The sequence below is a fragment of the Dasypus novemcinctus genome, chromosome 15 (genome assembly GCF_030445035.2).
Source record: "Dasypus novemcinctus isolate mDasNov1 chromosome 15, mDasNov1.1.hap2, whole genome shotgun sequence".
NCBI lineage: Eukaryota > Metazoa > Chordata > Mammalia > Cingulata > Dasypodidae > Dasypus > Dasypus novemcinctus.
Genome location: NC_080687.1, coordinates 103,834,039 through 103,978,217, shown reverse-complemented (window position 1 = coordinate 103,978,217; position 144,179 = coordinate 103,834,039). Strand labels below are relative to the sequence as shown.

At 41.0% G+C, this 144,179-nt stretch overlaps 2 long non-coding RNA genes and 2 pseudogenes across 2 annotated transcripts; 1 reads left to right on the top strand and 3 right to left on the bottom strand.

Annotated features, from left to right (window-relative positions):
• Nucleotides 1–12,977: 12,977 nt before the first annotated feature.
• On the bottom strand, nt 12,978–13,075 carry LOC111760551 (U6 spliceosomal RNA; annotated as a pseudogene).
• A 24,579-nt stretch (nt 13,076–37,654) lies between these two features.
• LOC101436616 (large ribosomal subunit protein uL24 pseudogene) lies at nt 37,655–38,092 on the bottom strand (annotated as a pseudogene).
• A 2,137-nt stretch (nt 38,093–40,229) lies between these two features.
• On the bottom strand, nt 40,230–59,587 carry LOC131273549 (uncharacterized). The gene is made up of 3 exons (XR_009180802.1): nt 59,467–59,587; nt 44,802–44,868; nt 40,230–40,749 (listed from the first exon to the last, which is right to left on the bottom strand). It is a non-coding gene; the product is annotated as an uncharacterized lncRNA (long non-coding RNA).
• Nucleotides 59,588–59,775: 188 nt separating this feature from the next.
• Nucleotides 59,776–130,611, top strand: LOC139436554 (uncharacterized). The gene is made up of 3 exons (XR_011645890.1): nt 59,776–59,834; nt 130,030–130,091; nt 130,562–130,611. It is a non-coding gene; the product is annotated as an uncharacterized lncRNA (long non-coding RNA).
• The last annotated feature ends 13,568 nt before the right edge of the window (nt 130,612–144,179 follow it).

The window sequence follows — 144,179 nt, the reverse complement described above, 5'->3', positions numbered from 1 at the left end:
CCAAATTGCCCCACCTGGGTGTCCTCGCAGGCAGGAGATTTAGCCAAGCCCGTCTGGGTGATGGTGATGGTTTGACAATAACTGAACTTGTGTTTAGAGCCCACCCCTCTCATTTCCCTGCAGCTTCTTGGGATGCCCAGAAACATCATTACAGGTACCCCCACCTCCTGCCCCACATTTTCTCTTCCATATGGAGCTTCCTGGTTCTGAGTCCTCTCATTTGGCCCAGTGTTGTAACTGGGAGTTAGAAATAAACAAATTATTATGATTACTGAGTCATACATAGACACTTTTTCTTACTTTCTGGTATATTATGGAATAGCCAAAAGTTAATATCTAAAATTACAGAAACTCACCAGACTAAGTCTCAGCCCTTGCTTATACTTATTATCATGATGATTATCCTAGACTAATCCCAATCCTTGTTTAAACTTGCTATTGTAGTATATAATAGTAATCACTCCATCTTCCCTTGTTTGAATCCATGAAAAACCCTGAACTCCTTAGGTTCAGGGAGACAGACTTTGGGCTGATAGACCACCCTATCTTCTTGCTTTGCCACTTAGCAACAAATTTTTTCTCTCTTTAAAATTTGTCACTGGAGTGATTGGCAGAGAACCCTCCACCTTTTGCTCAGTAATACTTTGGCAGCTCTAGTGAGACCAAGGGTCCCTAAGGAAAAAGGAATCTGCCCAAGGTTCTGGAGCCCCAGCAGGACAGGTGAGCACCTAGCCTTTTGCAGCTGCTAGACCCTGTCGGTGTAAAAGCTCAGCCATTGGATTTTTCTTGCCTTGCTGGCACTCCAGGCCCCTCACCACTTTAACATCTCAAAGGCAGAAACTTTCCAGTTCCAGATCTGGACATCTAACTAGATGAGTGGGTCACCAAAGTAGATGTGGATTGGGGAGTTTGGATGCAGGTTTGAGTCTCCTGGGCCCTGCTTCCAGAACAATCCCTCTTGCTTTGACCTCTACACCTTTCTAGTTTCTGAGTACCATTCTGTCCAGGGTTTGAGGCCCTGGTCTGAGTCCATCTGTTGAGTATATTCCTGAAGAAATAAGTAATTCAGCAATTAATTGGTATTTAGTAAAATTAAGTGTTTAATGTCCAATTGTTACCTGATGTGTTGTTGAGATCATGTATATATATTCAGTCCTTTATTTGTCTCTCTCAAAAGTCAGTATTAATGGGAAATTTTAATATCTTACCTGTAAAGACTATTTTGAGAAATGTCCTCCCAGATTCAACCCCGAAGAATCCAATGAAGCCTTTATTTAGCTCCTCCTGTTTATTCCCCTTTACTGAGCCTGAGAATGGAAATAACCACCCCATCCCACCCCACACCTGTCAGGGTACTCAGTTCAGACAGGGCTGCTCTCTAAAACCAGCAGCTGAGCCACCGCAAGATTGCTATCCCTCTACGAACTGCCTACAGGAATAAATGAACAGGGAGGCCCCAAAGAACCTATATATGTGCATATTTCAAGAAAAAAGGCCACTGGAAAAATGATGGCCCTCCCATCCCCTGGTAACCAACCCCCCACCCCCCACCCCCACCCCCAGCCAGAAGAAAACTGGGTGGCAATTGGCAGAGCCCAGGAATGAAGAAAACACCACTTCCCTCAGCCTCCTACCTGGAGCCTCAGGAGGCAAGATTAAATGTAAACCCTCAGCTCCTATAGGAGGAATATACGTGGTAGAGAGCTTAACTGCAGGTCATACCAGGAAAGAGCAAAAAATGGTGTTCACCTTAGTGACTTTTATGTGTTCTGTGATTTTATTTGTGTGTGTGTGTTTCTATTTGCATCTGTCTGTTTGTACATATTTTCACATCTCCAGATGGTAATACCAAAGTAACAAACAAAATTCTTAGAAGAGCTCTATTCAAATTGCTTTAAAAAATTAAGTGCTTGTATATAAACTAGTACTCTTGGAGTCCCCAAAATTAGGAAAGTAGAGCTTTAGAAGCTCTTTTTAACTCCTCCTGCCATCTTACCATTTAAACTTAAAAGCCAGAATACTCAGACCTTTACTAATTAATGAACAGGAAGGCCATGCCAAAATCTAGATAGACAAAACTATTTGGACAAAAAAAATGGGAAAAAAATTAAAAATCCCTGAAACATCGGAAAACAGCAGCACCCGATCCGAGGGCTCTTTGTCCCCTAAGGAAGCCAGTGCCTTTGGGGTAACTCCTCAGTCGGGCTGCCTGAGTCACAATCTTCTCATCTTCTGAATCTCTGGCTCCAGGGCTTTCCCAGTAGAGGCAGCTCAGGGGGAAGGGCAGGGCCCAAAATGATGGAGATAGTGTGGGTTTAAGTTAGAGGTCTCTCTACGGGGGGTTGGGGGGATAAGCACAAGGAAAATGTTATGGAATAAGCCATGTTTTGCCTGGTTTATTCTGCACAATGGGTTCCTGGATTGCTGTAGAGTTCTGCGGGAATTCCCACCTTGAGACTATTATTCTTTTCATTATTAAAACATGGGGATGAAAGTGGCTGTGGCTCAAGCAGTTGAGCTCCCGTGTACCACATGGAGTACCTGGGTCTCATCCCCAGGACCTCCTGGTGAAAAATAGAAAAGAGGAGTCCCAGACCTGCACGGAGAGGCACAGGCCCCCAAGAGGTGTGGTGACACACCAAAAGGACAATGACACAACCAGATAGCCAAAAAACAAAAGCCATGGGGAGTAGATGTGGCTCGAGAGACTGAGTGCCTGCTTCCCACATGTGAGGTCCTGGATTCAATCTCTTGACCCAGTACTTCACTTAAAAGAAAAAAAGAAGAAGAAAGAAAACAATATGTGTAGCCTCAGGGATAACTAAATAAAGTTGACTTGCCAGGTAGGGTGAGGTATGGGAGCCCTGTGTGATACTATGTATGATTGTTTTATATTCACAACTTTTACTACACACTTGTTTTTTATGTATGTTCATGTACGAATGATATACATCAATTTTTTTAATGGAAAAAAAGTTTTTAATCTAATTGCCAGACTTCACTAAGTAAAGCTCCTTGAGAGCTATAAAAAAGGTTTTCCTGGATTATGCTTTGGGCAAAATGCTATGAACAATTGTAGTATATTCTTCAAAGATCATATGCTTTTGAGGTTGTTCATTTTAGAATATTATGGAAACAAGGAGGTTTTTAACCTGCTGTGGAAGAAGAGAAAAAACATTTCTTACATAAACCATCATTGTTTCCATTTTAATCTACTTGGGTATGTTCTCCCTAAGTTTATATGGGGACTAATAAAATAAGCTAGCATTATGTCTATTAGATCTTTAAGATGAAAAATGTAAGTTTGTGTTTAATGAGTTTATTTTGGCAAATGTTATTTAAAAATGATCGTATTTTGTAGGATGTATGAAAGCAATTCAGAGATCTTTTTTGGTAACTGAAAGCGTGCATGTGTATCAAGCCTGCAGCATATGCTTTGTTAAAGAAAAGAGTGTAGCTTTGTCCTGAAGTGAAATCACTGGCTTTCACAGAATGAGTGGTACCAATATGTAGGACAAGACCTGAGTGGACATGGAAAGTCGCAGAGGGTTTGTGGAAGGGAATTTTGTTTGCCATAGTTTCAGGGCGTGTGATTTTCCTAAGACCAATGCCTAGTTTTATGAAAGGTAGGAACATGCAGGCTGATCTGAATGGATACGGAAAGTCACAGAGGGTTTGTGAGTATGAATTGTGTGTGTCACAGTCAATGCTAATTAAAATTTAATAAACTTATGATACTTTTTAACCTTAAAAAAGGTTTTGTATCAAACTGAGTGTTCATACAAAACTGAAGTTTGGTTTTCTCTCTGTTAAAATAATGACATTTTCTTGGATTATTAGTCTGCTCTTAATGAAAGTTAATAAAAAGTTGTCTCAATTATCTGAGTATTCTGTCCAGAAGACAAAGATTCCATGTCCTACCAGAATATGCTTGTGGTCTTGTTTGTCTTCTCCGGGAGGCATCAGGAACCGAACCCTGGACTGCCATGTGGTAGGCAGGAGCTCAACTGCTTGAACTACATCCATTTCCCTGAACTTCATCTTCATCAGAAAGGGACTTTTAAAGAGAAGCAAAGCAAGTCTGTTAAGCTATGTTCTACCTGTTGATTAATGTAACCCTGGTAAAGGTGTAAAGGTAAATGAAACAAAGCTTCTGCGGATGGTCTGTGCCCAATCACTCAATATAAATTAATCACCTCAATGTAATCACCTCAATATAAATTAATCATCAAATGATTTTTATTTCTAAAAATAGTTTCATTTAAAGATGCTTCTAAGGGAATTAGGGCCTAGACTGTAAGCTCTTATAACAGTCACATTTACTCTGGGACTTTGTTATTTCTAAGTTCCGAGACGCTCTGCTCTTTCTCTGTAACCTAGTAGCTCCCTGGAACTTTAGGTGTCTGTATGACATCTGAGACTCAGAGCTGAAGTTCTCCAGCTCTAAAGGTGCTGAAGAAGCAGCAGTAACTGAGAAAGACCACCCCACACAGCAAGTGTTAAAGAAGCTAAAGAAAGGACCAGACTTCAACCAAAAATGGGATGGGACTGATCTAGTTAAAGACTAAGGTGAGTCAGAATCCAAAGTAAACAGTAATATTATCTGTATTTTTAACCTATAGTACTTATGAGGACCAAAAAAGGAGAAATTAATTTTGTCAAAAAATTTTTTAAAAAATATCTGTGGCACACAATCTAATTCAATCTGTCTGGTTGGTTTATTTGAACAACCTAGCTCAGCATTATTTAACAAGGAATCTCAGACAGGGAATGAGATCTTGGTATTCTGTACAGGTTGAAGTAGTACCCTGATGCATTTCAGAGTGTTTTGGGCATAAAATAAAAGGGATTTGCAAGGTCTCTTCAGGCACTGGGGCAGGAAAGCATGAAACTTGCCCACCTTCGGAATTCCTGCTATTCTGTCAAGCAGTAGGGGCTCCCAGTTTACTAAAACTGTAATCAGATAACTTTGCAAGGCCTAAATCTAAGAACTGAGAGCAGGGAGACCTGTGAAAAGAAACCCAAGGAAACTCATTTTTATAATGAAGCCTAATTATAGTTAAGCCTAAAAGTCACTCTCTGGATGTTACTACACCAAACAAAACAAAACAAAAAACACATTATGCTAAGTGAAAGAAATCAGACACAAAGTACTATATATTGTATGATTCCATGTGTAAAAAATGTAACTATAAATCTATTTATAATGATGACATTAGATTAATGGTTATATAGGGCTTGGGAAGGACTGCTAAAGAGTAGAGTTCTTTTTGGAATAATGAAATTGTTCTAAAATTTTTTGTTGTGATAAATGCACAACATTGTGATTATACTAAAAACTATTGATTATACACTTTGGATAGATCCTATGGTATATGAATTTATCTCAATAAAGCTACCTAATAAATAAATAATTATGCAAGTATAGCCAGAAATAGTGGCTGTGTACAGCAGGGGAAGCAGAGAGAGATTGAGGGGGTGAAGAATTTTCTTGTTAGTTATTTTCTTTATTATTGAACTAATGAAAATGCTCCGATGATGATTGAGCTGATGAATGTACAACTCCGTGATTATACCAAATACCACTGATTATACATTTTGGAAGATTTGTATACTTTATTAATATGTATCAATAAAATTGAGGTATAGGGAGTAGGGCATATGGGAATCCCCTTTATTTTTTAATGTAATATTTATGTAATCTAAGTATCTTTTAAAATATATATATATATATATTTACAAAATTAAAATTGATTTGTTAATTTTTTTTAAGTCACTCTCTGGAAGCCTCCTTGTTGCTCAGATGTGGTCTCTCTCTAAGCCAAACTCTGCAAATAAGCTCACTACCTCTCCCTGAAATGGGACATGACTCCCAGGACAAAATCTCTTTGGCACCATGGGGCATGACTCCCAGGGGTAAGTCTCTCCCTGGCCCTATGGGATTCTTGATCAAAAGGGGGAAAAGAAGTAAAACAAAATAAAATTTCAATGGCTTGATTTCAAATAGAGTTGGGAGGTCATTAGGGGGGTTACTCTTAGGCAGGTTTCAACCAGATATTGCAAAGTTCCAAGCAACAGCATTCCTGAAAACCTTAAGGACTCCTCTGGGCCCTGTCTAAAAAAAATCATTTCCCTGATGTAACATATTTATTTAAAACTATAAATTTCAATTTACTTATTAAGGTTTTTTTCCCAGAGACTATAAAGCCGCTGGCTTGTTCCTTTGCCAGTTAAGCACAAACACCTAGAGGTACCAGTCTCTCCAAGGATGGCAACCAGTTTCATTCCTCTATTCCATAATGCCAACACCCCTTCTTTTTTTCTTAAAGATTTATTTTATTTCTCTCCCCTTCCCTCTCTCCCCCCATTGTCTGCTCTCTGTGTACATTCATTGTATGCTCTTCTGCATCCGCTTGCATTGTCAGGCTGCACCGGGAAACTGTCTCTCTTCTTTGTTGAGTCATCTTGCTGCATCAGCTCTCCATGTGTGCGGTGCCAGTCCTGGGCAGGCTGTGCTTTTTTCACGTGGGGCGGCTCTCCTTGCAGGGTGCACTCCTTGCACGTGGGGTTCCCCTATGTGGGTGTGCCCCTGCATGGCACCATATTCCTTGCGTGCAGCAGCACTGTGCACGGGTCAGCTCACCACATGGGCCAGGAGGCCCTGGGTATCAAATCCTGGACCTCCTTTTTAGTAGGTGGATGCTCTGTGAGTTGAGCCATGTCTGTTTCCCCCAACACCCCTTCTGAGCATGAAGAAGTTAGAGCACTGCCAAGATTGAGGCAATAAGCAAAAGGGAGGAAATGTAACTGAGAGTCAAGAATTAAAAAATGATTATGATTACTGAATCATTATGTAGTTGCTTTTGCTAATTTTATAATATATTATAGAAGAGCCAGAAATCAACACCTAAAATTACTGACACTCACGAGACTAATCCCAACCCTTGTTGATACTTGCTATTGTAAGAGTAACCACTCCAACTTCCCTTGTTTGAATCCATCAAAACCCTAAAATCCTTAGATTTGGGTAGAGAGATTTTAGGCAGATGGGGCTTCTGACCTTCTCACTTTGCCACTTAGCAAAAAACTCTTTCTCCCTTTGAAACCCCGATGTCTCCTGAATTTGTCACTAGAGTGCATTGGGCAGAGAACCCTCGGCTTTTGCTCAGTAACAGGCTTCTACTGGGTTAATCTGGTAAACTAATTGCAATGATGGCATGATGCCGCAACAGTGGGTGCCAGGGGCTTAATGGATACATGGAGATGTATTTTAATTGGGGCCTGCAGAGCCCAAAAGAAAATGCATGACTAACGGTGGAATTTGGAGCACCATGGCAAGTCAGTGGGGGTGAGGGGCCCTTAAATTAGTGTAGAGAATAAAAAGAGTCCCTTACCTGTGGATGGTGCTTTAAAGTTTTCTAACATAAAGCTCATCTCATAGGCATTCACTTACTTAATTTCAGAATAACCCTATGGGAGAGGTGAGTCTCATTTTATTTTTTATTTTTTTAACTTAAAATTTATTTTTATTTTTATTTTTAGAGAAGCTTTAGATTATATAAATGTTACGTAAAAATCATAAGGGATTCCCATATGCCCCATGCAACCTCCCACACTTTCCCACATCATCAACATTCATCATTAGTGTGGTACAGTTGTTACAATTGATGAACACATATTGAAGCTTTTGCTTCTAACCGTGGACTATAGTTTACATTATCATTTACACTCTGCCCCACACAATTTTATAGGTTATGACAAAATGTTTAATGGCCTGTATCCGTCATTGCAGTGTCATTGCAATTTCATGCAGGACAATTCCAGTGTCCCAAAAATGCCCCCATGTTACACCTATTCTTCCCTCTCCCTCCCCTCAGAACCTCTGGTGGCCACTGCCTTTATATCAATAATAAGTTAACTTTATTTTAAAAGAAATTTTAGGTTACAGAAAAGTTACATAAAAAATATAGGGGATTCCCATATACCCACTCCCTCCCCCTCTCACATTTTTCCCTATTAATAACATTTTACACAAGTGTAGAACATTTGTTACAATTAATGAACATGTATTGAAACTTTGCCACTAACTGTAGTCTATAGTTTACATTATGATTTATACTTAGCATCATATGATTTTATAGGTTTTGACAATATATATAAGTGCCTGTATCTGTCACTGCAAAATCATGCAGCACAATTTCAATGTCCTAAAAATGCACTGTGTTCCAGCTATTCTTCCTCTCCCTTCCCTCAGCACCTCTGGTGACCCCTGTCTTTATATCAGTGTTACAAGTCCTTCCATTGCTAGAATAATAATAAGTCCACGTTGGTCCATGGTTGCATTCCCCCTTATGTTTGTTCATTCCTCAACCATGAGGATTTGGGGATGGTGATGCCCGCTCTGCTTCAGATTGAGAGGGTGCTTAGATCTTATGGGGCAGAGGGAAAAACTGCTTTCCTTGCAGTTGTAAATACTCTTTACTTTTTGGAATGGAGATTTCCCACTGTCCTCATGTAGTTAGTTGTCCTGGGCAAGTCCAATGAACTGGAAAGTAGGTGTTGGCTACAACTCGGCCAAGATTCAGGGCTCAACCAGCATGTGAACAGACCAAAGATTAAGTCTCTAGAGCTTATATTTAATGCTAATTAAAACTTATATTTAATGCTAATTATAGTTTGAAATAAAAGGGATAGAAGACTCATGTGTAGGGAAATTATAAATGAGCCTCGGGAAATGGACTTTGGCCCAGTGGTTAGGGTGTCCGTCTACCACATGGGAGGTCCGAGGTTCAAGCCCCGGGCCTCCTTGACCCGTGTGGAGCTGGCCCATGCGCAGTGCTGATGTGTGCAAGGAGTGCCCTGCTACACAGGGGTGTCCCCCGCATAGGGGAGCCCCACACGCAAAGAGTGCACCCCGTAAGGAGAGCCGCCCAGCACGAAAGAAAGTGCAGCCTGCCCAGGAATGGCGCCGCCCACACTTCCCGTGCCGCTGACGACCACAGAAGCGGACAAAGAAACAAGACGCAGCAAAAAGACACAGAAAACAGACAACCGGGGGAGGGAAGGGGAATTAAATAAATTAAAAATAAATAAATAAATAAATGAGCCTAACTCTGTTACAGTGGGGAAATAGGTTATCATATAATCTAAGGCAAGGCCCATGATAGGGTACTGATTTCATGGGGTTGTGTGCCTTGCCTGTAGTGTCTGGATGTCTCTAGATCTCTCTGGAGCACCCCTCTTTGTGTTTTTATTTAAAGATTTATTTATTTCTCTCCTCCCCACTCCCACCCCCACTGTCTGTGTCCATTCTCTGTGTATTCTTCTGTGTCTGCTTGTATTTTCATTAGGTGGCTCTGGAAACTGATCCTGGGACCTTGCAGAGTGGGAGAGAGATGATCATTCTCTTGTGCCACCTCAGCTCCCTTTCCTGCTATGTCTCTTATTATCTCTCCTCTGTGGCTCTTGTTGCATCATCTTGCTGTGCCAGCTCTCTGAATAGGACAGCTCTCCTGCGTGGGATGGCACTCTTGCACTGCGGTCACTCCTGCATCAGGCAGCATTCCCATATGGGGCAGCACTCCCACATAAACTTGCACTTGCGTGGGCCAGTCACCACAAGGGCCAGCTTGCCTTCACCAGGAGGTCCTGGGCATTGAACCCTGGGCCTCCTACATGGTAAACAGCTGCCCAATTGCTTGAGCCTCATCTGTTTCCCTGGAGCACCCCTCTTTGATGCTTTGTTTATTGTAGCAGTTAGTGAGATCCTCCTGGGTCATGCATAAGCATAACCTCTGGAATGACTTCCCAACCCACTTTGAAATCTCTTATTTAATTTTTTAATTTAATTTTCTTTAATTTTTTTCCCCTTTTGGTTCAAGGTCTTTTTCCAAATGCATTGCTGGTTAGTGCTAGGTAATAATCCCTTGGTGCCAGGGAGGCTCTTCCCCAGAAGTCATATTCCATGCCAGGGAGACAGTAGTGAGTGTGTAGGGAATTCATTTGCCTGGTTTGGCTTTGAGAGAGGCCACATTTGCATAATAAGAAGGTTTTCAGTTGGTAACCTTTTTGTTTTTCTTTTATTAATTAATTAATTTTTTTAGGTACCTGGGCCAGGGATTGAACTAGAGACCTCATGTGAAGCTGGCACTCAACTGCTGAGCCCCATTAGGCTTAGCTGTTGGTTTTTACCTTTCCTTGCTGAGTTGGTTTTCACATTTCTTTACTCACTGTTTGTTATTGTTTGTAGGAGGCACTGGGAACCAAACTTGGGATCTCCCAAGTAGTAAACAGGTACTCAACTGCTTGAGCCACATCTGCTCCCAGGAGGTAAACTCTTAGGCAATGTATATTATTAGGTTAGGTTTCAATTTTACAAGAATAAGGTTCATAAGTACAAGCATTAATATTGAGGTCTTGGCGTATTGGTCTGTTTTCTTTTATTAAGCACTGCCTATGTACTCTAGATTCTTGCCACTCTATTAGAAAACATAGCAAGAGCCTGCAGGATGGGAATTTAATATTTTCTTGGTTGTCGTGTGGGTCTCCACCCACTGAGATAATACCCTATGACTACATGAACACATTCGTATTCCACAGAGGCATGCCCCATGTGCACCCTTCTCAACACCTACCCCACCACTGCTGTCCTGCACCAGGGACCCTCCCCCTGCCATAGTTGTTAAAAGAACACTCAAAATTGTACTCACAACCACAGTCCTCAACCTCCCCAAAGCTCACGTGTTCCTTCCTCCCGCCCTCCCCCCAGCTCTATGGATAGTCCAACCCAATCCCCAACCTTGCTCACACTCACACTCCAGCATCACTGTACCATTCCCATCACTCCACCACCATCACCTCATCCACTACCAAACCTCCTCCACCCACCTTATGATAGATTTTACCCAGATTGAGCATTAGCTCACCACTCATTACTCACTTTCTCTCCCCTGGTAAACTATCTTCCATACTCTACCTCTGTGAGTCTGCTCAATATCTGTAGTTTGTATCAGTGAGATCATGCAATATTTGTCCTTTAGTGCCTGGTTTCAGTTAACATAAGATCTTAGAGATTTAACCATGTTGTCACAAATGTCAATTCTTCATTCCTTCTTAGAGCTGAGTAATATTCCATCATATGTATATACTGCATTTTATTTTTCCATTCATACATTGAAGGACACTTTGTTTGCCCTCAACTTTTGGCAATTATAAATAATGCTGCAATGAACATTGGTGTGCATATATCTGTTCACATCCCTGCTGTCAATTCTTCTGGGTATATTCCTAGCTGTGGGATTGCCAGATAATAGGGCAATTCTGTACTTAGTTTCCTGAGGAACTGCCAAGCTGATCTCCACAGTCGCTGCACCATTCTACATTCCTATGAGCAGCGGATGAGTTTCTATTCTTCCACATCCTATCCACACTTGTAGTATTCTGGATTTTTTTAATAGCAGCCAGTCTAGGAGGTGTAAGATGTTATTTCATTGTAGTTTTGATTTTCTAGTGATGTAGTGATGTTGAACATATTTTCATGTTCTTTTTAGCCATTTGTATTTCCTCTTTGAAAAAGTGTCTATTCAATTCTCTTGCCCATTTTAAAAAATGGATTGTTTGTCTTTTTATTTTCAAGATGTAAGATTTCTTTTTATATGTTGGAAATTAGGCCTTTATCAGGTAGGTAGTTTCCAAATATTTTCTCCCCTTGAGTAGGCTGCCTTTTTACTTTCTTGAAAAACTCCTGTGAAGAAGAAAAGCTTTTTAATTTTGAGGAGGTCCCATTTTTCTGTTTTTTTCTTTGCTTGTGCTTCAGGTGTAAAGTTTATGAAACCATTTCCTATTACCAGGTCTCATAAAAGATACCCTATATTATCTTCTAGGAGCTTTATGTCTTAGTTCTTATATTTAGGTCTTTGATCCATCTTGAGTTAATTTTTATATTGGGCATGAAATGGTGATCCTCTTTCATTCTTTTGGATATGGATATCCAATTCTCCAAGCCCCAATTTTTGGGGAGACTATTCTGTCCCAGTTGAATTGGATCAATGGCCTTGTCAAATATCAGTTGGCCAAATATGCATGGGTTTATATCTGAGCTCTTAATTTAGTTCCTTTGATCAGAATGTCTATCCTTGTATCAATATCATGCAGTTTTGTCCACTGTAGCTTTGTAGTATGATTTAAAGTCAGGTAACGTGATTCCTCCAGTTTTGTTCTTCCTTTTCAAGATGTTTTTGGCTATTGGGGGCCCTTTACCCTTCCAAGTATACTTGATAATTGGCTTTTTCAGTTCAGTAAAAAATGTTGTTAGAACTTTCATTGGGATTGTATTGAATCTGTCAATTTGGGTAGGATAAACATCTTAATGATATTTAGTCTTCCAATCCATGACATGGAATATTCTTCCATTTATTTAGGTCTTCTTTGATTTCCTTTAGCAATGTCATCTAAAATCCTTTACATCCTTAGTTAAGGTTATTCTTAGGTATTAGATATTTGATTCTTTTAGTTGTTACTATAAATAGAATTTTTTTCTTGATTTCTTCCTCAGATTGCTCATTATTAGTGTACAGAAATGCTACTGATTTTTGCATGTTGATCCCATATCCTGCCACTTTACTGAACTGCTTTACCAGCTCTAGAAGCTTTGTTGTAGATTTTTCTGGACTTTCTATATATAGGATCATGTCATTTGCAAATAGTGAAAATTTTACTTCTTCCTTTCCAGTTTGGATGCCTTTTATTTCTTTTTCTTTCCTGAGTGCTTGAGCAAGTACTTTGAGCACAATGTTAAATAAGATCGGTGACAGTGGACATCCTTGCCTTGTTCCAGATCTTAGAGGGAAAGGCTAAAGGCTTGAGTATGGTGCTAGCTGTGGGTTCTTCATATATGCCCTTTATCATCTTGAGGAAGTTTCCTTCTAATCTTATCTTTTGAAATGTTCTTATCAAGACAGGATGCTGGACTTTGTAAAAAAAATATGGAACGCTTCATGAATTTGTGTATCATCCTTGCGCAGGGGCCACACTAACCTGTGTCATTCCAATTTTAGTATGTGTGCTGCTGAAGCAATGCTGAGTCTCATTTTAGGCTCTCACTCATTCATATATTCATTTATTCATTCAATCATTCAGTACCAGGCCCTGTGCCCCATACTAGCTACCCCCAGATGGAAACACAAGCTCCCCAGGAGGCAGTGTGTTCATACATTATGTACAACAAGACAATGGCCAAACAGGAGGTAGCAGGAGGAAACTGAGGCTCAGAGAAGTAGTGAGTGCCCCTGTCAGGACCTTTATCTGCCCCAGCCTCTGACTCCTGGTCTGTTGCTCTTTCTTCTATACCATCGCTGACCAAAGTGGGTTCTGCTGCTCTCCAGTTTCTAGGGAAGTTCATTGGTGTTCAGAGGAAAAAAGCACTTCACATCAAAAAGATTTGGAGAGGGAAGCGGATGTGGCTCAAGTAGTTGGGCCCCTGCCTACCACATGGGAGTTCCTGTGTTTAGTTCTGGTGTCTCCTAAAGATGACAAGCAAGACAGCAAGCTGACATGACAGGGTGGCAGAGTGAGCTGACATGACAAGATGATTCAACAATGACAAAATTAGACAACAAGGAAATGCAACAAGAGACATAGCAAGCAGGAAGGGGAGGGAGCTCAAGCAATTGGGCACCTTCCTTCTACATGGGAGTTCCTGGGTTCGGTTCCCAGTGCCTCCTTAAAAGAAGATGAGCAGACAAAGAGAGCACACAATGAATAGTGACCACAAACAAGGCGGGCAGAAATAAATAAATCTTAAAAAAAAAAAAAAAAGGCTTGGAGAGGAGAGGAAAACAGATGTAGCTCAGCAGTTGAACGCCTGCTTCCCATGTACAAGGTTATGGGTTTAATCCCTGGTACCTCCCAAAAAATAAAAAGGTTTGGAGAACACTGGGTGAAACAAAACATAAAAGATGTTTTCCATTGCAGGACTTCCCAGAGCCTTTAATATAGTTTGGTGGGGATGCAGTTCATAAGGTGTCATGGATCCTTCTCCAGCAGACTCTTCCAGGGCTGCGTTCTGGGGAAACACTGACAAAACTTCCCTTAGTGTTCCATTAGTTCTCTTTCCCACAGGCAACTACTTCTCTCATCCACACAAAGGCTTGCTCTGGGCTAAATTCTGTTGAAGACCTTTTCTCTTCCATGTGAGACTTGAACAGAAGGGGCAGGGAGGGGATCAACCAAGCACAGCTCTTCCTGTTCCGAATCTCAGCTTCATCTCACAACTGCCAAGCAAAGGCTGGGACCTGGACACAGCAAGGGAGCCCTCAGAAGGAGAGCTCTGCAGAGAGGCCCGCTCCTATCCCAGCCTCACCAAGCCTGGCCCAAGGCCCGAGTCGAGGCTGGGGCCAGGGGGACATTTTTAAAACAAAAATCTACCCATGAAGCTCCTGCTTGAAACCCTCCATGGCTCCCCGTACCCACAGGAGAGGGTCCAAAGCCTCAGTCTGGCCCCTGCGCCCCTCTCAGCCTCACACCCCCCACTTCCTGCTGTCTGTTCTGACAAAGACTGACCCGTGTGCAGTTCCCAGTACACCAGGCTCCTTTCTGTTCCCTCAGTTCTGTGCACTCAGGCAGCATGCCTAAGTGTCCTTCCCTTTCTTCTTCCTTGGATAATTTTATTTCTCCTTTGAGGTTCAGCTCAAGAAGCTTCCCTGTGGGAATTCTCCCTACAGCCCCAGGCTGACCTCTCCCCCACACTCAAGGGAATGATCTTTTCTGTGTCTGTCTCCCCAGCTGGACTGTAAATCCCTGCTCCATCCAGTCGGCCTTGAGCCCCGAAGAAGACCATCCCCTGTCGGTGTCCACAATGGGCACTCAGGGCTGTTCTGGATTCTAGAGGACACAGAGTCCCCAGGGACTGGCTGTGTGACCTTGGGCAAGTTCCTGAACCTCTCTCTGCCTCTCTGCCTCATCTGTAGAACAGGGTTACCCTGAGATGAGCGATATGAAACTCAGAACAATGTCCAGCACAATCTAAAAAATATGCTTCATGCCCTGACGGTGGCCTCAGGGCCAGGCTCCTGGGACCTCCGGGGAGACCAGGTCCCAGTCCAGCTCTGACACTGCCTGACTGGCTTTGGGCAAGAGGCTGGTCCTGCCTCAGTGTTCTCAACTATAGAATGAGCCTGTTGGATGGTAGATCCCTAAAGGGCTCTCCTGGATCTAATAAGAACTGACTCCGAAACTCTCATAAGTATTAGAAAGGTTCCTATGGGCAGCCCCAAGCTCCCTGAAGCCTGGAACCTGAGATATTGACCCCCAGATACCCACCCTTTCTCCCCTCTTCATCTCTTAATGGTGACCCTTCAGTACTGAAGAGTTAGAGTTGGAGGAATTCTTCAAGATTGGCCTCATGCCTCTTCTCCTTAGCATAGACTGTTCTCTCTGGAGGAAATGCTTTTCCCTCCACCTCTCTCTACCACTTGACTATGCAATCTCCCAATTGGCTCAGGCCTCCTTTTCTAGGTGAAGCCTTCTCCAATGGCTCCCCACCCACGGCCTGGCAGAGTTAGCTCTGACATGGCACTTGTCACACTGTTCTGGGCCCATGACAGCAGGTTCCCAGACAAGCAGGGCCTTATTCATTTCTCTATTTCCGGTGTCTAACCTGACCCCGTGCCCATGTGGGGTCAGCACATGTGTGTCGGCATGAAGGCATGCTCCAGCCACACACCTGCTGTTTCCAGATTCAGGACCAAGCTCCCAGAACAAATTGGTTTGCTCACGGCCACTCGAGGCCTCCAATGGGGAAGGCAATGATTCTGGTTCAGCCACTTGCTGGCAACTCCAGGGCTCTGAGCCTGTTACTTTCTTTTTTGATTATTATTTAATCATTTTTTATTGTGGTAACATATATAGCAGAAAATTTAGCATTTTAACTACCCTTGTGTGTACAATTCTGTGGCATTAATTGCATTTACATTTGTTCTACCATCACCACATCCATTTCCAGAACTTTTTCATCACCCGCAAGATCCTGCACCCATGTAGCCATAAAGCCCCATTTCCCTCTCCACAGCCCCTAGGAACCTTTAATCTACTTTGTCTATGGATTTGCATATTCTAGTTATTTCATTTAAATGGAATCATACGATATCTCTCCTTTTGTGTCTAGCCCATTTTACTCAAAAAAGTTCATCCATGTTATAGCATGCATCAGAACTTCATTCCTTTTAATGGCTGAATAATATTCCATTGCGTGCATATACCACATTTTGTTTATTCATCTGTTGATAGACACCTGAGTTGCTTTCACCTGTTGTCTCTTGTGAATAGTGCCGTGATGAACACGGGGGTAGAAATTAAGTCCTCAGTTTCAGTTATTTTGGGTTTATACTTAGGAATGGGACTGCTAGGTCATATGATGATTCTTAGATAACTTTCTGAGGAACTGCCAGTTACTTTCCTCTGTGGTGAGTCTCAGTTTATCAATTTGTAAACATGAGAAAATGGGAGCGGTTGTAGCTCAATGGTTGAGCACCTGCTTCACACATGTATGAGGTCCTGGGTTCAAGCCCTGGTACCACCTGAAAAAATAATATTTTGGGGAGTGGTTGTTGCTCAGTGGTTGAGTGCCTGCTTCCCAAATATGAGGTTCTGGCTTCAATCCCCGGTACCTCCTTAAAAAAAAGAGGGAAAATGCTGGAGCTGCTGTCACCACCACTGCTCCCTTGGGCCGGGGCTGCTGCTCTCAGGCTGGGATCAGGCCTGGGTGTCTCGATTTGAGGCCCCATCATTCAAACACAGTGAGCACTGCCCAACCCTTTCTGGGGTAATGAGTTCCGTAAGTTTTCTTTGCTGGGTACTGTGGTTCCTGTTTCCCAGAGACCCACAGAAATAAACAGGATACTCAGATATCAAGAATCTCAGCGTGTTCAAGGATGACATGAGTCACCGCCACCACCCAGGGCCTTGAGGACCCTGGAGGGCCTGGACTCACCCCATATCTGCGCCGTGTCCAGTGGGGCCAATCGGGACTCACAGACGCCCGGACCTGAAGGGCTCCCCGGAGCCTGCAGAGCTGGGAAGTTACCCAGGGCCAGTGTGGGGCAGGGTGGGACATGGGGGTGCCTAGAAGTTTTTTCGTATTGGAGTCTTGCATGTTGGGATAGCGTGTGCAATTTTCCTTTAATAAGGGGGTGAGGTACTTTCGTTAAAATCAAAATTACAATGCAAGTGAAAGCGTGAAAATCACTGATGTTCACTTTCAAATATTCCTCACTTTACAAAGGAAAGCTTTGAGGCCCTGAGAGGAGGAGGGGGGGGCAGAGGCACCCCCAGGATGGGGGTAGACCACCAGGCATGGGGGTCTCCCCATGCTGTGCCATGACACCCACTTGCCCAGGACACCCTCAGCCCTGACCACGTCCCCACCAGGCCCTGACTGGGCTCCGGAGTGACGTCCTCCAGCTTGGACGAGAGGGCCTGGTGTGGGCTCTGGGGCCTGGGGAGGGGCCTGTGCTCTCCAGGCCCTTCCCTCCTGCTCTCTGGACATGGCTGGCTTCTGCGTGGAGGAGCTGGGGAGCAGGGGCCCGGCGGGCCTTGTCTGCAGAAGGGGTGGTCCGAGGGGCTGGCTGGCGGGGCAGCGGCTCTGCTCAGGCTGCAGGAGCAGGCTGCCTGGGCACCGTGGCTGGTCCGTCAGTGCCACCGAGCCATGTCTCCGCCTCACTCCACTGAGGCCCTGCTCCTGGGGACCAGAGATGAGCCAGCCAGGTGCCTCCAGGAGTCGCTGTCGGTGGGAAGACGGTGTCAGATGGAGACTCACAGAGTGCCGCGCTCTTCAGGGAAGAAGTGGGGTGTTGGGATGCAATGAAAGAAGGGGGTTGTGAACATGATGGGGACAGGTGGGCCTCCAGGAGGAGGGGGTTGATTCACCATTGGGACATAAGAGGACAGAGTAAGCCAGGCAGGGGGTGGGGAAGAACGGTGCAAGGAGAGGGACCACTGAGGCAGCTGCGACATTCCACGAGGTGATGTATAAGACTCCTGGCATGGCACAGGCCACGAGGGGCTCCAAAAATGACAGTGGTTCTTTTTATTTTTAAGATTTATTATTTATTTCTTTACTCCACAACCTCCCACCGCCTGGGTTGTTTGCACTTTCTGTGTCTATTTGTTGTGTGTTCATCTTCTTTTTGAGGCATTGGAACTGCACCCAGGACCTCCCATGTGGAGGGAGGCACCTAATTGCTTGAGCTGCCTCAGTGCCTGCTTTGTTGTGTCTCTCACTTATTTTCCTCCTTGCATCACTTCACTGCACCAGCCTGTCCTGTCAGCTCGCTCTCTTGCTCGATTTCTTTGGGAGGCGTAGGAACTGAACCCGGGCCCTCCCATGTGGTAGGCAGGAGCCCAGTTGCTTGCTTTAGCCACATCTGCTTCCCGATCATGGTTCTTGTGGTTACACGTGGAGTATGATGGAATCTTACCTAAAAGTCATTAAGGTCTTTTAGGCCAGTTTTCCAACGAGGCCTGCTTTGCTTTCCTGGGCACATGGAGCAGGGTCTGGGGACTCTGGTTGTCACAGATGGGATGGTGGGGCCTGCTGCTGGTGCCTAGTGGGTAGAGGTCAGGGATGCTGCTAATATGCTACAATGCTCAGGAGAGCCCACAGCAAGCTATCACCCAGCCACACGTGTGCACCAGGGCTCACAGCGGAGTATGCACAGCGCCAAACACGTCCATCGACAGGTGAGTGGATGAAGAAATGTGGCACAGGCACACAATGGGATATTGGGCAGCCGTAAAGAGGGTGAAGTCCTGACACCTGTGACAACATGGATGAGCCCTGGAGACGTCATGTTGAGTGAAACAAGCCAGACACAGAGGGACAAATACTGTATGGTCCCACTTATGTGAAATATCTAGAATAAGCAAAGATATAGAAACAGAGGGCAGGGGAATTGGGGTTATTATTCAATGGCGCAGAGTTACTGGTTGCAGGATGAAAAAGTTTTGGTAAGGGAGGGCGGTGATGGCAGCTCACTGAATGTAATCAATGCACTGAATAGTATGCTTAAAATGTTAAAATGGCCAATTTTATATTACATGGATGTTATCACTATTTTTAAAAAACAAAGAATTATCTGCTCCAAGGTCAACAGTATCAAGATTGAGGAGCCCTGCTCTAGGTGAAATGCTACCACAGAATTTGCTCCACTCTGAACTGCTTCAGCCAGCTGGTTGTCTGGCCTGCACTTGATCACCTCCAGCAGCAGGGAGCTCACTACCCCTCAGGTGGCCTTCTCCGTCTGTATCCAGTTCAGTGTATTTGGAATGCTTCTTTTCACAGTGAGCTGAAATCTCTTCTCTGTTCCTATAACTCCCAGCACTTGTCCTGCTTCTGCCTTGGGACTACCTAGAACTCGCCTAACTCCTCTTCCACATGAGGGGCCTTAAGCTACCTGAGGACGTGCTTGTGAATCTCCCCCAGTGCAGGCTGCGCACCCTCCAGGGACCCAGAAGTTGGAGTTGGGTGGTGGTGTGGCCTCCTGCCTTGGGTAGGGGCTGCTGTGTGAAAAGCGCCAGGGTCCTGTCACCCCAGCTCAGCGTCAGAGGCCCAGGCCCAGAGGCACCCGACATCCCCTGTGTGGGGTGCTCTCAGTCACACCACTGCTTTACCTCAGCTTTGTCTCCTGTCAGATGGGGGTAAAGACAGATGGGAAGATGCTTTTAAAGGTGAAAATGCTGCACAAAAGAGCATGGGGGAACCAGCACCAGTGTCAGTAGATGAAGGAGCGGACAAAGACCATGTGGTATGTCTAGACATACAATGGAATAGTAGCCTGCCACGAAAAGGAATGCAGTTCTGATGCACAGAACAAGATGAAGAACCTGGAAGACGTTATGCTGAGTGAAATAGGCCAGACACAAAGGACAAATATCGTGTGACTTCACTTATAAGAAATGAGCAAATTCCTAGAAACAGAAAGCTATCAGGGGTTGCCAGGGACTGGGAAGGGGGAATGGGGAGTGATTGTGAATGGGCTCAGAGATTCCACTTGGGGAATGGCAAAGTGCTGGTGATGGATGCTGGGGATGAGAACACAGTGTTGAGAGGGTAATTAATGCCACTGAATTATACACAGGAAAGTGGTTAAAATGGGAAATTTAGTGATGTGTATATGTCACTGCAATAAAAATGTAAAAAAACAACAGTAGAGGGATTGACCTCATCATGCCCACTTTCGCCCTTCCCTCAGATCTGCTTTGCCACCAAGGGTTTCCACACTAAAGCAATTCAGCATTGATCCTCATTGTCACCTATGACACATTGTCTTCCAATTTGCTGGGAATAGAAAGAGAGAGGGCTTGCTAGCCCGATGCCCATTTCACAGGGGAGCAAACTGAGGCTTCGAGCCCACAGTTAAATCACCACAAGGCCAGAAGCTGAACCCGGATCGTCTGGCTCCAAATTCAGGATGTGTAAATGCCAGGGCCTCAGCGACCCAGGGAGGCAGCAGCGGGAAGGGCGAGGAAAGCGGCTGTGCTGGGAAGTCCGAGGGCCGCGGGGGGCCCGAGGCCCGCAGTTCAGCTGACTCGAAGCTGACTGGTGGGTGGGCGAGGGCACGTGGAGCAGGGCGACGGGGCCCACGCCACACCCGGGCACCTGCTTCTCTCACCTGCCTGCTCTTTTGATTGGTGGCTGGTGGGTGCAAAGCTGGTGGGGTGGCCCCTCTCGATGCCACTTTCGCTTCTTCCTTGGAATCTGCCCAGGGGAAGTCACCTGGGTTCCTGTTTGAATTTCTCTCAGGCGCTGATGTTTCCTGGGGTGGTGGGATGTGGCCCGTGGGTACCTAGCGTCTGAGAGGCCTCGTTTCCTGCCGTGGGCACCCCGGGACTTGCTCCCTGTCACTTGTTTGTCCTCTTAACTCAATATCAGTGGCTAACTCAGAGACTTGCAGCCTCTGAGATGGAAGGCTTTTGCTGTTGCTGTTGAAACCAAGGCCCACATTGGGGAAAAGAGGAGGGGTAGTGCCAGACCGGAAGGGGTAAGACCCCCCACCCCTCCAAAGTTCCCTCTCAGCCTCCCACCAGCTCCTACCCAGCACTCAGCCCCTCAGCCCCTCAGCACATTCCCCGAGTGTGCCTTTGCCCCCTCTGTGGTGTCTTTTTCTGCCCCTCACTTTTCTGCCTGATTCATTCTTCAGCACTTGGCCCAGTATCACCTGCTCCAGGAAGCCTTCCAGGATTGCCTCCCCATTCGGCCTCACTCCCTAAGCTGAGAGATGCACCCCTCTCTTCCTAAATTATTAGACCAGTGTGGCCTCTGGTGGAAAACTTGTTATTTTCACACCAGGACTCAGGCACTTGTCCTTGGCCAGCCCTAATCCCCCAGGCCACCTCTTGCCCCCACCTATGCTTCCTGGAGCTGTGGCCCTCATCACTCTGCTGGGACATATCTGCTTCTTGGCCCTCTCTGACTTGTGAGCTCCTTAAAGGCTGAGCCTTTTTAAAATTTTTTATTTTATTTTTTAATCATCTTTTTAAAATGTTAATATATCACACAAAATGTTACATTAAAAAACACAAGAGGTTCCCATATACTCCACTCCCCACCCCCACCCCATCATTTTTCTAATTGTATTTTTTGAGGATATATAGATCACAAAAAAATGTTACATTAAAATATATGAGGTTCCCATATACCCCCACCCCCTCACCCTACTCCTCCCATATCTACAACCTCTTTTATCATTGTGGCACACTCATTTAATTTGGTGACTATATTTTGGAGCACTGCTGCACCACATGGATAATAGTTTACATTGTAGTTTACACTCTCCCCCAGTCCATTCAGAGGGTTACGGCAGGAAATATAATGTCCAGCATCTGTCCCTTCAATATCATTTAAGACAACTCCAAGTCCCGAAAATGCCCCCACATCACATCTCTTCCTCCCTCTCTCTGTCCTCAGCAACTTCCATGGCCACTGTCTCCACATCGATGCTACAATTTCTTCCATTACTAATCACAATAGTTCTATAGTAGAATATCAGTGAGTCTACTCTAATGAGGAATATTTTATTCCTCCATCCTGTGGACCCTGGGATGGTGATGTTCACTCCACCTCCATATTGAGAGGGGCCTTAGATTCCACATGGATGGTAGATGCAATTCTCCTGCTTGCAGTTGTAGGCACTCTCGATTCCCTGGTGTGGTGGTTGACCATTTTCACCTCCATTTTAGCTGACCTCGACAAGTCCAACAAACCAGAGAACAGGAGTTGCAACTCTGCTGAGGCTCAGGGCCCAGCTGTCACATGGCCAGTCCAGAGATTCAGATCTCCTGAGTATACACCAACCCCAGCACCAACCACAGGTTCAGTAAAAGTAACAGAAGAGGCATGTGTAGAAAGTTCACATCTGAGTCCAACTCCATCACACTCAGGAACACAAATTCCAAAGTAGGGCCCACTGATACGGCACTGAACTCCAGAGCCATCTGCCATGACCATAGAACCTGTGGGTCTCCACAGCCCTTGGGCAAACCAGTACCTGGAGTTGTATCTGCTTTGGTTGTCTCTGGTGTCCTGCTGAGGCACACATAAGTGCCACCCTCTGATGACCTCCTGACTCTTTATATATATATATAAATATATATAAACTCATTTGTCTTTGTAAAGGCTGAATCTTAAACCATTTAATTTTTAATAGCCTTATTGAGCTATAATTCACCTACCATACAATTCTTCCATTTAAAGTGTACAATTTAACAGTTTTCATATATTTATCACATTTTCATCACCTCAGAAAGAAACTCTGTGCCCATTAGCTATCACCCCCTTACTCTCCCAACTTCCCCTAGCCCCTGGCAGCCACAAATCTACTTTTTGTTTCTATAGATTTCCCTATTCTGGATTTTCATAACAATGGAATCATAGAATATTTGCCCTTTTGTTTCTAATTCCTTTCACCCAATGTAATGTTTTCCACCCATGTCACAGCATATATCGACCTCTTCTTTATTCCTTTTTATGGTCAAATAATATTCCATCATATGCCTATATCACATTTTGTTTATCCATCATTGGTTGATGTACATTTGTGCTGTTTCTACCTCTTGACTATTGTGACTGAGGCTACTAGGAGCATTTGTTTTGTATGGACAACTAGTCTCATTTCTCTTGGGTAGATACCGAGGAGTGAATTGCTGGCGTGTGTGGTAACTCTGTGCTGAATTGTTTGAGGAACCACCAAACTGTCTTCCAAAGCAGCTGCACCACTTTACATTCCCACCAGCAGTGCATCAGGCTTCCAGGTTCTCCCCTTCCTTGCCAATACTCATCATCAGTCTTCTTCATTGCAGTCATCCTAGTGGGTGGCGTGTGGCGAGCCTTAAACTTTCCGTTTACTGGAAAGTGAAACCTGGTGGGGGGAGCTCGAGTCCCGAGGCAGACACAGGGCTGAAAGCCAAGTTCTTCCAGCCCTGCTCGGGAGACTTGGGGCAAGGTCTTATCACACTGCTCAGCCCCGTCGTTCTCTCCTGGGCATGCAGTAAGGGTAGGTGGTTTAAGAAAAACAAAAACAATAACAAATAAAAACAAGAAAGAGTAGGTGGTTGACAAGTGTCCAACTGATGAATAGATAAACAAAATGTGGTATATACATACAATGGAATACTATGCTGCTGTAAGAAGAAACGAAATTGGGACACATGTGATAACATGGGGGAACCTTGAAGACATTATGCTGAGTGAAATAAGCCAGACACAAAAGGACAAATATCGTGTGGTCTTGCTAATATGAACTAAATATGAAGAACAAATGCATGGAGTTAAAACCTAGAGTATAGGTTATTAGGAGATAAGAGGAAGGCTGAGAAGGTGTACTGATGTTTAATATATGTAGAAGTTTTAATTAACTTGACTGTAAAAGTGTGGAAATGGATAGAGTTGATGGTAACACATTATAGTGAGTAGAACTAATAACACAGCTGGTTTATAAATGGGGTTGTGGCTGAAAAGGGTAATCTGGGGATGTAAATGTCAATTGAAAGAAAGCTAGAGAATAATCCAGGATCTGAATAATATATTGAACACAGAGGTGGCTGATAGGGGTGAGTAATACAAATAAAGAATATCCTTTTATGAACTAGAGCAAATATACACCACTATTGCAAGATGGTGGGAATGTGGAGAAGCAGTGGGAAAATACAATTAATGTAACCTATGGACTATAGTTAACAGCAATTCTGTAATATTCTTGCATCAATGTCAAAGATGTACTGAGTTAACAATAAGGGGGTATGGAAAAAATATGCCAAATGTATGCCATAGACCATAGTTGGAGGTAATAGTCTGGTATTATCTCATAATCTGTAACAAATATTCCACAACAATGTAGTGTGTTGGTGGAGGGGTGTTGTATGGGAATTCCACACATGTGCATGATTGCTTTGTAAGTGTCCAACTTCTCTAATGAAACTAGAGTTTTTAAAAAAAGAGTAGGGGTTGAAATAATGGAGGAGAAAAGGCCCTAAAGGACATATGAAAATATTGAAATGTAGATTGGAAGTTTTGTATTGATGGTGAAGTTCTTGAACTTGATAAATCTGTACTTAAAGTGGCTACGTAATCCTGTTCCTAGGAAAGGTACATAGGAGTGTTATGTGTTCAGGAAATACGATGTAACAACCTCTCAAATATTTAGAAAATAAACAGATAGTTGGACTGATGATAGATAGTTAAATAGACCAATGAAGCAAATGAAACAAAATGTTAAAATCGTGGCTCTGGATATGGGGTGGGGAGAAGAGGTATACTGGAGTTCTCTGGGTTGATTTTGTATTATTTTTGCAACTGTCTTGTTAATTTGAAATTATGTCAAAATAAAAAGTTTAAGTGAGGAAAAAAAAGAGTGAGTGGTTTTGAGAGGTGGTGAACATGCAGTTCTTAGCACAGACGCTGGCATTCAGAGGGTGCTCATAAGCGCAGCTAAAACCAGAGCTCCCACGGTGACCGCTGTGGAAGCCCCGCGCAGGGCCAGGGATCGAGGGGGCGGGGGTGCTGTGCCCCATGGGGGATGCGCCCGGGCTTGGCTCAGGAGGCGGGGAGGGGGGCCCTCGCCAGAGGCCCTTCCAGGGGACACTTGTCTCCTTTTTGAGACTCAGCCTATGGCGCCTCCTCCTGCTGGTTTGAATTAGAAGGCGGCCGATGCCTTCTGGAACACCCAGGGAGAAACGTCATTGTTGGAGGTCAGTCTTCTGCTGGCAGAGCCCCTGCCCTGGCCTGGCATTCCAGGGCACAGCAGCCTGGCCGGCACAGTCGGAGCCTTCGCCTAGGGGTGTCCCCCCCGCCCTCCTCCTGCCCCTCCCCCGGCTGTCCCCTGGGCCTGGTGCACACTGGGTGGGAGCCGAGACAAGGAGCCTCTGGCTGAGCTCAGCGGGCGGCGGTGCAGTGGTGGGCCCAGGTCTGACTCAACCCCCGGCTGGCAGAGGCTGGGGTGCCTGGCGCAGCACAGAGGTGGTACCCCCTGGAGAAGGGGGTGGGGAGGCACGGGGAAGGAAGGGGCCAGCAGGAAGGTGGCAACAGGTTGGTGGGACAGTAGATTTGGACAAGGAAGGTTGGGGTTACTGCTTTTTTTTTTTTTTTTTGAGGTACCGGGGTCAGGAATTGACCTCGGACCTCGAATGTGGGAAGCCGGCGCTCAGCCACTGAGCTACACCGGCTCCCTGAGTTGATTTTGTTTTTGTTTTTAGGAGGTATCTGAGATTGAACTCAGGACCTCGTACATGGGAGGCAGGCGCCCAACCGCTCAAGCCACATCCGCTCGCCTGCTTTCATTTTACAGATGAGGAAGCCCAGGCTTGAGCACTTCGAGGAATGAGTGGTCTGGGGACGGGAAGCCCAGGTGGGCTTGCTCCCCACTGCGGACGGGAGCGCGAGCGCTCCAGGAGCCGGCAGGCGCGCACCCACGGGAGAGGTTTAAATACATCGTCCTCGCTGGTTTCCTCGCCTGGCTGTGCCCTTCCCCACCTGCCTGGCTTTGCCCTTCCCCACCTCCCTAACCGGGTAGCAGGGGAGGGGCTTGGGCTGGGCCATCAGCAGTCAGGCCTGGTGACCTCCTCGAGGCCGGCGGGCGCGTGCCCGAGGCCCCCTCAGAGGCGCGGCAGGTGTCAGGCCCGGGGCGCCCTGGTGAGGCCCGCGCAGCTCGGGGCCCGCCTGCGAGGCGCCCGCCCGCCCCTTCCTCTTCCCTTTCCCCCGCTGTGCGCGGCTTCGAAGCGCCTTCTGCCCCGCGAGGACCCTCGGGTGGGCGCTGGGCGCGGCTGGCACCCCCCACAACCAGCTGGCGTTTCCGGGGACCCGCCGACCCCCGGCCCCCTCAGCAGCGCGGGGTGGGTGGGCTCGGGACCCGTGCTGAATGAGGCCACTCCGTGTTCCCCCGCGGGGACCCGTGCTGAATGAGGCCGCTCCGTGTCCCCCGCGGGGACCCGTGCTGAATGAGGCCACTCCTTATTCGCCCGCAGGTTGTTGGGGGATGAAGCTTGGGCGGTGGGCGCGGGAGCCCCATTTTATTAGCTCCTTTCCCAGTTTGGCGTGGCCCCCTTGGCCGGAATCCCATCTCTGTTCCTGTGCTCTTTCCAACCCCTGCCCCTCCTGCTAAAGAGAAAGCCTCACCTGTAACAAAACTAAGGCTCCCCCGAGTGTGGAGGAGAAAAGACTTTATTAACCATCTTGCAAGAACGGGCGCAGACCTGGATAAAATGACCGACGCCCAAACAGCAGGAATGCTGAGGCTTACACCCCCCACCTAGCACCAGGGCCCTCCCTGGTCCCCACGTCGTCTGAGCTCCACGGCCCGCGCTCAGTCCCTGCTCCCGCCTCCACACACCCGCGGGCTGGGCCTCGGCGCCGCCTTCACCCCTGGCGGCTTTTCCAATTTGGCGCCGTTTTCATTTTGGCCCCGCCCCTTCTCACCGTTTGGCCCTTCTCACCATTGGCCCCGCCCCCGACGCTCGCCATTGGCCCCGCCCCCGACACTCACCATTGGCCGTTCTCACCATTGGCCCCGCCCCCGACACTCACTATTGGCCGTTCTCACCACTGGCCCCGCCCCCAACACTCACCATTGGCCCCTCTCATTTTGGCGCCACTCTTCAAATTCCCTGCGCACCAAAGCCGCCGGAAGCCCTTTCCCTCCCTCCTCAGCGCAGAGCGGCTCCTGCTTCCGCTTTGAGGAAATTAAACGTCACCCGTTCCCACACTCGCGGAGGGCCATCCTGACCCCCACCTCCTCTCCAGAAGCCTGCCTGGACCTCCCCAGCCACGGGACGTCCCCGTGCAGTCATCTCTTAGGCACTTGGAATTTTTTTGCCCCTTAGGGGGTGAATTTTTTTCTTTTCTTTTCAAGACTGGAAGAAGAGACCCCCACAGGATGACCAGGCTGCCTGGGGTGGTGAGTTACAGATGATGGGGCTTTCATTTCCCACCGTGCGTGTGTACCCACCTTTCCTGCACGGCGCGTCATTAAAGTTAGCTGGAAGAGAATTCCAGGTAAACGCTGCTGTAAGGAGGAGGCTGCTGCGGCAAAGGCGGGAAATGCTGAAAGCGGGTGGTGGGCCTGGGTGGGGGTATGTTGGAGTTCTCTGTGTGTGTGTGTGTGTGGGAGGGGTTGTATTGTTTTTGCCACAGTACGTAAGTTTGAAATTATTTAAAAAATAAAGTGTTTAAGAAATTATATGCATCCAGTACATTTTAAAAAAGGTGTTAGAATGGAAACAATCTGAAGCGCCTGCTCCCCGCGCCGGCGGCGTCTCACGCTGGGCCGCCTGGGCCCCCCTGGACCTCATCCCGGGGCTCCCCGGCTCCTCCTGCCCCGCGCCCACCACGTCCCTCCGCAGAGCTCCTCACCCCGTCCCCGGGCTCACCGCTGCCTGTCGCCGGGGGTCCAGCTGCTGTCCAGGCGCAGCCCCGTCCCCGCTCCCGGGGCCCCTGCACGCAGGACGCCCCCTTCTCCGCGGGGCTGCAGGTTCTCGGGGGAGGGAGGACTCAGAAATCCCGTTCGGGCCCCCCGGGAAGGCGCTTCGTCGTCGTCACGAGGCAGCCCCGGCCTTGAGCTCCACCTGCTCAGCCCTTTACCTGAATGTGTCACGTGACACCCCAGCCCCCCAGAGCCAAGGCGCCAGGAAGCGCATCTTGCACGGGGGTGGGGGAGGCCGCCCGGACGAGGAGAGGCACACCTGCTGTGTGGCCCAGGAAGGCACGACACCCCCTGCCTCAGTTTCCCCCTCTGTACAGGGGCCGGACACCTGCTCCCTCCAGGTGGTTGTAAGGATCAAACAAGACCACTGGGCATTTTGTCAAGTGCAAACAGCTGCTGGAATGGCGGGGCAGAATCTCTGCTTGATGGAGGGCGGATCTAAGGCCATCTGGGGGGTGGGGCAGGGTTATGGGAATTTAAAAAAACTCCCTTTTGCACTTGTTCTCTAAGGATAATTCCCTTTTGCTCTTGCTTTCTAAGGTAAGAGGGAAGCGCGGTAGCCCCAGGTCCTACCCAGGCCGTGTCCTCTCCTTGGGGTGCTCTCCCACTCTGCTTGCCTCACTCCCACCCACTCCTCAGGCTTCTGCTGCAAGGTCAGTCCTGTGGGTCAGGCTCCCTGGCTCCCAGCCCAGGCTGGTGCCTGAGAGGCTGGCAGAGCCTCTGACCCTCGCATCGCACCCATGAAACAATTAACCCTGTCATTAGGGAGCTCCGTGCCTGCCTCTCCTGCCAGGGCGCATCTTGCTCAGGCTGTGGCCTCAGGGCCAGAGCTCTCAGGTGTGTCTTGGCGAAGACTCCCTGACTGACCTCCACATTTCACTTAGCCTTGATCCCTCACCCAAACTCACCCCACCTGTGCTGGCAGCCTCTCTGGGTCCAGCTGGGGATGCTCCTTGTCCTGAGGTTTTAGCAGCATCCGGGTCTGGGCTTTAAGCCTGATGGAGTCCATGTCCCAGCAGGGCTGCCTCTTGGCTTTGATGTTGGGAAAGTTACTTAACTGCTCTGTGCTTTGCTGTTAAAAGATAATAACAGCTCCTTCCCCACTGGTGCCACTGGTGTGAGGACTACGTGAGTTAGAGATGATGATGAGGATGATTGTAATTATTATTGCTTCAGGAATGACTCAAAGAGTTCTTCCTCCTAATTAATATCTTTGTCCTTACCAGCAGTGGCCAAAGTCTCACCTGGGTTGGAAAGGCCAGGGCAGGGAACCAGGGACTCCATCTCCCCCACTAAGCAGATCACTAACACTGGCAACAGTCATATTTCCTAATTTGCTGCCTAACGGTGGTGTGGGAGAAGATCAAATCAAGGAATGAAGACACGCCATTCTCCCCACAAGTATTTACTGTGCACCTACCATATTCTGGGCCTCTAGGAGAGCCAAGCAAGGAGCAGGACCCCTGTCCTGCAGGAATGCACAGCAAAGTCACAAAGAGTGCAAGTGTCTTGTAAACAAGCATCCTCCTCTGGGAGGTGAGTGTGTGGTGGCCAAGGCATTTCTGTGAGTCGAGCCTCCATTGACATACTACCTGGCCCACCTGCTCTGCCTCCCTTCCCCTTCAAAACATCCGAGACCTGGTTTGAGAAATGAGATTTTAGCAGGGTTTGAAGTACACCTTTATTTGCTTTTATTCCCCTCCCCCAACCCCCACCCCCATTTTTTGTTTGTGCTTGCTGTCTGCTCTCTGTTCATCTTCTTTTTAGGAGGCAGTGGGAACAGAACCCAGACATCCCATGTGGGAGGGAGGCACCCAGTCACTTGAGCCACCTCCGGTCCCTGCTTGTGTCTTTCATTGTGTCTCTCATTTTGTGTCCTTGCTGTGTCTCTTCATTGCATCAAGTCCCTGCATCTTGTTGCATGAGCTCACCACACCTGGCTCTCACATCACATGCATACCTCACTCATCATCTTCAGGAGGCATAAGGAACTGATCCCGGGACCTCCCATGTGGTAGGTGGGTACCTAGCTGCTTAAGCCACATCCTCTTCCGACACCTTCTTCTTAGGGCTGCTGCAAAGGTGTTTTGCAAAGGGAATCATTGAGGGTAGTGACTGTGAATGTAAGTGCACTACAGGAGGCAATAAAAAGTATTGAAATAGATTCAAGCAAAAATTTTTTAAAAGGGCACTGTAGCAGTTTGATATGGTTATGAATTCCAAAAATAGATATTGGATTATGTTTGTCATCTGGTCTGTACCTGGACACGATTAAGTTATGATTAGGGCTTTGACTGGGCTACATCATTAGGGCATTGAGTCCCCACCCCTTGGTGTGAGTCCCCTTGGTGGTGGGGACTCACAGATAAAAGGCACAGCAAAGGACAGAGATGAAGGCTTTTTTATGTTGGAGTTTGATGCTGGAGCTCCATAAAGAGGAAAGAGAAGCCAGCCTCAGGAAAAAAAGAACGCTGAGCCCAGGAAGAAGCAGGCCCTGGGAAGAAAGGAAACTTGAACTCAGAGAGAAGCTAGGCCCTGGGAGAAAGGTACCAGGAAGCCTGAACACTCACAGCTGTCAGCAGCTGTCTTGCTCCAACATGTGAAAATAGACTTTGGTGAGGGAAGTAAATTATGCTTTATCGCCTGGTATCTGTAAGCTCCTACCCCAAATAAATACCCTTTATAAAAGTCAACCATCTTCTGGTATTTTATGTCAGCACCCCTTTGGCTGACTAACACAGGCTCAGTTTCCTCTTGTTCTGCTTGTGTGCTCCACACCTTCTGGTTGAGCCACCTAAGTATACTTCCTGTCTATCCTCCTGGCAACCCTGTCACCCTAGCACCTACAGTAACGTTTATCATGCACTAAGGTCTCAGATTCCAGTTGAGTCACACCTGACTTCCACCCAGACCCAAATTTAAATCCCCAACTTGATTCATTCAAAATAAGTGGTGCAGTTCCACAGCAATGCATGGTTTTGCTGAAGGGGTGCTGTATGGGAAGTCTGCATGTTATGTATGATTGTTTTGTAAGCTCACAACTCCTCTAACAAAATATATATTAAAAGTAAGTGGTGCAGTAGGGAGGGTGTGTTGGTCATAACCATTGGATGTGAGACATAGTGCCTTTTGATTGCTCTTAGCTTACTAACTGGTTCTTTCAGAAAACTAATAATATCTGGGAGGTTCCATGGCTTGGTGACTTAATGTGTGTTCTACTTTGTGCTGATGCTTGTTGTTTATGTTGGGTTTTGCCAAAACTCCCTAAATTGTGGCTTTTGCAAATCTGAGTTGTCCATGGGTTTTATAGACTGCTAGCCCTTGTATGTCAAGAGGGGAAACCTTGGTTTCCAGTTTTCTCCAGAATGGGCATGATTTAGTCTGAGTCAAATTAGCTAATTTTATCCAAAAGTCATTGACCTAATGGAATTGGTATAGGGACAAGAGATGGGCAATCCCTGCCCTGGTGCTAGGGCTGCTGGGGCAGGTAGTGTATGGGAATTATGAGGCTTTGCCTGACAGTAACTGGGAGACTATATGGGGAGAAACACTGTATCTGTGTACTGTGCCCCAGAGGCCAAATGCAGGGGTTCCACTGTGCAATAGGGGCACCCCCTTCACTGGCAGTATAATGTGGCAGCCCACAGGCAGTGGTGTTCCAGGGGCCTGTGGTCCCTTTGTGGCTATTGCTCTCTGCTACTGTCACTCTCTGAACCCTGACTCCATGGATTACTGTGGATCCAATCCCTGGCAAGGTAGTTAAAGGGTTATGGGCAAGACAAAGTTCCAAGCCAGGGTGCCAGCTTCTTCCTACAACTACAGAGGTTGTCTCAAAATTAGAAAAAAAGGTAAAATGCCCATACCATGTGCTCAGGCCCTATTAAACCCTGATACCTATCATGGGGCAATACCCTATTAGTGAACTGTGCAGGCCAGGGGTTCTTCTGAATGATCCTGCCACCATCCTGCTAGAGGAAACCTACCCCAACATGGATGGGAGTCCCTAGAGAAAGAGGCAATTGCCTATGAGTCTGGCATGTACAGGGTTCCTTCCAAAGAGGACCCCAAATTAAAACCAAAGTTCCAAATTTTAGTTGATTGGAGAGTCAAACCATACTTGAAGATTTTGTTCAGGGTGATAAGGAGAAAGGGGCCAATTGACAACTGAGAGTCTTTTGAAGACTCCATGCCCCTCTCCTATCAACTTAGGTATTTATGACAGTAAGAAAAGGTCCATTTGTCTACGGTAGGTATTACTGCCTAGGCAGATGCCCACTGGCAAACAACTGATGAAGTCCAATTTTACTTAGAAAGATTGGGATGATGCGATGGACATAGCATTTTTGAGCATGCAGACAAGAGACTCAAAATTCATCTCCAACCTGAGGAGGCCTCCTTTGACACTGAGTCATGGAAACTTTTCTTACGTGGAGACCCCTGTCCTCCAAAGTACTGGGCAGCTTTATTCAACCTTTTATGGCATGGCCCATCCCATTTACAAGGCCGTGGATGGGGATGCGTGATTGGCAGGACATGAGGGGGCCTCATTTCAGAATCACAGATCCTGGCTTAACAGGCCCAGGCAGCCACCTTCAGGGACCACATGGCCCTTCCTGGAGGGACTCTGTCTCTTCCTTCTACACACCAAGGGTCCAGTCCCCAACCCCAGGGGTGTTGTGACTATTGGAACAATTCTTATTAAACAGCTGCCTCCAGAGGGGGCCCCTTTTGTTCTTACTTTCCTCCCTACATATATCTTTTTCACAGACTATGTAGCAATTTGATATTGTTTATGTGTTCCAAAATAGATATTGGCTTATGTTTGTAACCTGGTCTGCTCCTCCAGGCATGTTAGATTGTATTGGATTGAGAGGTTTCACTTTTACTTGATTAAATAATGATTAAGGCTTTGATTGAGGCTTGTCAGTAGGACATTGCATCCCTGCACATACAGAGACTTACAGAGAAAAGACATGGCAAAGGACAGAGCTGAGAGTTTTTGAGCTGGAGCCTGGGAAGTAAACACACAGAGAAGCAGATACGACAGAGGCCCTGGGAAGAGAGATGTGCCATTTGCCTTGTAATCTACAGCTGGCCTTGTGGAAAGAGCAAAGCAGCTGAACCTGGAGAGAAGCAAGCCTCAGGAAGAGAGGAGCCCCAGAAGCCTGACCCCTTGCTGGCGTCGGCAGCCATCTTGCTCCAGCACATGGCAATAGACTTTGGTGAGGGAGGTAGCTTACTCTTTATGGCCTGGGAACTGTAAGCTTCTACCCCAAATAAATATCCTTTATAAAAAACAACCCATTTCTGCTATTTTGCATCAGCTCTTCTTTTACTAATAGAGTATATATATGCATTAACCTAATACAACGTATTTGTAGCTATATACAGTCACCCTTATAATTTGTTTTATTCATTCAATGTTATATTACAAATGTTTTCCTCTACTGGTTTACAGTCTTGATAATGACTATTTCGAAGGGTTAAATGTTACTTGATCTTATTTATTTCTTGTTCTGTTTTGTTTTATTTGGGGTATGGGGCCAGGGATTGAACCTGGGAACTTGTAAATGGGAAGCTGGCGCTTAACCACTGAACCACAGTGGCTCCCTGAGTTAATTTGTTTTGTTGATTTGCTTGTTGTTTCCTTTTTTTCATTTTCAGGAGGCACCAGGGATCAAAACTAGGACCTTCCCTGTGGAAAGCAGTTGCTCAACTGCTTGAGCCACAACAGCTCCCAGTACTTCATCTTATTAAAGAATCAAGATTTACTAATTCACTTCCCAGTTGTTTAGCATTGAGGTAATTTATATTTTTTAGTGTATAGCACTGTAATACATATCTTTATGCATGTAGTGTTTTCCTTCTTTTGAATTTTTTTAAGGTGTCATGCTTTTTGCTTAAATGACAGGTGAGAAAACTGAATCCACTGGTATCTTTAAAGAAGTCTGATTTAGCCCCAATTATGAGAACTCTACTGTTGCATCAGAAATATCAAGTAAGTGATTTTGATCCTATGATACTTTTAGAATCCTAGCCTGTTGTTCAGATGCACCAGTTGGAATCCTGAATATTTTACCTGAACAATTTATAGAAAACAAATGATGACCTCTACCATTATTATTATTCTGTTGATATTCTAACTGATGCACAAACTCAAGACAGCCTTAAATTGAGGACAGAATAAGCTGCTGTGCACTCCTTTCAGCATTGGTGGAGCTCTGCCATTTTACAAGCAGGGGGCAATGTGGGTCTGCCTGTGGTTCCTGAGCTTGGCTCAGGAGGGCCGTTTCCTGAAGTGGGACTTGCCTGGGGGACTAGGCCCTATGCTCACTGCTAGGGACTCAGCAGCTGTGTCCCCTGTAGCCTGGCACAGACCCTGAACAAGTATCTTTGTGTCATTGCAGCAGCTGCTTCCTCCCAGAGGTAAAGAAACCTTCAACCCCTGGCTTAGTGGAAACTGGCCTCATTTTTCCTAGTGTGTATCCTCTGAGACATAGGTAACAACAGGTTATTATTATAAACTAATGAAACCAATGGAAAACTTGAATGTTCCCTTGTACATCTGGCCATATCTAGTCATTGCTGGCCACTGCAGGAGTCCAAAACTGCAACATAGTCTCCATCCTCTATCCAGCAATTGCCAGCTGCTCTAGGAGTCCAAAACTGCAACATATTCTCCATCCACTCTCCAGCAATTGCCAGCTGCTGCAGGAGTCTGATCCTGCAACCTGCTGAGGGATCTCTTAATTTTCATATACTTACTAAATATTTCCAATGCAATGCATAACACATCAAGCACACTTACCTTGCTTCTTACTTCTACAACCCCACTGTAAAATACCCCAGGTATTTTACTTCAGCAGCACAAAAAAACTACTTTCTTATTTTATGATCTTCCACTTTAATATGCTGGTTAAGGTGGCTGGCCTCTGCATCTTTACAAAACACATTCCTTTAGGATCCTAGCCTACTGTTCAGATGTACTAGTTGGAATCCTGAATATTTTACTTGGACAATTTATAGAAAACAAATTAGTACTTCTACCATTATTATTATTATTTTGTTGAGATGATTCTGCAGAAGAGAGGTGAAATGTGAACTGAAAGTGTTTCTGTTTAATTTATTCTTATTTAGTCAAATTATTGGAGGAGGGGAGAAAGAGAAGACAATTTAAGCTGTAATCTGTAAGTGCAGTCAGATGAGATTTTTGCATTAAATTATATGAATGTCAGAGCTATAAATACCAAGTTATGATTTTCTATAGCTAGGTAAAAGCTCAGAGTCTGCAACCGGTGAGTGGTGACAAGTTAACTTTAGACTAGTGGACTCGCTAGGGGGACAGGCTGGGGGGCAGAGTGTGTTAGCTTATGATATGTGCTGAAATACCATGGCTTGGAATCTGATTCTAAGCAGTGCTTTAAAGATAAACTGTCAGAAGGTAAATGCCCTCCAGAAATTCAGATCAGGTGGCCTTTGCCATTTGACACTACCTGTCATTTCATCACTTTCCATGTAGTAATTTGTTTTGAATATGAGCGGTACCACATATACCTGAGGATTTAAATATTCAGGATTCTTGTCATGAATTTGGTCTACCAGAGTCAGAGAAGCAAAGTAAAAATCCCAGTGGACTTTGAAATCAGATAGAGAGCATCTCCTCTTTATAGAAATGCCATGGAGACTGAGACAGGTTTAGTGATCTATCAATGTGTGAGAGAATTGGGACTTGACTCTCTAGCATCTGTTTCATCTTATTTCATATCTCCTGCTTGTTATATTGTACACCACTGCCATTTTAAAAGAAATGAAGAGAGAAATCACTTTTCCCTGGAGTTCATACTCTGCTAGGTGAGATAGGACAAACACATAAAAAAATTCAAGGAAAACAATTATAACCCAATTTAAGATCAAATATAGAAAATATATCATAAAAACTGCATGCATAACTAATAAGGAAGGAGGAAGCAAATGAAATAGTTGTCATGGAAAGCACAAAGTTCTCAGAAAGGAGGAGAGTTTTTGAGCAAAGTTTCAAGTGTCAGGACATCAAGAATTGTTTTCACAGATTAATTCTAATTCATTGTTGTTTTCTTCATAATTTTCTTGAGTAAGCTACCTGGAAACAAAAAGGACCCATCTCTATACTTCTAGTGATGATAAAATTTCTCCCTCTTAGTAACATAATAAAACCTGCATTTGAAACTATGTATTATTTTATTAATACACTTTCATTCTAAATGTTTTCATTCCTGAAAAAATAATGTAACTTTAGAGACTTTTTAAAAATTCACCTATCAAAACAATCCATCTATATATTTTTTTACTGTTTGGGTTACAGGGAACAGAGACTCACTCAGTCTGACCCAAATAAGTGGTTTTGTTGATGGGATACTTAGGCCAGTAAAGGAAATAACACTATGTGAATCCCAAGGATCGGAGTCATTGTTTATCTGGAACAGAGAAAGGCACTGTAACCAGAGAAGATTTTGGTTCAGGAAAACCTCAGGGGCCCCAGGTATGAACTGGGTAATTAGGATGACTGTAATAGTAATAACATTTATTAGGTGCTTTCCATGTGCCAGGCACTAGTGAATGTATTAAAGCATTTAGTCCTCACAGCCACCCAATAATGTAGCTCAACACAAGAACCCATTAGAGTGGGTGACTGTGCAGGACTGTGTATCGATATGAGGGCCAACAAAGGGATAAGTGGTATAGATGTAGGATAGGTATTACAACATGCCATGATTGGAAACACTTCAGAAGGGGAAAGGCGGGTTGCCCTCATGGTATCAGCTGCACCAACTGTAGGGAGACAGTCTGGGTGGAATGATTGTGAACATAGACGGCGTGGCAAGCAGACCCTTGTTAACCTTGGACAAGTGACTTCATCTCTGTAAGCCTCAGTTTTTTCATCTGTAAAAGAGTCCCTTCTTAATAGGGTGGTTGTAAAGGTTAAATGAAATAACATATTACTGGGTACTTTGCAACAGTTCTTAATACATAGGGCTAAAAATCAAGGTGTTTATCATTATAATTTGAAAGCATTTTATTTTATTTTTAAATGTTTTTATTAAAGTTAATAGATCACATAGAATGTTACATTAAAAAAAATAAGAGGTTCCCATATAACCCACCTCCCCCCCCATCATTTTTATAAATTGTGTTTTTTTTTTTAAGATACATACATCACAGAAAAGGTTATGTTATGAAAAACATAAGAGGCTCCCATATATCCCCCAATCCCCCACTCCACTCCTCCCATACCAGAATATTCTTGTCTTTCAACCAAATTGTTTCCTTCATAAAACCTTAAACCAGATAGATCTTCAATTCTGCAAAGTCACTTATCGCAATAATGCAACCAAAACTTGAAATTCCTTTTCATATGATTTAACTGAATTTCTCTGTGTGTGAAGCATGGCCTATCTCTCCCTTTGCAAAGAGATAGAGCTATCTCCCCATCATTCCCAAACAATACAGCTCTCTAATTCTTTCCATACTCATCAAGTGAGAGGGGTGCCTAAGCCATCTAAGCACTTTCATCTGTGTTCTATGTGGAAAAGGCCATTGCTTAATTGATTTTAAGCTGTTTAATAAATATAAAATATAAACTGGAATTCTTAATTGCTCTCTATTTTTTTTCATTTTAGCAGTTTTTAATGGAAGTTGTACATAAGATTCTTTTATCCCTGCATCTTCTCAGTTGTTTTTTCCTTATATTTGCCCTTTTCCTTTCCTACTCGGCGAGATTTGGCTTTAAGTTCAAGGGTCTTTTTGCGGTCTTTATCCAGTTTTAGCCTAGTGATAACTACCTTGCTGGGGTGAATGCCCACATGGACAGTGGTGCCATTAGCCTTCTCCCACTGCCCCCATTCGATGTTGATGACATATTCCTTCCTGTAAACCTGGACTACTTTGCCAATTTGCTGACCTTTGTAGTGTCCTTTCACAACCTGAATTTCATCATCTTTTTGGATAGGCATGGATCGAACATTATATTTCTGTCTCAGCTCCTTGGAAAGAGGGGAAGACATAATCTTCCTCTGAATGTGGGAAGATGCGTTGAAATGCCTTTTATGGTTCTTGCTCTGGCCAGAGGTCACAAAGGGATTGAACTTCATTTTGGCTGCTGCTGCTTCAGCAATGGCTGCAAAAGGAAAAAGAGCTGCTCTCTATTTTTGATGCTGATTTTAACTGTATTTAACACTGGAAACTACTTAAATTCATTATCATATTATTAAAGGGCAAGAGTACTCAAAAGTACACTTCTTGCACCTGTATTCTTCTGTGTACATGTGTATGTTTTCTGGTTTGTGATTTTGTTCTAGTAATTGTTTTTTTTAATTTTCTCTTAATCATCCATTTCTTTAGTGTGTATTAATCCTCATTGTGAGCAGTGATGAAATTAGTGTATTTTCTCTTCCTTCTCTTTCCCCACCCTCTCCTCTAGTACCTGATTTTAGGTGATTATATCATTTTGCTTAAGAGTTTGCCTTTATTCTGTAAATATGCTTATACTAATGACTATCTTGAGATACTGATGATGGAACCTTCATTGTCCCCTCTTCTAGCCAAGTGGTAAGTTCCATGGGACTAAATGTCAGACAAGGAAAGGGAGTGGGTCTGTCACACCGAAGATAATACCCGAATGAGTGGTAGGCAGGTGACATCACCCATCACTGCCTCTCTACCCTAATATATACCACCTGATTGCTTGGCTCAACTCCCTTGCTCACATAAGATCTCTAATATATTCTCTTTCTCCTCAGAAAAGCCAAGAATTTGATATCCTTGTCTTAGGTTCTGTGTTTCCTAGAGGCAATCAAGGCCTTTGCCATCATTTGGAAAGCTAGTGCAGAACAAGAACTTAGCTTAATTTTCTTAGTTTTTGTTAGTTCATGAATTGATTTAGATCAATGGTGTTTTTTTTTTTTTACTCATGATCTCTGTTTGGTCCAGAGATTCAAAGATTTTCTCACATTCTCAGCCATGGAAGCAAGGTACAGCTGGGACAGAATCTCATTTCTTGCCCAGTATTCCTCTGCCATGTCAGACTCTATGTAATTCATAAATTCAGCCAAACTTTACTGGAAGATACTGGAACAAGTCACTTGTACAGAGCAGGGGTGGTAAAGTGCAAGAAGGAGGCTTAGATGATGTAGCTCTTGTTATTTGTTTAAGAGAGACACCACAAGAATGTGTTATAGATGTAGCTGTGATCAGGGCTCAATGACTTCCACAGATGGCTGTCTACTCAGTGAGCAGCATAACGTCCCATACACTGGAAGCCTGGGAATACATTTGTGAAATCTCAGTGTAAGCCCATTTGTAGGAGTCCAACATTTTTATGGTTTCAGTTCACATGTTGGCAAGATGCTGGGTAATAAGATCATGGCATAATGTGGCTGACAGGTTTTTATGTGTATAGGCATTTTAAAAATCAGCAAACCAAATTAAAGGAATTTTTTTCTCCAGGTTATTTCTAAAATAGTGCTTTTAAATGTAGGATGGCCAAGTATTAGTGAGTATTTGACAAATTTGAGGGAAAAAATGTCAGAAGTTGAAGACAGGCATACAAAGTATGATCTATGAATAACTGGAGTGCCTGAATGAGAAAACCAAAGCAAAGACATGAAAAAAATGTTAAAAATTATAATTCCTTCTTTTTGTGGAAAGAAATTCTTTGAATCTGCATTATAAAACCTTACAGTGAGTATTGACACAGAATGACTAATAGCAAGACATATTCTAGCTAAAATTACTAGGGTGTAAAGGAAGAATGAAGTCTTTTCAGCATTAGAGTAGAGCAAGTGGCATTATGAAAAGAACATTAGCATCTCATCATCAGTTTTGATAATACTTTGTGCCAGAAGAAAATGGGGTAATATATTTGTGGAAAGAAATGTGAATCATGGTGTTATAAACAGCAAAACTGACATGAAAGTGAAAATAGCACTGAAATCCAACTTCACTGGCTTGAAGTTGGGTAATATTGTTCCTATGATCCCTTTCAAGTGAGTGAACAGATTTCAGGAAATTAAATGTCTAGAAGACATTGGTAGGAGGACAGATGTTAAGTCTTAAATTTATAGTTATTTGTCCATTCATTCACTCTAAGTTTGTTTAGGGTGCTTATCTATCTGTTTATTTTATTGATAAGGATGAAGGAAAACAAGTAGTTGGAGAGATATTGTTTAATGTATTAACATCTAAAATTAAATGTCAAACCTATTTCTAAAACTCAGTGTAAGTCTTTTAAAATGAAAAATAAATTTTCCCTCAATTGGCTGATTAGGGAATTGGGTAAAAGGGGCTAGCACTGAGGCATCTCCATTTCTTTGGTATTATATCCCCTTTCAGTCTCCAAACATCATATAATCTCCAGATCCTCTGAGACTCAGGCTGAGGCCTCCTGGCTTAAGGTCTTTGTGCTGTCAGTAATAGAGATCACTGGGGAGGCATAGAGATGGAGGGAGGAATTTTTCTGGAGTGGGTAACAGGAGCCAGAAGACACCTCGGATCATTAATTGTCTGCATTTACTTTGACCAGCCAGTTCATATTTCCACCTCCATGTTCACATAGAATACTGGAAACCTCAGTTTCTCCTCAGTTTCTCCTCAGTTTTGCTGATTTTCCTAAAGTGCCAAAAGGTTAGGAAAGCAATGGAACACACTTGAACTTGTTTCCCTTCCTCTCTTTATCCTATCAACTCCACACTCACATTTCCTCTTCCTCCTCCTGTCTTTTCATTCATTTCTTCAGTGTCTTCAGTGTATTCTAGGAAAAGAGAATTTATGAAAAGACACTCCTCTTCCTTGAACAGTGTAGACAGCTGCAAGGAGAGGAACTCACTTGATGACCATGTGCACATGTGCAGGAACACACCTGCAAGGGTAGAGGCCACCCCAGAACTAACTTCACAGGTGCTCCTTCCACTGGGTGTGGCCCAAAGCTTCTGACAACCAGCCCAATTCCCTGCCTGGACCATTCAGGCTTATGCAAGCTGAGTCAGTGATGTACGTATGTTAAAACCAGGGCAATGCTAAGAAAATAGTTAAAGAGGATGGAAGAAATTTATAGACATTGTTGTTCCCATGACCTCAACTTCCTGGATGAGACCACTTCCTTCAGGATAAGAATCATAAAATAAGGAACAGATAGAATGGAGAAAAGCTATAAAAAGGAGCTTATGAATAAGAAAGGGAGAGATTACAAAAAAGACAGAAAGAGGAAGGAAATTACATGCAAATTGTTGTTCTCTGTATCTGATGCTTCAGAAGCTGTGAAGTAAGCCTCCTGGTAACCAGGGAAGTAATGGTGATCTATCAACCTTGTGAAAGGAAATGGGAAAGTTAGGGTTGAGGGCAGAACTCAAGTTCCTGTTGGTTATGACAGGGTGTGGTCTGATCCCAGGACACAATTCTGTCCTCACCACCACACTCCTCTCCTAGGGCCTCAGTCACTTCACCTCGGCTGTGAAGGAGTGGGTCTAAGATTCCAGAGTCCCTTTCCCAGCTCTCAAATACTATAACTATGGCCAGTAAGGAATGCCTGTATCCTCTTATTCCTCTAAGAAGGCAGATACTCTCCATGTCTTTCTATACATGATGTTGTCTTCTTTTTACCACCTTCACTACCTCCCTGCCTCTTTTCTCTCTCTGTATTACTGCCCATTTGTTTTCTCCTTGTCAGCTTCCACCAATCATATTGTTCTATGATACAGGAACACTGGAGAACAATCATTGTTCCCATATTATTCCCATATTATGCTGCCATCCTTTCCAAAATATCAGTTAGTCAATTAACCAAACCACTTTAACCAGGGAGCAACTATCAGAAGCATGGAGTTGAATCAGGTCTTGTGTTCTAGCCAGTCAACTCTGCCCTGTTCCCCACTCAACAGTCATGCCCCTCCATGTACCTTTCCTCAGTCTTAACCAGGCACCCATCAGTGCTAGTACTTCAGTGGTTTGACAAATTCCCAAAAGATTCCACTTATTTAAGTGGCCTGTAGATCCCCTATTATGTCACTTTCACACTTTCAGACTAAGTGAATACAGACAAGTTACTTTGCCTCTAATCTTACATTCAACCCCTCCAATCAGTTCAGAAACCTATAGGGATGCTGTAAGGACAAAGTGTCTTCCATGAACCTAAGGTCATACCAGTCTCAGGACAGTCACTTGACTTATAGGATTAGTGGTCACTATCACCCACAGGACATGATTCAACTCCATGCCTCTGAGAGTTGCTCCCTGGTTTAAAATGGATTAGTTAATTGATCAATTGATTTATTGAAGAGGGTGGCAGTGTAATATGGGAATAATATGAGAGGAGCAGGGAACCCTTGGCCCTGCTTCCCAGAGACTCTCCAAGACAGCAAGAGCCAATATGTGAAGCAAGCCTGGCAGGCCATTCACACAAGGCCTCCAGAAACCCAGCCATGCTTTGGAATGTGTTGGAGAAAGAGTTGTACATGAACCTCTCAAATGGAAGCAATTTTGGGTTTTAATCTAATCCCAGGATTTTGGATTCATGTGAGAACTAGAGAATAGAAGGTTGTTCAAGGATATGTTTCCTTTGATACATTTCCAGCACCCGGGTGCATGTGTAGTAAGCCCAGACACATGTTCTTTATGTCAGAAAGGATAAAACATTAATGAAGTGCTACCAGACCTGTAAGTACAGAGGGAGAAGCCCTAATTCTCAACCGCCACCTGGCACCCAGTAGAAGAACTTTGTCCCAAGTCTAGTTGATAGTCTGGGAGAGCTTGTGTCCTACCAGATCCCCTCCATTGTAGGTCAACACCAAAACCTCATCTACACTCTCTTGTGCTTTATTCCCAAGAGCTGCTAACCAAGGAAAAACAAAGGCTTTGATGATTGGTCTTATGGGAAAGTGAATCTTAAATAGCATAGCAAGGAAAGATGATTGCAAACACAGTATACTCAAAGAACATGATCATAATACTTCTTACTGTTGTTATTAAATATGGAAAGAATAAGGCAGACCGCCATGTATATTTCCATTACTTTCTGATTTCACAGTCCCTTCTTCAGTTACTAAAGGAGCAGTGTTACCAGACTGTTCCTGATAATCTACTCTCATTGGATCCTATCTTGAGTGATATTACCTACCTGGAGTGTCATTTTCATCACTGCTGGTGGAGTCATACCTCTGATCCACAAGCCAATCTTTAGGAACACAAACATCTCTAAGAAAATTTTTGGAGAATGTGGCACACCCATCCCTTCTCCACTTGATGGCTTGCTGGCTACCCAAGATCACCACAGGTTCTTAGACCATCCCTGGACTCTGTGGAGTCAGAGGCCTTCAATAAGACATTATAAATGGTTTGCAAATGAGTGAGGTGGAGAAAAAAATCCCCTTTTAACTATTTACTTTCCCCATTTTGATGGATCATTAAAGCTCTTACCTCCAAACTTATCACCCTGAAATTCTGACTGTTCTGGAAATACTCTATTAGATGAGTTCAATGAAAAGACCAATGGCAGACTCAGAGCAGCTGCCCAGGAAAGTGTATTGTGAGGATGGAAATGTTCTTTCTGCATTGTCCACGCCATCGCTACTAGCACAAATGGCTGTTGGGCTTTTGAAAAATGGATAATACTACATTGTGCTGCAGATGCCCTGAAGGTATGGTGCTCAGTAATAAGAATTGAAATCATGAATGTTCCAAACTCATAGACAATTCGAGATCCCGCCAGGCCAAAGAGATGTGAACAAAGTGTATAGAATTTGGAGTCAAAGCACTTAATATCTCCAGGATATGGTTTCCTATTCTCTAGATGTGAAACTGGAAAATTCATTCACCTCTCAATCCTTCCATATCTCATATGTTTTGAAAAAGTCAGATATGGCTGCTTTTCTTTTATCATGACCAATCAAAATGCCATGATCAGACTATAAAGTCTTACTAAGAGGTGAGATTTATTACTAAATGAAGACTTATTAAATTTTAGTAAGAGGTGTTCTCTAATACAATTTTATCATTTAGAGTCCTGTGAACATTTTCCTGAAGGGTAATGGGGTATTTTCCTGGTTTACTCAGGTATACTTGACATACAATAAACTGAACATATTTAAAGGATATAATTTGATAAAATTTTGACATATACCCATGAAGAAATGAAGCTGGCATTTTTTTACACAGAAAGCTGACATTAGCAACTTTTTAGTGTTAGAGAAATCTAGGAAAACACAGAAATGGACACACATTCTCACACATGCACATTGAGAATCATACACATTAGGAAGCTTCTTTCTGTGGAGAGGTTCTCTCTACACAAAGCCAAAAAGAAATATTCATTGCTCAGCTCTAGATTTTTCCTCAGCAAGTGTGTGATGAGAGAATACATACTGTTGTTGCTTGCTTTTGGAGCCACCTGCAGTTGCAGAAAAGAAAACACTATAATGATCAGAACTTGTTGTGTTGTGTTTGTAGAAGGCTTTAGAAAACCAGATGGGAAAGAGGGCCAAGTCAAGGAAACCAAAAAGCAAGTGAGGGGACACCTGAGGAGAAGGCATGAGCCTTTCCTGTATGATGTATCTCTCCATTTTGGTTGGCATTTAAAAAATTCTTAATCCAAGAAGAAAATATGGCTGCTAAGGAAAAACTTCCTTTTATAATCTAATGCTTCCATTTGTGATTGTCCTTTTGAAACAGAGATTGGCAGGTCTAAACAGATGCCAAGTGAACACAGTCCCCACCAAGGAAATTGTACATATCATCTATAAGGTAATGGTCAGATTTAATTGAATGGAAAAAGAAAAATGCAGAAAGCAATGGTTCTAAAGGGAAACTTACCTTGGAATTAGATGGGGCTTCCTCTACTGCCCTGGCACTCAGATCTTTCAACAGGCCCTCTGGGGAGCTAGGAGGATGAATAGTAATAGTCAGTACATTGGAGGTGTTGCCCTTGGAGTACTCTGAAGTTTTGCTTGACATGGACAAAGGATTAGAGTAATATGGAGGCAGGTATTTAACAAGGATAGTGTGAGCTGCTGATGAGTGAAAAAAGGATAGCAAAATGGAGGTGCAGGAATAAAATGGGATGCAGTCCTTGACTTTGTAGCTAATGACATCCCAAAGCAATGTGAAATAATCCAAAAAAGTTAAAAAATACATGCCATTGTTCAATGATGGATTACATTCCTCCTGCCATTTTGAAGTCCAACTAAAATCCTCACAGGGACCACTGGATGGAATGGGGGAGAGTATGGGCCATGATGTGGACCATTGACCATGAGGTGCAGAGGTGCCCAGAGACGTACTTACCAAATGCAATGGATGTGTCATGATGATGGGAATGAGTGTTGCTGGGGGGGGGGAGAGTGGTGGGGTGGGGGGGTGGGGTTGAAGGTGTCCTCATATATTTTTTTAATGTAATATTTTTACAAAATCAATTAAAAAATAAAAAATACATGCTACTATCACCTTGTCCTGTTACAAAATCATCAGTATCTATGGTTCCACATATGTCATCTCTTTTTTTTTTTTTTAAGGAGGTACCAGGGATTTAACTCTGGACCTCATTCGTGGGAGGCAGGGACTCAACAAATGAGCTATACCTGCTTCCCATTTTTTTGTCTTTTGTATAGAATTTTTTTTTCTCTATTTTTAAAAAATGTTACATTCCAAAAATATGAGGTCCCCATTTACCCCCACTCCCCTCACCCCACTCCTCCCACATCAACAACCTCTTTCATCATCATGGGACATTCATTGCATTTGGTGAATACATTTTGGAGCACTGCTGCACCACATGGATAATAGTTTACATTGTAGTTTATATTCTCCCCCATTCCACTCAGTGGGCCATGGCAGGACATACAATGTCCAGCACCTGTTTCTGCAGGATTTTGCTGTTATTTGTACATGAGCATTTTATTAGCTTTCTAAAGATTAATAATAGTGTAATTGTTTTAAAGACATTTTATTTATAACTTTTTATTGTGGGACTGGTTTCAAGTCTAGGCAAAACATTCTGTTTTATTTTTTTTTAATCCTTTATCATAAAGATACTCAGTTATAGAAGATTTGAAGATATTTAACTACTGCCATTTAAAAATTGACCACTATAAACCATGTAGTATTTTTCCTTCCAGTCTTCCTTTTCTATACTGTGAATGCTTATTCATTGAATGTGTTGGATGTCCATCTTTACACTATCCAGGCACCAATTTGATAGTTCATTACTAAGGGGAAACATGAGTTGAGCGCTAAGGCTCTGAAGCAGTTATAAAAGTTGCAGCAAGGATGATATACACCAGATCAATAGCCAAATGATAACTTGAGTTCTTATTGGTCACTTTCCCTAAGGCATGCAGCAAACAGTGCCAAGCATTTCTAGGACTCAAGATGCCGATGTTATGAAATACGTGAATATCTCCCAATTCCTATCTGTTTGGGCTGTAGTGTGGAGGACTGACTTAGTTAAACCAGATTGTGCTTGCAGTTGTTCAGAATCTGAGCTGAACAGGCATGTGGACTTTCTATGTGCATTTCACACTATGTCAATTCATAGTCTGCAGTAACGGCAATAATTACAGATCTGGGTCATGTCATCACTGAGTTGACTTATAATAATGGACAGGATGTGGGGTCTGTGCAGGTCTGATATGTCCAGGAATACACACAAATGATCAGTTTCCCTTGCTGGCATGGTGTAGAATCATCCCATGGCCAAGTGATGGGGCTAGGTTATGGCTATTGCATCAGGGTCAGGGACACTCATGTTTGAAATTGTAGGCTAATTGTCTCTGCACCTCAGTTCTTCATCAGAAGAGTGGGAATAAACAGTCATAGTATGGTGGTGTTGAAGGTTGAATGAGTAAATATATGTAAAGGGTGTAGTAGTAGTTTTTTAGAGAAGTTGACACTGGCAATTGTGCTATATAGGTGGGAAATAGCTTCTCCACCCCCACCTTCACAATCTCATCTCAAAGACTCTTAACATAGATATCTCCAGCCCCGGGACACAAACCCTCACCACCTAAAGGGAACACAGCTGCCTACAAGGGCTGTAGAACATGGCCATCACTTAACTAGAAAATAATCACATCCCCATTTCTCATTCTCACCTGGAAGCTGGAATCAGGGTGGTTCTTCATAGTAAAGCAAGCACAAAGTTCCTGGGGATTGAACCCAGGACCTCATACATGGAAAGCAGGTGCTCAACCACTGAGCTACATCTGCTCCATCCTGGTTTTTTAATTATCTAGATTTTTTTCTGAAGTTCAAAAATGCATACCATTTTCTCTTGTACCTGAGGCCACCTGTAATTATATTAAAGGAAACACTCAGGATCAGATCATGCTGTGTAGTGTTGACACAGGTCTTTTGCACTTTTGGTACAGATGGGAAAAAGTGGTTGAGTCAAAGATCCCATAAATAATTGTAGCAGACACACATGGAAAGACACAAGCTTTTCCTAGATAATGCATCTCTGATGTCTATTTTGGTTGGCACAAAAAATTCTTACTCTTAGAAGGAAAAACTGCTGCCAATTAAAAAGCCCTTATACTTGATTCCCTGCTGTTGCTATTTGTAAATAACAACTTGAAGCAGTAATAGAATACTCCTTAAATAAGGAAATTATATATGTCATCTATAATGTACATGGTCAGAATTTTCATATCTGAACTCAATTGAAAATGAAAGGAATAAGCAAAGTGACCATTTTCTCAGACAAAGAAAGGCAACCTTACCTTGGAATTAGATGGGGTCTCCTCATCTGCCCTGTCACTAGGTGATTCCTCCATCAGGCCAAGGCCTCTCTTTAAAAGGTGGTACACATTCTAATCGTGTTTAAGTGCCCATCCTGTGCTGACCAAAAATAATTTGCTTGCTCACAAAAGCCAAATTCATTGTTAGGGAGGCATCCCCCACTTAAAAGAGCTCATTACAAAAGTTGAATTTTAAAAGTCTCATTCAAGTACTTGCCAAACAAATTTTCCCTATATACCAACAAAGAAGGCCAACAGAAAGGACTTATGTCACCAGGCCAAACCAGAAGAAAAAAGGTTCAAGTATACAAACAGGACTGCTATTAGCAGCTTAAACCATAAGAACCAAAGTTCAAAATGCCAAAGTTCAAAAGTCACCCCTAAAAGGTCTAGAACCTCAACCAAAAAGAGGGATGTTCAGAACCAAGAGGACTCACAGACAGGAACTCAGGGCTTTTGGGGAAATGGCAGCGCTGAAGCATGCCTTTACCATGCTTAAACCCAACAGTAACTCCAGGGTCAGGTTGGTAGGTACTTAGAATCCTGTTTCTAACACTATGTAATGTCAATTAAGAAATAAACTAAGCTGCAAGGCAACAAAAGCATTTATTTAGGGTTTTAGAGTTGCAATTAGGGGAGCACAGATTCAGGTAGCAATCCAAATCATGTCCCAATTTGTATTTCCAGGCAAGGGGCTTTAAAGAAGATTTGACAAGTTGTTTGTAGTTATACTGTATTTGGGGTATTCAGTATTCTATATTGTCCTTCAGGTTAGATAGTTAACTGAGTTCTTTATCTTGTGTGTGTGTGTTTTAATGGTCAAAGATCAGAGAAGAAATACTTTCAAATATTAGCATTGGAGTATGAATGTGGCTCATGCAGTGGAGCACCTGCTTCCCACATGGGAGGTCCTAGGTTTGGTTCCCGGTGCCTCCTAAAAAAAAAACGAAACCAACCAACCAACAATCAAACAAAAGAAACCAACTCAGGGGAACCGATATGGTTCAGTGTTTAAGCACTGGCTTCCCACATATGAGGTCTCAGGTTTAATCCCCAATCCTGGTACGTTAAAAAAAATAATTAGCATTGGTATTTTTTTCAGTGGTGAGCTTGTGATTTTGATTCCCTTTGCTTGCCATCTGAAGTTTCTTAAATAGTATGTATAGGAGGGCAGGGCAATATGGTGGTTGAGTGAGTGCACCTGATAGTCTCTCCTGCAAAGAAGCAGTTGGGCAACATTAGAAATTCTTCAGGACCAGGCTGTTTCAGCATTTTGCAGGGCAGGAGGTGTCTGGACATCGATTTCGTGGGAAGGTAACAGAGAAAATTCGTGTAAAAGATAAAATTGAGGTTCTCTTACCCAGAGTTAGGGGCTGTGTGCAGGACGCTCCCCCCTGGGGTGGACAGAACCATGGCACCGGCACTGCGGTGGCGATTCCTGGAGGCTCTGTGGTACTGGGGAATTCATAAGCCCTGAGTGGGCTATTAAGGGGCTAAGAGGGCAGGAGGCCTTTGCAAATCGATTTGGAGAGACAGACAGGAGTTTTTTGTGAGGCAGGGAATTTTTTATTTCTGACACGCATAATAGCACTTCCAGCTAGAGCCCTGCCCCCAAGGCCAGCTGCTGATCTGCAGTGGCCTTAAATCACTGACAGTAAATAGACATCACCAGGAGACTATTTCGGGGGATTATAGGGTGGGGGGTGTCTGGAAGCCGATTAAGGGAATCTTTTGTGAGGCGTGGGATTTTTGGTTTTGGACACTGATACAGCGCTTCTGGCTAGAGCTCCGCCCCCTAGGCCTGGCTGCGGATCTGCAGCATCCTTAAATTGGCTGCAATATAGAGGTGCCCCCAACTGGCTGTTTCGGGGGCTTGCAGGGTAGGAGGTGTCCTGAAGTCGAATTGGTGATACAGCCACAGAAGAGACCCCAGAGAGAGGGGAATTGCGGGTTTCAGACACATAGGTCAGAGTTTGTGGATGTGACCTCTCCCATAGGGCTGGCACCCAGCTGTGGGAATCCCTGAAGGCTGTGTTGCACTGCGGTGCTCCCAGGCTCCCTGTTAACTGGATTTGAGGTTGCCAGGTCTGTGTCCCCTAAACCCTGGTGGTCCACACCCCAGAGACTCACACCTGAGGCTGCAATATCACAGACTTTCCATCCCTGAATCCACCAAGCCCTGAGGCCCTTCTGAGGTCCTTGTCCTAGCCCTCAACATTTGTGTTTCTTTAAATTATAATTTTTTATTTTTTATTTTTCATTGTCCTGGTTGCTAATATTGCATTATTTCCTAGTCTTTTCTCCCATTGCATCCCCCAAGGTCTTTTTTCTTTTTTCATTTATTTAGGGGTTTTTTGTTGTTCCTTTTGCTGGTGTTCTATATCTTCTTTTCCTTACTTGTTCCCTTCCCTTTTCTTTACCCACCCCCCTTTTTCTTTCTTTCTTCTCTCTCTCTTTTTTTCTCTCTTTTCTCTCATCCCTCATTTTCTTCATATTTTATTTTATCTTAATTATACAGTAGGTGCAGCAGGGAACACCTCACATTTGCTGGGTTTTCTCATCCTCCGTTGCCTCATTTCTTTGTGAATTGATTTTGGCTACCTACACTATCCCCTTTCCCCCACATCTTGATATCCTCCATCATCTACTGTCTCTCCTATATTCCACCTCCCTTTTTGATCCCCAAATTGTCTAACTCTTAATTTTTAACACCTTTGTTTTGTTTTCTGTCTTTTATCCACTCTTGAAACTATTGCCTTTCTTTTCTCTTTCCCTCTCTCACAAAAATAATAGCTTCTTAATTCATACCATATTCCTCCCATATTCAGTTGACTACCTCATTATAGGTACTCTACCTAATGCTATAACTCTACACAACTTACATGAAACTAATATCCATCCTCCCAGATCTCATATTGTTGCTCTGTTGACATTTATTACCAATACTACTTTACACATTTTCCTTTCTTACACAATTGTCTTTCCCTGGCCCTAATACTTTCCCTCAAAGTGAACTCAGCCAGCAATAAGAAATTAAAATAGGAAGAACAAAGTGACAAAGAGAAGATATAACACTTAAGCAAAAACAACATCTAATTAATCCCCAAGAGTAAGACAAAGAATCTAAGGAATTGATTAAACCTGTCAAGATAACATGATGACCAGACAGCACAAATATCTACAAAACAAACCAGTAATCAGGAAAACATGGCTGAATCCAATGAACAAACTAAAAAGCAGGACGAGGAGGAGAACTTTGCACAAGTAATTAAAGATTTCAGAACATATATCACAGACAAATTTAATGAAGTAAAGGAAGAGGTTAACAATATGAAGACAAAACTTGGAGGGGAAACTGCAGACATATGCAAAAAGATAACAGATATGATGGGAATGAACACCACAGTTCAAGAAATAAAAAATACACTCGCAGCAAATAGCAGCAGATTAGAAGAGGCAGAGGAGAGAATTAGCGATGTAGAAGACAGTACATCAGAAATCAAACAGATAGTAGAATTGATCGATAGAAAGATAGAAAAAATCCAGCTAAGACTTAGGGACCTGAATGACAATGCAAAACGCACAAACATACATATTATAGGCATCCCAGAAGGAGAAGAGAAGGGAAAGGGATCAGAAGGAGTGTTGCAGGAAATAATGGCTGAAAACTTCCAAAATCTACTGAAAGAGACAGATGTACATATCCAAGAAGCACAACACACCCCAAACATAAACCTTAACAGGCCCACCCCAAGACATATACTTGTCAAATTATCCAATGCTCAAGACAAAGAGAAAATTCTAAAAGCAGCAAAAGAAAAGAAAACCATCACGTACAAGGGAAGCTCCATAAGATTAAGTGCTGATTTCTCATCAGAAACCATGGAGGCGAGAAGGCAGTGGTATGATATAGTCAAGGTACTAAAAGAAAAAAATTTCCAACCAAGAATACTCTACCCAGCTAAACTAGCATTCAAAAATGATGGAGAGTTCAAAATATTCACAGATAAACAGAAATTGAAAGAGTATGCCAACAAGAAACCTCTCCTTCAAGAAATTGTAAAGGGAGTTCTGCAGGAAGAAAGGAAAAAACAGGACAGGCAAGTTGGAGGAGAGTGTAAGAGCAACAAAAAAGACAAAAAGAGAAGAAAAACAAACAAACAAAATTTGACAAACACAAATCCAATCAAAATATGGCTAACATAAGTAATTCCTTGAAAGTAATAACACTGAATGTCAATGGATTAAACTCACCTATCAAAATATTCAGCCTGGGACATTGAATAAGGAAATATGACCCATCTATATGCTGTCTACAAGAGACACATCTTAGACCCAGAGACTCATGGAGGCTGAAAGTGAATGGTTGGAAAACAATCTTACAAGCAAACAATAAGCAAAAAAAGGCAGGAGTAGCTATATTAATAACAGGCAAAATAGACTTTAAATGCGAAACAATTGTGAGAGACAAAGAAGGATACTATATATTAGTGAAAGGGACAATCTCCCAAGAAGAACGAACAATCATAAATATTTATGCTCCTAAAAAGGGCGCCTCTAAATACATGAGGCAAACGCTGGAAAAACTAAGTGAACAAATAGATGCATCTAAATTGTAGTGGGGGATTTTAATACACCACTATCAACTCTGGACAGAACATCTCAAAAGAGAATCACTAAAGAAACAAAATATTTTTACACTTTATTAGAGGAGATGGATCTAATAGACATATACAGATCATTACACCCAAACACAGCAGATATACATTTTTCTCAAGTGCACATGGATCATTCTCCAAGATAGCCCATATGCTAGGCCACAAAGAAAGGCTTAATGAATCTAGAAGGATCGAAATCATACAAAATAATATCTCTGACCACAGTGGAGTGAAGCTGGAAATCTGCAAGGGCCAGACGCCCAGATTTCACACCAAGATTTGGAAATTAAACAGCACACTCTTAGAAAAATAGTGGGTCAAAGAGGACATCTCAAAAGAAATCAATGACTACCTTGAAACAAATGATAATGATAACACAACATACCAAATTTTATGGGATGCAGCAAAAGCATTACTGAAAGGGAAATTTATACCCGTAAATTCATACATCAAAAAAGAAGAAAGAGCAAAAATTGAAGAACTAACTGCATATTTGGAGGAATTAGATAACAACCACAAAGTAATCCAACAGGAAGAAGGAAGGAAATAACAAAGATAAGAGCAGAACTAAGTGAAATAGAAAATAAGAAAGCACTTGAAAAGATAAACAAGACCAAGAGCTGATTTTTTGAGAAGATCAACAAAATTGACAAACCTTTAGCAATACTAACAAAGAAAAAAAGAGAGAAGATGCAAATACACAAAATAAGAAATGAGAAAGGAGACATCACCACTGACCCCACAGAAATAAAGACTATCATAAGAGGATACTTGGAAAAACTATATTCCAACAAAAACAACAATTCAGAGGAAATGAACAAATTCCTAGAAACACATAAGCAGCCTATATTGACAAAAGAAGAAATTGATGATCTTAACAAACCAATCACAAGTAAAGAGATAGAATCAGTCATTAAAAATCTCCCAACTAAGAAGAGCCCAGGGCCAAACAGGTTCACAGGTGAATTCTACAAAACACTCCAGAAAGAACTAACACCAATCCTGCAGAAACTCTTCCAAAAAATTGAAAGAGAAGGAACGTTGCCTAACTCATTCCATGATGCCAACATTACCCTAGTACCAAAGTCAAACAAAGACACCACAAGAAAGGAAAATTACAGACCAATTTCTCTAATGAACCTAGACACAAAAATACTTAACAAAATACTTGCTAATCGAATTCAACAACACTTTAAACAAATTATACACCATGACCAAGTGGGATTCATTCAAGGTATGCAAGGATGGTTCAACATAAGAAAATTAATCAATGTAATACACCATATAAACAGATTGAAGGAAAAAAATCACATGATTATATCTATAGATGCAGAAAAAGCATTTGACAAAATACAGCACCTTTTCTTGATAAAAACACTCCAAAAGATCAGAATACAAGGAAATTTTTTGACCATGATAAAGAGTATATATGAAAAACCCACAGCCAACCTCGTTTACAATGGAGAAATTCTAAAATCCTTCCCTCTAAAGTCAGGAACAAGACAAGGATGCCCACTCTCTTCCCTTCTATTTGACATTGTCTTAGAAGTACTTGCTTGAGCACTGAGGCAAGATCCAGATATAAAAGGCATTCAAATTGGAAAGGAAGAAGTCAAAATTTCATTATTTGCAGATGACATGATCCTATACATAGAAAACCCTGAGAGGTCTACAACAAAGCTTCTAGAACTCATAAATGAGTTTAGTAAAGTTGCAGGTTATAAGATCAATGCGCAAAAATCAGTAGCATTTCTGTACACCAATAATGAGCAAGATCAGGAGGAAATCAAGAAACAAGTACCATTCACAATAGTAAATTAAAAAATCAAATATTTAGGAATAAATTTAAATGAAGATGTAAAAAACTTATACACCGAGAACTATACAAGACTGCTCAAGGAAATCAAAGACCTAAATAAATAGAAGAATATTCCCTGTTCATGGATAGGAAGACTAAATATTAAGATGTCTATCCTACCAAAACTGATCTACACATTCAATGCAATCCCAATAAAAATCAACACAGCCTTCTTTAAGGAACTAGAAAAACTAACTATGAAATTTATTAGGAAAGGAAAGAGGCCCCGAATAGCCAAAGACATATTGAAAAAGAAAAACGAAATTGGAGGAATCACACTACCTGAGTTCAAAACATACTACAAAGCTACAGTAGTGAAAACAGCATGGTATTGGCATAAGGAGAGACACACAGACCAATGGAAGTGTAAGTAAGTAAAAAGGGAGCCTATACAATGGGAGAAAATATTTGGCAACCATATATCTGATAAGAGACTTATAACTTGCATATATAAAGAACTCCTATATCTCGAAAATAAAAAGATAAACAGCCCATTTAAAAAAATGGGAAAAAGATTTAAACAGACACTTCTCCAAAGAAGAAATACAAATGGCTAAAAAGCACATGAAAAAATGCTCCAAATCTCTAGCTATCAGGGAAATGCAAATTAAAACTACAATGAGATACCATCTTACTCCCACAAGATTGGCAGCTATGAAAAAAACAGAAGAATACAAATGCTGGAGAGGATGTGAAGAAATGGGAACACTCATCCACTGCTGATGGGAATGCAGAAGGATCCAACCATTCTGGAGGACAGTTTGGCAGTTTCTCAAAAAACTAACCATAGATTTGCCATATTTCCCAGCAATTCCACTGTTGAGTATATACCCAGCAGAACTGAGGGCAGGGACACAAACTGATACATGCACACCAATGTTCATAGCAGCATTGTTCACTATCGCCAAAAGTTGGAATCGACCCAAATACCCATCAACAGATGAGTGGATCAATAAAATGTGGTATATACATACAATGGAATACTACTGAACTTTAAGAACAAATACACTACAAACACACGTGATAACATGGATGAATCTTGAGAACGTTATGTTGAGTGAAGCAACTCTGGCATTGAAGGACAAATACTACATGACCTCAATGATATGAAATAAGCAAGCTGCCATAGAGAGCTAGAGACTGGAAGATAGGCTTACAGGAAATCGGGAGGTAGAGGAAGGATGTAAGCTGACATCTACATGGGTGAAATCTATGATAAGCTGGAGGTAAGTATGTGTACAAGGAAGGGATAAAATGGGGGCATAGGGTTACCTTTGGGTGGGGCTTTGGGGGTTTGAGGGGGGCTAGGGATGGGCAGCTGGGTAATATTGCCCAAGAAATGGGTGAGGGTGGGGCAACACAGAAACATACGATATTGTCAGGTGTTGGTTGAGAGTATAATGCTGAGAAAACCTTTTCAAAATATAATTAGGAAAGTTACCTGTTTAAGATACTCAAAGGGGATAATCTGACACAGGACAGACTCCTAGGGAATATCTGAATGCTCATTTTTCCAGAGTGGTTATACCATTGGGTAGAGACCTTTATAATGAGAGTGAAGGTAGACCCACATCCTGGGGAGGACTAATGCCATCAAATAGAGGGAACTGTATCTCTCAAGAGAAATGGTCGCTCCCAGGGCATTAGGGCAGCTGTGCAAGTCAAGCTGTCAACACTGTTGCAAGTATCTCTGAACATGGCTCCTCAAGAAATGAAGATTGACTGTCACTGTGGGCCCCAAGGGGAGGGGAAATAGATATTGAATAGATGGAACCAAAGTAAATGTGAGGGCAAAAGAAGTGTTTCACAAGAGTACACAAGGATGGATATAAAACATGTACTTTACACCAAAAACATATAGTGGATGACAGACTAATAATGTAAACGATAATGTAAAACATAGGATAACTAAAAAATTTAGAAAACTGTATAGCCTAAAGTATAAACCACAATGTAAACACAAATGTTACCTTGCTTGAAAGCTATTGTCTCAATATCTGTACATCAGTTTCAGTAAATATGATATGAATAAGTTAAAAGATTATTGCTGTGGAAAGGAAAAGGTTTTATAATGGATATGCAGGAATACTGTATATTGTATATATGAATTACTGTGATCTAAGGCTCTTGTGAAGAGAAGCTCAATAATTAGGAAAAAAGAAAAGAAAAAAAAACATAGGATGTAGAATTTTTCCAAATCAATATGTATTCTATATTTAACCTTTAAACTCATTGCTATATTCCATTTTACTCTTAAGGGAACCTGACATTATAGTGGGCTTCACTTTTCAGGAAGTTTTGGATTACAGAGTGGTTCAACAATGGCAGCGGAGGAATACTGGTATGGGATGTTATTGACAGGGGACATATGGTTGACAGGGAGTTATACAGGGCATATATCCAGGGTGCATGGAAATGTTTGGATATACTCATAGTGGAAGCAATTAAAAACAAGAGCTGGGGGGGTAGTGGGTTCCTGGCCCGGGGGGGGGGGTGCTCTGTCATGGACCCTAGGGGAACAGCGGCAGTCCCCCAGGTGCAACGGGAAGGACCAGGAAGGAATGAGGGTCCAACAGTGAGCCCCTGATACTAATGACTATGCTTGTGAGCCTATACACCTGAAATAAGAACAAGGCCTAGAGCAGCACTGTGCCTAAGAGTTCCCTCCCGACAGCCTCCGTGTTACTCAAATGTGGCCAGTCTCAAAGCAAAACTCAGCATGTAAATGCACTGCCTTCCCCGCAGCGTGGGACATGACACCCAGGGATGAGCCTCCCTGTCACTGAGGGATCACTACCAAGTACCAGCTGATGACATAACTAGAAAATGACCTTGAATTAAAGGTTCAATGCGGACCAGCAGAATATCCCTGTCTACATATAATAACAGGAGTTAAAAATGCTGTTTGACCTAAAGTAAGGGGGAAATGGAAAGGACAAATGAGTTTATATAACTATGAGTCTCTAAAAAAGAGTCTGGAGGTTGTCAGAAGGATTGCCCTTATGCACACCTGAGCAGAGTCTCAGAGATAGATAAAGTAGATACAACCCCAGGTATTGGTTCTTTTGAGGGCTAAAGAGACCCACAGGTTCTATGGTCATGGCAGATGGAGTTCACTGCCATGTCCGTTGGCCCTTCTTTGGAGCTGCTGTTTCTGCGTGATGGGGCTGGACTTAGATGTGATCTCTTTTCACAAGCCTTTCATGCTACTTTACTGGAATTGTAGTTGGTGCTGGGGTTTAAGATATATCTAGGGGATTTGAATCTCTGGACTGACAATATGATAGCCAGGCCCTGAACCTCAACAGACTTCAGCTCCTACACTCTGATTTATTGGACTTACCCAAGTCAGCTAATATGGAGTTGAAGAATGTCAACCACTACACCATGGAGCCTAGAGTGCCTACAACTGAAAGCAGGAGGATTGCATCCAGTATCCATGTGGAATCTAAGCCCCCTCTTGACACAGATGTGGAATGGACACAACCAAGCCAAGGTCCACAGGAAGGAGGAATAAGTAAGGATTAGAGTGGACTTAATGATATTCTATTCATGAACTATTGTGGTTAATAATCGAGAAAATGTGGCATTGATGTGGAAAAAGTGGCCATGGTGGCTGCTGGGTGCGGGGAATGGGAGGAAGAGATGAGATGTGGAGGCATTTTTGGGACTTGGAATTGTCCTGAGTGGTGCTGCAGGGACAATTGCCGGACATTGTAGGTCCTCCCATGGCCCACTGGATGGAACGTGGGAGAGTATGGGCTATGGTGTGGACCACAGGCCATGGGGTGCAGTGATGTCCAGAGATGTACTCACCAGATGCAATGGATGTGTCATGATGATGGCAGAGAGTGTTACTGTGTGGGGAGTGGTGGGGTGGGGGTGTTGGGGCTGAATGGGGACCTCATTTTTTTTAATGTAATATTTTAAAAAATTGATTAAATAAAATAAAATTTTTAAAAAATGTATAAGTTGCATTAGAGAAATAACTATTTTGAGTGCTAATGACACCTGTAAAATTCAAAAGGTCAAATGTGCTTCTGAACACTTGTCTTGAAATGCTTTTCTAATGCCTTATCCAGCATGTTTTTGACAGCAACTGTTACATTCAAGGCCAGAAGATGAATGTGGTTGGGAACATGGACATTGGAATTACATGTTCAGGGCTGATTCCTGACTCTGCTTCATGTCACCTGGAAAATTCACTAAATTGTCTGTATCTCATTTCCAGATATGAAATACAGAGCTAGTACCATTGGCCTCATAGGCTGCCCTCAGAATTAGGGTAATAGTCCTGGCTCAAATTAGAGACACAAACTGTATTAATTTATTGATCTATCTAGTGTTCTTTTTCTTATTATTCACCTGTTTACTCAGTTGCTTTTCTTCATATGGTAATTCATAAATGTAATATATAAGTATTGTGAGACAAAAGGCATTCCAAGTGCAATACCCATTCCAAGTGCAATACCCACCGTGGAGTTATGACCTTTTGCTACCCTCCCATTGACAGATATTTATGGACAACAAAGGCAGACTGGATAAACTGGGGGCAAAATAATAGTGAAGTTGGCATACTGTTCTTATGTTGTGCTAAAACTTCTGCCAAAGGTCTAGGCCCAAACTGAGTGTGAAATACTACAATCTGTCTGGAAGACCAGAGCATGGAATATTGGAAACTATTTCACAATAGTTGTGAAGTAAAGGCAGCCAAGGTGTCTTTTGTTGTTGTTGTTGTGTTGTTGTTGTTGTTACTGTTTTTAGGAAAGCTTATTACCAACCCCTTAGGAGGGCATTAGAAATAATGAGGAAACCAAACCTTGAAACACTTGAAAACAGGCCTGCTAGAGAGCCAGATGGCCCCAAGTTGTCAAAGCAAGGAAGTAAAGGATAGGCATTCTAGACGGTGGCCTATCCTGGAGCCTGAGTCTGTATATTAGTGTGACTATTCTGGGGAAAGGGGGGGCCAGAAATCCTCACCTCCATATCCCCAATGTTGCCCTGGATGGTGGGGAGGAAAGGCAGAAGCAAGCACTGAGGGCATAGACCTTACTGAGTCTAATCTTGGCATCACTGCCTCCAAAACTGTGAGACAATAAACTCCTTTAAGCCAACAAGTATGTGTTATATGCCATGTCAACCATGGTGTACTGAAAGAGTTCCTTTGAAAAATCCTCTTGCCCCAAAGTTCCTGAGGAAGAATTGATGCCCTGGAGAAAGTGACTCACCCACGAGAAGAGTATATATCCTGACCCAGCCTCCTGCCTCTACATTTCCATCCTTGATGCAAAATATGAGGTAGTTTCCCCCACATAAAGGCCTTCTGAAGTACCAAGGATGTCCACATTTTTGGCCCTCCTCCCCCAGCATCTTCACAATACCATCTGCCTCATGTGAGTCTTCCTGGGGGTTGGACTACCACCCCCAAGTGACCAGTGGTCTGCTTGGCTACTCTACTGGCTCAGAACCTAAGACATTCCAGACCAACTGCCAGATAACAGCTATGCAAAGAATTAGCTTCACCTTTAACTAAACTACTCTGGAAGAACAGTTAATGCTCATCAACTGGCAAAGTCACCCACCTGACTGAGGTTTGGTGAGTTAATGAATTAAGTCTCCCTGTTCCCAATTATCTCCCTGACTAAATATTTGAACAACTCTCTTAGTGTGGAGTCTGTACCTTCCCTGCTGAAGTCTTTCTCATCCTAAGAGTACCATTTCTGAAACATATGGGCGTGAGACTTTGTGGTTCTAACATGTATTTTGCTGATCACTAGTGATGTTGAATGCATTTTCATACTCCTGCTCATTCTGAACTCTGCAGAAATTATGATTTATGGCTTATAGAAGAGGGGACATGGTGAATCATTTTTTCTTTGAGATGTCCACATCCTTTGAGAACCCAATCCTGCTCAGAGTAATCTCAAATCCCCAAGGGAGACAAACACACTGTCCTGTTCTCAGAAATGCTGCATGTTCCTGCATCAAGAGTCCCCACTAGACTTAGAGAAGAAAGATGGCCTTCCATGAAGAGGGGGTTTTCACCCCCATACTCCATGAAGGCCAGTATCCCTCAGAGGACCCCAGAAATTCTTACATATCTAGGTCAGCCAGATCTCAACCAAAGCCCTCTTCATGTTGTATCAATTAACCCAACCCAGTCTCAAAAGAGAGAATGATGTTCTCACCTTTAGTTTTCACAAGGCTTTATCTCCTTTTAGGAGAAATGACAACAGCAGGTATGTAGACAATGAGGACAATAGTGAACTTTCCGAAATGAACACATCAAGAGCCCACTACATAAAATGCAAAAGATGACCAGTTCTATTCAGTAAACTCGCCACAGCCTTGGGATTCAACTGACCATCCAGTCCTTTTTTGTATCTCACCCTATCTACCTTCTGTGTATTCAAAAGATAGAGTTAGGGATGTGAAACTGCAAGATTTGCAGTGAACCCCTTTGAAGTGGGCTGGCGGACGAAATGGATATTTTGGTGTGACTTAATGATGTTGATTCCATAAATAGATACAGTATTAACTACAAGGCAGTTAAGACTGGAAGTTTGCATGGTGTTGCCTAAGATGGACTCAGTCTTCCTCCACCCCCAATGCATTGTTGACTCTGTGAAGTGCTGCTTTCTTTTCCGAGTCTAGAATCAGAATAGTGACTTCATTGCCTGAGGGTGGAACATGAGAGGGTTCCCTTGCTTATGTGGCAGCTGAGGAATATTGCCTTTATGGTGACTGGATTTGATTAAGCAATTCCTTGAATTCCTTGAATTTATTTTATCCCAGAGTTCACATCTAAACCCTTTTCTCTCTGGATCTTCCTTTGGGGTACCACAAAAGCTGACAAACTAGGCCAATGGCCATTCTGACTTACCTTCCTTGTGGACCTCTGGGGCAGCCTAGAGGGGGTGGGGGCTGAACACGACTTCCTCTGCAGCTGTGGAAAACAGGTGTATGAACTTATGCTGGTGCTTGCTTTGGTGCATGAGGTCACAGGAGTGGTCTGGAAGTTCTGGAAGGATGGAGGTGCTTCTGAGCTTTTAGAATGGAGGTTTCCCATCAGAACCCAGGCCTGGGGAGGAAGGGAAGAGAGTCATCCACTGACCCCCAGAGTATATGCACTCCCAGTGCCACAGGAACCTGTCTCTGACTCTTCTGACTGCTCCTTAGCTGCTCCTTAGCCCAATATGTGCAGGATGCAGGCATATCAAAAGCTGTGGTTCAGCCCCCTGGCTCCTCTGGCAAGTCTGAACTTTCTGATGCTGGAAGATGGAGTTTGTCACAAGGGAGACAGGACTTATTGGGAGACAGAGCCACCATCCTCTACTCTGGCATCAGCAAAGTTGGCATCCACATGGGACAGGGCTCCCTCGAACTGACAGCAGAAACAAGTGAACCATTGGGCTCAGATGCTTTGGAGCCTGCTGAAGGTTACATCATTGGGGTTAGGGCCTGTGAACCCCCTACCTTATCCCCTGGGGGACTGGGGAGAGCCACTAAGATCTAAAGAGCAGAAGCCACCAGTCCTGTTGTGGTAGAGGTGACTATGGTGGGAGGAAGGACAGGCTAGGAGAAATGGAGTTACCATCGGACCCAGCAATCCTGCTTGTAGGTATTTGTCCAAGAGAGTTATTTTTCACTTAATAACTTGTATACTGGTTTAGCTACTTTATTCCTTTCTCTTAGAAAAAGGACCATTTAGGTTATACAATTTTTCTGGAGTTCCTTTGGAATTCTTTTTTAGTGGTTTCCCTGAGCATAATACAGGTATCACAGTCTAAAAGAATTAATGTTTTACCCATCCAAGTAAAATGTGGACACCTTACTGCCATAGGAATCATTTAATCCCTTCTTTGCTGAAGTGGTCTTCTGAGTTCCCAGTCTAGGGTATAACTTCTGCAAACATTTTGTATTTTTATAATTTTTCAAAATTCATTCACATATTTAACAATTTAACAGTTGAAAAAAAGTTATTCTTTCTCCCCAGATACTCACCATTCCTTGTCAGAGTTGCGGACCTGAAGGGTATTGGGAATGAAAGATAAAGAAAGATTGGGATCAGGGGATCTGAGAGCATTGAAGCCTTAAGCTCATCAGACAAGTTTATTAATATCAGGGGCTTCTTTATACACCCCAAGCAGTCGTGAGAACCAGCGACTATTCTAGCTAACTATTCCCATTACCTCATTCTTGAAAACACAGTGCAGAGTGGATAAGACAGTAACTAAAGCTCATGATGTTACTCATAAATCTTGCTGCTCAGGTTAATCATACTATCAAGTCTGGGTTCTGCTGGAATGTTATGTTTCCCCGAGAGATTAGCCACCTGCACATATATCTCTAGGGACAGCATGACCCAGTGGTCAGAAAGTAACTTGCTACCATGGAAACAACATGCCTTTGTTTCCCACATTTCCCCCTTTTTGTTTTAGTCAGGGTGGCTGTGCCTGTCTTAGGTTGCCCTCCTCTGAGAGTCTTACCCATCATTGGCTACCAGCCAAGCACTCTGACCATGGGGAATTATATCAGGGTTTTAGCGAGTACCAAATTATTAGCTTGCCCCATCGCATCAACATGGTGCAGTCTTTGACAGACTTCTCATCCCAAGCAAGCAACAATGAGCAACAAGATTAATACACAAAATTCTATTGCTAATGCTGATAAAAAGTGTTGAGACTTCCACCAATCTACTGGATTAAACTTATTAAAATGAAAAATTAAATCATTAAAGATATCTTTATCATCAGCTACATCAGTTTGATTATGAGACATTTCTAATATTTTTTGTAATTCTATTTCTAATGACATATTACCTTTATGACCTATGAAATGATTTTTAATCTTTTTCCAATCAAACATTGAATTATTACAAACAAGTGGAGTAAAGCAAAAGTTACTTTCATTCCAATCACATTTCAATCCCCTAAGTAAGTTTAAGTTATATACTTGATCTCCAAGATGTAAAACCACTGATTCTAAATCATTGACTGTATTAATTCTCCATCAATATGTTCTTGACTATGCCATAAGTCACTGGCATTCTTATGCCAATCATGCACATATTGTTGAGTCTTCACCATCTCATGCAAGTCCACTGTAGCTGTAGTAGTAGCTGCAATGACACCAATCAGTCCTAATATGCCAGCTATTATTAGTCCCACAAATTGCTTCAACCGTTTCAGGATTTTTTGAGTCATATGGAACAGCAGTTGACTCTCAGGTGATGATTGCCAAATTTGGTTCAGTCGCACTGGGATCCACACTCCCCACTGCCTTCGAGGTATTGTAATGAAATCTACATTCTGTATAATGTTCTCAGACAAACAGGTATGCAAGGCCCCACTTTTATAAAATGGAGCATTCTCAGTTATGGTTAATTTTTCAACTATAAACACATAAGGATCTCTTATACACACCTGAAGATGATGAATTTAAATGCAAATATTGACCCTTCTTACTATTATTCCCAATCCATTCTATAGTAGGAGCTATTTCTAGAAAAACTTTCCACAGATTCTTCTGCTTGTGTATAGATGCAATATTACACCATGGAAAAGGGATCCATTTCCCTTTCTGTTTCTAAACACTATTATTTTTATTAAAAATTATTCTTTTGTTGTCCTTTACTATTTAGACCATGTGAAATAAATCTGTTATTATATTCAATGGGACTCCCCATAGGGGCACTTTCCCACACTATTCCATAGGAATCATTAAAAATGACAGATCTTCTTCCTATATGGCACTCTTGCCATCCTTCTTTATCCCTACTGTCTTTTTGCGGACAGTTATAAGTAGGTTTTTTGGTCATGATTAAATTGTAAGAGGGAAATAAAGTAACAATAAACAGTATTATTTTTGAAGATAATTATGGCCCGATTTTTAGCAAACATATAGGAAGGATGGTTACCAATGCATAAGGGTCGATAATCAAATGGTAATACGAGATTATAGATTCTTTGTCCTTCCTCATAGGGTTTAATTGGCAATTGATCATCAATTGGTCCAGGGAATATATGGATCTTATTCAGATATATATGAAAGAATGGATCTTTCTAGGTTAACACTCTAAGTAATGGGGGGCAGGTATATAGGCCCAATAAGTGTAATTACTGGCAGCTTCCTCATTACTTATGATCACCATCATCAGAAGTTGTAGGAGACCCCATCTCTTCATTCTGAGGTTTAATCCTCTTTGCAGATAACTAAATTTGTTCTCCATTTTCTGAAATGGCAAGAGCATAGCCTCGCCCCCATACTTTAATCCTGCCTTTTTTCCATTCATTACTTAAAATATCTTTCTAGAATATTGGTTGGTCTTTATTTCTAATGTCCACTGTAGATGTTTGACATTTTCTAAAGTGACATTCCGCAGGTGTCAATGAATTATAAACATTAAGAAAATTTAAAGTAAATAAAGCTTTTGCCAATTAATCTTTTGGTGTTATAATACCATCATCTCCCCCTTTTTGTTTTAATAGCATAGTTTTTAGGGTATGATGGCTGCGTTAAACTATGGCTTGACTTGTAGGATTATAAGGAATACCAGTAATATGCTCAATAGCATATGCAGAACAAAAAGAAGTAAAAGACTTACTAGTGTAAGAAGGGCCATTATCAGTTTTAATTTTCAAGGGGCATCCCATCACAGCAAAAGCAGACCATAACTGTGAATGAACATGATGAAAACATTCACCACTTTGTGCAGTAGCCCACAAAAAATGAGAGTAAGTATACGGACATGGACATATCATAATTTACCAAATGATGGTATGTGAGTAACATCCATCTGCCACAGTTGATTAGGAGCCAGGCCTCTGAGATTAGTTTTAGCCTGAAAAGGCACTGTAATTAAGGGTCCACAGGCAGGACAGGTGTGTGAATAATTTTTTGAGCTTGATGTTTTGTTAATTGAGGAAATTTATGTCCAAGTCTCTTAGTATTAATATGAGTTAATGCATGATATTTATTGGCATCTTGCAAACATCCTATTAATAAATCAGCTCTTGCATTTTGGATAGCTAGAGGACCAGGAAGGGAAGAATGAGACTGGATATGAGTAATATATATGGGCTGATTTCTTTGCTGAATGAGGGCTTGAAGGTTAGCAAAAAGTTCAGACAATTTATCAGTAATAAAAATATGAGCTGTTTCAATATGGCCTACAGTTAAACTTACATATTCGGAGTCAGAGACAATATTCAAGGGCTCTTGAAACGTTTGTAAAACCTTAATGATGGCTGAAAGCTCTGTGCATTGAGCAGATGAATAAGGAGTCTGCCAAACCTGTTCCTTTTGAGAGGTAACATATGCTGCTTTTCCATTACTACTACCATCAGTAAATACTGTACATGCATTTTCAATAGGAACAGTTTTCACAATTTTTGGTAAAATCCAAGTGGTTCTATGTAAAAAATGTTAACAGTTTGGAAGTAGGATAATGATTATCAATAATGCTTTGAAAATTACTAATAGCTATTTGCCATTGAGGATTCGTTATATATAAATGTTGAATTTCTTCATGAGAAAGATTATAAATACTTCTATCTGGATCAGACCACTTTAATTGTAGCAACCTCACATGACATTTTGCTAGTATGGAAATAATTTTTTGGAGATATGTTTGCAATCTCTTTCATTTATTATTAGGTAAAAGAATCCATTCCAATATGCCTTCTTGCCAAAATAAAGCCATAGGAGATTGAGGGGTTGAAAAAACAATTAAATCAACATTTTTATCAGGGTTTATTTGTGTTAATTGCCATTGAGAGATTCGATTTTTTATTAATGTCAATTCTTTTTCAGCCTCTTTAGACAAGATTCTAGGGCTAGATAGATCAGAATCTCCTGTTAATGTTTGAAACAAATGAGTTAACATATAATTAGGAATTCCTAATGTTGGTCGAATCAAATTAATATCTCCTGGCAATTTTTGAAAATCATTCAAGGTGTTTAACTTGTCTCAGTGTATTTTCACCTTTTGTGGTATAATACGTCCATTAGCCAATTTCAACAATATGGAACAGTCCTTTGAATTTTTTCAGGGGCAATTAGCAAGCCATACTCAGGAAGAATTTGTTCAGCGTACTGAAATAACTGTTGCAATTTGTCATTTGAAGCATGAGCAAACAATATATTATCCATATAATGAATAATAATTGCTTTTTTTTAAATATTATGCTGAAATATTGGTAAATTTATACACTCTTAAGCATTTGTAGAAACCTTTTACTCATACAACTTTAATTAACAGAGGGTTAAAGGAAAGAAAAAACTTGTTAATTTTATAACACTTTTAAACACCTTCTAATCGACTTATAACATATTAAATGAATTTAGCTATTACATTAATTTTTCTTTTAAGGTAAAAGAACAAATCTCTTATAATTAGTTTGGAATAAAAGGCTACTTTTCAGGATTTGGTTTTGAGAAAGCAGTTTTGAACATTATGTTCCTTTAAAAGAGGTAAGACATTTTCTTTTTTGAACACTGAGGAAATAATAAGGTTAAAGCACAAGAAGCTATTTTGATAAAACAGACTTTCTTTGTATACTGATTATTCAGGATAAAAACTTTTACCAAAACAGATTAATGACTTGAGAGGCTTTGAGAAAGAACAAAATTTTAACTTTGCATTAGTATACTACTTGATACTAAACCTTTTAAAATTTTATAGATAGACTCATTAAATTTTATTTAACTTTAATCATAAAAATTTCTTTTCTATGAACCTTCTACACTGTAGTATTCACCTAGGTTTTGTTCCACCCTCAACTCTTTCCCAATAATCAATCATTTTATCTTAGGACAAAATCATCTCCTGTTTCCTTAATAAATAAAAACACATTCCATATAGCCCACATACGAAGTTATTAAGCAAACTTCTTACAACATAATACCACCAACACTAAACAAGCTTGTTAAAATAATGAACTTTTTTTTACTTTAAATACTTAGTAGCATGCAATATCAGAAACAGTCTCCTAGAGCAAGTTGTCAGGGGAGGCTGGCTGCTGCCAAGTTTTCCTGTTATAAAATTACCTTTTATTATTATTATTATTAATTCAGGTTTGTTTAAAAATGACTTTTTAGAATTAGCCATTTAAATACTTTAATTTAAACAATGCTTCATTAAATTTCTTATAATTATTTATAACCATATAGGCTATAATTATATTATTTTAAGACAAATTTTACCTTCACAGAACACATTTTCTTATTTAAAGTTACCACAATACTTTCTATAACTTGCCACATGCATTTAAGTTCCAAGAGTTTATGAAAATTAGCCGTCCTACTTTAGGACAAAACACATTTTTAAGAAAAAACTTGTTAAATTTCAGTCAGCATTCCCACAAACTTTTAACCTTCTTTAATATTCATTTAAGTTTTACATCCTTTATATTATCTTCTGAAGAAAAATAAGCTATTCATTTCAATCTAGGCAAGAACAACCTTTTATAAAAAGACATAATTTTGTTAATCAAGACTTACAATTTTTATCATTGTAAAGATCTTATTAACATTTAAACTTAAGTATTAATATAAGCACTTATTTAATTTTTGACCATTTGAATAGAGCTCTTTTTAAAATTTTTATTAATTTATATTACCATCCAGAGTTATCAAAATATACACTGACATTGAATGAACAGACAAACAGAACAATCACAACACATTAACAGAAACATACAGGTTACAATTAACCCATAATTCTTACTTTCTTGGTATAACTGTTTTTAAGTTCTCCATTATATCACATTTTAGAGTTTACTTTTTAAGATTTCTTCTGGAATCCATGTTGCCTGTAACATACAAGCTTGTACTTGGAAACATTTTTATTAGTTATCAGCAATCAGTTAAGATAACTTGAGCAGCATAAATGTAGTTAAGCTCTAATTTAGCAGTTTAGACAGACTGTTAACACACATTTTTGTATTATTATTCTGTAAGACTATACTGAGACTTGAAATTCAGGAGTAAACTATTGATTTAAAACTGAAAATTCCTTTTTAAACCTTGATAAAAATTTTGTACTAATTTTATTATCTTGGTTAACTAGGCCCAATCAGAATTAGCATGGAAACATGGCTTAACTCTATTAACCCCCACTAACCCACAGCTACATTGTCATGTAGACAGCAGGGGGTTTGCAGAGTTGCTGCCAGAATAGTTTCCTTATCTTAGTGAACACTTTAACAGAGAGTTTTCTTACAAGCCTGATTTCACTAACAAGGACTTTAGTATTTTTACCTGTTTTAAATCTTTCAGTAGTTTAAAAGTTTTTGGCTCAGGATGAAACTTGACACCCCCTTGCAGATTATTTGTATCTGGTGGTATCGCATGTAATGTTACTGGGAAAGCAGATAATAATTGTTTAACACAAGACAAAGCAACAGCAACATCTGAAAACATTTTGAATTTAGGCTTAGTAACAGAAGGCAATTCAGTAGGTGCAGAGGGTTGTACTGGATACACAGAAGATATTTCATTAGGACACTTCACTGAGCTTTTATTGATGAAAGGGTTAATATCAGGATGACGGAAAAAACCTGATGGTTCCCCATTGGCCTTAAGTTCCTGTTCTTGTTCAAATATACTTTCTTTCATTTCAAATTTACTTATGGGCTTAGAAAATATAATAATTTCATCTTTCTCTCCTTCTTCAGACTGTAAAGGATCTAAGGCTGCCACTATCTGGTGGCATAAGGCCCATACTGATAATGGAATGAATTCTCTTTTTTGATAGGCTCTTCATAAAGCTTTCATTACAAGTTTCCACTGTTTTAAATTTAAAACATTACACCCCTGAGGCTGAAACCAACCACAATACTTTTGTATTAAAGCAAACAATTCTATTAACACAACTTTTTACAGGCACCCCACTAGCTTTCAATAAAGTTTTTAACACTTGCAAATATGCTTCCACATGTCCCATTTGATTACCCATTACCCTGATGACTTTGCAGAAATGTTACTTACTTTCTTAATCTTGAAGACTCGAGTCACTCTGCTTTGGACTTCACACGCGACCCTCGATGAGGTCTCTTCCATGGTTCCCCATACTGATTTGGAAGCCTCACTAACTTCTTTGGGCCCCATGCTGGGCGCCAGATGTTGGAGTTGTGGACCCAAAGGATATCAGGAATGAAAGATAAACAGAGATTGGGATCAGGGGATCTGAGAGCATTGAAGCCTCAAGCTCACAGACAAGTTTATTAATATCAGGGGCTTCTTTATATACCCCAAGCAGTCATGAGAACCAGCAACTATTCTTGCTAACTATTCCCATTACCTCATTCTTGAAAACACAGTGCAGAGTGGATAAGATAGTAACTAAAGCTCAAGATGTTACTCATAAATCTTGCTGCCCAGGTTACTCGTACTATCAAGTCTGGGTTCTGCTGGAATGTTATATTTCCCTGAGAGATTAGCCACCTGCATGTATATCTTTAGGGACAGCATGAACCAGTGGTCAGAAAGTAACTTGCTACCATGGAAATAGCATACCTTTGTTTCCCACAATTCCTGATCCACATCTTTTATTCCTGAAGTTGAAAGTTTCCTTCTTAAATTATTTCCAGTTAGCCTGAAGTTCCTTTTGTAGAGCAAGTCATCAGGTGATGAATTCACTTGTTTTTTCATCCTCTTCTGTCTTTATTTTGCCTTTAAACCTTAAGCAACTTTTGATGAATGCAGTATTCTTGGTTGTGGATTTTTTTCTTTTAGCCCTTTAATGATGTTTTTTCACTCTCTTATGGCCTCTATATTTTCTGAAGAGAAATCAAAGACCTTCAAATTGTTATTCTTCTACAAATAAATTGTTAAATTTTCTGACTCCTTTTAAGACTTTTTCTTCATCTTTAGTTTTCAGCAGTTTGATTATAATGTATCAGGGTGAGATTTTGAGCCACTTGGATCTCTATTTCATAGAGTAGTGTCCAGTCATTTTCCCCCTTTCCCTTTTTATTGGCACTGGCCTCTTTCTGCTCAACCCAGTCTTTTGAATGAATATTAAAAGTTTTAGTATTGCCCCACAGATCATGAGGCTCAGTTTGGGATCAATTCTCTCCTTCTTACTCGCTCTCTATTCTCAGATTATATCATTTCTACTCATCTACATTCCATCTCACCAATTCATTCATCCCTTATTTGTCTTCTCTAATTGAGATTGTTCAGTGAATTTTTTTTATTTTCTATAACTTTATGTTTAGATCAAAAGTTGTCATTTACATCTTTTCTTTGTTTCTTTTTCTCTGCTGAGAACTCCTATCTTTCCATTCAATTAAAGAGAATGCCTTTTGATGGAGTTGGATGGAGATGTGACCTCTCTATACATGCCTTTTCTGTCAATTTCACTGAACCTGTGGTTGGGGCTGGGGTTGGTGTGTGCTCAGGAGGCTTGGATCTCTGGACCATGTGCCAGCTGGGCCCTGAGCCTCAGCAGAGTAGCAATACCTACTTTCCAGTTCATTGGACTTACCCAGGTCAGCTAAGAGGGAGGTGAGGATAGCCAACCACCATGCCAGGGTACCAAGAGAATCTACAACTGCAAATGGGATAATACAACCCATCAGCCATGTGGGCTGTAAGCCCCCTCTTAATTTATACTTAGAGTGGACATTTACCCTCCCGGGGTCCAAAAGATGGAGGAAGAGAGTATGGAATGGAGTGGATTTGCTGGTATTCTACTATAGAACTATTGTAATTCTAGCATTGGAAGAAATTGTATCCTTTATGTCAATATAGTGGCAACATGGGTTGCTGAGGGCAGGGAGATGGAAGAAGAGTTGTGATATGCAGATATTTTTGGGATTTTGGGTTGACCTGAATGGTATTATGGGGACAGATGGAGGACATTGCATGTCCTGCCATGGCCCACTGGATGGACTGGGGGAGATTGTAGACTGTACAGTGTAAAATGCAGCTGTTGTGGCATAGCAGTGCTCCAAAATGTTTACAGCAAATGCAGTGAATGTTCCATGCTGATGAAAGAGGTTGTCGATATGGGAGGAGTAGGGGTGGTGGGGAGTAGTGTATTTGGGAGCCTCTTATATTTTTTAATGTAACACTTTGTCTGATCTATGTATCTTTAAAAACAAAAAGGACAAAAAAATTAAAGAGAATGTACCTTAATCTCATTGAGCATAGACAGAACAACCATTTTGTCTGATAAATCCTTCTGTGGTTAATTTAGGACAGTGTCTACTGATTGAGTTTTCCCTTAAGAATAGGTCAGGTTTTCCTAGTTTTCTGTATATTACACAGGGTAAATTTGAGTGATATTTTGATAAGTGTGTTTACATTGTGAAACTATTTCAAGACTGTCTTGGTTAGCTTAGCCACTTAATGATTCCATGGGAATTTGAGGACCAGCTTTTCCATTTCTGTAAAATAGTCTACTCAATTTTGATTTTGAATTTAATCCGTAGTTTCCTTTGCATGGTATTGATATCAGAACAATATTTAGTCAATGAGCAATGGACTTCTTGCTATTTGATTAGGTTTTCAGTGTCACTCAGTGTTTTCTAATTTCAGTACATAAATGCTTCACCTTTGGTTAAATTCTTAGATATTTTATTCATTAGAGGCTATTTGATTGGAATTTTTAAAAGTTCCATTTAAGGTTGTTCTATGCTGGATTATAGAAACAAAAATGACTTTTGCATTGTATATCTTGTATCTTTCAATTTTGCTGAATGCCTTTATTAGTGCCATTACTATTCTTGTGGATTCTTTGGGATTTTGCTTGTAAAGGATTAGGCCATCTGTGTTTATAGAGATAGCTTTACTTCTTCCTTTCCAGTTTGGATGCCTTTCATTTCTTTTTCTGGCCTGATTGCTCTAACAAGAACTTCAGTACAATGTGGAATAGCAGTGATGAAAGTTCACTACTTTATCTTGTTCCTGATCTCAGGGAAAGACATATTGCTATAATTTATGTAGATGCAGTGCAGCTGCTAATGGAGTTGAATGACTTCCACCAATGACCATCCACTCAGTGAGCAGTAGAACATCCCCAGGGTACAGGAAGTCTGGGAGTGCATTTCTGAAGACCTGGAGTTTCAGCTAATTTTAGGAGGCCAACATTCTAATCATTTTGAATGGCATCTTTCTTGTTAATGTGTATGTATTCAGGTGTTCATAATGAGATCATGATATGATATTGCTGAAATATTTTTATGTGGTCCTAAATTTTAATATTCTGTAAACCATTTTAAATGACTTTTTTTTTGTTTGTAGAGGTTATTTCTAAAATAGTGCTTTTAATGTAGCAAGGACAGGTATTAAGGACTTGGGTCCTTGGGGACCATGGAAAATATATAGATTGCTTTGGGGGTTGTTGGTGTATGTGCCTGAGGATAGTTATAAAGCTACTTGGTGCTATATATGTAGTCCAGATATACATAACATTTTTCTTATGTGATTAGGAATCAAAACAATATAAATTAAAATATTATTTAAAAATGAATCACCATTGCTAAAGCCAAATATGTTTGAAAATAGATTAATTTAAAACAAAATAAAAAGAAAATACTGAAATTAATGACTCAACTATAATGTATACAGAACAAAGAAAATTCAATATAGAATAAGTATAAGAAACCAAAATCTAATAATTGTGGAAATAAAATGCATATAAATATATATGAACAAAGTGATTCAGAAATGAAATACATTTCAAGACATACAATTAAAAATACCCTTAAAGATAATTGATTCTGGAAATACATAGACCATTATCTTTTAGGGAATGACTAGATTTTGGCAAAGTGGTTTTAGCTGTTCCACATCGAGACAGGAGCATACATTCAAAGGAGATATTCACTAATCAGATGCAGAAACAAATAGACAATAACAGGTGCAATAGAGGTAATGATATTGAAGACCCATATTTAAGAGTGGTAGAAGTACAGAACCCAGAAATATCAGGAAGAAAGCTGTTATATATATTTTTAATTTCAAAGAAAATTTGGACAGAGACAGATCTGTGTTGTTGGGAGAGCTATTTTGAATCTTGTTTCTATCTAAAAATTTTTTAAAAATCATGTGAAATACCAACAGAAAAAATATTGATGTTATTTCCAATACAGGTATAAAGGCAGAGTAACACTACCACATGAAAGAATGCTCTTCATTTTGATGTACATTATGTACTGAAATGTACTATCTCAAAAAGAAGGTAAAAGCATTTATGAAAGGAAACAGTATATGAGAGAACATCATCAATGAGATAGGAAAAAAAACCTCAAAAATGAAGCGACAGAAATCAGGGAAGAATAAGAAAAAATGGGAAAAAATCATTTCATGATTTACATATAAGCTAGAAGAAACAGTGAAAAGGTAATACCTAAATAGAAAGGGAAGTTAAAAAGAAGAAATTTCATATAATGTAAAAGATTTGAGAAAAAAATGTCAAAAGTTTAAGATCAGCATAGAAAGGCCAGTATATGAATACTGCAGTGTTTGAATGAGAAACTAAAAGCAAATACTTGTAGCAATTATTAAAAATTATTACTCCATTTTTTCTGGAAAGAATTATTTGAAGCTCCATATTAAAATTACACACTGAGCATTGATACAGAAGGTCTAAAGATAAGGGAAATTTTAGTGAAATTACTATGGTTTAAAGAAAACATAAAACCATTTATTAGAGGAAAGCATGTGGCATTATGGAAAGAATATTAGAATCCTTCAACATTTTTGGAACAATATTTTGTGCTATGTGAAAATGGGGTAATATCTTTGTGGAAGGAAATGTGAATCATGGTTTTATCCCCAGCAAGACTGAAAAGAAAGTAAAAAATAGTGAATTCAAAGTTATCCTGCTAGACCAAAGGGTGATATTATTGTCATAATCCCTTCCAGGTGAGTAAACAGATTTCAATAAATGAAATGTCTGGAAGACATTGTCCTGAGGATGGAAGTTAAGCACTAAATTTCAGTTACTTGTTCAACTCTCAAACATTGAGGATTCTATGAGAGAGTAGTGACCTTGGTGGGAGCCAGGAGGGAGACCAAATTTTATAATTAACTTGGCTCTAACTTTAACATGCTGATCTAAATATGTGTTTAATTTTTTTTGACAAATTAAGAAACATAAGTAGTAGGAGAAAATATTGATTAATATAGTAATATCTAACATTAAATGTAAAATGTTTCTCTAAAACTCAATCTAAATTTATCTAACTAAATTCTAAATTGTCATGAAATTGATTTATTTGGGTATGGGTAGAAGAGGATAAGCACAGAGGCATCTCTAAACACCATATGATCTACAGCTCTTCTAAGCTCAGGCTAGGGCCTCCAGCTTAAGGCCTTTGTAGCTGTCAATCGTGGGATCTGCAATAAAAGCACAGGGTATAGAATCACCAGATACATAGAGATGGATGGAGGAGGGGTTTTGCTGGTGAAGGTTGCAGGACTCAGAAGGTACAATAGACCCTATAGAAGCAAGGTTGGCCCCCAATACCTAGGAACCAGATCCAAATGACACTGAATTCCTATTGCTACTCTTGGCTTAAGGTACCGTTTGTGTCACAGTGTCTGTAAATGTCCAACTGAAGGGATTTAATCTGTTTGCTTGGATAGGCACCCTTGAAGTAACTCTTCCCTGAAGAGTAAGTCTGATTGTAGGACTCCAGAAAGAAAAGGCAGAGTCCTATATATCTGACCAGTGAGAAGCAGGACATCTGAAGGATAGGTGTGGAAGTGATAACCCTGCTTCCCCAACCCCTGCCCCCTACACAGTCCAAGTCATGACTGCATCATCACATTACTATTGGACAGGTTCTTTTTTCACTCTAAAGACTAGTTTCATTTTAAAACACACCAAAACTTACCTGTGCTTCTCAGTTAAAAAACAGCGAGGCTCTAGTACTAAAAACATAAGTTTTCTTACATTAGTATATTTCAACATGAAAACATTACAGAAGACACTCCTTTTAACAAGATACTATAAGCATTATGTTTATCTTTAATTAATTATGAACATAAAAAATAAATAAAAGGAACATAAGTAACTTGCCATTCTACCCATTTCACTCATCCCAAGTGAGTTCTGCATTGACCGTTCTTTCAGTTTTCTTTGAATTATACATACATAAAAAAATTCTCAAGAACCATAGCTTGAAGAAAGGTGGCATGGGCTGACCAGGGATCTGAACAGAACCCTACAGAGGCTGCGAACCCTCAGGGCTTGGGCAACTGCCAGTCAGGACTTAAATATCCCCCTAAGATGGAAACTGGCCTAGAATACCTACCCTACCTACCTGCAAGAGACCCCAGAGTGCCATTGTCCTTATTATAGATTGAGTCAGGTCCACCCATAAAGTCATGTTTTTGTCCTAACCTCTGCTCTTAACAAATGTGAACTCATTTCTAAGAACATCAAAGATCATACTAATGAATGTGAGTCCAACTTTAATCAGGGGGGCCTTAATCTAATACGACTGGAGACCTTATAAGAAGAAAATTAGGCACATTCAGGCACAGGAGATAGGAGGCAGGTGGCCAAGAGATGGAGGCAGAGGTTCAGTTATGGATTGCTGGCAAGCTGCCACCACCTTCAGAGAAAGCACTGTGCAGCCCAAACCATGATTTTGGACTTCTAACCTCTCAAACTGTGAGACAATCAATTCCTCTGTTTGAGCCAGCTGGTTACCAGTATTGATTAAAGCAGCCCTGGCAAACTAAGACAGCCTAATTCACTCTTTTGCCAGAGGCTATTGTGGATGTGGTCTATGTTAGAAGAGTCCAATGGGTTAGAAGAGTTCAGCGGCAGACTCTGAGCAGCCTCCCAGGAGATGTTTTGTGAGAATGAACATGTTCACTCTGCATTGTCTACATCGTAGTTACTAACACACATGGCAATTGGGCTTTTGACAAATGGATGACATGTACATGTGCTGCAGATGCCCTGGTGGTGTGGTGCTCTGTAACAAGAATTGAAAATGACAAATGTTGCCAAATTCATAGTAGAAGATTAGAGATTGCCAGGCAGAAGAGGCATGATGAAATTGTGCTTTGGTATCAAATCACCTAATATCTCAGTGCCTAGTTTCCTGTTTGGTACTTTGCGTCTCTGCAAAATTAATTCAGCTTCTAAGCCTCTCTTTTCGCCTATGTTAAAAAGGACAGATATGGCTGCTTTTCTTTTATCATCATCAATGAAAGTGCCATTAGGGACAAGTAAAGTGCTCTACATAGGCTATACTATTCACTATTAAATGAATTCTTCTCATTAAATCCTAATGACAGTGATTTTGTAACATAGTATTTTCACTTGGAGTCCTTTGAACATTTTCCTGGATTGTTATGGTGTTGGGAGCGGTCAATATGAGTATACACTGAGTTCAGCAATGCCGGCAACATGGCCACCAGAGCAGAGCCCACTTCCTTGTTCTTCTCCCTCCCTGCTCCTTTTTTCTCCGTTTCCCGCCACTGCCCAGACTGATAATATAGTGTGCAGGGGCAAGGCTCAAAACTAAGGTCTGCCTCCCACCCCTGGGACAGCAACAACCAATCCTTAGCCTCTACTACCTCACTCCCCGCTCCTCCCCCACCTGAGGGTATATATACTTTGCCCCCTTTAATAAAGTTGCAGCTTGATCAGAACCCTGTCTTGCTGTCATTCTTCATGTCTCTTGTCCCACCATTCTTTCTTGGCAGGTTTCGAGCCCTCGTTGCTGTCCCGCGGGCCGGGGCATTATGGGATATTTTCCAGGTTTATTGAGGCATACTTGACTTACAATGAACTATATTATTTGAAGTATATAATTTGATAATATGGACATATGTATATGTCCTTGAGGAAATTATTATGGGATTGCACAGGTAATTGTGCTGGTTATAGGAGAGAAATCTAGGAAGGCACACAGCAGACATCTAGGATCTCACACATGCACATTGGCAATCACATTCATTACACTGAGAATCACAGCACATACTCATATACACACACAACACTCACATGAACACAAAGCCATGCCATCTAAACAGAATCCAACTATTCAAGAAACATCACTCTAGTTCTTACCTGAAATATCCATTTGCTTCCCCATACCCAAATCCTTGTTCCTACCTGGGAGTTTTAATCAGGGGGCTCTTGACTGAAGCCAGCAAGAAAGATCCACATTTCTTATCATGTAGATTTTTTCCTCAGCACACCTATCATTGACACTTTCTTTTTGGGCCAGCTGCAATTACAGAAACGAAAACACTGTAAGAATTATAAATTATTATGTAATGCTAGCAGAAGGATTTTGTCCTCTTGGTGACTTTAGAATACCAGATAGGAAAGAATGGTCAAACAAAGGAAAGTCAAAACCCGTGAGGGGACACCAACACCTGTGGAAAAGAAATGAGTTTTTCCTCATTGATGCATCTCTCAAATCCATTTTGGTTGCCAGTTACAAAATTCTTAATCCAAGGTAAAAATATTGTTCCTTAGCATGGACCTAATACCATGTAGTTTTTAAGTTGATGCTGCCTTTGTGATTTTACTCTTGAAACAGGAAATCAGCTGGTAATAGACTCCCACTGAGGACATTCCCCAATAATTTTGTGTATATCACCTATAATGTACATGGTCAGATTATCCAAATTGGATTGAAAAAGAAGGAAACCAAGAAAGCAACAGCTTGATCTCAGACAAAGAAAGGTGACCTTACTTTGGAATCAGATGGAGCTTACTATATTGCTCTGGCATTCAGAGGCTCCTCCAACAGGCCCTCAGGGAACTAGGAGGACTGAGAATAACAGTCAGTAGCTTGGGGCTGTTTCTCCTGGATTACTAATGCTGCTTTGTTTATCTTGGGCAAGGGATTAGAGTATTATGGAGGCAGTTTTCAACTAGTATAGAGTGAGCTGCTCAGGAGTGGAAGAAGCAAAAGGGAGGAGCAGGAGAATAAAAGGAAGCAGTCCTTGGCTTTGTCATTAAAGACATTCCAAAGCAACATGAAATAGTCAATTTACAAAGGGTAGGAAAATACATACTATTGTTCACCGATGAATTCTTATCGCTTCTGCCTTTTAAAAAATAAGTCAAACTTTTATTTATGGATTTGTAGGGTAAAATCACAGCTCATACCTCATGCATGCAAATATGTCATATTTTAAAAATATTTCTATTTCTATTTTGAGCCCCTATTTGGTAGCATATGGGAAACAGAGTCTCAGGCTACTGCAGGTCTCCTTCTATGTTTCCCTGGGGGACCAGGAGTTCCAGGAGACTTACAGGATATCAAAGCATCAGGCTGGAGCATCTGCCTGTTTTACTTGATCTTTACTTTTCAGTCTGTGGAGGCCAGTTCTGCATACTTGTCCCCAGTATAAAGATTCATCAGGTCTGTCAGATATCTGTCAACCACTTCATTCCTCTCATTGCTGGGTAGAGGAAATCATCATAATATTTTAGTCTCCTATTATATGCTGGGCACTGAGAATTGTTTCAGGCCCCTTTGCATAGACAGGATCAGATACGTAATTTGTGGGGCCTCGTTCAATATGAAAATGTGAGGTCCCTTGTTTAAAATGTATTAAGAATCTCAAGATGGCAACAAGGATTAAACCATGCACAGGGTCCCCTGTGACTGCTGCAGTCACATGTTTCCTGATGCTCAAACACCATGCTGGATGCCAAGAAAAGCATGATTCTTCCTCCTAAGACAGGAATAGGGCTCTGAGTTTTCAGTAACTGGACATTCTATCTCTCCTACCAGCTCTTATCCTGGGAGGCAAGTGGCTGGTACATAGGACATATTGCCCAAATTGTCTTCTTTTTCTCTTTCTCCCTCCACATAAACAAACATGGGTACTCCATCAAGTCTGGAAGTGTGCCAGCCTGCCTCTTTTCTATTCTCAATATCTTGTTCAAAGGGAAGAAAATTCTTGAAGCCCTGAGACCTTTAGAGTTTAGACTTCTAAACAAAGCAAAACAAAAAATGAACAGTCTATGTTAACTCAAAACCCTTTTCTTTCAATACTATTCTGTCATTTGCTTTAAAAACCTGTTTTGAAATTCAAAAGCACTGTTTTGGTCCTTTTTTTCTCTTTTGACTATGCCATCCCTTCCTGGAGTAAGTAAGCATATAAAGGCCAGATGCTAAAACAACTGCAAAAGAGCCAATGAGTAAGATAAATGGGCAATAACATTGGGTCTTAATTTACTGAGGAGAGGGTTAAGTATGTTACCCAATGTCATGCAACTAATTAAGTGGCAGAGGTGGGATTTCAGTTTATGTGGTTTAGTTCCAGGGTATGGAATCTTAATCATAATGCTCTACTGCCTCTTTTAGTAACTCTAAGAAATGACAGCTTCATTACTGATTATAATGTAAAGTAGCAATAATAAAAAAGCTTCATTATTTATTGTGATGATAAAGTAGCAGAAACAAATATTCAGATCATTAAAACAAATATATTTAATGTATAAGAAAGAAAAATTTGTTTAGCTTGACATTTATTAGCTCATCACCATCTTTAACAAAAGAATAATACTAAAACAATAATAGAAAGTAGTTAATAATAATTGATAATATAGTTTCTCTCATTTGTATTTTTTAAAAGAAGTTGGGAGTTTACAAGAGAATCATGTGTAACATACAGAATTCCCATACAACACCTGGGGCAGTTTGATATTATTTATAAATTCCAGAAAGGGATATTGATTACATTTGTAAACTGGCCTGTTCCTCTGGGCGTGATACCCTTTGACTGACTTAAATTCAAAGACTTTGCATTTACTTGGTTAAATCAAGATTAGGGCTTTGATTCGACTACATCATTAGGGTGTGCAGAGTTGAGTTCCCCACTCCCTTGGTGGGCTGATAAAACAGACTCTCAGACAAAGGCAGGGACACAGAGAATATTCACAGAGGGAGAGAGACAGCTCCATAGACTTGGCAGAGGCCCTGGGAAGAGAGAAGAGCTGTTGCCCTGATAGTAAACAGCTGACCTTGTGAAGAGACTAGAACTGAACCTGGAAAGAAATGAGCCCTGAAGAGAGATGAGCCTTATGCCAGCCTATGCTAAGATCAGAAGAAGCTAGACCCATGGAGTCTTAAGAGGAAAGAGGAAGGCTGAACCCTGAAGAAATCAGCAGCCATCTTGTTCAACATGTAGTAACAGACATTTGGTGAGAAAATACTACTTCGGGTACCTTGAGTTGGACTCTTTAGGGCCTTGTAACTATAAGCTTCTACCCCAAATAAATACCCTTTACAAAAACCAGAATATTTCTGGTACTTTGCATCAGCACCCCTTTGGGTAATACTACCCTACCACAAACATCCTTCATTGTTGTCAAATGTTTGTTATAATTGATAAAATAACATCCAAATATTACTACAAAGTATGGTCTAAAGCTTGTATTAGGTATAATTTATGGAGAAAAATTTCCCCATAAACCACCCTATTATCAGCACCATGTGTTTGTATTATATAGTTGCTATAATTCACATTAAGAATGTCCTCATATTCGTACTGTTAACAAAATTCCATCATCCACCATAGGGTTCACTTTTAAACTGCTCCATATCTTGTGCAATCCATTACTCCTCCTGCCATTTTGAAGCCAAACTCAAAAGCGACTATCTTCTTGACATATTCTAAAAACGTTTTAGCCTCCACAGTTACACCTATACTACACTGCATTTATTAGCTGTTGTATAGGATTTTGCACTTGATTGAATGCCAACAATGTATTTTCTTCCCAAAATGTAACAATAGAATAATTATTTTAAAGACATTTTTATTCATAACCTTTGTTGTGGGACTGTATTCAGTTCTAGAGAGAACATTCTATTGCATTTATTCACTAATCATTTGTCACAAATATAATCAATTAAACAAGGTTGGAAACTACTAAATACTACCATTTAAAATTGACAGTTATATATCATGTAATATTTTTTCTTCCAGTCTTCCTTTTCTATACCCCATGTGTGTTCATTGACTGGGTTTTTTGTCCATGTTTACACTCCCCATGGCTAAGGGGAAGTGTGGGGTTAGCATTTAGACTCCAACTCAGCTGTAAAACTTGAAATAAGGACTATGTGCACCAGGCTGGTCATGAAGTGGTAACTTGAGTTCTTATGGTCACTGTCCCTTAGTTGTGGAGCTACAGGATTTGAACACTTCTAAAGCTCATGTTGATGATGTTACCAAATACACTAAAACATATCCCTCATACTTATCTGGTTGGGGCCAGGTTTACTACAGTAAACACCTCTCAGAATCTCTGAACTGACCACAAGAATGGGGGCTTTCTCTGTGAGGTATTGTGTCAAGGCCGTAGTGGGTAAAGGCATCTGTCACCTCTTTGTCTCATGACACCACTGAGACTACTTACAATGAGGAATAGGGATTGGGGTCTCTGCAGTTTGGATACTTCCAGGAATACAAATGGAAGTTCAGCCTCCCTTTCATGGTGTACACTGACCCCATGGCTGAGCAGTGAATGAAGATAGTGGCTTGGGGCATCAGCATTGGGGGTGCGTGCCTGATTTCACAAAGAGGCTTCTATATGTAGGAGCTTGAAATCCTAGACTATTCATCTCTGCACCACAGTTTTACCACCCAAGGTGTGGAAATATTAAACAAAGCCCTAGTATTGTAGTTTTGTGGATTGATTGAATAAATATATGTAAAGTGTGCAGTCATGAAGGGATAAACTTGAGAAAGTTGACAACAATATTTGTCCTGCATAGTAGGGACATACCTGATAGGGAAACACACTCACCTTCACCTAACCTTCACAATCACAACCTATTCTTAAATGCAGTTCCCACTCAACTGCCATATGCAAACCCACACCACCTAAAGGGAACACAGCTGTTTACAAGGACTGTAGAACATAGCCATTTTTTTTTTACCTAGAACATAAACAGTCCCCATAACTCATTCCCATCTGGAAAGTGGTTTTAGGGTTCCCACACCACAGGAAGCACAAAAGCCAGGGTTTTAATCTTAGCTTCATTCTCAATAAGTGAGTGATTCCACAATACATACCATTTTTTCTTGTTCCTGAGGCCACCTACAATTAGGCAAAAAACAAGCAAAAAACCCACAGTACTCTGAGGGTTCGACCACGCTGTATAGTGTTTGTTCTCTGTGTACCTTCAGAAAAGCAAATGGGAATCAGGTCAAGTCAGTCTCCATAAATAATTGCAGCAGATGTGTGCAATGGCACAAGCTTTTCCTGAACGATGCTTCTCTCAAGTATATTTAGGTTGAGAATTTAGGTTGGGTGTTAAAATATTTTTAATCCTAGGAGGAAAAACTGCCAGTGAGGAAAAATCACTGTACTGAACACTTGGTTGCTGCCACCCTCTTGAATCCAGGGTCAGTTAATTATAGGTTCCCATTGATGCCTCCCCCAAACAAAGGACTCATACATCATCTATAATGACATGGTCAGATTTTCATATCTGAACTCATTTAAAAAATAATAAAGTTACAATTTTACCTCACACAAAGAAAGACAACCTTACCTTGGAATTAGATGGGACCTCCTCCTCTGTCCTATCACTAGGAATCTCCTCTACCAGGTCCTCAGGGAGAGCTAGAAGGATAGAGTAACTGTCAGTACATTGGGATGTTCCTCATGGGTTATTAAGGGAGCTGCACATGATGTGGTAGCAGGCAAGAGAGCAAGGGGGTAGATGGAAAATAAGCCTGGAATTATCTGTTGCTGGACCAACCTCCTGGGTGGAAGGATTGTAAAGAGGAGGAGCAGAAAACAAATGAGAAATCAGTTTCTTTGGTTGTGTATGTAAAGTCATCCCGTTGTAACGTGAAATAATTTATAAATGATACTAAAACAGACACTATGATTCATTGACAGAGTCCCACCACTCCTCCTGACCATTTTGAAGCTAAACTAATTGTCACTGTCCTGTTGAACTTTCCAAGATCATTTCAAATTCCACACATTCAAAGTGCTCCTGATAGAATTCTCATCTCTTATGAAGTATTTTTCTCTTTATAATAAGCAAACTTTTATTGATGGACTGGATTTAATTCTAGGCAAGGTATTCTATTGTATTGAATCATTAGTTCTTTCTTATAAAGATAATTACAGTGGTTTTGATAATACTGATACCCTACCATTTGAAAATAAGCAATTGTGACTACATAATATTTTTCCTCCATCTTCCTTTTCTTTATCACTTATGCACATTTGTTGAGTGATGTGACTCTCCGTGCTCACACTAACCAGCCACAGTGGGCCAGTTCATGAGGAGGGAGGCACAGGTTGAGCACAGAGGCTCTATACTAACTCTACAAGAGAGTTGCAAGAAGGGTGATGGAAAGTAGGCTAATGACTAAGTGGGACTTTATGATCTTATTGGTTATTGTCCCTTGAGTGTGTAGCTTAGATTTGATCATTTGAAGGGCTCAAGGTGATAAAGTTATCAAATAGATGAAAACAAGTCCCTGATTATTATCTGGTTGGGCCAGGCACTTAGCAGTGACCCAGCACTGGCAAGGATTGTCAGGCTTGTCCTCAGATGCCTCACAATTCTAAGAATCTGTGAGCTTGACAGAAACATGAGGACTTCTGTTGCTTTTGACACAAACAGCTATGTCTAAGTATCTAGTAAAATGCCCCTAATGGTAGCCTGGGTTATGTGACCCTCAGGCTTCCTAATATATAAGATCAGTGTTTAGGAGCCCTCTAGGAAAATGTCTATACATGGATGATGGAAATCCTTTGCATGGCCACTAATGAACCATGTCTGTGAGATAAGTGAGAGTGCGTTATTCTGAGTATCAGCATATGGGCCTCATGTCTGTGTTCACATTTTGACTCTACCTCTTAGAAACTCAATATCTTAGGTTATTAATCTGTGCCTCTCAGTCTGTATGTAAGAGGTGGGGAGAGTAAACATAACCAGAATTTTGTGATGAAGATTTTATGAGTGAATATATGCTACATGTGCAATATTAATGGTTTGGTTTTTTAGCAAGTTTGCAATGGCAATTGTACAGGGTGAGTTGGACACATCTCTTGGGAAAGCAAACACTAACATCCCCACAGTCACACATTCACAATCATGCCACATAGGCTCACTTGTAGACACTCACTAACCCCTATATGCACAAATCTGTGCCACCTAAAGGGAACACAGCTGCTTTCAGGACTTTAGAGCATGCCCCATAATGCTTCCCTTTGAAAATCACTTTTTTAACCACACCCCCAATCCTCATTTCTCCCAATAATTGGAACCACTATCACTGCAGACAAACATACTAACAATACCCTGGTTATCTTATCTTCCATGTTTTTCCAGATGTCAGTAATTCTAGATACATAACCATTTCACTTATTCCTAGAGCCACCTGCAATTAGAGAAAAATCTATGAGTATTACATCGTATACATATATACATCATATACATATACAACATATTACATATGTTTGAACAGGACTTTTGCTTGCTTGATACCATTAAGAAAGCAGATAGGAAACAGTGGTGAAGGCAAAGCCCCATAAGAAAGTATAGTAGGACACATCTATTAAGGCACAAGTTTTCCTAGAAAATCTTTCAGGTCCATTTTGGTATGTGATTACAAATTCTTATTCCAAGCAATAAAAATTGCAGCTGAGGAGAAGGACCTTTACCACATAGTTTATAATCTACTCCTGCCATTTCTGGATACTCTGCTGAATCATGGATCCGTTGGATCATGCTCCCATGAAACACTCTGCATTCCTAAAAAACTGTATATACCTTCTATAATGCATACTATTAGGCGTCCTTACCTGAAATCAGTTGCAAAAGATAGAATACAAAAAGCAACCTCTCTCCCTTAGACAAAGAATAGCATCCTCACCTTGGCATTGGGTGAGGCTTCCTCATCCTCTCAGTCCTGGAAGCACCACCTTCAGTTGTTCCTGGGGAGCCAGAAGGATACAGAGGAATTCTCAGTATATTGGTGTATTACATGTAAATTTCTCAGGGAGGATTCTAGTCTTGGGAAAGATACTAAAGGTGTAGAGTTTGTAGTGTAACAAGCCCAGTATGACCTGCTGTAGGGGCTATCTTCTGTATTGAAAGCAGGTTGGCCAGGAGTGTAGCAGGGAAGAAGCAGGAATCAAAATCCTTAGCTTTGTAGCTATTATCAGTCTATAACAACTGACCATAGTCTATAAATAATACTAAAATATATTATTATTCATTGATATTCCCAAAATGCCTCCTGATTATTCCATATTTAGCCTAAGTTGCCAGTAGCATGGGACATCTCCAGACAATTCAACCTCCATGGATATACATAAACTGACAAAGCATTTACTATATGTTCTTAGGAATTTCCACTTGATTAGAAGCAACCTTTTGGTGGACTACATTGAATCCTGGGCAAGTCATTCTATTGCATCTATTCACTAGTGCTTTGTTGTAAAGGTAGTTGTAGATTTGAATATACTGAGATCATTTAATAATCATTACTTATTAATCATACAATTTTCCTTCCAGTCTTCCTTTTCTATGCCACGTGTGTGTATTCATTGCATTAGTGGCTTCCCATCATTACCCTTTCAACACTCTGACAGTCATTATGAGGGACACATGGATTTAGTGTTGACTACCTCTAAGCCAAATCTCTAAGAGCATTTCAACAAGGGTGTTGAACACCAGGTTAAGAATGTTTTGAATGCCAAGTGTCTTTGGGTTCTATTTTATCAAGGACTCATAGAACTTGAGCATCTATAGGGTCCATTATGGTGATGGTACCAAATGCACTAAATTGTCTTCCAATGTCTATCTGCTTTGAACAACCTGCTGAGCTGACACCTCAACCCTGGCAGGGTTGACCAAGTCACCATCACAACAGAATTTTGGGGTGATCAGAAGCATGTGGGCTTTCTATGCATTTTTGACACTAATAACTATACCAAAGTCTGTGATAATCTGCACATTCTGCTGCCCTAGGCTGTGTGATTACTGAGGCTATCTTAAATTGGTGGGCAGTTTGGTTTCTCTGTAGACTCAGGTAATTCCAAGACATAGGCAGATGCTAGAACTCCTTTGTCTGATGTCTAATGATCCAATGGCTGAATGATGCAATGTATTTGAAAAAGTTGACACTGGCAATTCTCCTGTGTAAGTGGGACATAACACCTCGGGGAATTTCACATGATAATCCTAAAGTTACCTAAAGGGAACACAGCTTCTACTGGGGACTTTAGAAACAAGGACAGAATACCTTAACAAAAAACCTTTCCTCATACCCCCAATCCTGTGAAACTCCCATGGCTGAGTATAAAGCGCAGGTCTGTAGATCAGAGCATCAGCATTGGGGCCAAAAGCCTAGGTTCACATTGAGGCCCTTCCCCTGAGGAGCAGACAGTTCAGGCTGTTGTTCATTTCTCCAACTCAGTTTCTCCACCTATGTTGTGGGGATAAAAAGCACACCCTAGGTGCAGCTGGATGAAGTAAATGTGCATAAAATGTTCAGTGGTGATAGGGTTTATTTGAGAAAGTTGGCCCTAGCAATTTTCCTTTGTAAATGGTACATATCACCTGGTTAGAAGCACACAGACTCAAAATCAGACCCCAGAGACTCACACATGAACTCCCATTAGCCCCTGTACACTAAAATCTCTACCACCTCGAGAGAACACAGCTGCTACTTGGAACTGTAGAAACAAGGACAGAACACCCTAATGGAAGCCTTTCATCACACCCCAACCCTCATTTCCCAATGAAACTAGGATCAGCCTGGGTCCACAGCCTAAAGCTTAGAGGAAACCCCCTATTTTATTTTGATTTTTCCCACAACAGTTGCATGAACCAGAATAACTACCATTTTTGTTGTCTCTTGAGTTCATCTGCAATTGCAGAAAGTAATGAGAATCAGGCTATGCTCTGTTGTTTTTTCTAAGATCTTTGTGATTTTATAAAAATGAATGGGACACTGATAAACTCAAAGACCCCATGATACATATGGTGGGCTCCTGTGGGAAAGGCTCAAACTTTAACTGGGGGCTTTGTCTCTCAAGTCCATTTTGGCAGGAATTACAAAAGTCTTAATCCAAGTAAGAAAAGAGGTGCTGAGGCAAAAACCTCCAACTCTATGGGTTATGACCTGGTGTTGCCATTTTTAATGCCTTCTTTTATCAGTGATCTATTAGTAGAAATCCCTCTGCAAATATTCCTTCCCCCAAACAGCACCCATTATCTGTAATGTACATCATCATATATTAAGATCTGTGCTTAGTTGAAAAAGAATAAATCTGAGAAAGGAACATTTCTATCTTAAGTGAAAATGTGACTACCTCGGCATTAGATGGGGCCTCCTCATCCGTCCTGTCACTAGGAGCCTCCTCCACCATGTCTTCCAGGAGCTCTAGTGGGATATAGAATAACAACTAATACATTGGGGGAGCAGCTCATGCATTATTCAGGGACATTTGCTTTATAAGGACAACGGGCTCCAATATATAGAGCTGGTTGGTTAGCAAGCGTGGACTTGCACTATTTGGCCTTCCTTGGCAGAAGAAAGACTAAGGTGAGGAATAGGAAAGCAAACAGAAATAGAGTCCTTGGCTTTGTAGCTAAAGGCAATCTAAATTAATGTGAAATATTTCATCTATAAATGATAGAAATTTATAGCCTATGATTCAACACTTCTGCCCATTTTGAAGCCCATGTTATTTCCTGTTTTTAAGAGCAACCATTTTAGTGGATGTGAAAAGGTATCTCCTTGCGGTTTCCTTTTTTTTTTAAGGTTTATTTTTTATTTATTCCTCTCCACATCCCCTACCCCCTCCCCATTGTCTGCTCTCTGTGTCCATTCACTTTGTGTTCTTCTGTGTCCGCTTGCATTCTTGTCAGTGGCACCAGGATCTGTGTCTTTTTGTTGCATCATCTTGTTGTATCAGCTCTCTGTGTGTGTGGTTCCACTCCTGGGCAGGCTGTGCTTTTTTCACATGGTGCAGCTCTCCTCTTGGGGTGCACACCTTGTGCTTGGGGTTCCCCTATGTGGGGGACAACCCTGTGTGGCACAGCACTCCTTAAGCGTGTCAGCACTCTGCGTGGGCCAACTCACCACAGGTCAGGAGGCCCTGGATTTGAAACCTGAACATCCTATATAGTAGGCAGATGCTCTATCAGTTGAGCCAAATCCTCTTTCCTCATTGTGGTTTCAATTTGCATTTTCCTAAAGGCTAATGGTGTTCAGCATCTTTTTAAGGTCCTTCTGGCCCTTTGTATATCTTCTTTGGAGAGTCATCTTTTCAAGTCTTTCTCTGATTGTTTGTAGGTTTTTGATGTTGATTTCATCCCTTTATATTTAACTGCTCTGTTGAGATTTTCTATATTTTCTAGAGTCGCAGAGGTTGCTTTAGAGTTTCTAGGAATGTTTCTATTTCATCTAGGTGTCTACATTGTTGGCATACAGTTGTTCTTAGTGTGCTCTTAAGATCTGTAACAGTTTAAAGTTTTTTTGTGAATCCCAGAAGATCAAGTACTTAAACTCATACATGCCTGTGAGTGTGTGATCCTTTGACTGGACTGTATCAGTGAGGGGTGACACGGGTTGGGCCTCCACCCTCTTGCTGGTGTCTTTTATACTATATAGCAAGAAGTGAATCAAAACACAAAGATAGGTGTCATTTTTAAGCTGCCATGTGAGAGAGACCTGAGGATCTTTAGCTGCCATAGCTGAAGAAATGTGATACCTAACAGGCTAAGCACAGAATGTAGCTCCAAGATGAAGAGACCAGCCCTGCCATATGCTTCATTGCCCACAGCTAGCTTAAGGGTAATGCAGCCTGGAGGAGAGGGCACACACAGGCCACCGGTTTGCCTTGCCATGTGGCAGGGCTACAGGTCTGCTAGCAGCCAACCTTTGATGAGAAAGCATCTCTGATGATGTCTCAGTCTGGACATTTTTGCAGCCTCAGAACTGTAAGCTTTTACCCTAATAAATTCCCTTTATAAAAAGCTGATGCATTTCTGGTATGCTGCATTGGCTATCTTTGACAAAGAAGAACAAGATCTTTTTTACTCCTTTGGGATCAGTAGTAATGTTCCCTGCTCATTTCTGAAGTTATTTATTTGGATCCTCTCCCTTTCTTCCTTTGTCTGTCTAGCTAAAGGTTTGTCAACTTTATTGATCTTTCCAAAGAATCAACATCTGGTTTTCTCAATACTTCTCTATTGTTTTTGCTTTTTATTCTCTATCTCATTATTTATTATGTAATGTTTGTAATTTCTTTCTGCTAGTTTTGGATTTAGTCTGCAGTTCTGCTAGTTTCTCCTGGTGTGCAGTTAGGTCTTTGATTTTTCCTCTTTTCTTCTTTTGTAGGATAATCATTTAGGGGTATAAATATCCCTCTCAGTACTGCCTTTGCTGCATCCCAAAAGTTTGATTGTAGTGTATTTGTTTTCATTCATCTCAAAATATTTCCTAATTTCTTTTCTGCATATTTTTTTTACTTGTTGTTTTGCCAGATGAGCCGTGGCATATTAGGACCCTCCCTTTTAAAAACGTTCCTGCTGCAAAGTTACTGGGGGTGAGAATCAAAGCCCCCGAGGATATTCCTGAGCCACAAGAGGGCCCAAATGCTGACTCAACCTCCTAATACTACATTACAAACCCTGACCCAAATGACAGTGTTATTTCCCTTACGTAAAGTCCACTGATGGTCTAGATAAACTCCAAACTTGTGGCCTTCCTTCCCTGCATCATCAGTGCTTTTCTTTCCTGCTGTGAGACCTTCTCTGAGTCAAGTGACTATCTTGAATGACTAGTGGTCTGCATGGCTCACAAGCTGTCTCTAAACTGTAGGCATTCCAGACCAACTACCATGTAACAGATCATCAAAGGATTAGAGTCACCTTCCATTGACCAACCCTAGATGACCAGTTGATGATCATCAACTGCAAAAGTCACCTGCTGCATTGGGGATTGTTTGTTTTATGTATAAAGTCTGCAGGCCCCAATTATCTCCCTGACTACCATCTGCACACCTTCCTGAGGAGTCTAGACTGAGAGTGGGTAGTGAGTACACAAGCACTGAGTATGTATCTTCCCTGCTTGGACCCTTTCTCACCAAATCGAGTCAATTCAGGAAGCTATTGCTCTGAAATCTGGCAGTTCACCAAATCAAGTTGATTCAGGAAGCTATTGCTCTGAAATCTGGCAGTTCATATCAATTTTACTGATCACAAGAGATATTAAATGCCTCTCTACACCCTTTTTCAGTTCAGGAACTCACTACAGATCCTATGATTTATTGTACACTGAATAGAGACTTAGTGGATTATTTGTTCTGTCACAGTCCTCCATATCCTGTTGATAACTCTAGCCTGCTTGCAGCCTGATCCCTAAACCCCAAGGGAGACAGCCAGTCCTTTTCCTAGAGATAGATTTTGTCCTTCCCTGAGAGTCCCAACAAGACATATGAGGGAATTTTGTCCTCCTGTGAAGTGGGAGAATTACATGCCCATACTCAGTGAGCACATATTTCCCTCAAGAAATCCCTCCAATAACTATATATCTAGGTCAGCCAGATTGCAACCAAAGACCACACTATGTGATACATTTTAAACCATCACAGTCTCACAAAAGAGAAAGGCTTCACCCATTATTAGCAGAGAGGACAGCAGCAGAGAACAGTGAGTGCAATCCTGAATAGAAGGAAATAGACCAAGGACTCGCGCAGTAAATTGTCTATGGAAGGGCCAGTTCCATTCACAAATCACACAATAATGAAAAGGATATTGAACTCCCATTCTGGGGAGTTCTGCTACATTCTCTAATAGAACAGCAAGAATCCCAGAGTGCTGCAGTGCCTATTGAAGAAAGGCAGAATATTAAGCCAGACCCTTGATATTGATGACTGTGCTTATGAGCCTTTCCTTGTGAAATTGAAACTTATCCTAGTATTATATATTGCCTAAGTGTTACCTCCTGAAAGCCTCCTTATTGCTTAAATGTGTCTTCTCCCTAAGGATATAAATACACTACCTCCCCCTCTCCATGGAACATGACTCACAGGGATGATCCTCCCTGGCACTAGGGGATTGTTACCAAGCACCAACTAGCAATGCATCTAGAAAAACAGCTTGATCAAAAGGGGGACATATTAAATACAAATGAGTTTTTATATTAAGACATTTCAAAGTGAGTTGGGAGGCCATTCCTGAACTTATGTTTTTGCAAGTATTACCAGGATCTCTTTGACTGCCACAGTAAACAGTGCCTCAAATAGTGGGGCTTCTGAGGGCTCTGGAGACATCTAGACACTATAAGGAGGGCGGACAGCTCAGGAATTCCATTCCCTGCCTTACTTTGGTATATATGCCCCCCCATGTAACAGAGTTATACTCATTCATTAGGTTGTCTACACATGGCTATCCTGCCCCTTTTATTTGATCCTCTACTTAGCAATATACTTGTTAAATATATGTCCCAGAGACTTAAATCATTGGTCCATCCATGGGCCATTTGAGCCCTGAATTTCAGCAGAGTTCCTACACCTACACTCCACTTCTTTGGATGAGCCCAGGACAACTAACAGGGAGATGATGATTGAGGACACCCATTACAAGTAACAGGGAGTGCCTGCAATTGCAAGCAAGAAAGTTCCATCCATCTGCTCCATGGGATCTAAGCTACCTCTCAGTTAGAAGTAGAGTGGGCATCACCATTCCCAAATCCTCAATATTGGGGCATGAAAAATGGACTAATGTAGACATTATTATTAGTTTTTCAATTTTTATTTTTATTTTTTATTATCTTTTTTAAAGTTAATAGATCACACAAAATGTTACCTTAAAAAACATAAGAGGTTCCCATATACCCCACTCCCCACCCCTCAGCCCCATCAAATTTTAAATTGTGTTTATTTTTAAAATTTGTATATTTTTGGGGCATCACCATCCCAAAATCCTCAAGATTGGGGCATGAACAATGGACTAAAGTAGACATTATTAAAGTGGACATTATTAAAGTAGACATAATAGACTTATTATTACTCTAGTACTGGCAGAACTCATCATTGATGTAAAGGCAGTGACCACAAGAGGTACTGAGGGATGGGAGAGGAATGAATAGGAGTAATGTAAGGGCATTTTCAGGACATTGGAGTTGTCTTGCATTACATTGCAATGACAGATACAGGCCATTGGATAGTTTGGCATAATCTACAAAATTGTGCAGGACAGAATATAGACTATATTGTAAAATGTAGTCCATGGTTAATAGCTGTGCTTCAACATGGGTTTGTCAATTTTAACAAATGTAACATAGTAATGAAGGATGTTGATACTGTGTGAAAGTGTCAGAGGGATAGGGAGTGGGGCATATGAGAATCCCTTGGATGTACCATTTTTGTATTCTAAAGCTTCTTTAAATGTATATATATATATATATATAATTTTTTTAAAATAGAAAAACAAAAAATACCCATAGAGGCACTCTCACCATTCCTGCTATCCCCATACTAGTTCAAGATGTGTGGCAAGCAAAGGCAATTTGAGAATAACTGTGGGAGAAAAGGAAGAAGGAAGATGGTAAACAGCCATTAGGATGTTCTAATGCTTCTGCTTAAAGAATAACCCCGAGCAGAGTGAAATAATAAAATATGTATCTGGAATTTCACATCATGGATTATTGGGAAAGTATTTCACACTATGTACAAATTTTAAGGGCTGGTTAGTTATAAAGGAACAGAATGTCAACAGCAAAAGTAGTGGATTTGGGGAGTCCTGGAGTCAAGCCACCCACAAAAGCAACAAAGAAAATGACAAAAATCACAGAATAAAATTGTTATGAACTCTGCAATCTAACCAAAATCCTACATCAAGAAGGGGAACTTTGAATCAGGTGAGGGAAAGAAAAAATAAATAAAACAGGTGAAACTTGTCAGAGAGGTTTGGGTTATTTTCCTTTACCCTGGTCCCATTCTGCTCACCACCTTGGTATGGCTTTGAAGACAACAGCCTGCATTTCTGTTACAATAATCTATACCAGAGGGAGCAGAAAGGACCTTATTCACAGAGGCTTCTGGTTGACTGTTTTACTTGGATGGCAGATCCATGGAGGTCCTTCTCAAGGACCTGCATATATTTCTCCTAAGGGAACTCTCAGTGCTCAGGTGGTTACCCGGGAGGTTCACCCAAAACATTTAAGACAGATAGACTAGGTGATGCCACATGGCTCACAGGAATACATTGGGGCAGCAAAACACTAAGACGAATGTTTTGGAGGAAGGCTGAGGAATGAGGTGCTTTGGCTAATAAGATCTTTGAAAAGCTGCAATATATTCCTGGTTATGTACAAACTGTGTATATAGAAGGACTGGGCGCATGTATGAAAAGGACCTGAGAATGACCTAAGCACTCATTTCTGGTTTACTATTAAGATTTGTACAAACAGGACATGTGGAGTTGTGGAGTCATAAACTGAGTGTTGAAGCCATGTTCCAGTGTATACATACAACATATCTGCAAGGACTTTTAAATTTATTGTTGGTTTTAAGCATATGTGGAATTTTCTGTCCATTCACTGTCTGGCCAGTAAGCTACTGGGACAAGAAATTTTAGTGACTATCCATGACAAATTGTACTGACTTCACACAATTAGTGCCAAGATGTGACCAAACAAAGAAAAACAACAAGCAGTCACAACAAACCCTGGATTCAGGAAAATCTAATTTCCAGACTGGCCACCTTAAAATATTCAAAAGATCCAGTTTTATGAGCATGGAGTGTACCAAGAATGAATGTCCCACACACAAGAGAAAAGACAATTAATAGAAAATATCCTTCAATTGAAAATATCCTTTATTATAAAACAGTTATAAATTACAGATTTTTAATATGCTCAATGAATAAAAGGAGAATATGAGAATGATGTCTCAGTAAACAGAGAATATCAGTAAAGAGGTAAAAGTGTAAAATCAACTGAAATAGAAATTCTGGGACTGAAAAGTACAGTCACCAATATGAGAACTTCTCTAGAGGTTGACAACATTTGTCTGCCTGACTGAAGACCTGAACCACTCTTTGAGCAGCCTGGTATATACACCTTCCCCAATCCTTCTTCAACTAAGTTGTGTCCATTCTTTACGATGTGTCAATGAGACTTTCTCTTTTTCTTGTGAATTTTACTGGTCACTAGTTATGTTGAGTAAATTGTCATACCCTTGTTCATGCTTAACTCAATGTAGATCTTATGATTTAGGGTATATAGAGGAGGGGACACGGTGAGTTATTTATTATTCTTCCAGAGAGTTCTATTTCCTTCTGAGAACCCAAGACTGCACCCAGCCTAAATGAAAATTGCCCAAAGGAAAGACACAGTACTGTTCTCAGAGATATTCTACATCTTTGCCTCTGAGTTCCCATGAGAATTTCAGGAAAATGATGACAGTCCATTAAGAGGGAGAATTAGAACCCCTTTTTCTGTGAACCCCAATATTCCTCAGAGTATCCCAGAACTTCCTACATATTGAAAGCAGCCAGATCATAACAAAGCCCTCCTCCTGTTCTATAAATTAATCAATCCCAATCTCACCATAGACAAAGTTGTTTTGCATGGTCTAGCCACTTGCTGATGCCATATAAATTGGAGCATCTGTTTTTCCATTTCTGTAAAAAAAAAAAAAAAGTCGTTTGGGATGTTTATAATACCTGTGGGTAGTATTGGTATTAGAACAATATTTAGTCTTACCACCCATGAACAATGGATGTCTTGCCTTTTGTTTTAAGTCTTCTTCAGTTTCATTCAGGTATGACTGCTCTTGTTCAAGTGCTTTACGCTTTCAATAAATTCCTTCCTAGATATTTTATTTGTTAGAGGGTAATTGAATGGATTTTTTAAAAAATTCCATCTCAGACTTTTTTTACCATACTATATAAACATAACTGACATTTGTGTGTATATCTCATACAATGCAAGTTTTCTTAATGTCTGTATTTGTTCCAGTAGTATTTTTGTGGGTTCTTTGGGAATATCTATTTAAAGATTATGTCATCTGTGTATTAGGATAGCTTCCTTCTTCAGTTCCATTTTTCTTGCCCAATTCCTCTGGCTAGAACTTCCAGTACAATGCTGCATAGCAGTGATGAAAGTGAGCACATTTACCTTGTTGTCATGACAAACACGTTCAGTATTTCACAATTGAATATAATGTTCACAGTGGATTATATAGACGCAACTGTGCAGAGAATGGAATAACTTCCACAAATGACCCTCCACTCAGTGAGCAGCAGAAAGTCCCCAGTTTATAGGAAGGCTGTGAGTGCACTTCAGACATCCTGGAATGTGAGTTAATTGTAGGAGACCTACATTTTTATGGTTTTGAAGAACGTAATTCTTACTAATGTACAAGTGTCCAACTTTCATAATAAGATCATGGTAGAATATGTCTGAAATGTCTTTTATGTATTCTTAAATTTTAAAATTCAGTAAACCATAATAAGTGAATTTTTTCTTTCCAGAAGTTATTTCTAAAACATTAGTTTTAATGGAGGAGAGACAAGTATTAAGGACATCCTTGGAGACCATGGGAAATAGAACGATTACATTGGGGGATGCTGATGTATGTGTCTGATGATAAGTATACAGACATATGGTGGTAATATTGCAGACCTGATATGAATGACAGTGAACCTATGTCATTGTGACTCTAAAGCAACAGAATTTTTAAAAAATTCACTGAATATGAACTGCCATTGCTAACACCAAATATATATGAATACCAATTTAAAACTGGGAAGGAAATTAATAATTCTGAATTCAAATGACTCAAATATGAAGTATAAAAACAAAGAAATTTCCATGTAAAATAAATATAAGTAGCTAAACTCTAAATATTATAGAAACAAAACACAGATAAACAGGCAAATATAATTCAGAAATGAAATACAATGCAAGGTATCTAATGGAAAATCTCTTACAGATAATTAATTTTCAACCTATATGGACATTTATAGAAAATGACTAGATTTTGGCAATGTGGTAAAAGATGTTTCACTTCAAGGAAAGAGTATATATGAAAAGCAATATTCACTAGTGAGATGAAGAAGAAAAAGATAGGTGCAATAGAGGTGATGAAAGTAAAGTCCCATGTTTAAGAGTGGTAGAATTGAAGCATCTGGAAATACCAGGAAGAAAGATTTTGTACTTTGAAAAATTTCATAAAAAATCTAGGAAGACACACTTATCTCTGTTCCTGGGAAAGCTAATTTGAACTGCACTTCTATAATTTTTTCTAATTATATGAATATGAAGAAAAATCACATTATTTTCATGTAACAAAGTAATTTAGGGAGAAACAGAATACAGAGTACCCACAACAAATGCATGAAAGGCCCGCTTCATTATTTATATTATGTCCTGAAAAATGCTTTCTCAAAAGTAGATAAAAGGCATTTAGAAAATGAGACAATACATGATAATAAAAATATTAAAAATAAATATAAAATAATAAAAATAGAAAATCAAAAAACAATTGGGATGACATCAGAAAATAAGAAAAATATCAGGGCAAAATTGAAATGTAATGCATAATAAATAGAATGACCAGAAATTGTTAAGTAGAAAGCAAAAGGAAAAGCAGATAGTGTTGAAAAGAAATTTTGTGGAGAATGTAAAAGATCTGGGGGAAAAAAGTAAAAGAATGAAGAATGGCATAGTTGGTCTAATATCTGAACACTGGAGTGTCTGAACCAGAAATCCAAAGCAAAGACTTGAAAGAAATGCTAAAAATTACAATTTTTTTTTCTCTGGAAGGAAATTCATCGAAGCTGCGTGTCAGAAGTGCATGCTGTGTACTGACTCGGAAGGACTAAAAGCTAGGGATATTCTAGGAAAATTAACCAGGTTAACAAAAATGTGAAAACATTTACACTCATATTATGTGAAGGAATTAGAATCTCATCAGTGTTTTGGAGAACAAGATTTTGTGCCAGATGCAAATAGGGTAACATTTGTGGAATGAAATGTGAATCATGGTTTTATACACAGCAACACTGAAATGTAAGTGAAAAAGGCCCTGAACTTCAAGTTGTCCTGCTGGACCAAGATGAGTATTTTTGGCATGACCCATTCCAGGTGACTGAACATAGTTCAGTAAATGAAATTTCAAAAACCCATTGACAGGAGGACTTATGATAAGCTGTCAGTTTCCAGTTATTTTTTCAACTAACACTCAATAAGTGCGGGACGCGGGGGTCCCTGACGGGGTAAGAAAGCCTCGTGTGGCCGCGGAGGCTTCCCTCGGGGGCTCTGAAGGTGTGGAGGGCGCGCAGACCAGAAGAGCGAGACGCGGAGACAGGCTGATGGCACAAGTCTGGTTTATTGCAGAAGGGGATACAGCTTTATAGGGTTAGGGCCTGCATGGAGGGATTTGATAGGTGCGGGCGGGTATTGCTTCCTGATAGGTGATTGTAAGCAGTTGCTAGGCAGAGGGCTGGCTGAGAGGTTTGGAATAGGGGAGGGGAAAGGGGAAGTGAGAGCTGGCTGGATGTTGGGCTAGGCGGGGGAGATAGAAAGGGGGAGGGCAGCGCCGGCCAGCCCTTAGCAGCAAAGGCCTAGTCAGGCGTGGTCACCTTATCTAGGCCCAGTGGGCAGAGGTGGTGTCACTTCTTGCCACACTGTTTGCTACTGTGGCAAGCCGGGCGCCCTTCCTCCCACAAATAAGGATTCCATGAGTGAGTGCACCACCTTGGTGGGAGCCAATATGGAGACCAGATATTATAATTCATATAGCTCTAACATTGTTTAGGGTACTTATCACTATATTTCTTTACTTATTACATAAAGAATAAGAAATATAAGTAGTAAAGGTACAAAAGCTGTTTAATATGACATATAAAATTAAAAGTAAAACCTATTTCTAAGACTTCATCTAAGTCTTTGGATTAAAAACTAAATTGCCACTTAGTTGTTCATTCACAGTGGAGTAGAATGGTGAGCACATAAGTGTCTCCAAGCACCGTAAGATCTCCAGGTCTACTCAGCTTCAGGCTGAGGCCTCCAGCTCAGCATCCTTGTAGCAGTCAGTTGTAGGATCTGCAACACAAATACGGGATCTGGAATCACTGGGGAGGCACAGAGGTGGTAGGAGCTTAGGTTTCCCTGAGGTGGTTTGCAGGACTCAAAAGTTACCTCAGACCAACCCTGGAGAGGTGACCTTTGGTCCATGATATCCAAGGAGCCAGATCCAAAGGGACTGAATTCCTACTGCTGCTGTCTGCATAGGGTGCTGTCTATGACTAAGAGTGTTTCTAAATTTCCAGGTAAAGGGCTGTGACCTGATTGCCAGATTGGGCATCTTTCCAGTGCATGTCCTCTGGAAAATGAAACTGATGCAGAGGAAAAGGAGGGCTCAAGTCCTCTAGAAAGAAAAGGCAGAGTCCCATCTCCCTGGGCCAGGTGAGGGGCAGGAATTCTGAAGAGAGAGGCGTGGAAGTGATAACCTTGCTCCCTCCACCCTGGTCCTCAACAGCACCCAGTGGTGAAAGCCTCAGATTAAAAAGGGGCAGATTCCTGGACCTCTTTCCCTAATTAACAGTTTCACTCTAAGTCAAACACTGAGCTTACTGTGCAATCCATGTTAATATAAAGTGACTGTGATGCCAAAATCATATATTTTCTTACATTAAGATATTCCAACATGTAAATATTAGAAAACACTCATCATAATCTAATAAGAGTTATTACTTAAATACTATAAAATAAATAAGGGGACTTAAGTAACATGTAATCCTCTCTGATTTTCTCATTCCTAGCAAGCCCTGCAGGGAGATTTCCTTTGTGCTTTGTGTTTGTTTGAATTCTACATACATGAATAAATTCTAAAGAAGTACAGCATGAGAAAATGAATGTGAGCTGAAGTGGGATGCAGAAGGAAACTACAGAGGCTTAGAACCCCAAGGCTTGGGCAGCTGTGACTCAGGTCCCACTGAGATAGAAAACAGGGCCTCAATAGCTACCCTGTTTGCCTGAGAGTGACCCCACTGTTCTGGGTTCTGGATTGAATAATGGGAAGCCATAAACTCATGCTTTCATCCTCACCCGCACAACTGTGAATAGGGTCGTCAGAGATCTTACTAGTGAAGGGGAGGCCGACATGCATCTGGGTGACCTTAATCCTATATGCTTGGAGTCCTTCCAAAGAGAGGAAGACTAGACAAATTCAGAGCAGGAGCACCGGGAGACAGATGAAGACAGATGATCAGTTGATGGAGGCACAGGTTGAGTTATGTGTTGCTGGCAGCATCAGGGAAAGCATCATCATGCTGACACCTAGATTTTGCTTCTAATCTCCTAAACTAATTGTCAATTCCTGTGTTTACCCCAGTTAATTACTGGTATCAGATAAAGCAGCCCCGGCAAACTAACACAGACTAATTCATCCTTTCCCTGTGAAAACTGGTGGCACTCTAGGTTACTCCACAGTGTACACCACACTCAGTAAGAAAGACAGGAGGATTTGGCAGGCCTTAGGTGGATTGGGAGGGCAAACTTTGGTCCTGAAGAGGGCTAGAGTCCTCTCCTACAAATTAAGGAGCCAAGGGATGGCATAGCTGATCAGCTTTAGGGTTAACATGGAAAGCACTTCTACTCACGGGGAGTGGTTCTCAGGGCACCCTTCACTTGCCTGTGCTCATTTCCCCATCAGATTCCTATCTCCAACTCCATATTCACACACAGTTGCAGGCACTCCAGCAAGCTCCTCATGAATGCTGAACTTCCTGAAGTGGCAAAGAAATTAGTGCATGTGAACTCATTTCCCTTCCCTCTTCATCCCACCCACTCCACACTAACATTTCTTCTTCCTCTTCTTCCTCTCTTTTTACATCATTGATTTCTTCTGTGCATTCCCAGAAAAGAAGGTTGATGTAAACAGACTCCTCCTCCTCAAAGAGTGTAGACAGCTGCAAGGTAGAGAACACACTTACTTTTCCAGAGCCATATGTGGAGGGACACGGCAGTGAAGGGAGAGTTCATCCCAGAACAAACTTCCCAGGGGCCAACCCCACATGATGTGGGCCAATGCTTCAGACTTCAGCACAACTTCTTGCCTGGGCCATTCAGGGACACACCAGTTGATTTATGGTGCACAGTAGGGTTGGAAATCCATGAAATGTTAAAATACAGTAGGTGAAGAAGGTGGAGGAACATTTTTAAAACATTGTCAATTGTATAACCTCACCTCCCTGGAGGCTACCAGGACCTTTGAGATGACAATTTCAAAAGGAGAGGGAAAGAGAAGAGCTACAAAGAAATGCTTAGAAAGAAGAAACAGGAAGATTTTAAAATTAGGCAAGAAGAGGAAATAAATTACATGTATATTGCCATTCTCTACGTCTGACTCTTCTGAGTCTGAGAAAAACGCCTCTGAGTGTATCATTGCGGTGACTGTGATAGGGTGACCTTGCAAAAGGAAAGGGGAAAATTAGGGTTCAGGGGAGAATTAGAGCCCCTATTGTCTTTGTCATACCGTGATCTGAGCTTGGCACCCAATTCTGTCTGTATCACTCCCAACTTTCTTTGGGCCTCGATAGTGTCTCCTGTGCCCTGTGTGGTTGGCCTAATGTCAACAGGGTCCATTTACCAGACCTCACATACTATAATTTTGGGGAGGAATGCCCATTTCCACCTTGTCCTCAAAGAAGGCAGTCATATTCTTTATGTCTTGCTAAGCATGTTGATTTCCTTTCCATCATCTTGCCTCAGAACCTCCCTGCCTCTCTTCTCTCTCAATACTGCTTATTTCCTTTATTCTTGTCTTCCATTAACATTATTCTTCCTTATGAGAACATAGAGGGATGATCAAGTGTATCATGCCACCCTCTCCAATCAGTGGATTGGCCAATTACCAATTCAACCAATTCCAGATGCAATGCTCAGGATCTGGAGTTGAATCAGATCTTGTGGAAGAGAGCTACCACCAACCCCCAAAATCAAGTGGTTTTTGAAGTGTCTGGTATGGCTTTAAGTGTGAAGCAAACATTCTGTCCTCTCAACATCTCCATAGGTTCCAAAAAAGCAATTTAGAGAGGATTAACATGAAATTAGATGTAAAGTAACTTGTCCACATTCCCTTATCTTGCAAGTGTGTTAATAGCCTTGCGTAGAATGTGTGGCCATTTAAATGAATTGAGCCTTCTAGGTTTCATCAAGCCTTCTTAGGCCTGGGTACCTTGGGTGCTTTGAGAAGCCTGTGGAAAGGCACAGGGAGAGAAAGGAATACTGCTTGAGAAACAGGGAACTGCTGACCATAGCACTGAATTCAAAGAGCAGGAGGAAACCTGTGGCCCTGCTGCCAAGAGGCTCTGATTTGGGCATATTCAATTCATCAGCTCAGTAGGACTCTGAGAGCCAGTGTGTGAAACAAGTCAGTGGCCTATTCACACAAGTCCTCAGAAAGCCTGCTGAGCTTTGAAAGCTCTTCTGGGGCAATTGGAATCAAACTATTCTCAGATGTAATTAAATTTAGGTTTCCAAACTACACTGGTATTTTGAATTTGGGTTGGAAGTGCAAAATGGTACTGAGCTCAAGAATGTGCTTTAGCCATGCCTCTCAAGGACACAGGTACACACTAAGCCCAGAGAAAATGTTCTTCATGGCTTCCAACCCATGGTTAACCTTTAAAACAGAATCCACAGTAAGGATGGAACATGAAGAAAGTAAAACTAGATCTAAAAGTACACGGGATGAGGCTCTACTTCTCAAGTGCCATCTGGCACTAGCTAAAAACACTTTGTCCCAGGTCCAGGTGAAAACCTGAGAGATTGTGTCCCAACAGACCCACTCCATTGAAGTTCAACACTTAAATACAAACCACAATCTCTTGTATCAGTTACTATGGGATGCTAAGCAAAGGAAACCAAAGTTTTGTTGTTAGACTGTTGAGAAGACATGAAAAAACTAATCCATGGGAAGTTAATTTAAAAGAAAAATACATGGAAACTTCATTTACCATACAACACACACAAAGCTCACACTCATTATATCTCCTACTTTTATGTTATTGAAAATGAAAAGATGAAAGCAGGCCCTCATAAATATTTCCTATACTTTCTAATATCATGCCCCCTTCCATAGAATCCAAGGCACCAGGTATAACCACTGATCTTGGTATCTTCTCCATTGGATCCTTCCTTGAGAATTGTAACCTACCTGGATTGTCGTCGTCATCGCTGCTAGTGGAGTCATACTTGCGGTCTGCAAGCCAGTCTTTAGGAAAACAAAGATCCGCAGGAATGTTATTAAGGATTGGGCCACTCCCATCCCTCCCTTCTTCCTTGAGACCTTATTGGGTACCATAGGAAAACTCAGCTCTCTTTGCTGGGTTCTAAGACCTTCCTGGGCCCCTCTGGAGCCTGAGGCCTTAGCAAGGAAGTGCAAAGTGCTTGCAAGTGAGGGAGAGGAGGGGGAGGTATCAGCTCTCAACTTCTCATTCCCTTATTTAGCTGGAAAATAGAGCACTGACCTCCAATCTTGTCACCCTGCAATTATGACTCTTTGGACATGCTCTGTCTTAGATGAGTTCAAAGCACAAACCTAGTGCTAGACTCTGGGTTGCTGCCTTGGGGAGCATTTTGTGAGGATGAACATGTTCCCTTCTGCATCATCACTACCACAGCTACCAGCACAAATGGGTATTGGGCTTTAGCAAAACTGCAAAAACTAGAATCTGCTCTAGATGCCCTGGCTGTGTGCACTAAAATGACAAATGTTGATAAATTCATAGCAGAACTTTAGAGACTCTGTCAGGCAGAAGAGACTTGAAGAAAATGTGTGGATTAGGAGTCAAAGCACCTAAAATCTCAAGTTCTTTGGTCTGTATTCATTAAATGTCCAGTTCTGAAGACTTTTTTTCACCTTCTCGAAACTTCCCTTTCTAATATGTTAATGAATGGACATGTATGTCTACCTTTCTTTCATCCTGACCATTCAAAATGCTATGAGGTATAAGTAAAGCCTTATAAAGAGGAGAGATTTATTATAAAGCCAAGACATATTATTACATCCCAGAAAGAAGGGTCCTGTACCACATTTCCATCCCTGTAGAGCTTCATAAAAATTTTCTTTGATGTTGATGGATTATTCTTGAGTTATTGAGGTATACTTGACATATTGTAAGCCACGCTAATTTAGTACACAATTTGATAATATTTGACATACATATTTATCCAAGAAGAGATATTGATGGGATTTTTTACAAAGAAAGTTGACACTAGTCATTGTGCTGTTTGGTGTGTGAAAAATCCAGAAAACACATTAAAGACTCACATTCGTACACATGCCCATTGAGAATCAAAACATGTATTCTGAGAATCACATCACAAACATACACATGTAAACACACACCACTTCCATGCAGACAAACACATGCCAACTAATCAGTACTCAACTTCTTAAAAAAGACAACCGTAGTTCTTACCTGGAATATCCATTTCATTCACCACACCCAAATCCTTATTTCCTCAAGGAGGCTGTCATCAGGAACCTCTTTAAACTCAATCGACAAGGAAGACTCATGTTTTTTAATATCTGGACTTTTTCTCAGCAAGTGTATGATTTCAGAATACTTTTACCATTGTTGCTTGCTCTTGGGACTGGCTGCAATTTTACAGAGAAGATAATGCTGTAAGGATCAGAACTTAATCTATAGTGCTATGAGAGGCTTGTGTCCTCTTGGTGACTTTACAATACAAGAGGGAAAGAATGAAGTTAAGGAAAACCAAAAGCAGGTGTAAAGCGTGAACAGTCCTGAATGATGCATCTCTCAAGTCCATTTTGATTCTAAGTACAAACTTCTAATTCCAGATGAAAAAATTTCTGCTAAAGAATGTCCTCCTGCCATATAGTTTATAACCTGATGCTGCTATTTATGATTGCCCCCTTCATACTGGGATTAGCTCCTAATACATGCCCACTGAACACTGATGCACCAAGCATTTGAACCTCTCATCTATATTGTACATAGTCAAATTTTCATAACTGAATTGGATTAGAAATGAAAGAAACCAAGAATGCAGTGGTTCTATCTCAGATAAAGAAAGTTGGCCTTACCTTGGTGTAAGTAAATGGAGTGTGCTCTATGACCTAGGCACTTAGAAGTTCCTCCAGGAGGCCCTCTGGGGGAGCTAGGAAGACAGTTAGCATCAGTACATTGGGGTAGTTGCTCTGGGTTTAGTCATGAAGCATTGCCTGACTTGGAGAAGGGATTAGAATAACAAGGAGGCAGGTACAAGCCTAAGTGAGCTGCTAAGGAGTGGAAGGAGGGCAACAGGGAGGAGCAGCAATACAAAGGGAAGCAGTCCTTGGCACTGTAGCTAATGACATCCCAAAGCACCATAAAAGGAACCGGCAAAGCTAGTAAAAAGGAGGGTGTTTTTCAATGACAGTTTACCACTCCTGCCCATTTTAAAGCCCAATGTTGTTGTTGAACTTTGAACATTTAAATACATGTAAAGTGTGCAACTATCATGGGATATGAACAAAAACCCAATCCACCCAAGGGGAACACAACTGCTAGAAGTACTGTACAATGTGGCCATTTTTCTTCCTCTAAAACAGAAGGACCCCTCTATTTCTTATGCCCACATGGAAGGTAAAATCAGGATGCTTTCCACAGTAAAGAAAGCATGAAACCCCTAGTTTAAATCATCTAGATGTTTTTAAAAAAGAAGTAAAGTGATGCCAAAATACATACCATTTTCACTTACTCCTGAAGCCACCTACAATTAGAGAAATGAAAACACTCTGAGGACTGGAGCAGGCTGTATAGTGTTTGCACAGTTGGTTTACTCCATTGCTGCCTTTAGAAAACTAGATGGGAAACAGGTTGAGATGAAGGCCCAAAAAGTAATTGTAACAGACACTTGTGGAAAGGCACAGCATTTCCTGTTTTATGCATCTCTCCCATCTATTGAGGAGGAAACCTAGCCCTGTAATGTAGAGGGGACTCCTTGAAGTTCCGCTTGAAGCAGAGGTGTTAGTAAAAGGTTCCAAATGAACACTCTACTGACTAAGGAAATCGTACACATCATCTATAATTATTTGGTCTGATTTTCATATCTGAACTCAACTGGCAAATAAAAGAGAGGAAAAAAAACCAAAAAACTTAAAATCAGCAATTTGACAGCAGAGAAAGAATGGGTGACCATACCTTGGAATTTGACGGAACCTCCTCATCTTCCCTCTCACTGGGGGACTCATCCAGCAGGCCCTTAGGGGTTCCTGGGAGGACACAGTAAATGTCAATACATTGGGTGGTGTTCATGGGTTACTCAGGGACCTACCCTGACACTGCAATGAGTGAGAAAATAGGGACCTGAGGGGTAATAAGTCTGTAAAAATATATTGCTGGGCCGTCCTCCTTGGTGGAAGAAGGATGGTAAAGGAGAAGGAACAGGAAAAAAATGAGAAATGAAGACTTTTTGTCTGTGTACCTAAAGGCATCCAAATTCAACATGATATATTCAATCTAAAAATGGTATTAAACAGATGGTATTACTTACAGAGCTCCATCACTCCATCACTTTTCCTTCCTGTTTTTTAATAGATGTGTTTTTATTATTTTCTTTAAGATTTACTTTTTATTTCTCTCCCCTTCCTCCCCACCCCACCCCCCCAGTTGTCTGCTTTCTGTGTCCATTCGCTGTGTGTTCCTCTGTGTCCACTTATATTCTTGTCAGCAGCACTAGGAAACCGTGTCTGTTTTTGTTGCGTCATCTTATTGCATCAGCTGTCTGTGTGTGGCACCACTCCTGGGCAGGCTGTGCTTTTTTCATGCTGGGCGGCTCTCCTTATGGGACACACTCCTTGTGTGTGTGGCTCCCCTATGCGGGGGACAACCCTGCATGGCACTGCACTCCTTATGTGCATCAGCACTGTACATGGGCCAGGAGGCCGTGTCATCACACGGGTCAGGAGGCCCTGGATGTGAACCCTGGAACTCCCATGTGGTAGGTGGACACTCTGTCCATTGAGACAAAATCTGCTTCCCCCTTCCTGTTTTGAATCTAGACAAGTTGTCAATGCCCTTTTGAACTTTCCAAGGTCATTTCCATCTCCACTAATGCAAAGTGCTCCTACTACAATACTAATGGTTGTATAGTGTTTTATTTTTTCATTTATTGGTTGACTGGATTTAATTCTAGACAAGGTATTCTTTTGTATTGAGTCACTAACGTGTCATAAAGATAATAATTATAGGGTTTGTCATAATACTCATGGACTACCATTTAAAAGTACCCGATGTTCACCATATGATATTTTTCCTTCATCTTCCTTTTCATTACCATGCTTTTGTATTCATTGTGTGATGTGACTCTCCATGCTTATATGATCCATCCAACAGTGGGACTTAGTTAGGATCGATTGAGGGTGAGCATGAATCTCTATGCTAGCTATAAGGGAAACCTGAAATAAGAATGATGAACATGAACCTAATGGCTAAGAGGAAATTTGAGTTCTTACTCATTACTCTTCCTCAAAAGAGTAGCTCACAGAATGATCTTTTTTTTTTTTAATGGCTTATGGTGATAACGTTATTAAATAGATGAAAATATCTCTCCAATCCTTGTCCGTCTGCTTGGGCCATGTGCTGAGCTGTGACCCAGTACTGGCAGCGATTGGCAAGCTTATCCTACTGAAACCTCACAAGTCTGAGAGTCTGTGAGTTTACCAGTAACATGTGGGGCTCTCTGTGTTTTTCACACTACTAACTGTGAATAAGTATCTTGTAAAATGCACCTGCTAACCTGTGTTATGTGACCCCTGTGAATATCTAACTCATGAGTGTCATGTTTAAGAAATGCCTAGGGCACATACATATATATAGGCAGTGGAAATTCCTTCATTGTCACCAGTGACCCATACCTGTGATTAGGTAATATTAGTAGTTCAGAGTATAGTATAGGGGTTACATGCCTCAGTCCAAATCTTGTCTCTACAACTTAGGAATTTGAAATCTCAGGTCATTAATTTATGCCCCTCAGAACCTGGCAGTAAGGGACAGGGAGAGTTTACATAATTCTAGGAATGATTCTAGTGAGATGTTTACAGGTTATTATATGCAATATGTGCTGTGGTGATGTGATGATGTTTTAGAAAGGTTTCAATGACAGTTGTCCTGTGTATGTTGGACCCTTCACTTAGGGAAACACATAGCAATGCCCCAACACACATCTCAATCCCTCCAATAGGCTCACTCATACACACTCCATGACTGCCATAGACACAAATCCATACAAGTGAAGTGAATACATCTACTGAGAGAACAATAGAGCGGGACCATATTCCTTATCAGGAGGAATTAATGTTTAATGTTTGACCATACCTCAAAAAGTCCCACCAGTAACTGGAACCACCTTGGCTTTCCAGGCAAACCTAGGATCAATGCCCTGCTTGTCTAATCCAAAATTACCCCACTTCGGTAATTCTAGGTACGTACCAGTTTGACTTTCTCCTGGGGCCACCTGCAATTAGAGATAACCTTATGAGGATCAGATCATGTTTTGGCTGTTTGCAAAGGATTTTTGCTTGATTTGCAGCATTAGAAATTCAGATGTGAAATAGGGGTCAAGCAAACCTGATGAGCAGGTGTAGGAGACACACCAAGAAAGGCATGAGCTTTTCCTGGACGCACATTTGTTAAATTCAACTTGGGTGGTGATTACAAATTCTTAACCCAAGGAGAAAAAAATTGTAGCTGAGCAAAAGCTTACTTTATCAACTTCTGCTCCCCTTTGTGGTTGATCTCTTCAATGTTAGATCAGTTAGAAGAGCCCCCACATGATGTTTTCTACCCCAAGGAAATGGAATGTTTCATCTAATATGTTCATGATTAGGTATCCTCATCTGAAATCAATTACAATGAAAGAGACCAAAAAATCAACTTTAGATCAATGACTAGTAAGCTCACCTTGGCTTTAAATGGGACCTCTTCATCCTCTTGATCACTTGGAAGTGTCCCCATCAGTTGTTCCTGGTCTTCTAGGATGACACAGAATAACTCATCACATTGGTGTGTTTCTTATAAATTTCAAAGTAAATTTATAGCCTTGGACAAGATTCTTAACTGTGTAGAGGAGGTAGTTTATCAAGCATGCTGAGAACTGCTGTGGGACCATCTTCCATCATGAAGGAAGGATGCAAAGAGAGCAGCCAGAAAGAAACAAAAGTATATATCCCTAGCTCTGAAACTAACATCCACCTAAACCTTCTGACCATACCCAGTGTACAAATGGCACTGAAAAACATGCTATGATTCAATGCCTAAGTCCCACCATCCCTCCTCTTTATAGTATATCTCAACTTAAGTGCCAGTATCTTCTGGATAACTCCAAATGAATTCAATCTCCACACCACATATATAGACACTGCATTTACCATTTGTTCTACAGAAATTTATCACTTGATTAGAAGCAAATCTTTCTGGTGGTCTGGATTCCATTCCATGTAATCCATTCTATTGTATTTATTCACTAACCCATTATTCATCAAATATGGAATAGCCATTATGTAGGGACATACAGATTGAGTGTCAACACCCACAAATGCAGCTCTTTAGGAATATTTCCACAAGGGGTTTGGACACCAGGTTAAGAACCAAGATGTATCTGCATTCTTATTTTTCAAAGACCATCTTGTAGGACTCATGATTTGAGTACCTATCATGTCCTTTGGGATGATGCTGTCATATGTACTAAATTGTCCTCCCATTGCCTATCTGCTTTGGGTAAGTTCCTGAGCTGTGACCTCAATCCAGTTATCATGGATCATGTCATCCTATGTGATGCCTCATGACTCTCAGAATTTGGAGCTGCTCATTAGCATGTATGATTACCGTGTCCTTTGAGCACTACTAACTATATCAAAGTCTGTGGTAGTCAGCACAGGTAGTTGGCCTAGGTCATGTGACCACTGAGGCTACTTTATAATGATGGGCAGTTTTGGTCTCTGTAGGCTCGTGTAATTCTGGTGTATGCATATATACAGGTGCTGTAACTCCCTTGTATGGTTTCTAGTAAGCATATGGCTGAGTGGCAAGTTCAGGTCTGTAACTCAAAGTATTATGACATGTGACTAGGTTCCCATTTAGGACCTTCCCTTTAGCAGTGCAAGAACTTGGGATGTTCACCTTTGCCCTCAGTTTTCCATCTGTGTTGTGGTCATAGAAAGCAAACCCCAGATCCAGCTTTCGTGAGTGTGGAACAAGTTCATGTACATAGAACATGCAGTGGTGATGGGGTGTATTTGAGAAAACTGTCCCTGTTGTCCAGTCTAAATGGGATATAACATCTGGGAAACTGCTCATGGTTTCCCCCATATGCACACACACAAAGTCAAAATTACACCAGAGAAACTCACACTAGACTCCCCAAACCCCCATGCATGCAAAGCCTGCACAACCTAAAGAGACCACAGACAAAACCACAGACTGTAGTAACAAGGGCAGATTCCCTTCACAGAAACCATTTCATCATCACCATGATGCTTTGTCCAGGATGTCCCCAGCTGAAAGTTTTCTGGAAGTTCCTTATTTCACCTCTACTTTACCCTCAGATGTGGGATTAGCAGAGAATACCTACCATTTTCACTTTCTCTGGAGTTCCCCTGCAATTGCAAAAAAGAAAACACTATGAGGATCCTATGATGTTTGAGTAGCATCTTCTCAGGTATTGGTGATTTTATGAAAACTGATGGAAAGCATTCATAAAGTCAAAGACCCCATAAATAAACATGGAAAATATAGTAGGAATGGCTCAAGTGTTGCCTGATGGAAAGCATTCATAAAGTCAAAGGTCCCATAAATAAACATGGAAAATACATTAGGAATGGCTCAAGTATTGCCTGATGGATATGACTTTCCAGACCATTTTGATGGGAGTTACAAAAGTTTAAGTCCAAGTAGAATACTGGTGCGGAGGCAAAAGCCCACTACCATATGCTATATAACCTGGTGCTTCAATTTCTAATGCCTTCTTTATCCGGGCTCTTTTGGTAAGAGAACCCTTCCAAATATCCTTTCCCCTGACCAGTGGGTGATATCTATAATTCACACCATCATATATTATGATATTTACTCAGTTGAAAAGGACAAATAAGAGAAAGGAATAGTTCTATCTTAGACCAAAACAGATGACCTTACCTCAACATTAGGTGGGACCACTTCATCCTCCCTGTCATGAAGAGGGTCCTCCACCAGGTCTTCCAGGGGAGCTAGTGGGACACAGAGTAACAGTCAGTACAGTGGGCTATGGCTGATATTATTCAGGGATCTTTGCTTGACTCAGACAGGGGCTTACAAAGTGCAGGTCCAGGTGGTCAGGAAACATGGACTGTGGAGTTACCCAGACACACTTCGTGGAAGAAGGAGACCAAAGAGAGGAAATCATGGGCATCAGAAATAGGGTCCTTGGTATTGTAGCTAAAGAGAGTCTAAATCAATGTGAAATAGCTCATGAACAAGTGGTACTAAAATGTACAATATGATACAGTGACATGGCTTCAACTTTTATCTGACCCATTCTGAAATCTAGCAAAATTGCCAGAATTTCATTGACATCATGAGATACTGCTTCACCCTCACAGATCTTTGTTGACTTTGAATTTCTCATCTGTTCTACTGGGTTTTTAAAATTTTTCAACAAGTTAACATCTATATAACGTAAAATTTGCCAGTTTACCCATTTTTATCTATACAGTTAATTTACTGTCATCAATTATTTACATGTCCAATGTTGTGTTATCATCCCATCAAACATTCAATTCCAAAATTTTCTCATTACCTGAAACAGAAACTCTATAACCATTAACCAATAAGCCTAATCTCCTATCTCCCTAGCCCCTGGTAATGAAGTCTAATCTCCTTTTCTTTCTCTGAATTTTCTTCTTATATTTCAAAAAAGTACATCGATACACTATCTTTCTTTCATATCTTCCTTATTTCATCAGTATAATGTTTTTAAGTATCATGCATATAGTAAGGTGCATCAGAACTTCTTTACTTTGTGTGGCCCATTCTGTAGATATGCTTTTTTTTTTTTTTACTGATTCCCATATTGATGGACACATGGGTGGTTTGAAACTTTTGGCCATTCTGAATGATGCTGCAACAAACACTGAGTTTTCAAATACCTATTTGTGTCCCTCTTTTTAAGTTAAACTCTTTTTATATATAGACCTAGGTGTTAGATTGCTGATCCCATGGTAATCCTGTGTTTATCTCAATGAGGGATCACCAAACTATTTCCTAATGTGGCTGATCCATTTTACATTCCTTCCACCATTGTATGGGCCTTCCAGTTGATTCACAGCCTCACTTATATTTATTTTTCATTTTATTTTCTCTTAAAAACATTAGCTATCCTACTGGATATAAGGGGCACCTCATTGTGGTTTTGATTGGTATTTCATTGAGGATTAATTATATTGAGTATCACTTCTTGTGCTTATTATCAATTTGCATACATTCTTTCAAGATACATCTACTCAAGACTCAGCTATTTTCCAACCCAGGAGTCCACACTCCAAGTTTACCTGCTTTGCTTAACAACAGCCACGTTATTTATGTATCATCTCCCTTTTGAATGAATCTGACAAAGCTGGCAGACTGTTCTTCTGAATGAAGAACTGTTCATTCTGAATGACTGTTCTTCTGAATGACTGTTCTTCCGAATGAAAGAGTTTCCTGACTGTTAACAGAGACCCAGTCAAGTGAGAGGAACAGCAATTACAAATGACAGTGGTCTTATTTATTATGAAGTCCTTTGTCCCAAAATGCATAAAAACATCACTTTGGATTATTTTTTACCTTAAGTGTCTCAATTGATATATTTGCCAAGTCATGGAATGAACCATAACTTAACTTTGAACAGAGTTCTGAGTGAAGAATTAGGAGACCTTTACAGTGACCCCAATGTTGGCAGCATCTAAATGGGAATATATTTCTTTGCTGTGGGGTGGAGTGTATGTTTGTGTGGGGTGGAGTGGAGAAAGGAGGGATGGAGAAAGGACTGGGAGAGGACTGTTTAGGAGAGGTATAATAAGACACTGACCAATATTTTATCAGGGAGTGCTCCTGTGCAGTGCCCACACGATGACTGAAACAGTGATTAAGGCATCTAGGAAATGGGTAATTTTCAAATGACACTTGAAGTAAATGAGAAAATAATTTTATGTGTAAGACACTAAGTGTTTATCATAAAGTTCCAATTCTTTGAGTAATTCTCAAAGAAAGAAAAATGAAAAGGTGTCAGAAAAAAATGTAAATACCAAAGCATTTGCAACAAAGTTTTCAGGAACTCAAAAGGGGGAAAGAAATAAAATTAGACCTCCCCAGAAACATGAAACATTTCCCTGGCCAGAGAGCACATTGATGTAGAAAAAGGCATGTAATACCTTTCCCAAGCTCTCATCTGGTCAGCTTGTGTCCCTGTAAAATGAGAAGGGACACAGAAAGAAACAGCAAAGGGAGAAGGCTATATGAATGTGCAGGCAGAGGCTGAACTCATGCAGCTACATGCCATGGATCACTAAAGATTGCCATCCTCCACCAAAAGAGAGGGAAAACCAAAGGAGAACTCTTCCCCTAGGGCCTCCAGAGGGAGCATGGTGCTGTGACACATTGACTCCAGACTTCTGCACTCCAGAGCTGTAGAAGAATACATTTCTAGGTCTTATTCTTTTAGTTTGTTATTATGTGGTCAAGATTTTGGTACTTTGTATGGCAGCCCTGGAAAATGAATATAGTACCCCTCATGATATGGAAGGCTCCATACAAATGACCATCACTGCTGATTCACAGCCAGTTTCTTTCAACGAATAATTGATACATGCAAGGACATGAGTGTTCTGCACATCTCAGGACGATCTCAATGACTGCCATAGAAAACAATGCTTCAAGCAGGGGTGCTGCTGTGGGCTCTAGGGACATCTGGACACTTGAGGCCTTTCAGCCAAACTCAGGAAATCGGCACCACATGGGTGGGCCTTACCATAGAATATATGATAGCCAATCTCCCCGGTGTATCAGAGTTAGGCTCATTTCCTACACACGGTTTTTCTGCCCATATATTTGAACCTATACTTATCACTATATCCATTAGATATATGTCCCAGAGACTTAAATCTGCAGTGTGTTCATATGCCAGTGGGGCCCTGAATCTCAGCAGAGTTGCAGCCAACACCTACTCTCCAGTTCCTCAGATTCACCCAGGATAAGTAACAAAAGAAGGATGATGGACAACACCCATCCCCAAAGACAGAGAGTATCTAGCACTGCAAGCAAAAGTGTTTCCTCCATCTACCCCATAGGACCTTAAACCCATCTTAATCAGAACTAGCATGGGCATAAGCATTCCACAATCCTCAAGATTGAGAAATGAACACCCATAAGAGGAAAATGTAAATATGGACCAAAGTAGACTTATTATTACTCTAGGACTAGAAGTCCTTTCCACATTGATGTAGGACAGTGATCACCGCAGCTTCTGTGGAAGCACAGGGAAGAATAGGTGTAACATGGGGCATTTTTGGCATATTGGAATTGTTCCACATGGCATTGTGATGACAGATACAGGCCAGTGTACATTTTGTCAAAACCTGTAAAATTGTGCAGGGCATAGTGTAAACTCTAATGCAAACTATAGACCGTGGTTAGTAACAATGCTTCCATATTTGTTCATCAATTGTAAAAATATATCGCAATAATGAAATATGTTGTTAAATGTGTAAAATGTGAGCAGATGAGGTGGGGTATATGGGAATCCTTATATTTACAAATAACTTTCATGTAATCTAAAACTTCTTTAAAAATGAAGAACATGTGAGTACTACAGGTAAAGCCCTTAGAAAAGTTGTGGTACAGTGTCACTTTCACATGAATTTTCAATTAGTAAATCTGAAAGGATGTGCAAAAGTTTAACAGTTGGTACTTAACGACAGAACCTAGAAGAGTACAGAAAATGGAGGGAAAGTCAGTCAAATTTCAATATACAGTTTTTCATATATTTTTAATTGTCTACATTATTTTTTGTAGTTATCTTATGCAAAAAGGCTACTCTCCGAAATTATTGAATACAACAACGATTTCCTTTTTTTTTTTTACATATTTGGAAATCTGGGGAGTGCAGAGTGCTGAGTTCTGTTTGTTATCTTTGATGTCTGGGGCCTCAATGGGAAGTCTCACTGGCTGCACACAACTTGGAAACATGTGGGTCAACTTCACCCATGCCTGTGTTCAGAAGCAATATTTTGATGTGAAGCCTCTATGAGACCTCTCCATGTATCTATTAAGGCAACACACCACTTCCCAGTACCAAATCTAGTTAGTTTCTTAGTGTTTCCATAGTAAATTGCCACAAATTGGGTGGGCTGAGAACAGAAACTTATTCCCTCACAGATATCTAGGGACAAAAACTCCAAAATTATTGTATCCATAGCACCACTCTCTGTCTCTCTGAGGAGCCTAGCCAGGAATCATTCCTTGACTCTTCCAGCTTCAGGTGGCTCCAGGTGCCCTGGCTTATGGCAGCACAACTCCAGTCTCTTCTTCCATCTTCACGTGGCCTCCTTCTCCCAGTGTTGATCCATCTTCACACAGCTTTCTCCTCTGTCTCTTACCTTCTTAAAAGTGCTCTAGTCATAGAATATTAACACCCACCCTTAATTCAATAGACCTCATCTTAATCACATCTGCAAATACATTATTTCCAAATGAGTCCACCACACACAGTTACCAAGGATTTCTGAATGTAATTTGTGGGACACAATAAAACACCTGAATTTTTGTCATGGGAGTTACATGACAATATGCCTTTGTGAAAATGCACAGAGGGGTAGATAAGAAGCATGATTCTCCAAAACCATGTACTGGTACTGTCCCTTTAATTGTACACACATCCATAATAATGAGAGTGGTCAACAGGGGAAACAGTGCTGGGTATGCACTGGAAGGATGGCAGGGAAACATGTAGGAACTTTTTGTACTCTCTGCACAATTTTTATGTGAATCTAAAACTCCTCTAACAATTTATATCATTTTTGTAACAATCTCACAGCACTTTTTTGAAGTCAACTCTTTCAGCTAAAGTTCATAAATAGATTAATGACCAAACATTACCTTGAAATGCGGTTTACCAGCAAACACAAACCAACATTTGTCAGTGCATCTTTCATTATGTGGTTGTGTTGCTGTCTACTAACATGATTAATAAAGTTGTCAAACATGAATTTAAAAAAAGATGGTGTCTTAGCCTTTGTATAGGTGTTTCCTCAGTAGGGGACACTAAATAAACTACAGGCAACATTACTGAGGCAATACAATGATTGCAATTCCACTGTACCTTCCAAAGAAGAAGAGTTGCTTGTGGGTATTTGATGGCCCTTCCTCTTCCTTGGCCACATGGTGATTTTGCGACCTCTGACAGACTGGGAATGGCAGGTAGTAGACTTTTTGGATTGAGTAGCACATTTTCCTTTTTTATACTTGAGACATGAACCTGGGAACGCATTCACAACAGAAATATCAGTTGACATGTTATTGACAGTTGAGCATAGGAAATCTTTAATGAATTATTTAGAGTTTGAACTATCATCCTCTTATTAAGGAGCTTCCCAGAAGATCCCACTGGGTCTAATTTTGGTTTCAAAAGATGTTGTAGTTTTGTGTTGTTCACTTTAGACACTCAATAGACAGATGTGGGATGCCTTTATGTAGATGAGACAGCATAGGAAAGCAGCAAAGCACAGTGACCAAAGCATGTGTGCTAGTGTCAGCTCAACTGGGTTCAAATACCATTTAGAGGCCACCCAAGCCAGGTTATATCTTGTAAATTTTCTGGGTTCAGTTTTCAGCACTGTCATTTGAAAACTTTAATAAGATCTACTTAATTGTGCATATTGTGAAACTGAAAATGAGTAAATGCAAGCAAATCCTTAAGAAAAATGCCCAATATGTCATAAAAGACTTAGAGTTCAATTGTTAAAAGTTGGGAGGAATAAACAAGTATTCTACTAGTGCTTTCCTCCAGAGAGGGTGGCTTGTCCTGAGCCTTGATGGCTCAGGAGGTGTGACACTGACTTTCAGCCCTACATGGGTGTGATGCTTTAGAGCTCCTGGAGAATATGTGCAATATCCTGTCACCCCCAAATCAGTCCTGTGTGTTCACAACATTGCTGAGTGAAGGATTTGGGTCAGGAAATGTAAGCACTACCCCAACTTGACAAATTCCAGGGGTTCCAAGTTCCCTCCCAGGAGCTGTGGACAAAGGCCAGCCAAGTACTTGATTCCAGGGAAGAGAATGGCTCAAATCCTCACCCTACTGTCTACCTAAAAGTTAATTCTCTGATGCAGAATATGACTCAGATTCCCCCAAATGAAGTTCCCCTGAAGGACCAGGGACTCTTGTGGACATCCTACCCCAAACTATTCACACCATCAGCTGCCTTGTGCAAGACTTCCTGGGGGTCAGCTAACCACTCCTGATTACCAGTCATCAGCTTGGCTACCATGGTGGCTCAGAACCCAGGATTTTCACAAATAACTGCCCAGGACAGCTCTGCAAAGCACTAGCTCCCTTCAACCAGTGAAGCCTGAATAAGCAGTGAGGAAGGAGAGAGTCCCATCCCTAGACATAGCTTAGAATCCCCATCTAGGGATTTCCTCAGCAACCCGGGCCTGGATTCCTTTGGGTCCCACACTCTGATCAATTAAGGGATTTCCCTTCTACTCGCTCTCCCAGGCTGCCCTCAGAAACCTGCATCCTCTGCTATCGTCCCACAGAAATCCTGCCAGGAAATCCCAGGTACTTTCCTTTGTAATCTCTGGTCCAAAATGCAGATGTTTTCCATGCATTGCACTATATGTATTCAGAAGAATGTTCTCTGTAATTTCCCTTTCCCATCTTTGTCTTTCTGGAGTTTGGTATCGAGATTCTCTTGATTTCATGAAAAAGTGTCCCTCTATCTATTCTTTGCAAGTGTGTTCCCCTTTGGCATTATGTCTTTATGAATATTGTGTGGTAAACATAGGAAGCCACTGGGACCTAGAGATTACTTTGTGGGCACGCTTACTTTTTGTATTTCTTTTTTCTAAACATTAATGCTTATTGTAATGATTGTGAAGTACACAAATGCACTTCACAGGGCTTGGTGGTTCATATAAACACACGTGTTATGGACACCCTGACCTACACTCAGAACGTGTCCAGCCCCTGGAGCCTATCATTTGCTACTTCCTGTCAGTAGCCCCCAGCAATTACCACTATTCTGACCATGATCACCATAATTTAGAGTTCTCTCTTTTTCACACCCTATCAATGGAAGCACACAGTATAGACTCTTTTGAGTATGGCTGAATGTTATATCTGAATATTGTGGGAATTCCAAGCTGTTGCTGTGTGAATCAACATTCACTATTTGGAATGCCAACTAATATCACATTAGGACATAGCACAATAAGTGTATTCCTTCTACATTTTATACACTGTATTGCTTCCCTGAATGACTACTCAGGATCAAACTGTTGCAAATGAGTCTTTGCAGGCCTTTGTGTGGACATCACATTCATGCCTCACTCATGGCCCTTAGATTATATAGAGCAAGGACAGGGACTGCTGGGTCACAGGTGCACATGCCTCTAATCCATACCAGAACACTGTTTTCCAGGTGAATTGTAACAGCGCCCTTCCCACAGCATCATGGGTGAGTTTCTCCATGTGTGCACCCATTCTTGGTGTTCATCTTTATACCCAGGTCATTCTGTCACATTTAAGAGGCACCCAGAGCATCCAGGATACAATTATCCCTTCTGTACATCAATGCAATTGACATATTGTATAGGTGACACCTTCTGCAAAAGAATCTGTACTGTGGATGATTTGACAGGAGACAAATATCAAAACTTTTAGTTCTCCCTTTTTTTTTTTTTTTTTTTTTGCCTTTTAATATCTTGGAGAATGAGATATTCAAGTTAAAGTTTTCATTGCATTTGTTTCCCGGCAAAAATATGAAATAACATGTATCTGTACTTTGAATACATTTTTGTCATACAGGGTATAGTATTATAAGTAATACTACAAACAAACCATGCAAAGAAATCAATTCTGTGATGTACTTCAAAACCTGGCAAAAGTTTTCTGTGAAGATAGTTCACTAATGCAAAAGGCTGTTAAAAGGAATCCTTCCATTTAAGTTAAGCATTTATTTTATTTATATAGTCATGCTTCATAACCACTGAAGTACCTTAAAAGTCTTAAGTGAGTTGCTATGAAAAAAAAAAACCAAAGAAAATCAATATTTGATATAAAACAGAAAGAAGATAGTGAGTCATTAGTGACAACGTTGATTACAGGAGGGAATGAAAGAAGGAGGGAGGGAGCGAGGGACAGGAGGGAAGGGGGGAAGGAGGGAGCGAGGGACAGGAAGGAAGGGAGGGAGGGAGGGAGGGAGGGAGGGAGGGAGGGAGGGAGGAAGGAAGGAAGGAAATAATGGAAAGGTTCAGGAACAAATGAGAAGCAGATTCCTTGGATTTCCAGCTAAGGATTCCTAAAGTGTCTTACAGATGGTAAATCTACAGATGCATAAATAGTAATGTGTTCATTCTGACACAGCCTGCAGCCCATAATACCATCTGTTTTGAAGCACAGCTTAACTACCTTTAAAACCATTTCACCTTCTGCAGACCCATTTATGCTGCCTCTCCATTTGTTGTCCCTTTTATGGAAGTTTACAGTTTATTTAGGGTCTAGATTATTGAATTCTGGGCACAGTATTTTGTGTATTTATTCAGTGATCTGTTGATATATAGGAAGTCCACTTTTGAAATTTAAAATGTTGAAATCCTAACATTTAAGATAACTACTCCTTTTGCTATTGTGTTTTCCTTCTCAACTTAAAATTTTTTTTATATTTATAGAAATTGTAGATTATGTAAATACTACATAATAACAAGTTCCTCTTTTATTCCATGTGTGTATTCATGAATGAGCTGGTGCCTGATCTACAATGGCACTAAGCAGCCCACACTGGAGATTTCATTAAGGAGATAGGCATGGGTTGAGCACAGAGGATCTCTAACCAGGCGCACAAGACAGTTCAATAAGGGTGACCTGGGCTAACAACCAAGGGAAATTTTGAGTTCTTACCTTCTGCTGTACATACAACTCATGGCTTGCAAGACTGGCACATTTCTTGGGCTACTGGCAATAATGTTAGCAAATACACTAAAAGAATCTCCCGATTTTAATCAGATACTGGCCAGGTAATGATGAGTGACCCAAATCTAAGAGATATTGACTTTGTTTCCCTACATAGTGACTTTGAACTCTCAGATATGTGACTGGACAAATCATGTGAAATTAGCAGTACGGTAATTTGAGAGGTAATCTGGGTTATGTGACACTGGCAAAATCTTATAATGATGAGCAGTGGTTGAAAACTCGGTGGCTTGAAAACTTCAAGTACATGCATAGATGCTAATGTTGTCCAAATTTCCCATGTACATTGATATCCCCATGTCTGAGCTTTAAATGCAGGGTCAGTTTCAATATTGGAGCCTCATGCCTGGGCACAGAACGTGGCAATAAGTCCTAGGCTCTAGTGAGATTGTTGACATGTGTCTCTGTGCCTCTGTATTCCAGCTGAGGTGTTGGTATTTTAAATACATGCATGACATATGGCTGTGATGAGGATTTAATAAGTTACTGTATGTAAACTGTGCACTGCTCAGAAGGAATTATTTTCTTGGTAGAGTTGACAATGTTGATTTACCTGTGTAAACAGGAACACTGTCTAGTATGAATAAATACAAGCACACAGACATACACACTTCAGATTCACAGTTACACAACACAGACTTACTCATCAACATACCTCAACTACAATCAATACTGATCCACACTACCCAAGGGCAACCCAGCAGCTTCCAGAAACATGATCAAAGTTGAAGAAACATGATCAAGGTTCTTTCCCTTGAGATCGGTTTCTCTCATGCCATCCCCGATTCTCACTCCCACCAGGAATTGGGAATTATCCCAATTATCCCCACCTAAGCCATCATGGAAAGCCCACCTACTCATCTAGGTTTCTATTATTTTCTATCCTCAACCATTCAGTGATTCCAGAATACACACCTTGTTCTCTTGTTCTTGAGGCTACCTGTAATGAAGGAAAAGAAAGCATGTGAGAATCGGATTAGGCTGGGTATTGTTTACACAGGTCTTTTGCTCTCTTAGTTGCTGTAGAAAACCAGATGGGAATCCACTGTTAAGTCAAAGAACAAAAAAGCAAAGTAGAGGACACCATTAGAAAAGGTGCGGACCCTCCCAGAATGTATTTCTTTCTATTCCTTTTTGGCAGACAATTACAAAATTATTGATCTAAGGAGAAAAAAAATGCCACTAAGGCAGGGGGTCTTATACATAGTCTCCCAACTGACACCACCAATGTTGAAGGCCCTCTGGCACCAGCTGTCTGTTGGTAAGAGAGTCTACCCATTCCTGCTTACCCCCAAGCAGACAGTACCTAAATTCTATACTCTACATGATGAATTTTTCAAATTTGAATTTGATTGCAAAAGAAAGAAACCAAGAAACCAACACATTTATTTTAAATAAAGAAAGTCAACCCTACCTTTGTGTTAGATGGGTTCTCCTCATCTGCCCTGGCATTAGGGAGTTCCTCTGATGGGTCACCTGTGGGAGGTGGGAAGACACAGAGTAACTCTCAGTATATCAGGAATACATCTCATGAATTATTCTGGGAAGATTGCTTGACTCTTGATGCTTCTCTTTATGGATGTTGGTTATACCAAACCTGAACTGGGCTGCTACTGGGCCACTGACTACATAAATATTATTTCTCTTCTCATCTATATACATTATCTTTTTTCTCTGTGTGGGGAAGTGTCAAAGCACTTGCTTATCTATCAATGTCTATGAATTAATTTTCCTATTTTTCTATCTGTTGCTGTGTGTTGAAAGATATGCTGCTTATTGGTGGTGGACAAAAAAATTACAGTATTTTCCCCATGCTTACCATTAGGGAAGGCAGTGGGTAAGTGAAAGCATCAATAAGTAAGTTTGTCAAATGAAAATTTTGGATAAACCCCAAGGAGAAAAGGAAAGGTGCATATTGGTTCATAAACTGACATGTAGAAACTCAAGTTCTTATAACTAGCTTTGGAAAACTAGTTATATGAATGGAAGCAATGGGTTCCTTAAACATACTGTTATGTATGCATTTCAGGACGCATAGAAATGGTAAAGCATGTTAAAAACCAACTTTAGGACACTTGGTCTTATGAAATGCCTCACTTCTAATGTCTAGCCATCCATTTTAACTCCAAATTCTGAAATAAATAATTTACTTGGCCCTTGCTGAGTAAAAAAAGCATCAAAACAGACATGGAGCTAAGAAGATGGAAGGGTACAGAACATTAAAAGAAATACTAAATTTTTCTAATGGGAGATTCATTTTAAGGCAACCAGCTTGATAGAAGGATCTAAAATATGAATGAAGTAGTAAGAGACAAGTATAAAGCTCATCTGAAATGTTGTAGGATGAATTAGAGAGGGGAAATTAGAAACGAATGAGGAGAATACTTTGTTGAAAAATAACTAGCCAATTTGAGGGGTACTAACTAGATTAAGTAGGTCAGTATGTTCACACCCCTTGAGCAGCAATTGAGATTTCCCATCTCTATGAGCTGTATGAATGAAGCTGGGAGCTTTTCCATCTGCCACCAACTTCAAATCTCTCTGGGCACAGAGTGACAGAACTGTGAGGCAGATGTGCCTCATGAAGTAACCATGGTGACCAGTCATCACAGAATTTTCAGAGTGAATGCCTTCTCCATATTGCAAGGCCCAACTGCTGCTGTGTGGTCATTTTCCTTTGCCACCAGCAATGACTGGGTGTTTCTATTTCTCCACATCCTCTCCAGTACTTGTTATTTTCCATGTCTTAATAAGAGCCATTCTAGTGGGTATGTTATGATATCTCATTTTGGTTTTGAATTGCATATCCATCATAGCAATGACAGTGAGCATCTTTTTATGTGCTTTCTTGCCATTTTTTACCCTTTGGAGACATATCCAAGACTTTTGCCCATGTTTCAAAATGTATTTTTAGTTTCATTTTTTTACTGTTAGAAACATTTATTTTGATTCAGTCTACCATAAATAACTCAGGAGAGATTCCACACAGCCTCAGATGCAATATTTTGTTTATTTTTCAAAGATATGTACATCACACAAAACATTCCATTAAAAAATGAAGGAGATTCCCATATGCCCCACTGCCCACAACCCCCACTTTCCCACATCAACAACTTCTTTCATTAGTGGTGTACATTCATTGCATTTGATGACTACCTTTTGGAGCATTGCTACACAGCATGGATTATAGTTTACATTGTAGTTTTCACTCTCTCCCAGTCCATTCAGTGGGTTATGGCAGGGTATATAATGCCCTGCATCTGTGCCTGCAATATCATTCAGGTCAACTCCAAGTCTCCAAGACGCCCCCATAATATGCCTCCTTTTCCCTGTCACTGCCTTCAGCAACTCCAGTGGCCACTGTCTCCACATCAGTGATATAATTTCTTCCATTGCTAGAGCCACAATAATTCTGTAGTAGAATACCAGTAAGTCCACTCTAGGCCATATTTCATTTCCCAATCCTGAGGACTCTGGCATGGCGATGCCCACTCCACTGTGCAATTGACAGTAGCTTTGTCCATTTTTTAATTGGGTTGTCTTTCATTCTATATATGTTGACCTTCACGATTCTTTATATTTTCTAGATAGAAAACCCTCATTGGATATATGGTACCCCATAGAGTCTTCCATAGAATTAGATTGCTTTTGCTTTCATTATAAAGGTATTTTAGGCACAAAGGTTTATAATTTTGTTTAGGTCTCACTTATTTGTTTTTCTTTTGTTGCTTTTGCTTTGGGTGTAAATCCTAAGAAGACATTGCCCTGGAGAACTCCCTCCCACCCTTGCATTCCCAATCAATGATACCTCACTTCAGAGTTTCCAACAACTGAGGGAGTGCTGAGTTCTCATTCTGGGAAACTCTGCCTCACTCCCCACTAGAGCAGCAACAAAACCCAAGTACAAGGGCAAAGACCAGTGAAGAAGGATGGTCCAGTGATAGGCCCTTGAAACTGATGACTATGTTTATGGGCCTAAGTGCTTTAAATTACAAGTAGGCCTAAACTGTAGGGGGCCTAAGAGTTACATCCCAAGAGCCTCCATATTGCTCAAATGTGGCCACTCTCTAAGCCAAACTCAGCATGTAAGTGCATTACCTTTCCCCCAGTGTGGGATATGACTCTCGGCATGAGACTCCCTGGTGCTGAGGTATTACTACCAACACCTGCTGGTGATGCACCTAGAAAAAAACCTTGAACAAAATGGGTAAGTGGTAAAGACAAATGCGTTTATATGGCAAAGAGACTTCAAAATGAGTTGGGAGGTCTTCAGAGGGGTTGCACTTATGCTCATCTCAGCAGGATCTTGGAGACAGCCAAAGTAGGTACAACCCCAGGGAAGGGTCTTTCTGAGGGATACAGACACACCCAGGTCCTCTGATCATGACAGATGGCTCTGGAGTTCACTGCCTTGTCAGTGGAATTTGTGCTCCTGAATGTGGAGTTGGATTCAGATGTGACCTCTCTATGCATGCTTCTTCTGTCACTTTTCCCTTACCTGTGATAGGTGCTGGGTTTGGTGTATGCTCAGGAGACTTGAATCTCTGGACTGTCTATATGCCAGCTGGGTCATGAGCCTCAGAAGAGTTGCAACACCTACTCTCCTGTTCATTGGACTTGCCCGTGTCAACTAACAGGGAGGTGAGGATAGTCAACCACTGCACCAGGGAACCAAGAGAGTCTACAAATGCAAGCAGGAGAATTCCATCCATCAGCCATGTGGGATCTAAGCCCCCTTTTGACTTAAGTTGGAGTGGACATGGCCATCCCAGGGTCCTCAGGATGCAGGAAAAAAATAAAATGGATTTACTGGTATTCTCCTACAGAATTGTCATGACTCTAGCATTGGAAGAATTAAATTATTTCATTGATGTGAAGACAGTGGCCATGGGAGTTGCCAAAGGTAGGGGCGGGGGGAAAAGTGGTGTGATATTGGGGCATTTTCAGGACATGGGAGTTCCCCTCAATAATATTGCAGGGACAGATGCAGGCATAATATAACCTGCCATAACCCACGGAATGGACTGGGAGTGAGTGCAAACTACAAAATAAACTATAATCCATGCAGTGTAGCAATGCTCCAGAATGTGCTCTTCAAATGCAATGAATGTACCGCCCTAATGAAAGGAGTTGTCGATTGGAAGGAGTGGGGTGTGTGTGTGTGTGGAATGCAGTATATGGGAACCTTTATTTTTTTAATGCAACAATTTGTGTGGTCTATGTATATTTAAAATAAGAATGATAATAATAAAAAAATATTTTTAAAAAACAAAACTAAATATTGCCCAACACATGGTTCTGAAGATCTTCTTAAGTTTTCTTCTACAAAGTTTATGTTCCTAGTTCTTTTTTTTTAAATTTTTTTTTATTTCTTTTTATTTATTTATTTTTATTGACTTTGTAATAATATTACATTAAAAATATATATGTGAGGTCCCATTCAACCCCACCCCCCCACCCCCCTCTCCCCCCCCAACAACACTCGTTCCCATCATCATGACACATCCATTGGATTTGGTAAGTACATCTTTGGGCAAGTCTGCACCACAAAGACAATGGTCCACATCATGGCCCATACTCTCCTCCATTCCATCCAGTGAGCCCTGTGAGGATCCACAATGTCCGGTGATCACCCCCGAGGCGCCATCCAGGGCAGCTCCACGTCCCAAATACGCCCCCACCTCTCATCTCTTCCTGCCCTTCCCCATACCCATCGTCCACCATGTCCACTTTTCCCAATATAATGCCACCTCTTCTATGTGGACATTGGATTGGTTGTGTCCATTGTTCCTAGTTCTTTTAAGTCTTTATACATTTCAGTTAATTTTTGTGTATGATATGAGATAGTTGTCTTCTATCATACTTTTACATATGGATGCCCAGTTCTGAAGAGACCATTATTTCCCTATTTAGGGTACCTGGCATCCTTGGGAAAAATCATTTGGCCATAAAAGTGAAGGTCAATTTCTGAACTCTCACTTTGATTCCATTGATCTATATATTTATTCTTATGCCAGGACCATATTTTTATGACCACTGCTGCTTTGTAATAAGTTTCAAGTCAAGAAAGGTGTATCCTCCAACTCAGTCTTTCATGATGGTTGTGACTTTTCAGGATAGCATATCCTTCCAAATAAATTTGATGATTGTCTTCCATTTCTGCAAAGCTGTTTTTTGCAATTTTCATTGGGATTGCATTGAATCTATCATTCATTTTTGGTAGAGTTGATATCTTGGCAATATTTAGCCTTCCAATCCGTGAGCATGCAATGGCTTTCCCTTTTTTAGGTCTTCGATTTCTGTTTGCACAGTTTTGTAGTTCCCATACATAAATTCTTTACAACCGCAGCTCTATTTATTCTGAGATATTTGATTTAATTGTAATTGGAAATGGATATTTTTCTTCATTTCCTCCTTGAAACGCTCATTACAATCGTTCATAAATATTACAGATTTGTGGGTGTTTATCTCATAGGACATCACTTTGCTCAATTTCTTTCTTGCTCTAGTTAGTATCTTTGTTGTAGATTTATGAGGCTTTCTATACATGGAATCTTGCGGTTTGCAAATAGTGAAAATGTTACTTCTTCCTTTCCAATATGGATAACTTTTATTTATTTGTCTTCTCTTCTTGCTCTAGCTAGAATGTTCAGTACAATGCTGAAGAGCAGTGATGACAGCAGGCATCCTTGTTTTGCTCCAGATCTTAGAAGGAAAGCTTTCGATCTTTCACCATTCAGTATGATGTTTGCAGTGGTTTGTTTCCTGTATGCCTATATTAGTCAGCTAAAGGGGTGCTGAAGCAAAGTACCAAAAATCTTTTGGCTTTTATAAAGAGTAATTATTTGTGGTAAAAACTTACACTTATAAGGCCATACCGATTCCAGCTCATGGCTGCTTTCCAACCAAAGTCAATTGCCATGTGCTGAGACAAGATGGTGGGTGTTCTCTGCCTCCTTCTTTCTTCCTCTTAAGACTGCCAGCCCAGTTTCTTCCAATCTCAGCTTTATGCTGGCATAGGCCTTGTCTCTCTGGGCAAACAACCAGGCAAATGACTCATCTCTCCTCAGGGCTCCAGAACAGACAAAGTTCTCTCTTCCTTGTCTTCTTCTCTCTTCCTGTGTGTTGTCTTGAGTAAGAGTCCTTTTATATCAAGGGGGTGGGTACTCAAACATGAGTCACATCCTCCTGACTTGGTTGAATCAAAGCCCACATTTCACAGGTAAGTTTTAAAAATATATTTTTATTTATTTTTAAAAGATACGTAAGATTACATAAAATGTTTCTTAAAAAAAATAGAAGGGATTCCCATATGCCTGACTCCCCACCCCTCCCACTTTTCCTCTCATGAACTTCTTTCATTAGTGTGGTACATTCATTGCAATTGGTGAACACACTTTGGAGCATTGCCACTAAACATGGATTAGAGTTTACATTGTAAGTTATATTCTCTCCCACACAATTCTGTAGGTTTTGGCAGGATATATAATGGTCTGTATCTGTCGTTGCAGTGTCATTCAGGACAACTCCAAATCTTAACAGGTAATTTAGTTAAAGACCTCTGTGGTGAATCTAAGGCAATCAACATGGGTTACACTCAGAGGAACAGGCCCATTTACAAAATAATGTCTTTCGGGGGTTTACAAACATAATGACACTTGGGAGGTCCATTGATTATTTCAAACTGCCACAGTGTTCATTCTCATGTAGAGGGCATTTCCTTTTATTCTTACTTTTCTAAGTGATTTTATGAGGAAAAGAAACAGGATTTTGTCACATGCCTTTTCCACATAAATTGAGAGGATCATTTTGTTCCCTTCTTTTTGCCAGTATGGTGTATTATATTAACAGATTTTCTTTTTTTGGAACCACGCTTGCATAATGGGGATAATTCCACTCCTTTTTATGACTAAATAATATTGCATTGTATGTCTGTATGCGTGTGTGTGTGTGTGTATGTGTGTATACCATGTTTTGCTTATCTATTCATTAGTTGATTGATACTTTGAGTTCCTTCCCTCTTTTCACAATTCTGGATAATGGCCTTATGAACACTGGTGTACAAACATCTTTTCATGACCCTGCTTTCATTTCTTTAGGGTATATATCTAGTGGTGGAATTGCCAGGTCATATGGTAGTTCTATACTTAGATCTCTCAGGAATCCCCAGTCTCTCTTCCATAGCCACTACACGATTTGACATTGACACTGGCCTTGAGTGTTCCTATTTATCCTCATCCTCTCTACATGTTATTTTCTGTTTTTAATAGCAACCATTTTAGTGGATGTGAAAAGGTATCTCACTGTGGTTTCAATTCACATTTTCCTAAAGGTAAATGGTGTTGAGCATCTTTTCAAGGTCCTTCTGGCCCTACTATGCTTGTCTTCTGTGGAGAGCTTTTTCAAATCATTCTCTGATTGGAGGTTTTTGATGTGGATTTCACCTCTTTACTTGTAACTGCTCTGTCGAGACTACCTTTTTTAGAGTCACTGTAGGTTGCTCATGTGTTTCTAGGAATGTATCTATTCCATCTAGTTTTCTAATTTGTTGGCATGCAATTGTGTGCTCTTAAAATCTGTAAGAGCTTGATGTTCTTTTGTGAATCTCAGAAGATCAAGTAATTAAACTAATACATGCCTATGAGCATGTGGTTCTTCAATTGGACTGCATGATTTCAGAAATAGATCCTCACATGTATGTCATATTGATTTTTGACAAGTCTTGCAAGTCCACTCAATGGTGGAAAGAATAGCCTCAATAATGATGCTGGAAAACTGGATATCCATATGCAAAAGAGTGATGGAAGACCCCTATCTCATATCATATACACAAATTAACTGAAAATCTATAAAGTCTTAGAAGAGCTAGAAACATTAAACTTGTAGAAGAAAACATAAAGATGGCCTTCACCATCTTGTGTTAGGAAATGGTTTCTTAGAATTTATACCAAAAGCACACATAGCAACAGAAAATAGATGAATGAGACCTCATCAAGTTTTAAAACTTTTGTGCCTAAAATGACTTTATCACAAAGACAAAAAGTCAACTAATTCCAGGATAGAAAATATTTGTAAACCATATATCCAATAAGGGTTTTATATCTAGAATTTATAAAGAACCCTAAAGCTCAACAAGCAGTGAAAAACAACCCAATTAAAAAATTGGAGAAAGACTTATATGTCCTTCAAAGAGGACATATAAATTTCCAGAAAGCAGGTGAAAAGAGGTTCACCATCATTAATATTAGGATATGTTACTCAAAACCAAAATAAGATACCATTTAACACCTACTAGAATGACTGTTATAAAAAACAAAACTGAAAATAGCAAGTATTGGAGAGGATGTGGAAAAACAGTAGTACACATTCATTGCTGGTGGCAAGGAAAATGGTCACAGAGCAGCAGTTGGACCTCGCAATATGGAGAATACATTCACTCTGAAAATTCTGCTATGACCAGTTGGCATGGTTATCTTATGATACATATATGGCTCATGGTTCTAACAGTCACTCTGTGCCCAGTGAGATTTGAAGTTGGTAGCAGGTGGAAAAGCTCCCACATTCATTCCTATGGTTCACAGAGATGGGAAATCTCAATTGCTGCTTGAGAGATATGATCATTGACCTACTTAATTAACCCAATCCCCCTAAATATGGTTATTTTTTTTCACAAAATATTCTTTTCTTTTTTTAGTTCATCTTCTCCAATTTGCTCTACAGACTTTTATATGTGTTTTATACTTTTCTCTTACTCTTGAATATATATATTAGGTCCTTCTGTCAAGCTTATTGCCTTAAAATGAATCTCCCTTTAGAGAAATTTAGTATTTCTTATGATTTTCTGTATCTTTCACTCTCTACCTCATGGCCATGTCTATTCTGATAATATTTTTTTTACCAAGGAAGGATCTAGTCAATTATTTATTTCAGATTATGTAGTAAATCTGGAATTGTAGTGATCAAAAGGGAGATATTTCACATGATGAGAAGTCTGAAAGTTTGTTTTTAACATACTTTTCAACTTCTATTCATCTTGAAATGTGTATATAACTCAGTATATGTGGGGTCTGTTCCTTCCATTCACATAATTAGTTTTCCAAAACTATAAAAACTTGAATTTCTAAATATCAATTTATGAACCAACATGCACATTTGCTTTTATCCTTGTGGGTTAATCTAAAATTTCCATTTTTATATAGTTATATATCAATGCTTTCACCTATCCATTGTCCTCCATAATGGTAAGTATTGGGAAAATAGAGGACATTTTCTCCACTGTGCAGTGAATAGTCTTTCAATACACAGTGATATTCAGAAAATTAGTTCAATTAACTCATAGCAATTGATAGATAACCAAGTACTTAGGCAGTTTCCACAATGAGAAAACATAATATATATAGATAAAAGAGAAATAAAATTTGCACAGTGGATAGCCCAGTAGGTCAATTTTTGTTTGATAAACATCCATAAATAGAAACACATTGTAAGAGTCAAGCATTGTTACCTGAGTAATTCACAAGGTGCATCTCTAATATACTGATAGTTACTCTGTATCTTCCCATCTTCCACAGGTGATCCATTGGAGGAACTTCCTAATTCCAGGGCAGATGTGTAGAATCCATATAAGACCAAGGTAAGGCTTCCTTTCTTTGTTTGAAATTGATGTGTTGCTTTCTAGGTTTCTTTTTCAATCAAGTTCAGATTTGAAAACCTGATTATGTAGGTAATAGAATTCAGGTACTGTCTGATTGGGGGTAGTGGGCATGGGTAGACTCTCTAACCAACAGATACCTGGTGACAGAGAGGCTTCAGTTTTGGTGGCTTCAGGTGGGAGACTCAAAGATAGAAGACCTTTTCCTCAGTGACAAATTTTCCTCTTTGGATTAATAATTTTGGAATTGCCTACCAAAAGGAAGAGAAAGAAATAACTTGTAGGAAATTGTGCATCTTTTCAAATGGTGTCCTCTACTCTTGCTTTTGTGTTCTTTGACTCAATCATGGTTTCTCATCTGATTTTCTAGAGTAATTAAGGAAGCAAAAGACCTGTGTAAACAGTATACAGCATGATATGATCCTCATATGTTCTCCTCTCTTTCATTACAGGTGGCCTCAAGAACAAGAGAAAAAGGTGTGTATTTGGGGATCTCTCACAGGCTGAGGATAGAAAAGGATGGAAATCTAAATGAATCCCATTGGTTTTTCCTTGATGGTTTTAGTGGGGAGAACTGGTGTAATTCCTGATTCCATGTGAGAGTAAGAATTGGGGTGTGGTGAGAGAAACTGATCTCAAGTGTAAGAATTTGAACATTTCTGCAGTCCCTGGAAGCAACTGCGTTCCACTTCATGGTATGGACTTGTTTGAATTGGAGTTAAGGGATGTCAATGAACAAGTCTACATCATGTTATTGTATATCTGAGTATATATATGTGAGTGTGCTTGTATTTCTTCATACTAGACTGTGTTGTGTTTACACAGGAAAATTGTCACTGTCAACTCTGACAACAAAATACTTCCTTCTGACCATAGCAAAATTTACTATAGTAACTCACTGAATTCTGATCAAGCCATATGTGGTGTCTGTGTTTACTATATACACACATCAGATGGAAAACAGAGGCACAGAGACAACTGTCAACAATGTTACTAGCTTCTATGACTTAGAGCCAAGATGTGTACCCAGGCAGGTGGCCTGAATGTTAAAACTTGTAAACATGCACTTAAAACTCAGACATGGGAATATTACACAACATATATGGGAATATTAGACAAAATTAGCATCTGTTCATGTGTTTGAAATTTTGCAAGCCTGCAGAGTACCCAACCAATGCCCATTGTTACAAGATACTGCCAGTATAACATAACCCAGGGCCCTTCTCAAAGCATCTCACTATAAATTTCCCATGCTTTTGGCCATCCATAGATCTAAGAGTTCAGTGTCAACACTTAAGAAAGTCAACATCTGTTAGAGTTGGGTCACTCTTTATTACCTGACTGGAATCTAATTATAATTGGAGGGATACTTTAGTATATTTCATAACATTATTTTCATGAGCCGATGAAATGCTCCAATCTGACAAGCCATGTGCTTCATATACAGCAGCAGGTAAGAAATTAAAATCTCTCTGGGTTATTTTGTCCCCCAAAATTCTTTTTTTGCCTGTGTCAGTCTTTTCGAAGTGTATTGTTCACCTGGATTAGAGAACCTCTATGCTCAACCTACGCCTACTCTCCTGAATGAGTGCTTATTGCCAGTGTAGAAAGAGTGCCAGATCATTTGATGAACATACACACGTAATAAAAAAGGAAGCCAAGAAGGAAAATAGTATATGAAGAAGAACAGTTACTTTTAAATGTTAGGATTTCAATATTTTAATTTTCAATATTTGATGACCTTTATAGTAATAGTTTACTGGTTAAATATGATAAAATATTGTGCCCAAAATTCAATAATCCGGTCCTCCACTTGAATTTAAAATTTCATTAAGTGATGACAAAAGCAGAGACAGCATAAATGGATCTGTGTAAGGTGGTTTTGGAAGGTGTAAAGAAGCTATTGGAGGTTAGGCTATGCTTGCAGCCAGATGGAGTTATGGGACAGTGTCATTATGCATATTTTAGTATTTACATATTTGTAGATTATGTTTCTAATCACTTCAGATGCCTTAGTTAGAAAATATAAGGAAACTTTTTCATATTTTCCCTAAACCTTTCCTTTACCTATCTTTTATTTTATTTTATATTTTCTGGTTATCAAACATCAATAATGATCAACTTGATCTAATTTTTTCTTTGTGTTTTACATCACAAATTAATTTTTTAGATGTTTTCCATAATAACACAAATTAGACATTTAAGATGTTTCATTGTTTTGTTGCAGCAAAGTCAGGAGTACTGAATAAGAGAGAAACCCAAATTCAGCCCTCAGACATGGAGGAACAGATTTATTACATGTGAGCCCAGAGTAGAGTCGATCTCCAAATTCTAAGCCCCATTTTTCATTTTCTATAGGTTTATATAGGATTTCAGGTGGGATCGGCATAACTTTTGCTCATTGGCTAATGCACTGCTAGGCAAAATTTTGCAGGCAGGGTTACAGAAGCAGAATGCAGGTGCAAGGCTGCACTTTTAAAGGCTGGTTTACAGATGCAGGGGCAGAAATTACTTGTTAGATATTCTCCTGCTAGGCCATGTTTTCACAGACTGATTTACAGAAGCAGGGGGCAGGGGTCATTCATTTGATATTTTCCTGCAAGGCCATATTTTCACAGGCTGATTTACAGAAGCAGGGGCAGAAGTGATCTGCTAGATATTTTTGTAGTCTTTGTTAGGCTTTTTATTTCTCAACATTTCCCCCCCTTTGATGCCCCTACAAGTTTTTTTTAATAGGGCATCACTCATGCTAAGTGGTTTATATTCTCTTGTGGCCAGAACTCTTGCTGTTGCTCTCTAGGTTTCTGTTGTTTCAAAGAACCTGATAAGGGCATTGACTGTGCAGGGGCCAAATGTGACTAATGTGAGTAAAGTGATTAGGAGATCTGCTAGGGGCAGGAACCAAGAAGACCATTGTCTGAGATTCCAGCTCCATGTCTCATCTAGTTCCCTTTTACTTCTCTGAATCCGGTTTCTTAGCTCTTTTACTTTGGTATAAACTATTCCTGATTGGTTGACATAGTAACAGCATTTTTACCTGAGGAAGATGCATGTTCCTCCTTTTTCTGCTGTTAATAGGTCTAAGGCTCTCCTGTTTTGTGGGCTACTGTAGCTGGTGAGTTGACTTGGCTCTGGAAGGAGACTATGGAGTCAGCAACCTGTTCTATGTCCTCATTTAATTCTCAGGAGAGTTTGTAATAAAAGTTGAAGGAAGAACCTAATCCTCCCAGTCCAGTTCCTATTTCTGCAACTATACCTGCTCCTATAAGAGTGGTGGCAAGCAGCGTTTGTTTGGCCCACTCTTGGTGCAGGTTTAGGGCTTGTTCTACCTTATTTTCAGTATATACTGACACTTTTGGTATTAAGAACACCATGATGCAATTCCCTGTCCAATTGGCTTCTAAGCATCTATATGCAGTGCTCCTACATAGGAAGAACAATCCTGGGAGATTACACTGGGTCAAGTTGTTTGCTAGGGTTTTACTGGCAGTACATAAGTTTGCAGGGATTGTCCCAACCAATTCTGATGTTAAATCAGAGTTTTTACCCAGATAGCAGGTTATATAGTTTTGATTGCCTTCTGAGAGAACTAGCTGGACGTTGAGGGCCATGGGGCCAATAGGGGCAACTTCATTTTTCATTTTAGCTAAGGTTTGTTTGGGGGTCCACCCTGGAGTAGATGGGGTGCCTACAAGGTTTTTCTCGAGAGGGGCAGGCACAGTCAACAGATGTTGGTGTCCAGGTGAGCGTTAAGGAGGAGGGTATTAGTGGTGTTGACTGGCTGCTCCACCTGCTGAATGGGGGCTATGAGCTGAGTAAGTTGGTGGAGGCCTTTGAGGTTCACCCACTGATATAGATATTTGGGACCTTTGGCTAGTCAGATGAGTTTGGTGCAGACCTGTTTTAGGACTTTTTCCTGGGCTTGGTTGTGCACTCCTCCCCCATCAGACATGTGTCTGACATGTAGGTCCAGCCTACAGTTTCCCCTGGTTTACCCCAGGTTTTGCAGTTGGCCCAGTGTTTCATTACACCCATCCAGAACTTTTGCCCATTTTCTGAACATAGGGTAAAAGTTTGGATATTGTAACATTTTGCTGGCATGTAAGTGTGATAGTTAAAGGCAGGCACAGGAGACCATTCTTTCTTGAGCTGCTTTACCCTCTGTAGAGCAGTGGATGCTATGGCCTTGTAGCACCCAGTACAGTGGGGGTAGGCATTGGCAGTGGCCCCAAGCCAAGTGAAGAAAAACAACTTAAAATAGCAAAGCATCCTACAAGACTCGAGTACACTAAGATTAGTATCCTTTCAGCTACACTCCAGTCTCTGGGAGGTGTAGCTTCCAGTCTAAAACAGGAAGCTGAGCAGTCCAAAGAGTAGTAGGAACCACAGGGAACAGGAGTACATCTAGTTTGGTGATGGTGATTCTCGGTGGCTCTGGATTTTCAAGGAAGAGTCAGGTACAGGGTAAGCTATCCAGTCATCTTTTTTTTTTTTTTTTTTATTGAAGTGTGCCCTTTCAGTGCTAGTATGATGAATCCAAGGGGCAATACCTGAAACTTTAAGAGCAGTGGGGTTACAAGGATAACAGTATGTGGGCTCATCCAGGTGGGCTGGAGGGGCTCCTTTTTCCAGTCTTTTACCCAAACTAGGTCTCCAGGTAAGTGTGGGCGTACTGGGTGGCCTAATGAGATGGGATCTGAGACAGAACAGTTTTGTGTATTTGGGCCAGGGTTTATCCTTGTCGTTGGCTAAGTTCCCTTGAAGGAAAATATTTGTATCAGAGAAAACAAAAGGAGTAAGAAAAGAAAAATATAATAGTAGTATTGATAGTGAGTGTTCGCAAAAGAACCATGTGAGATCTAGGAGAATGGATATACCTATAATGAGATCGTAAACTGAATATGGGAAGGAATATAGTATGAGTTAAAAGGCCAATGTGGTCAGGAGAGAGGGATAGAGAAAAGAAAGGACAATAATATAAAGAGTGAATAAAAGATAGAAAACAGAATAGAGGTATTAGAGATAAAAAGTCAGAAATATTGAGGGCTAACCAAAGAGAGGTGGAATGTAAGAGGAACAATAAATGTGGAGGATAGAAAGATGTGAAGGAAAGGGAATAGCATTGGTAGCCAAAGTCAGTACACACAGAAAAGAGGAAATTGAGGATGAGGAAGCACAGCAAATAAGAAGTGTTGCCTGCAACACCTAATATTAAAAAGAAAAAGAAGATAATGAATAAAAGTGAAAAAGGGGGAAAAAGCAAACAAGAAAAAAAGAAGAAAAAAAGAAAGAAAAAAGGGCCATGGTGGGATAAAGAGGAAGAAAAACAGTAAACAAACCAAAAAAAAAAAAAAAAAAAAAAAGACCAGGAATCCTCTTTGCAATTGAATAAACTGCTTAGGAGTCTGACCTTCCCCGATTTTTCCTTCCTCACTTCCCTCTCCCCCAGGGTAATATGAAGGCTGTGTGAGGGTTCCAGTAGGACGTTCAAATGGGCCCCTGGTGAACCAATTCACCTCAGAAAATAATGTCTCTTAATTTCTTGAGAGCACTCACCTCTTGCCAGGGACCTTAAATATACTATTGGAAGCCTGCAAAGCCCATCTTACTGTCCCTCTCAGGTGTGCTACAGGGGGACTAGTTAATTTTTTGACTCTACCTTCTCTCAGACCAAGTTTGCTATCTCCCCAGGGCATTTAGGTAAATTAGGCTCTCTCAATGAATTTGCCTCTCCTCTCTTCCTAGCCTCTCCCCAAGTCAGCTAATATGCTCCTCCAAACTCAATAAAATGGGGGATCAGACAATTGAACCTACACTCCTTGGACCCCTCTGTACCTCCCACCTAAACCCTCCCACTCTTGGAGTTAGTCCATGACAAGAGGACTAGGGCAATGCTGGATTTCTGGGAGGGCTGGGCTTGAGAAACAGAGGCCCAGGAGGATGTGGACTTGGGGTATGTAAGTGTGAAATGTGGGTTGCAGGGGTTCAGGAAACACAGGCTTGGGGTTCATGTGTTTGGGGAACATGGGGCTTGGGAATGCTGCTGTGTGACTGGTAGTTCTCAGGGAGCGCTGAGGCCCTTAGCCATAGGGGGAAGGGATTTACCTTTCCACAGCTTCCTAGTTCAGTGTTAGAAACCCACAGCTTTACCCTGAGGAAGCCCTAATTTTGTTGCAGTATCTCTAGATTGATGTCCAGACACCTCCTGCTTTGTAGGTTCCTGAAACAACCCACTCTGGCAGGATTCCGTCACCGCTTAGCTGGTCCTCTGCAGGAGAGATGATGATGGTGCATGTATTCAGACTCCATCTTGTATCGCCTCCCCTCTCCTTCTATTTGTAAGCATTTCTTTGTAGCACTTCCCTTTCCCCCTCTTTATAAAAAAAAACAAAAAATTTCCCCAACTTCCTCACCCACTGTATTTTAACTTTGCACAGATTTCCAAATCTACCATGCATCTTGAATTAACTCATGTAACTCTGAATTGCCCAGGCAAGCAGCTGTGCTGGAAGGCAGAAGCCTTGAACCACACTATATGGAGGGGCTCCTGTAAAATTGTTTCTAGGCTGGGCTCTCCCCTCACAGGTTTTTTCCTGCACATGTCACTCTGGAAATGCAAGTGTATTCTCTTCCCTGGAGTTGGCTTCACTCTTTTAGGAGGAGGAGCATATTTATATCAATTGTTTTTTTTTCCTGGGAATACACAGAAGGAATTCAAAATGTAAAAAAAAAAAAAAAAGAGGAAGAGGAGGAAAAAGAAATGTTAGTGTGGAGTGGTAGGATGAGGAGGGAAAGGAAAACAAGTTGACATGCACTCAGATGACTTTTTTTAAAGATTTATTTATTTATTTCTCTCCCCCCCCCCTCATCTATTATCTGTGTCTATTTGCTGCATCTTCTTTGGTTGCTTCTGTTGTCAGCAGCACAGGAATCTGTGTTTCTTTTTGTTGCATCATCTTGTTGTGTCAGCTCTCTGTGTGCATGTGGTGCCATTCCTGGGCAGCCTGCACTTTCTTTCACACTGGGTGGCTCTCCTTACAGGGTGCACTCCTTGTGCGTGGGACTCCCCTATGCGGGGGACACCCCTGCATGGCACGGCACTCCTTGTGCGCATCAGCACTGCCCATGGGCCAGCTCCACACAGGTCAAGGAGGCCTGGGGTTTAAACCACGGACCTCCCATATGGTAGATGGACACCCTAACTGCTGGGCCAAGTCTGCTTCCCTCAGATGACTCTTAACTTTCTCTTTGACACTACAGGAAATTCAGCATTCCTGAAGAGTTTAGTGGGGTGGCTTCACTTGTGTGTGAACATGGAGGTGGAGATAAGAACTGGAAGGTAAAAATAAGTTCAGGCAAATGAAGGGTGTCCTGAGAACCTCTCCTCAGGGACTAGAAACCCTTTCCACATAATCCCTAAGATTGCTCAATTATAGCTCCCCAAGACACCTTAATTTGGAGGAGAGGGCTCTAGCCCTGTTCAGGACCAAATTTTGACCTCCAATCCACTTAAGCTCAACCAAGTACCTTCCTTTGTTACTGAGTTCAGTGAACACTGTTGAGTGACCTTGGCTGCCACCAATTTAGGTCTCTTAGAAAAGGGGGAGTTAGATTGAGGTAGTTTGCCTGGGCTGATAATACCACTGGCTACTTGGTACATACGCAGTAATTGATTGTCTCAAGTTTAGGTGGTTAGAAGTAAAGTCTAGGTATTAGCCTGGTGATATGTTCCCTGAAGCTGGTGGCAGCTTGCCAGCAAACCCTTACTCAACCATTCATTTAATCATATGTCTATACCTGTCTCCTGTTCTGGCTCATGAATTTGTCTACACTTCCTCTCTTTATGAGGCCTCCATGCATATTGAATTAAGGCCACCCTTAAGGGGTAGCACATTGGCATTCCCTTCATTAATAAGATTCTTGATGATCCTGTTCATGTATGAGTTCATATCCCTAGTAGTGGAGGTGATACCTCAAGATGCTGAATATAGAACCGCTGTATGATCCAGCAGTACCGTTACTAGGAATATATTCAGAAGAACTAAAAATAAGGATGCTAACTGACATTTGCACAGTAAGGTTCATAGCAACATTATTCACAACTGCTAAATATGGAAACACTTTGCACTGAGAGCTGGCAGGGAGCTAAAGATAATTTGCCTTCTCAAACATCCTTCTTACTGCCTTGGATTGGTTGCTGAGGAGGCAGAGGGAACCAGGGGTGAAGAACAGCCTCTGAGAAAGTTTGTTTGTGAGACTTGGCCAGCTCTGAGGACAATGCTTCTGCACTGACCACCCATCTGAGGAATTACTCTGAATGCACTCCCCACTAACACCTGGAGTCGAGTGATTTGGCAAAGAGTGCCACCTGCTGACCAGACCACAAAAATGCATGAAAAAAGAAAAATAATAAATAAAAGAGGCCCTTGGAAAATGGCCTGCACCCCATTACTGGGTCCTCAAGCCCTGGTTTGAGCAGTTAAACAGAGGCAATCCTAAATATCTAGAACAAGCTGAACCAAGAGTTAAAGAACAGTGGCAGCACACAGCTACTTTGCAGTAAATTCCTAGGTAAAAGAGAGAAACTTAACTTCAGAATAAATACAGCATCAGAATCAGATGCCTATTTTGGGGACTTGGAGTTGTCCTAAATGATATTGCAGGGACAGATGCTGGACATTATGTATCCTGCCATAATCCACTGGATGGACTTGGGAGGGTGTAAACTACAATGTAAACTATAATCCACGCAGTTCAGCAGTGCTCCAAAATGTAGCAATGAATGTGCCACAATGATGAGGAAGGCTGTTGATGTGTGAGGAGTAGGGAGGTATGTGGGACCCTCTTATATTTTTAATGTAACATTTTTTGTGATTTATGTATCTTTTAAAAAAGACAATTTAATAAAAATATATATATATATATATTTTAAAAAGAATCGGATGCCTAGACATCTAGAAAAAATTACTAGCCATACAAAGTAAAAGGAAGTTATGACTCAGGAAAAGGACAAATCAAAGCTCCAGATGAGACGCAGGATATAAAACAGCTAATAAATGAGATTCACACAACCCCTGAAATCAAATCACTGAGTGGAAGGACAGCATGGCTACAGAAATAAAAAACATTAAGACACTGAGGGAAGTGGACTTGGCCCAGTGGTTAGGGCATCCATCTACCACATGGGAGGTCTTCGGTTCAAACCCTTGGCCTCCTTGACCCATGTGGAGCTGTCCCACGTGCAGTGCTGATGCACACAAGGAGTGCCATGTCACACAGGGGTGTCCCCCGTGTAGGGGAGCCCCATGGGCAAGGAGTGCACCGTGTAAGGAGAGCCACCCAGTGCGAAAGAAAGTGCAACCTGCCCAGGAATGGCATCACACACACAGGGAGAACTGATGCAGCAAGATGACACAACAAAAAGAGACACAGATTCCCATGCCGCTGACAACAGAAGCAGACAAAGAAGAACACACAGCAAATAGACACAGAGAACAGACAACTGGGGGGAGGGGAAGGGCAGAGAAATAAATAAATAAATAAATCTTTAAAAAAGAAGAAGAAGAAGACACCGAGTGGGGAGATCCAAGATGGCAGAGTAGGGAACAGCAGCTGCATTCCTCCAGAAAATGCAGGAAGGCAGGCAGGATTACCTGGCAGAAGGTGGGCCAAAGGACTACAGGGGCAATGGAAAGGGCAGCCTGTGAAGTGAGACCTAGCTGGCCAGGAGAGAGGGAAGACAGAGCAGGAAGCCAGCACCCAGCCATCTCAGAGGGAGAGGGAGGCTGAGGGAGGGATTTGGCTGGAAGGTCAGTGCTCAGGGAGCTCTGAGAGTGAGGAAAGCCACCAGGTGACCAAGAGTACATACCAGTGCCCAGCAGGTTATCGAGGTGGGGGAGCTGCAGGGCAAACAGGTGTGGGGATTGGCACCCAGCCAGCTCAGGGGGAGAGAGGAGTTGGGGGAGGGGAGATAGGGCAGGTAGACTGGATCTTAGCTGGTTCCGGAAAAAGGAAAGATGCCAGCCAACTCTGAATGGACTCTGGGAAGAGGGGAGGGGTAGCTGACCAGGCAGGCTGTCACACCTATCCACCCTGGGAGAAAGAGGAACTGGGTGAGTGTGGGGGTGAGATGAAAGGCACCCAACAGTCTGGGTGAAAGGGTAGCTGGAAGAGGAATCAGGTGAGCTTCAGATGCCCAAATCAACCTGAGGGAAAGGAGAGTGGAGAGAGGAAGATAGTGGGCTGTCAGTTGCCCAAACAGCCCAGAAGAGAAGGGAGCCAGAGAGCGATCCAGCAGATTGTCAGGCACCCTGGGGGAGAGGAAGTATGGGTCAAGAGAGGGAAATCAGACTGCAGGGGTTTTTTTAATTTAGTTTTTCTTCTTTCCTTATTTTTTTCTCTACATATGGGTACTTGCAGAGGACAGGCTACAGTGTGATTGATTGGTGAGCACTGGCAGACTGAAATGATTTCTAGTAGCCTGAAAGAAAGACCTGTTTCTTGTTTTTGTTTTTTTCCCTTCGTTTTTTTCTTTTTTCTCCTTATTTTCTTCATTGCTTTTCTTTCTTTCATTTTCCCCTCTTCCTTGGCTTTTCTTTCATCCTACTTTCTCTTATTTGGTCTTCATTTTCTTTCTTCTCATCTTCCTGGTCTTTATTTTTCCCATTTATTATTTTTTTCTTCCATCTCTTTTATTCTTATTCCTTTTTATTTTTTATGATTTGGCACTCATTACTTTTTCCCTGACTCTTTTATGGTTCCTTTTATATCCTTTTTAAGATTCTTTTTCTCTTCTTTCTTTCCTTTTTTATGGTCTTAATATTTCTTTGGGGAAACACAACTACAAGGATATGGAATAAGTAGAATCAATTGTCAAAGAGGTCCCACAGCACAAAACCAAATAAAATAAAACCCTAGAGTAGAAAGAGAAACTAACCAACTGAATAAGACCATCAGGCTAAAGAGATGTCTAGACACCAGTAAAAAATTGCAAGCCAGACTAAAAAAGAAGACATGGCCCAGACTAATGAACGAACTAAAAAGCAGAAGATGCAGAACACAGAACAACTAATCAATGATGTCCAAACAAATATGAATTAACTTAATGAAGTGAAGGAAGAGATAAAGGATATTAAGAAGACACTGGGGGGAAGCGGACTTGGCTCAATGGATAGAGCATCTGCCTACCATATGGGGGTTCAAACCCAGGACCTCCTTGACCCATGTGGAGCTGGCCCATGCACGTGCTGATGTGTACAAGGTGTGCCATGCCATTCAGGGGTGTCCCCCGTGTAGGGGAGCCTCATGCACAAGGAGTGCACCCCATAAGGAGAGCCGCCCAGTATGAAAGTCCAGCCTGCCCAGGAGTGGTGCCACACAGACACAGAGCTGATGCAGCAAGATGACACAACAAAAAGAAACACAGATTCCCAGACTGCTGACAAGAATAGAAGCAGACACAAGAGAACACACAGTGAATGGACACAGACAACAGACAACTGGGGGGGGGGAGAAATAAATAAAAAATAAATCTTAAAAAAAAAGACACTGGGAATACATATAGAAGAAATTGTAAACATACATAAAGAGAACAGATCTGTTAGTGATAAAAGGCACTATGCAAGAAAATAAAAGTACCCAGGAAGCACATACCAGCAGATTTGAAGAGGCAGAAGAAAGAATTAGTGATGTTGAAGAAGTCTGGTGCAAGAGGAATTGCAGTTTCAGGCCATGAATTTTAAATATTTTAACTAGGCTCAAACACATCTTCGTTAATCAAAATAGGAACCATTATAATCAACATATCTTTGCCAATGAGAAATGGGTTTGTTTATTCCTATAGCATAAAAATCCATGCTTTGTGATTCAAAGAACTCTTAGAAAGGATTTTCTGCATTCTGTTGGTTATGGAAGCATTTTCCCTGCAAAAAGTTGTCAAGATGCTTGAGAAGTGGTATAGTAGGTTGGCAAGAGGTCAAGTGAATATGGCAGATTAGGCAAAACTTTGTAGCCCAATTCGTTCAACTTTTGAAGCATTGCTTGTGTGACATGTGGTCAGATGTTGTCATAGAGAAAAATTGGGCCCTTTCTGTTGGCCAGTATCAGCTGCAGGCATTGCAGTTTTGGTGCATCTCGTCAATTTGCTGAGCAACACTTCTCAGATGTAATGGTTTTGCTGGGATTCAGAAAGCTGTAGTAGACCAGACCATCAGCAGACCACCAGTGACCATGACCTTTTTGTGGTGGAAGTCTGGCTTTGGGAAGTGCTTTGGAGCTTCTTCTCGGTACAACCACTGAGCTGGTCATCACCAGTTATTGTACAAAATCCACTTTTTGTCACATGTCACAATCCAATCAAGAAATGGTTTGCTGTTGTTGTGTAGAATAAGAGAAGACAACAGAGAAGACTTCAAAATGGCATTTTTTTAAATTTTCAGTCAGCTCATGAGGAACCCACTTATTGAGCTTTTTCACCTTTCCAATTTGCTTCAAATGCCAAATGACCATAAAATCATCAATACTGAGTTCTTCAGCAACTTCTCCTGTACTTGTAAGAGGATTGGCTTCAATGATTGCTCTCAATTGGTTGTTGTCAACTTCCGATGGCTGGCCACTACACTCCTCATTTTCAAGGCTCTTGTCTCCTTTTCAAAACTTCTTGAACCACCACTGCACTGTGCATTTGTTAGCAGTTCCTGGGCCAAATGTTGTGAGTTATATCTGCTGTTTTACAACCCATTTTGACTCAAATAAGAAAATCGCTTAGATTTGCTTTTTGTCTAACATCATATTCATAGCCTAAAATAAATAACAAGTAATAAGTCATTAGCAAAAAAACAAAGTGAGAAATGCACATTAAAATGAGGTATAACATAACCACTTTTATTTAGGAATGTATGCCAATATCAAATGGGAAATTCCAACAATGCAAAACCACAATTACTTTTGCACCAACCTACTAGAACACCTGAAATCACACAGATAGAATTTTTTTAAATAGTAAGATTTTAGGAATTGAATGACAATATGAAATGCATAAACATATGCATTATAGGCATCCCAGAGGGAGAAGGAAGAGAAAGGGGACAGGAGGAGTGTTAGAGGAAGTAATGGCTGAAACTTTCCTCTTATGAAGGACATCAATGTACATGTCCAGAAAGTGCAGCCCACTCCAAAGAGTACATGTCCTAACAGGTCTGCCCCAAGATAGATACTTATCAAATTGTCAAACATTCAAGACAAAGGGAGAATTATGAAAGCAGCAAGAGGAAAGACATCCATCACGTATAAGGGAAGCTTGGTAAGATTAAGTGCTGATTTCTCATCTGAAACCACAGAGATGAGAAAGCAGTGGTATTATACAGTACGGTGCTAAGAGAAAAAACTGCCAACCAAGAATTCTGTATCCAGCAAAGCTGGCATTCAAAAATGAGGGAGAGTTCAAAATATTTATAGATCAACAGAAACTGAGAGAGTTTGTTAACATGAGTCCTCCCCTTCAAGAAATACTAAAGAGAGTTCTGCAGGTAGAAACAGAAAAACAGGATAGAGAGGTGGAGAAGAGTGTAAAAAGGATTATTGGTAAGAGTAACTAAAAGGATAAAAAGAGAAATCAAAACAAAATATGACATATATAAACCTGAAGAAAAAATGGCTGATGTAAGTACTGCCTTGACAGTAGTAACATTGAACATTAATGGATTAAACTCTCCAATCAAAAGATACAGATTGCAAGAGGGCCTACAACTGAAAGCAGGAGAATTGCATCCAGCATTCATGTGGAATCTAAGACCCCTCTTGATATAGATGTGGAGTGGACACAATCATTCTGAGGCCCACAGGATGGAGGAATGTAGTATGGATTGGAGTGATCTTGCTGATATTCTATTCATGAACTATTGTGATTAGTAATTGAAGAGAATGTGGCATTGGTGTGGAGAAAGTGGCCATGGTGGCTTCTGGGTGTGGAGAGTGGGAGGAGATGTGAGTGTGGGGGCATTTTCAGGGGTTGGAGTTGTCCTGGGTGTTGCTGTGGGGACAGTTCCCAGACATTGTGTGTCCTCCCATGGC